The sequence below is a fragment of the Ranitomeya variabilis genome, chromosome 2, assembly GCF_051348905.1.
Source record: "Ranitomeya variabilis isolate aRanVar5 chromosome 2, aRanVar5.hap1, whole genome shotgun sequence".
Lineage (NCBI taxonomy): Eukaryota > Metazoa > Chordata > Amphibia > Anura > Dendrobatidae > Ranitomeya > Ranitomeya variabilis.
In genome coordinates this window covers 861,188,450-861,332,628 of record NC_135233.1, presented here as the reverse complement: position 1 = coordinate 861,332,628, position 144,179 = coordinate 861,188,450, and positions in this window count along the sequence as shown.

The following is a 144,179-nucleotide window of genomic DNA, read 5'->3' as shown; positions in this document are numbered from 1 at the left end:
TTGTATGCATAGCTCCTTATCCCCATCCTTGTATGCATGGCTCCTTATTCCCATCTTTGTATGCATGGCTCCCCATCCCCTTCCTTGTATGCATGACTCCCTGTCCTTGTATGCATGGCTCCTTATTGCCATCCTTCTGTGCATGGCTCCCCATCCCTGTCCTTGTATACATGGCTCCCGTCCCTGTCATTGTATGCATGGCTCCCCGTCCTTGTATTTATGGCTCCCCGTCCTTGTATGCATGGCTCCCCGTCCCTGTATGCATGGCTCCTTATCCCCTATCCTTCTATGCATGGTTCCTATTAAAAAGAACACATTCCACTTACCTTCCCTGCGCACCCTCGCTGAATCTCGTTCCGGCACCAGCAGCTCCTCTGGCTGAGCAATCATGTGTCCCCTGTTATGATCCTTAGTGGCTGAGGATCACGAATAGACCAGCAAGTGAATAAACTAAGGACAAGCTCTAGGGAGATGGTAACTGGACTGATCGCAAATCTGAACCTATCCAACACAACTAGAGGTAGCCGGTGAACGTGCCTAAAAAATTCCTAGACGTCTCGAGCCAGCCTGAGGAACTAGCTACCCCTAAAGAGAAAGAAAGACCTCGCTTGCCTCCAGAGAAATAATCCCCAAAGATATAGAAGCCCCCAACAAATATTAACGGTGAAGTAAGAAGAAGGCACATACGTAGGAATGAAATCAGATTCAGCAAAAGAGGCCCACTAGTTCTAGAAAGCAGAAAATAGAGCAGGGGTCTATGCGATCAATAAAAAACCCTTACAAAATATCCATCCTGAGATTTCAAGAACCCACGCACCAACTAATGGTGTGTGGGGAGAAACTCAGTCCACTAGAGCATCCAGCAAGCGAGGGAATCACATTTTAGCAAGCTGGACAAGAAAACATGATAAACACTGCTGATCAAAAAATGAGCAAACAAAACTTAGCTTGTCCTGGATGGACTGGGAGCAAGGTAGTCAGAAGGAATCTGAATAGCACTGATTACATTGACAGCCGGCAACAAGTGAAAGCAAAACAGAGCTATATAGGAACCTCCCAGAGGATAACGAACCAGCTGATAGCCAGAGACCAGCAGGATAACAAACAAAGCCACCAGGGGGAGCCCAAAGCAAAAGTCACACCATACCACCAGTGACCACAAGAGGGAGCCTGAAAACAGAGTTCACAACAGTACCCCCCCCCTTAAGGAGGGGTCACCGAACCCTCATGAAAACCCCCAGGGCGATCAGGATGAGCCACATGGAAGGCACGAACCAAATCGGCCGCATGAACATCAGAGGCGACAACCCAAGAATTATCCTCCTGACCATAGCCCTTCCACTTGACCAAATACTGGAGCCTCCGTCTAGAAACACGAGAATCCAAGATCTTCTCCACCACGTATTCCAATTCTCCCTCAACCAGCACCGGGGCAGGAGGCTCAACCGGAGGAACCACAGGTACCACATACCTCCGCAACAACGAGCGATGGAACACATTATGAATAGCAAATGATGCCGGGAGGTCCAGACGGAATGACACAGGGCCAAGGACTTCCAGAATCTTATAAGGACCGATAAACCGAGGCTTGAACTTAGGAGAGGAGACCTTCATAGGAACGAAGCGAGAAGACAACCACACCAAGTCCCCAACGTGAAGTCGGGGACCCACACAGCGACGGCGGTTGGCAAAGAGCTGAGCCTTCTCTTGTGACAACTTCAAATTGTCCACCACATGATTCCAAATCTGATGCAACCTATCCACCACAACATCCACTCCAGGACAGTCAGAAGGCTCCACCTGACCCGAGGAAAAACGAGGATGAAACCCCGAATTGCAAAAAAAAGGAGAAACCAAAGTAGCAGAACTAGCCCGATTATTAAGGGCAAACTCGGCCAACGGCAAAAAAGTAACCCAGTCGTCCTGGTCAGCAGAAACAAAACATCTTAAATAAGTCTCCAAGGTCTGATTAGTTCGCTCGGTTTGGCCATTCGTCTGAGGATGGAAGGCCGACGAAAAAGACAATTCGATGCCCAACTTAGCACAAAAGGTCCGCCAAAATCTAGACACAAACTGGGATCCTCTGTCAGAAACAACGTTCTCAGGAATCCCATGCAAACGAACCACATTTTGAAAAAACAGTGGAACCAACTCGGAGGAGGAAGGCAACTTAGGCAAGGGCACCAAATGGACCATCTTAGAAAAACGATCACACACCACCCAGATGACAGACATTCTCTGAGAGACAGGGAGATCTGAAATAAAATCCATGGAAATGTGCGTCCAAGGCCTCTTCGGGACAGGCAAAGGTAACAGCAAACCACTGGCACGAGAACAGCAAGGCTTCGCCCGAGCACAAATTCCACAAGACTGCACAAAGGAACGCACATCCCGCGACAAGGAAGGCCACCAAAAAGACCTGGCCACCAAGTCTCTGGTACCATATATTCCAGGATGGCCCGCCAACACCGAAGAATGAACCTCGGAGATGACTCTGTTGGTCCATCTATCCGGGACAAACAGTCTCTCCGGTGGACAGCGGTCAGGTCTATCCGCCTGAAACTCTTGCAGCACACATCGCAAATCTGGGGAGATGGCAGACAAAATCACCCCTTCTCTAAGGATACCAGCCGGCTCTGAATCTCCAGGAGAGTCAGGCACAAAACTCCTAGAAAGAGCATCAGCCTTCACATTCTTCGAACCCGGCAGGTACGAGACCATGAAATCAAAACAAGAGAAAAACAACGACCAACGAGCCTGTCTGGGATTCAGCCGCTTGGCCGACTCGAGATAAATCAAATTCTTGTGGTCAGTCAAGACCACCACACGATGCTTAGCTCCCTCGAGCCAATGTCGCCACTCCTCAAATGCCCACTTCATAGCCAACAGCTCCCGATTACCGACATCATAATTCCGCTCGGCAGGCGAAAACTTTCTTGAAAAGAAAGCACATGGCTTCATCACAGAGCCATCGGGCCTTCTCTGTGACAAAACAGCCCCCGCTCCAATCTCGGAAGCATCAACCTCCACTTGGAAGGGAAGTGAGACATCTGGCTGACACAAGACCGGAGCCGAAGAAAACCGACGCTTCAGCTCCCGAAAGGCCTCCACAGCCGCAGAAGACCAATTAGTCACATCAGAACCCTTCTTGATCAAATCCGTCAAAGGCTTAACAACGGCAGAAAAATTAGCTATGAAGCGACGGTAAAAATTAGCAAAACCCAAGAACTTCTGAAGACTCTTAACAGATGTAGGCTGCGTCCAGTCATGAATAGCCTGAACCTTGACTGGGTCCATCTCAATAGTAGAAGGAGAAAAAATGAAACCCAAAAAAGAAATCTTCTGGACTCCAAAAAGACATTTTGAGCCCTTCACAAATAAAGCATTGTCACGCAGGACCTGAAAGACCATCCTGACCTGTTTAACATGAGACTCCCAATCATCCGAAAAAAACAGAATATCATCCAGATACACAATCATAAACTTATCCAGATATTCACAGAAGATGTCATGCATAAAGGACTGAAAGACTGAAGGAGCATTAGAAAGTCCAAAAGGCATCACCAAGTACTCAAAATGGCCTTCAGGCGTATTAAATGCAGTTTTCCATTCATCACCCTGTTTTATACGCACAAGATTATACGCACCACGAAGATCTATCTTGGTGAACCAACTAGACCCCCTAATGCGAGCAAACAAATCAGTTAACAATGGCAAAGGATACTGAAATTTGACCGTGATTTTATTCAAAAGGCGATAATCAATACAGGGTCTCAGGGAACCATCCTTTTTAGCCACAAAAAAGAATCCTGCACCAAGAGGGGATGAGGACGGGCGAATATGTCCCTTCTCTAAAGACTCCTTTATATAACTCCGCATGGCAGCTTGCTCCGGCACAGATAAATTGAAAAGTCGTCCCTTAGGAAACTTACCACCAGGAATCAAATTTATAGCACAATCACAGTCCCTATGAGGAGGTAGAGAATTGAGTTTGGGCTCCTCAAATACATCCTGGTAGTCCGACAAAAACGTAGGGACTTCAGAAGGAGTGGACGAAGCAATTGACACCACAGGAGCGTCACCATGAATTCCCTGACAACCCCAACTTGACACCGACATAGCTTTCCAATCCAGGACTGGATTATGAGTCTGCAACCATGGTAGACCCAACACGACAACATCATGCAAATTATGCAGTACAAGAAAGCGAATCACCTCCTGATGAACAGGAGTCATGCACATGGTCACTTGTGTCCAGTACTGAGGTCTATTCGTAGCCAATGGTGTAGAATCAATTCCCCTTAGTGGAATAGGGAATTTTAAAGGCTCCAAATCAAAACCACAGCGCCTGGCAAATGACCAATCCATAAGACTCAGGGCGGCACCTGAATCTACAAAAGCATTAACCGGGTAAGATGACAGGGAACAAATCAGGGTAACAGACAAAATGAACTTAGGCTGTAAAGTACCAATGGTGACAGATTTATCAACCTTTTTTTTGCGCTTAGAGCATGCTGAGATAACATGAGCTGAGTCACCACAGTAAAAGCACAACCCATTTTGCCGTCTATAATTTTGCCGTTCACTTCTGGTCAGAATTCTGTCACATTGCATAGATTCAGGTGTCTGTTCAGAAGACACCGCCAAATGGTGCACAGGTTTGCGCTCCCGCAAACGCCGATCAATCTGAATGGCCAGAGTCATTGACTCATTCAGACTTCAGCTTCCATGTAGAACATACAGCATGAAGTTACATGGTAATGTCGATGCCCTCTCGAGAATCCTGTGACAAGTGCCAAACCCACGGCTTTAGGTAGAGGTTTGTAAGGTTGCTGTTAGACACATAGTGGATGGGAGATAAACCTGGAGTAATGCTTTAGTGCATATAGGACTAAAAGGGGTTATTGACACATATCTGGTTGCCTTGCTCTACTACTTTGTAGACCTTCCAGTGGAATGTTCTGCGCATGTGATCACTTGGACTACTAGTATTCACTTCCCACACTTTCTTGAAGCAATCCTACTACTTATTACCTCTATTGCCATGCTCACTTATTAGAAATACCATATATACTCAAGTATAAGTCGACCCGAGTATTAGCCGAGGCACCTAATTTTGCCACAAAAAACTCGGAAATCTTATTGACTCGAGTATAAGCCGGGTATTCATTGTCCCCTCATCCATATCCTGGTATGCATGGCTCCGTCCCTGTTCTTGTATGCATAGCTCCTTATCCCCATCCTTGTATGCATGGCTCCTTATTCCCATCTTTGTATGCATGGCTCCCCATCCCCTTCCTTGTATGCATGACTCCCTGTCCTTGTATGCATGGCTCCTTATTGCCATCCTTCTGTGCATGGCTCCCCATCCCTGTCCTTGTATACATGGCTCCCGTCCCTGTCATTGTATGCATGGCTCCCCGTCCTTGTATTTATGGCTCCCCGTCCTTGTATGCATGGCTCCCCGTCCCTGTATGCATGGCTCCTTATCCCCTATCCTTCTATGCATGGTTCCTATTAAAAAGAACACATTCCACTTACCTTCCCTGCGCACCCTCGCTGAATCTCGTTCCGGCACCAGCAGCTCCTCTGGCTGAGCAATCATGTGTCCCCTGTTATGATCCTTAGTGGCTGAGGATCACGAATAGACCAGCAAGTGAATAAACTAAGGACAAGCTCTAGGGAGATGGTAACTGGACTGATCGCAAATCTGAACCTATCCAACACAACTAGAGGTAGCCGGTGAACGTGCCTAAAAAATTCCTAGACGTCTCGAGCCAGCCTGAGGAACTAGCTACCCCTAAAGAGAAAGAAAGACCTCGCTTGCCTCCAGAGAAATAATCCCCAAAGATATAGAAGCCCCCAACAAATATTAACGGTGAAGTAAGAAGAAGGCACATACGTAGGGATGAAATCAGATTCAGCAAAAGAGGCCCACTAGTACTAGAAAGCAGAAAATAGAGCAGGGGTCTATGCGATCAATAAAAAACCCTTACAAAATATCCATCCTGAGATTTCAAGAACCCACGCACCAACTAATGGTGTGTGGGGAGAAACTCAGTCCACTAGAGCATCCAGCAAGCGAGGGAATCACATTTTAGCAAGCTGGACAAGAAAACATGATAAACACTGCTGATCAAAAAATGAGCAAACAAAACTTAGCTTGTCCTGGATGGACTGGGAGCAAGGTAGTCAGAAGGAATCTGAATAGCACTGATTACATCGACAGCCGGCAACAAGTGAAAGCAAAACAGAGCTATATAGGAACCTCCCAGAGGATAACGAACCAGCTGATAGCCAGAGACCAGCAGGATAACAAACAAAGCCACCAGGGGGAGCCCAAAGCAAAAGTCACACCATACCACCAGTGACCACAAGAGGGAGCCTGAAAACAGAGTTCACAACAGTACTCCCCCCTTAAGGAGGGGTCACCGAACCCTCATGAAAACCCCCAGGGCGATCAGGATGAGCCACATGGAAGGCACGAACCAAATCGGCCGCATGAACATCAGAGGCGACAACCCAAGAATTATCCTCCTGACCATAGCCCTTCCACTTGACCAAATACTGGAGCCTCCGTCTAGAAACACGAGAATCCAAGATCTTCTCCACCACGTATTCCAATTCTCCCTCAACCAGCACCGGGGCAGGAGGCTCAACCGGAGGAACCACAGGTACCACATACCTCCGCAACAACGAGCGATGGAACACATTATGAATAGCAAATGATGCCGGGAGGTCCAGACGGAATGACACAGGGCCAAGGACTTCCAGAATCTTATAAGGACCGATAAACCGAGGCTTGAACTTAGGAGAGGAGACCTTCATAGGAACGAAGCGAGAAGACAACCACACCAAGTCCCCAACGTGAAGTCGGGGACCCACACAGTGACGGCGGTTGGCAAAGAGCTGAGCCTTCTCTTGTGACAACTTCAAATTGTCCACCACATGATTCCAAATCTGATGCAACCTATCCACCACAACATCCACTCCAGGACAGTCAGAAGGCTCCACCTGACCCGAGGAAAAACGAGGATGAAACCCCGAATTGCAAAAAAAAGGAGAAACCAAAGTAGCAGAACTAGCCCGATTATTAAGGGCAAACTCGGCCAACGGCAAAAAAGTAACCCAGTCGTCCTGGTCAGCAGAAACAAAACATCTTAAATAAGTCTCCAAGGTCTGATTAGTTCGCTCGGTTTGGCCATTCGTCTGAGGATGGAAGGCCGACGAAAAAGACAATTCAATGCCCAACTTAGCACAAAAGGTCCGCCAAAATCTAGACACAAACTGGGATCCTCTGTCAGAAACAATGTTCTCAGGAATCCCATGCAAACGAACCACATTTTGAAAAAACAGTGGAACCAACTCGGAGGAGGAAGGCAACTTAGGCAAGGGCACCAAATGGACCATCTTAGAAAAACGATCACACACCACCCAGATGACAGACATTCTCTGAGAGACAGGGAGATCTGAAATAAAATCCATGGAAATGTGCGTCCAAGGCCTCTTCGGGACAGGCAAAGGTAACAGCAAACCACTGGCACGAGAACAGCAAGGCTTCGCCCGAGCACAAATTCCACAAGACTGCACAAAGGAACGCACATTCCGCGACAAGGAAGGCCACCAAAAAGACCTGGCCACCAAGTCTCTGGTACCATATATTCCAGGATGGCCCGCCAACACCGAAGAATGAACCTCGGAGATGACTCTGTTGGTCCATCTATCCGGGACAAACAGTCTCTCCGGTGGACAGCGGTCAGGTCTATCCGCCTGAAACTCTTGCAGCACACATCGCAAATCTGGGGAGATGGCAGACAAAATCACCCCTTCTCTAAGGATACCAGCCGGCTCTGAATCTCTAGGAGAGTCAGGCACAAAACTCCTAGAAAGAGCATCAGCCTTCACATTCTTCGAACCCGGCAGGTACGAGACCATGAAATCAAAACGAGAGAAAAACAACGACCAACGAGCCTGTCTGGGATTCAGCCGCTTGGCCGACTCGAGATAAATCAAATTCTTGTGGTCAGTCAAGACCACCACACGATGCTTAGCTCCCTCGAGCCAATGTCGCCACTCCTCAAATGCCCACTTCATAGCCAACAGCTCCCGATTACCGACATCATAATTCCGCTCGGCAGGCGAAAACTTTCTTGAAAAGAAAGCACATGGCTTCATCACAGAGCCATCGGGGCTTCTCTGTGACAAAACAGCCCCCGCTCCAATCTCGGAAGCATCAACCTCCACTTGGAAGGGAAGTGAGACATTTGGCTGACACAAGACCGGAGCCGAAGAAAACCGACGCTTCAGCTCCCGAAAGGCCTCCACAGCCGCAGAAGACCAATTAGTCACATCAGAACCCTTCTTGGTCAAATCCGTCAAAGGCTTAACAACGGCAGAAAAATTAGCTATGAAGCGACGGTAAAAATTAGCAAAACCCAAGAACTTCTGAAGACTCTTAACAGATGTAGGCTGCGTCCAGTCATGAATAGCCTGAACCTTGACTGGGTCCATCTCAATAGTAGAAGGAGAAAAAATGAAACCCAAAAAAGAAATCTTCTGGACTCCAAAAAGACATTTTGAGCCCTTCACAAATAAAGCATTGTCACGCAGGACCTGAAAGACCATCCTGACCTGTTTAACATGAGACTCCCAATCATCCGAAAAAACCAGAATATCATCCAGATACACAATCATAAACTTATCCAGATATTCACGGAAGATGTCATGCATAAAGGACTGAAAGACTGAAGGAGCATTAGAAAGTCCAAAAGGCATCACCAAGTACTCAAAATGGCCTTCAGGCGTATTAAATGCAGTTTTCCATTCATCACCCTGTTTTATACGCACAAGGTTATACGCACCACGAAGATCTATCTTGGTGAACCAACTAGACCCCCTAATGCGAGCAAACAAATCAGTTAACAATGGCAAAGGATACTGAAATTTGACCGTGATTTTATTCAAAAGGCGATAATCAATACAGGGTCTCAGGGAACCATCCTTTTTAGCCACAAAAAAGAATCCTGCACCAAGAGGGGATGAGGACGGGCGAATATGTCCCTTCTCTAAAGACTCCTTTATATAACTCCGCATGGCAGCTTGCTCCGGCACAGATAAATTGAAAAGTCGTCCCTTAGGAAACTTACCACCAGGAATCAAATTTATAGCACAATCACAGTCCCTATGAGGAGGTAGAGAATTGAGTTTGGGCTCCTCAAATACATCCTGGTAGTCCGACAAAAACGTAGGGACTTCAGAAGGAGTGGACGAAGCAATTGACACTACAGGAGCGTCACTATGAATTCCCTGACAACCCCAACTTGACACCGACATAGCTTTCCAATCCAGGACTGGATTATGAGTCTGCAACCATGGTAGACCCAACACGACAACATCATGCAAATTATGCAGTACAAGAAAGCGAATCACCTCCTGATGAACAGGAGTCATGCACATGGTCACTTGTGTCCAGTACTGAGGTCTATTCGTAGCCAATGGTGTAGAATCAATTCCCCTTAGTGGAATAGGGAATTTTAAAGGCTCCAAATCAAAACCACAGCGCCTGGCAAATGACCAATCCATAAGACTCAGGGCGGCACCTGAATCTACAAAAGCATTAACCGGGTAAGATGACAGGGAACAAATCAGGGTAACAGACAAAATGAACTTAGGCTGTAAAGTACCAATGGTGACAGATTTATCAACCTTTTTTTTGCGCTTAGAGCATGCTGAGATAACATGAGCTGAGTCACCACAGTAAAAGCACAACCCATTTTGCCGTCTATAATTTTGCCGTTCACTTCTGGTCAGAATTCTGTCACATTGCATAGATTCAGGTGTCTGTTCAGAAGACACCGCCAAATGGTGCACAGGTTTGCGCTCCCGCAAACGCCGATCAATCTGAATGGCCAGAGTCATTGACTCATTCAGACCTGCAGGCGTAGGGAACCCCACCATGACATTCTTAATGGCTTCAGAAAGACCTTCTCTGAAATTTGCAGCCAGGGCACACTCATTCCACTGAGTAAGCACCGACCATTTCCGAAATTTCTGGCAGTACACCTCTGCTTCATCTTGCCCCTGCGAGAGGGCCAATAACATTTTTTCAGCCTGGTTCTCAAGATTAGGTTCCTCATAGAGCAATCCAAGGGCTAGAAAAAACGCATCTACACTAAGCAATGCAGGATCCCCTGGCGCCAATGCGAAGGCCCAATCCTGAGAGTCACCGCGCAAAAAGGAAATGATAATCTTAACTTGCTGAACGGCATCACCAGAGGAACGAGGTTTCAAAGAAAGAAACAACTTACAATTGTTCCTAAAATTCAGGAACCTAGATCTATCTCCAGAAAACAACTCCGGAATAGGTATTCTAGGCTCTGACATAGGATTGTGAACAACAAAATCCTGAATACTTTGAACCCTAGCAGCAAGATGATCCAGACTGGAAGCCAAGCTCTGGACATCCATGTGAGCAGCTGAACTCAGAGCCACACCAAGATTAAGAGGAGGAGAGAAGCTAGCCACAGCAGCTAGATACACGGCAACAAAAAAAAAAAAAAAAATATTCAAAGGCTTCTTTTCTCCTGCTTCTGCCATGCAATTAACCCTTTATTGGCCGGCTGCACTGTTATGATCCTTAGTGGCTGAGGATCACGAATAGACCAGCAAGTGAATAAACTAAGGACAAGCTCTAGGGAGATGGTAACTGGACTGATCACAAATCTGAACCTATCCAACACAACTAGAGGTAGCCGGTGAACGTGCCTAAAAAATTCCTAGACGTCTCGAGCCAGCCTGAGGAACTAGCTACCCCTAAAGAGAAAGAAAGACCTCGCTTGCCTCCAGAGAAATAATCCCCAAAGATATAGAAGCCCCCAACAAATATTAATGGTGAAGTAAGAAGAAGGCACATACGTAGGGATGAAATCAGATTCAGCAAAAGAGGCCCACTAGTACTAGAAAGCAGAAAATAGAGCAGGGGTCTATGCGATCAATAAAAAACCCTTACAAAATATCCATCCTGAGATTTCAAGAACCCACGCACCAACTAATGGTGTGTGGGGAGAAACTCAGTCCACTACAGCATCCAGCAAGCGAGGGAATCACATTTTAGCAAGCTGGACAAGAAAACATGATAAACACTGCTGATCAAAAAATGAGCAAACAAAACTTAGCTTGTCCTGGATGGACTGGGAGCAAGGTAGTCAGAAGGAATCTGAGTAGCACTGATTACATCGACAGCCGGCAACAAGTGAAAGCAAAACAGAGCTATATAGGAACCTCCCAGAGGATAACGAACCAGCTGATAGCCAGAGACCAGCAGGATAACAAACAAAGCCACCAGGGGGAGCCCAAAGCAAAAGTCACACCATACCACCAGTGACCACAAGAGGGAGCCTGAAAACAGAGTTCACAACAGTCCCCACTCACTCAAGTAATGAATATTCACTCCACGCCTATGAGAGTGGAGAGGAGTGAATATTCATTACCTTAATGAGCAGGGGACATGTGGTCACTCGGCCGGAAGAGCTGCTGGCACTGGAAGGAGATGCAGCGAAGGCACGCAGGGAAGGTATGTAGGCTGCTGCCGTAACTGTGCACGCTATAAGAAAAATGAATATGCATTGCCAGCGCAGTGAATATTTATTTCTTTTTAGCAGCAGGCACAGTTATAGCTGCAGCCGCCGGCTCCTGCCTTTGTGACCCGCTGCACCGCTGCTCCCCATCCCCCACCATCTTTCTGGGACAATGACTCATGTATAAGCTGAGGGGGGTTTTCAGCACATAAAAATATGCTGAAAAACTAGGCTTATACATGAGTATATATGGTACTTTCTTTTATGTACCACCTCCTTGAGGAGGTCAAAACAGTTATGTTTATTAAGTTATATTAATTGAAAATTAATATTCACCCCTTCCCCCATCCATAATCTCACCCATTCCTTTGCACTGGCATCACTGATTATGTCAGGCTGCCTTATGACCTTTTGGCCATCTGTTCCCTGACCTGAGAGCGAGAAGTTGCATAGAAATGCATGATGACATGCTCAGGTCAGGAGAGCTAACTCCAGTCCTAGGATTGTGATGCGATCCCCGGGCAATGTAACTCAGCAGTCTAACTGAATCAATTATACCGGCAGGGAGGGGTGGGAAGGATTATGATAAATTTTCACTATGCAGTTACATGCGCTCTGGCAAGTAAGGCATATATAAATGCCAAATTAATATTCACCCCTTCCCCAGCCCATAATCCCACCCACTCCTCCCGTCTGACGTCACTGGATCAGTCAGACTGCTGTGTTACTTGCCATAGAATTGCATCACAATCCTCAGACTGGCCATCTGCTCTCCTGACATGAGCGTGACAGCATTTATTTCTATGCATATGTCACTCTCAGGTTAGGAGAGCTGACGACAAGTCCGAGGATTGTGATGTGATCCTCAGGCATATGGCAGTCTGACTGAATCAGTGATGCCAAAGCAGAGGGGTGGGCAGGATTATTGGTGTGGGAAGGGGTGAATGTTCATTTCCAAGTTACATATGTTTCAATTGCCAACATATTCCCAATAGGGGCCTCTGAAAAATCAATCCACCAATCTGTATAGTTGGCACATTTAATGGTCACTCCACAGGACACATTACCAGTGCTTTATAAACCAGCGACGGTGTGCTTTACAACCAAATGAACCCTTGTGAAGCCGATGTTATTGTGCTGATGTTAATACCAGAGGAGGTTTGGATCTCTGTAGTTATTGAGTGTTGGCACTATATGTCTCAGGACGCTGCATATTCACTCCCTCTGGCTGAGTTCCTAAACTCTTCCATTGTTCAGGAGTACCACTCACAATTTATCATGGAATATTTTGGAAAGAAGAAATTTCATGAACTGACCTGTTACATTGGTGGCATCCTATTACAGGACCACACTTAAATTCAGTGAGCTCTTCAGAGTAATCCATTTTTTCACAAATGTATTGGGTAAAAGCAGACTGTATGTGTAAGGGCCTGTTTTAGACACCTGTGTCAATGGGACTAAATGAAAAATCTGAATTCAATGATAAAAAGGTGTGTTCTAATACTTTTACTCTTTTATTGTATATACAGCTCTGGCAAAAATTAAGAGACCACTGAAAAATGTTCAGTTTGTCTGATTTTTCTCTTTATAGGTATATTTTTAAGTAAAATGTAAATTGTTCTTTTATTCTATAAACTTCTGACAACATCTCTCCGAATTTCCAAGTAATACATTTTGTATTTTTTTTCTGAGAAACAAAAATGGTCAAAAAAAGTGCCTTCAGACCTCAAATAATGCAAAGAAAACAAGTTCATAATCATTTAGAAACAACGATACTAATGTTTTAACTCAGGAATATACAACTAAATATACAAAAAAAAGGCTGCACTCTATCATGCTAAAGCATGTCAATTTGTAATATGTGAAATATGCATAGCAATACGGCTTTGGAGGATTAGGAAAAAATATGAGACGCTTAGCATAAAATTTGGCCAAATATTATGTGCCCATCAACCATCGTCAAGGTGGATGATAGCATGATAGGTGCAAACTTTTTTTGTATATTGTATATGGAGGTAGCTCCTCATGGTATGCACCTATTCACATTAGTCTGGATGTGCCAGTCATTTTTTTGTCTTTTTTAACTCAGGAATAGTTCAGAAATCAATATTTTGTGGAATATCCATGATTTTTAATCACAGCTTTCATGCATTTTGGCATGCTTTCCACCCGTCTTTCACACTGCTTGTGACACAAAAATGTAATCAGTTCTTCTTTGTTTGATGGCTTGTGACTATCCTTCATCCACTTGATTACATTCCAGAGGTTTTCAATGGGGTTCAGGTCTGGAGATTTGATGTGGTGGTCTCTTAATTTTTGCCAGAGCTGTATGTTCAATGCTATATATATAACTTAAAGTAGTGAAATGATACGTAAAATAGTGCAATATAAAATCTAAGTGGCAGCAAAATGCTTTATCTTGGTAGAGCACAGTACACACACTGACCAATGAGAGGAAGTATGAAAGTCGATTTCTGGAAAAAACGGACACAAAATAGTTAAAGCTACAGTACTAATTTTTAGCAATACTGATCAACTACATTGTTTCTTGCCTGGGCCAAAAACTCTTGTGTATGGAAAAGACAGCTGAGCTAGCTTCAAGACGCATGATTGGCTGAACCATTGTTTGGTTGACATCCATCTAGTGTGTATGGCAGGCTTAAGAGGTGGCACTTCTTAAAGGAGTATCGGTCACTAGAGCTGAGCGAACTTGTTTGGCACGAATGTTGCACATTCAGATTTGCGTTCAGATTCCCGAGCTTTTTTCCTAAAAATCCGCCAAAGTTCGGTAATTGATCAAGTTTACTAAGGGCTCTTTCAGCACGGGCCGCAAAACATCCCGCACACCTACACACTCATAACACACGGATAACATCCCTGTGTCATCAGTGGGACATGTACCGACACCTGGGAATCAGCGGTACTGTTTGCAATGTTGACCGGCACTAGGTGCTGAAGTTAAGACAGCTCACATCACTGTGCCCTGATTGCACAGTGATCAGCAAAATGTTGAAAGATGTATTCAACTGTTAACAGCGAGAGCAGGCAGCAGCTGATGGGAGTATTCATCTGCTGCCGACTGTGCTATAAAGAAATTAATAATAATAAAAATGATGTGGGGTTTCACTGTATTTTTGATAACCAGCCAGGCAAAACTGACAGCTGCAGGCTGTAACCCTCAACTATAAGCTTTAGCAAGGCTTGTAATCAAGAATAGAAGGTTCCCCACACCATATTTTTTATTATTTTTAATTATTTAAGTAAATCATTTACAAAAACAGCGTAAGGTCCCCCAATTTCTGACAACCAGACAAGCTAAAGCAGACAGCTGGGGGCTGGTATTCTCAGGCTTCCACTGGGCTATGAATATTGCCCCCTCAGCCTAAAAATATTAGATATGCCAATTCTAGCGCTTTGCCCAACTCTTCCCACTTGCCCTGTGGTGGTAGCAAGTGCGGTTCATATTTGTGGGGTTGATGTCACCTTTGTATTGTCTGGTGACATCAAGCCCATGGCTTAGTAATGGATAGGCATCTAATCATATAATTATATTATAAATAAAGACACCCAGAATAAAGACGTTTAATTGAAAGAATGACACAGACTCCTTTAATTAATCTAAATTAAACCATATTAATTTCCACAAAAGCCCAGTACACAAAAGCCATGGTCTCCTGTAGCAGAATTAAAATTATAAACAACAATGTTCCTCACCTCTCCGACGGGAAGATAATAATTAATTTGTCCCAAGACAGGTTTAGCTTAACTACATCTAGATGGTAGGCTGAATTATTGCATGATGCAACTATACAGCCAGCTATGTAACAGAGATATTGAACAGCATGTGTTACTGCTGCTCAGCATCTTGCCATGAACTCCTATGACCTGCCTGACATCACCGAGAGCATGACAAAGCTCGTGGTGCCATCAGAAAGGTCCTGGGAGTTTACAGCCAATTAACTAGTTGAACTCACTGAAGTCAGTGAGCAAAGTTGTAAAGGCCAGCGGTAGACGCCTCTCCATTACTAACCTTTGGGCTTGATGTCATCTGACAATACAAAGGTGACATCAACCTCCCAATTATTACCCCACTTGCCACTGCACCAGTTCAAGTAGGAAAAGCAAGGCTAAGAGCCAGTTTTGGTGCATTTTATGGAGCGCCATTTCTGGGGTGGCGGAGAGCTGATGATTTTAGTCTGAGAATACCAACCCTAGCTGTCTGCTTTAGCTTGGCTGGTTGTCAAAAATGAGGGGGACCCCAGGCTGTTTTTTTAAAATTATTGACTGTAGAAAGTCAAAGTCCTATAATGGGACTAAGTAAAAAAAAGTGTAAAAATAGTAAACAAAAAGTTGGAAAAATATATATTTTTAAATCATAAAATAATAATAAATAAAAATATATTGTATCCATAAATAAATATTTTTATGAAAAAAATAAGTACAAATATTTGGAATTGCTGCATCCAACCACTTCAGTAAAGACCGTAAAAAAGGGCAAAAAACGATGCTTTATCATCATCCCTCCAAACAGAAAGTAAAATAAAGTGCAATGAAAAAGACAAATGTAAATAAAAATGCTAACGCTATCCCACAAAAAACAAGCTGCCATATAGCTCCATCAGAGGAAAAATAAAAGTTATAGCTCTCAGAATAAAACGATGCAAAAATAATTATCTTTTCTATAAAATTGTTTTTATTGTCTAAAAATACCAAAACATAAAAAAATATAAATGTGGCATCACTGTAATCATACTGACCTGAAGAATAAAGCTGTCTTATCAATTTTACCACTTGTAGAATGGCATTAAAAAAAATCCTGAATTGCTTGTTTTAATTCATCCTGACTCTCAAAAATTAGAATAGAAAGCGATAAAAAAAATGCCATGAGGCCAAAAAAGTACCAATAAAAAAAGTCAACTTGTCTTACAAGTCCTCATATGACTCTGTCAGCAGAAATATAGAAAAATTATAGCTATCAAAATCTGGTGATTCGAAAACTATTTTTTTTTAAAGCATCTTTTAGTGCGTGACAGCAGCTAAACATAAAAACCGATACAAATATGGTATCGCTGTAATTGATAGAAGAATAAAGTCACTCTACTCACATTTATCCTGTGTTCTATGCTGAGCGCTTACATCGGGGTTTCCGTATAACTCTCTGAAATACGTGATTCAGATGGAACCCCGATGGAAGATTCTCTATAGTGAGGCATATGGAGTCACTTTGGTTATCTGGCCTATGATTTGGTAGTGTCTGTCTCGGATGGTTCCCAGGGTCTGGAGGAGAGGACACTCTCCTTCAGGCCCTGGGATCCATATTCATGTAAAAAAAAAGAATAAAAATATGGATATACTTACCTTCCGATGGCCCCCGGAGTTCTCCCGGCGATGCATGTGGCGGCTTCGGTTCCCAGGGATGCATTCTGCACCACGAAGGACCTTTGTCCTCTCCTCCAGACCCTGGGAGCCATCCGGGACCGCTCCCTGCACACGCCGTGTAAGACGACACCCGGTGTATAAGATGATCCCCGAAAAGTTGTGGGTCGTCTTATACGCCCAGTCGTCTTATAAGTCGAGAAATACGGTAGGTGTGCTTATCCAGAAGCATGAGTTGGGCACTACGATTTACTGGTCACTACAACATACTAGGGATTATAATGTACTGGTCACTACAATGACCACTGCTGCTTGTTTCTGGAAAACACCCATGGAGTCAAAATCGTCACTATATCTGTAGATAAATTGCCAAAAGGGTATCATTTCCAAAATGGGATCACTTGAGGAGGGATTCTGCTCTTCTACCACTTAAGGGCTCTGTACATGTAGTCCACAAACTATTGTAGGAAAATCTGCTCTCCATGAGGCATATAGTGCTCCTTCCCTCCCGAATCTTGCTGTATGGCTGTTCAGTACTCTACAGCCACATTTGGTGTATTGCCACGTTCAGCAGAAATTCTGAAACAAATTTGAGTGCCATTTCTGCCCATTTCCCAGTGTAAAAATGTTAAATCTGGGGCTAAAACTAAATTCTGGTAGTAAAAATGTAATTATTTCTTGTCCACTGCCCAATGGTATAAAATTCTGTGACACACCTGTAGTGTCAATATGATCACTACTCCCCTAGTTGAATTAATCAAGAGGTCTAGTTTGTGACATGCAACAGAAAAAGATCAGGGAGCGCACATGAGCAGGACCTGATGGTCTAAAGGGCTAAATGACTATTTGGGCCAATAGGCCACTCACCTCTTGGGGTTGTGAACCCCTACACAACCCCAGTGAAACAGTGGAGGTGAGATGAACTGGACTTCCGTGCTTGCAGCTCTTCCTGACGTGATCACGAGGTCCGGACACGTGACCACAGGAAGACGCATCACCGCAGGTCCTTGACCTGGAGTAAGAAGGATGATGCCGAGCCCAGAGCTGCTCCTGCCACGTACCCTCGAAAGGAGCATGAGTAGAGAGACAAAAAATTTGCAATCTTGAGGAGTGCTAAGGTTGGCAAGACAGTATTAAAATTGGTTAAAAACACAAACCTTTATTAACAAATCTTTACAATCCACAATGCGTTTCAATAGGGACATGCTCTCTTGCATCCTCACAGATGCGTAATTCTCTGACGCTGACGGTAATTCCTCCTTTCCCCTCCGCGGACTCCACAGTTCCCGTGTTCCTCCTTCAGAACTTTTCCCTCTCCCTCCTTTCTGTCCCATCATGTCAGCTGCCCGGTCTGCTCTTCTTGAATGTGGTTTAGAGCACGTTTAGGGGGTGCAGTTTTTAGAATGGTGTCACTTTTGGGTATTTTCTGTCATTTAGGCCCCTCAAAGTGACTTCAAATGTGATGTGGTCCCTAAAAAAATGGTTTTGTAAATATTGTTGGAAAATGAGAAATCGCTGAATAACTTTTAACCCTTATAACTTCCTAACAAAAAAATTATGTTTAAAAAATGTTCCTGATGCAAAGTAGACATGTGGAAAATGTTATTCATTAACTATTTTGTGTGACTTAACTCTGTTTTAACCCCTTAAGCCCCGAGGGTGGTTTGCACATTAATGACCGGGCCAATTTTTACAATTCTGACCACTGTCCCTTTATGAGGTTATAACTCTGGAACGCTTCAACAGATCCCAGTGATTCTGACACTGTTTTCTCGAGACATATTGGTACTTCATGATAGTGGTAAAACTTCTTTGATGTTACCTGCGTTTATTTGTAAAAAAAAACGGAAATTCGGCGAAAATGTTGAAAATGTTGCAAATTTCCAACTGAGAATTTTTATGCTCTTAAATCACAGAGATATGTCACACAAAATACTTAATAAGTAACATTTTCCACATGTCTACTTTACATCAGCACAATTTTGGAAACAAAATAACAAAAAAAATTTTGTTAGGGAGTTATAAGGGTTAAAAGTCGACCAGCAATTTCTCATTTTTACAACACCATTTTTTTTTAGGGACCACATCACATTTGAAGTCATTTTGAGGGGTCTATATGATAGAAAATAACCAAGTGTGACACCATTCTAAAAACTGCACCCCTTAAGGTGCTCAAAACCACATTCAAGAAGTTTATTAACCCTTCTGGTGCTTCACAGGAATTTTTGAATGTTTAAAAAAAAATTAACATTTAATTTTTTTTCACATAAAATTTACTTCAGCTCCAATTTGTTTTATTTTACCACAGGGTAACAGGAGAAAATGGACCCTAAAAGTTGTTGTACAATTTGTCCTGAGTACCCCAATACCCCACATGTGGGGGTAAACCACTGTTTGGGCGCATGGCCGATCGGAAGGGAAGGAGCACCATTTGACATGCCATGTTGCGTTTGGAGAGCCACTAATGTGCCTAAACATTGAAACCCCCACAAGTGACACCATTTTGGAAAGTAGACCCCCTAAGGAACTTATCTAGATGTTTGGTGAGCACTTTGACCCACCAAGTGCTTCACAGATGTTTATAATGTAGAGCCGTAAAAATAAAATATAATATTTTTTCACAAAAATGAAATTTTCACCCCCAATTTTTTATTTTCCCAAGGTTACAAGAAGAAATTGTACCCGAAACGTTGTTGTGCAATTTGTCCTGAGTAAGCTGATACCCCATATGTGGGGGTAAACCACTGTTTGGGCACATAGCAGAGCTCAGAAAGGAAGGAGCGCCATTTGACTTTTCAATGCAAAATTGGCTGGAATTGAGATGGGATGCCATGTTGCGTTGGAGCGCCCCTGATGTGCCTAAACAGTGAAAGCCCCTACAAGTGACACCATTTTGGAAAGTAGACCCCCTAAGGAACTTATCTAGATGTGTGGTGAGCACTTTGACCCACCAAGTGCTTCACAGAAGTTTACAATGTAGAGCTGTAAAAATAAAATATAATATTTTTTCACAAAAATGAACTTTTCGCCCCCCAATTTTTTTTTTCCCCAGGGTACCAGAAGAAATTGTACCCCAAGAGTTGTTGTGCAATTTGTCATGAGTATGCTGATACCCCATATGTGGGGGTAAACGACTGTTTGGGTGCAAAGCAGAGCTCGGAAAAGAAGGAGCGCCGTTTGACTTTTCAATGCAAAATTGGCTGGAATTAAGATTGGATGCCATGTTGAATTAGGAGACACCATTTTGTTAAAGTAGACCCCTAAGGATCTTATCTAGATGTGTTGTGAGAGCTTTGAACCCCCAAGTGTTTCACTACAGTTTATGACGCAGAGCTGAGAAAATAAAAATTCTTTTTCACAAAAATTATTTTTTAGCCCCCAGTTTTGTATTTTCCAAAGGGTAACAGGAGAAATTGGACCACAAAAGTTGTTGTGCAATTTGTCCTGAGTACGCTGATACCCCATATGTGGGGGTAACCACCGTTTGGGCGCATGGCAGAGCTCGGAAGGGAAGGAGTGCCATTTGGAATGCAGCCTTAGATGGAATGGTCTGCAGGCGTCACATTGCATTTGCAGAGCCCCTAATGTACTTAAACAGTAGAAAGACCCCATATTGGAAACTAGACCCCCTAAGGAACTTATATAGATGTGTTGTGAGAACTTTGAACCCCCAAGTGTTTCACTACAGTTAATAAAGCAGAGCCGTAAAAATAAAAAAACATTTTTTTCCACAAAAATTATCTTTAACACCCAGTTTTGTATTTTCCCAAGGGTAACAGGAGAAATTGGTCCCAAAAGTTGTTTTCCAATTTGTCCTGAGTACGCTGATACCCCATATGTGGAGGGGAACCACCGTTTGGGCGCATGGCAGAGCTCGGAAGGGAAGGAGCGCCATTTGGAATGCAGACTTAGGCCGGCGTCACACTAAGAGTGAAGCCTGTTAATGCAGCCTCTTCTGCCTGTAAAAACCCGGGGAATGAATGGGAAGCAGGGTGACCTGTAGTTACCTTGAGTCGTGGTGAGGCGCCCCCTGCTGGATGTCCTCATATGAACTCGAGCGTGGGAAAAATTCCAAGGCTCCAGTTCATGAGGACATCCAGCAGAGGGCGCCTCACCACGACTCAAGGTAACTACAGGTCACCCTGCTTCCCATTCATTCCCCGGGTTTTTACAGGCAGAAGCGGCTGCATTAACAGGCTTCTGCTTGTAAAATTAGTTAACCCTTTCAGATGGATTTACAACGTGGGACAGAACGACGGAAGGTATGGAATATTGTTGTTTGTTTTTATGAAACTTTGTTCCAGGTGACAAGGGTCTTCAGGTGGATTAAGAGTCTAATAAAATATTCCAACAACATGTGTCTTTATTTCATTAAAGGACTTTGTAATAATGTGTGTGTGTTTTCTTAACCATTTCATACTATTGTATTAATAATGGATAGGTGTCATAATTGACGCCTCTCCATTATTAATCTGGCTTAATGTCACCTTACAATAGCAAGGTGACATTAACCCTTCATTACCCCATATCCCACAGCAACACGGAATGGGAAGAGAGAGGCCAAGTGCCAGAATAGGCGCATCTTCCAGATGTGCCTATTCTGGGGTGGATGGGGGCAGATGTTTTTAGCTGGGGGGGCCAATAACCATGGACCCTCTCTAGGCTATTAATATCTGCCCTCAGTCACTGGCTTTACCACTCTGGCGGAGAATATTGCGTGGGAGCCCACGCCAATTTTTTCCGCCATTTAACCCTTTATTTTACAAGCTACAGCGCCCACATTTTGCACATACACACTACTAACATTAGTAGTGTGGAATATGAAAAAAAAAGGGATATGAGATGGTTTACTGTATGTAAACCATGTTTCATATCATGTCGGGTTTCGGAAGGAGAAATGAAAAGCCAGCAATTCAATTGCTGGCTTTTCTATAGAACACTGCTGCGTATTTCTCGCAAGTCACACTGCTGGTCCTTGTGTAATCCGTATTTTTCTCGCCCCCATAGACTTTCATTGGTGATTTTTTTGCGCAATACGGTGACAAACGCAGCATGCTGCGATTTTGTACGGCCGTAGAAGACCGTATAATACGGATCCGTAAAATACGGCTGATAGGGGCTGGGCCATAGAGAATCATTGGGCCGTGTGTTATGCGTATTTTACGGGTGTATTTTCTGCGCTCATACGTCCGTAAAACTCGCCAGTGTGATGCCGGCCTTAGATGGATTGGTCAGCAGGCGTCACGTTGCATTTGCAGAGCCCCTGATGTACCTAAACAGTAGATACCCCCCACAAGTGACCCCATATTAGAAACTAGACGCCCCAAGGAAATTATCTCGATGTGTTGTGAGAACTTTGAACCCCCAAGTATTTCATTACAGTTTATACTGCAGATCCGTGAAAATAAAAAATCATTTTTTTCCTACAAAAATGTTTTTTTAGCCCCCGAAATTTTTATTTTCCCAAGGGTAACAAGAGAAATTGGACCCCAGAAGTTGTTGTCCAATTTGTCCTGAGTACGCTGATAACCCATATGTTGGGGTAAACCCCTGTTTGGGCGCACGGGAGAGCTCGGAAGGGAAGGAGCACTGTTTTACTTTTTCAACGCGGAATTGGCTGGAATTGAGATCGGACACCATGTCGCGTTTGGAGAGCCCTGATGTGCCTAAAAAGTGGGAACCCCTAATTCTAACTGAAACCCTAACCCAAACACACCCCCAACCATAACCCTAACCACACCCCTAACCCTGACACACCCCTAACCCTAATCCCAACCGTAAATGTAATCCAAACCCTAACCCTAACCCTAGCCCCAACCCTAGCCCTAACCCTAGCCCTAACCCTAGCCCTAACCCTAATGGGAAAATGGAAACAAATACATTATTTTAATTTTTTTTATTTTTCCCTAACTAAGGGGGTGATGAAGGGGAGTTTGATTTACTTGTATAGCGGGTTTTTAGCGGATTTTTATGACTGGCAGCCGTCACACTCTAAAAGATGCTTTTTATTGCAAAAAATATTTTTTTGCGTTACCACATTTTGAGAGCTATAATTTTTCCATATTTTGGTCCACAGAGTCATGTGAGGTCTTGTTCTTTGCAGGACGAGTTGACGTTTTAATTGGTAATATTTTCGGGCATGTGTCATTTTTTGATCGCTTTTTATTCCGATTTTTGTGAGGCAGTATAACAAAAAAACAGCTATTCATGAATTTCTTTTGGGGGGGGCGTTTATACCATTCCGCGTATGGATAAAGCAGTTTTATTCTTCGGGTCAGTACGATTACAGCAATACATTTGTACCATTTTTTATGTTTTGGCGCTTTTATACGATAAAAACTATTTTATAGAAAAAAAAATTATTTTTGCATCGCTTTATTCTGAGGACTATAACTTTTTTATTTTTTCGCTGATGACACTGCATGGTGGCTCGTTTTTTGTGGGACAAGATGACATTTTCAGCGGTACCATGGTTATTAATATCTGTCTTTTTGATCGCGTGCTATTCCACTTTTTGTTCAGCAGTATGATAATAAAGCGTTTTTTGCCTCGTTTATTTTTTACGGTGTTCACTGAAGGGGTTAACCAGTGCGACAGTTTTATAGGTGGGGTCGATACGGACGCGGCAATACTAAATATGTGCACTTTTATTGTTTTTTTTATTTAGATAAAGGAATGTATTTTTTGGAACAATATATATATATTTTTTATTTAGGAATTTATTTATTTATTTTTTTATACATGTAAATATTTTTTTTTCACTTTTTTTATTTTGCCCCAGGGGGGGACATCACAGTAAAGTGACAGATTACTGATCTGACAGTTTGCAGTGCACTGTGTCTGGAGCGGCCCCCAGACGCAGGGCAGCGGGGTACTCGGTACCGGGTCTCTCGGTTCTGGGAATGTCACAGTGGCTCGACCTGGTCCGTGGCCCTGCTAAGGGGCGCCCAATAAAAGGAGTAGGTGGTGGTGTAGGTTGCAGTAAATGACAAGGACACAGGGTTCCAGTCTCTTTACCTCTTTATTGAGGGCTTCAGCATCCACAATCCAGAGCACTGCTAACAGGGCTGGCTGAGACCGGCCGGTCCGAAGGCACATCCAGAGTTCCCTTTGCAGATGGAAATCAGTAGCCTACCTACTAGCGCCTGGGTGTTGTAGTACTTCCCTGCTGAGCACCACGGGATAGTCCTCACAACTGTTGTGTATGTTTCTGTTCTTTCTCTCCGTCCCCCAGATGATATTGCTAGGACGCATCCGTATGACGGGGTAGGCCTGGAGTTATTTTATAGGGACCCTAGAGACGCCCCTCTCCCACAATTGCCTCCGTTGTCTTCATTAGGTGTAAAAGGTGAGACAGCCAACCTAAAGTTAACTGCCCTGCCGTAGTTCAAAGTAATGCGTAGAGCCTGTCACTTCCTCGGCGTTCCGGCCGCCGGCTACGCGCCTCAGAAGGATGTTGCCGATCTCGGGGCAGGACTCCTTCTGGTTCTATCGCCTTTGTGCTGTGATCTCGTTTCTCACTTCTCCACAATATATCTCGCTTCGTGTCCTTTCTTAAGATGCCGCCACAATGAGGTGCAGGCACGGCTCCGTAACGATCTGTCCTTTTGCTAGGCCACTGTCAGGATCCCACCCCTGACAGGGACCCCCCTGAATCTTCCCAAGCAACGCTCTCCTCTCACTAGATGTTACCTGGGCAAAACCCTGTCAGCTTCTTCCTAACTTCCTATCCAACCCCCAGTTTTACCAGAGTGTGAGGAGTGGCCTAATACATAGAACCCTTTGCTCCCCCTGGTGGCCGGAGTGTGAAGTGTAATGTGTGACTGTGATGCCTGGTCAGGTGAACTCTTTTAGTACAATCAGACGTACCATCACTCCCCTTAGCGGCAGAGCGACAATACTGCACGACCAGGACTCTGGGGCGCTGCACTCCCCCTCCCTGTTAAATCCAGTACTCCCGGACTGGGAAAATACGAACAACAATACATGTTAGCAAAAGACATACAAAATTTTGAAATGCTGTAAACAACAATTAAACAATAACAAACAATTAAATATAACAGTGCTTCCCTTTATGGGAGGTGAGGACGCTTGAACATTACAAACAAAAACATATTTACATTGGGCTTAAGTTTTAAATATCACTTACAATTAACTGACTATAAATAACTATCATGACCCAGCCGGGCATACTATCTACTAAGTGCAATCTCTGAACAATAATTTAACTGTTCCTTTAAGGGCGTAAAGGCAGGTACCCACTAAAGGCATACTATAAAACGCTACAGTGCAAATTAACTTTTCTTTATCTTCCTAAGTACAGATTCACCAACCATCTTCTTATGGCTTTCCGGAGGACTCACTAACCCCTACGGGTTCACTTTATTGAAACTCAGTTTTCAACTTTCCCTGGTCCTCAATTTTCAAAGAACATCATTAACGTTTCTTATTACTATCTAACCAACTACATACTATTCCTATGTAAACATTTTTACTATTTAACTTTCTTAAGGCAACATTATATTTTGGCTAAGTGCAACATTAAACATTCCCTTTAAGAGGGACATCTCAAGTCTCTTTGATGTAGTGCAAATTCTCGATCTGCAAGTCCAGTTAAAGCAAGATCTTCTGCGCTGTACTCAGAAACAGTCTCTTCCAAAAAGCTCTTCTTTTTGTAAAACCAGTAGGGGGCACCTTTAAGAAGGCGCCAACTATATACAAGCAGCAGTTTGTGAATCATTCACCGTCCATGATTCGGCAGCCTTTTAGAACATTGATGAACTTGTGCAAAAAGAAACATAAAACAATAGGGATCCCGGGTCAACAAAGGGATCCCTTTAAGAATAACCCTGGTCGGGTTTTAGCAGCAAAAACAGGAAAAGCAGTTTTAAAGAACTATGTACAGTTTCATGGCTCCGAGGTTTACTCTTGCTCGGGCGGCCGCAGCTCCACAGGTAGCAATGGGCGAGGCCACCCTCCCGGATACCTGCGGCTACCAGATGTTGTACCTGGAGCTCCCCTCACTCCAGTCAGGGGTCTGGGTACCCACAGTTTTGGATCCTGAGATGGCCTGGGCACTAGACATCACTGTGGTCAACTCTCTAGCCACAACGGTGGTGGTAGTGGCAACGGTGCAAGTCGTAGTTTTAATGATGGTGCACATCGAGATAGCAATGGTGGTCTTCGTAGTAACTGTAGCCTGACCACGAGGGGGTGCCACAGCCATGGGAGACGCTTTCATTGGCGCTTCGGGTGGACGTGCTACACGGTCTTGCTTTTTGTGCACGTTCAGCACGAACCAGCCCTTCTCCCCGAAGTGCCTGGTATAGGTGACAATGTCTCCCGGGTGGAGATCCCGGTCCAGGTGGCCTTCTCTGAGGTGGGACTCCACATCTCGCCGGGCCTGGTACTCTTTCTCCTCCTTCTCCCACCGTTGGTCTAGCTGGGCCTGGTATTCCTCCCAGCTAAGGGCCTCCACCATCTCCCCTTCATGCGTCTTCACCCCGGGGAACCCCATGAAGTCTGATCCTGGGTTCACCCAGCGGCACACAGTCCGCTCGGCATAGACCTCACCCAACACGGTTATTGGTGAAATCGGGGCCTTGAGGAACTGCTCCATACCCGTGGCCTGATCCCAGGGTGCAAGGCGCTGGAGTCTATGGGTCCCAGGGGGAGGTGGTGCTGCGATGGGGCCTATCAGCAGGTGCTCGGCTGGCGGGGCAGGGTCAGCGTGCTTACCGGCCGGCTCCGCTGGCGGTGACGTCGGTGGAAACATCGGCTGCAGCTCTGGCAGCGGTAGAGGAACCGATGTCGGGGAATCCTCCGCTGGCGTCTCCTGGTATGAGGCGTTGGTTTCCACCCATAGTTGGAGGGGCTGCTCAATCAATTCCTCCATCTCGATCTGCAGGAGGCCGGTTCCAATCGTGGAGATCTGTCTGCTGTGCTCTTCTGGGTAGCTGGGGAAGTCCTCTGCTTCAACCCCGCATTCTGGGTCTGAGCGACTGGCCATAGCGTCCTCCACGTGGCTCGCTTCCTGGTCTTTTTCCCGCTTTCTCCTTCTTGGGCGGTTTCGCTTTCTCTGTCTCCGCCCTCCATTGAGGATCAGGAGGCGGATCTCGGCTGCTGACGGACACGTCCTCAAGGTACAGAAATATTTAGACTGGGCGGCCATTGTCTTTCGCGCTCTTCAGTTTGTCCACGCCCACAAATCCACGCCCTTCTTGTTCTCCTGCGCTCCACTTTGCGCTGTAATGGCGGCGGTTTTGGCGGGAATTTTTGGCGGCAAATAGCAACACACAGTCTTTGCAATAAATCACGGTTCAAGCACAATTCAATCACAGTTCCAAGGCACACATGACCTGATTCCTCAGGCTTAAGTAGATACTGTTCGTGACGCCAAGTTGGAGCGGCCCCCAGACGCAGGGCAGCGGGGTACTCGGTACCGGGTCTCTCGGTTCTGGGAATGTCACAGTGGTCCGACCCAGTCCGTGGCCCTGCTAAGGGGCGCCCAATAAAAGGAGTAGGTGGTGGTGTAGGTTGCAGTAAATGACAAGGACACAGGGTTGCAGTCTCTTTACCTCTTTACTGAAGGCTTCGGCATCCACAATCCAGAGCACTGTTAACAGGGCTGGCTGAGACCGGCCGGTCCGAAGGCACATCCAGAGTTCCCTTTGCAGGTGGAAATCAGTAGCCTACCTACTAGCGCCTGGGTGTTGTAGTACTTCCCTGCTGAGCACCACGGGATAGTCCTCACAACTGTCGTGTATGTTTCTGTTCTTTCTCTCCGTCCCCCAGATGATATGGCTAGGACGCACCCGTATGACGGGGTAGGCCTGGAGTTATTTTATAGGGACCCTAGAGACGCCCCTCTCCCACAATTGCCTCCGTTGTCTTCATTAGGTGTAAAAGGTGAGACAGCCAACCTAAAGTTAACTGCCCTGCCGTAGTTCAAAGTAGTGCGTAGAGTCTGTTACTTCCTCGGCGTTCCGGCCGCCGGCTACGCGCCTCAGAAGGATGTTGCTGATCTCGGGGCACGACTCCTTCTGGTTCTATCGCCTTTGTGCTGTGATCTCGTTTCTCACTTCTCCACAATATACCTCGCTTCGTGTCCTTTCTTAAGATGCCGCCGCAATGAGGTGCAGGCATGGCTCTGTAACGATCTGTCCTTTTGCTAGGCCACTGTCAGGATCCCACCCCTGACCGGGACCCCCCTGAATTTTACCAAGCAACGCTATCCTCTCACTAGATGTTACCTGGGCAAAACCCTGTCAGCTTCTCCCTAACTTCCTATCCAACCCCCAGTTTTACCAGAGTGTGAGGAGTGGCCTAATACATAGAACCCTTTGCTCCCCCTGGTGGCCGGAGTGTGAAGTGTAATGTGTGACTGTGATACCTGGTCAGGTGAACTCTTTTAGTACAATCAGACGTACCATCACTCCCCTTAGTGGCAGAGCGACAATACTGCACGACCAGGACTCTGGAGCGCTGCATGTCAGATCAGCGATCACACAGGCACAGCAGGGAGGCTTCCCGGCGCCTGCTCTGAGCTGGCGCTTGTAAGCCACCTCCCTGCAGGACCCGTATGCAGCCCCGCGGCCATTTTCGATCCGGGGCCTGCAGGGAGGAGACGCTCGGTATAAGGTGAGCACATCGCCTTGTACTGAGGGTCTCAGGGAAGCCCGTAGGGAGCCCCCTCCCTGGGCGATGGTTCCTTATGCCCCCGGAATGCTGCGATCATGTTTGATTGCAGTATGCCGGGGGTTAATGTGCCGGGGGAGGTCCGTTACCGCTCCTGGCACATAGTGCCGGATGTCAGCTGCGATAGTCAGTGAGTGCGGCTGATCTCTATGACGTACTATCCCATCCCTGGGAATTAAGCCCCAGGTCACCTTGACGGGATAGTACATCAAATGGGATTAACTGGTTAAGGGTATAAAAATTAAAAGTTTGAAAATTGCAAAATTTTTGCCAAATTTCCCATTTTTTCTTAAATAAACGCAAGTCATATCGATCAAATTTTACCACTATTATGAAGTACAATATGTCATGAAAAACAATCACAGAATCAGTGGGATCAGTTGAAGCGTTCCAGAGTTATTACCACATAAAGTGAAAGTGGTCAGAATTATAAAATTTGGCCTGGTCAGGAAGGTGAAAACAGGCTCAGGAGTAAAGGGGGTAAAGAAGATTTGTCATTGAGGAAGATGTCACATATCAGTTGCACATACTAATATTTTACGGTTCCTATATCTGTCATTTACAAATTGCAGTTCAGTAAAGTAAAGGATTTATAGTGCCACCTGGTGGACATTAGGTATAATTAGATTGATCAACTTTGTTATTTTGCACATTGCCTAAAAAAGCCATAATTAACTGGGAGCATCATATAATAGTACAAAATGACTAAGAATGGATGTGATCATTTATATGAAGTTGTCATTTTGAAAAACTGGTTTGAAAAACTTTAAGGCCGGGATCACACATACGCGAGATACGGACGAGTCTCGCAGGTGAAAACCCAGCTCTGGCGCCGGCACTTGGGAGCAGAGCGTGCAGCTCCATGTATTGCTGTGCGGCTGCACGCTCCACTTCGGAGTGCTGGCGCCAGGGGAGGGATTTCACCTGCGAGACTCGGCCGTATCTCGCGTATGTGTGATCCCGGCCTAATAGTAAAAGCGACACAATAGATAAATAGAATATGGTTAATGATCTGATGATAAATAAGAGTTTGAATAATCAACAGTCATTTGTGAAGCAGCTCTAAAGAAATCCCAAGTATGACCCAATGGTGAGAGAGAGAGATGGTGGGGTACTAAATACTGGAATATACCTGAATCGAATTGGTAGATGGTCAGCACGTCTTTTGGTTATACATGTAAACCTTCAGTTGGAGTTATTATCTGCCATTTGACATGCATGTCTGCTAAAAATAGTAAATATAGAAAAACTGACTGAACAGCCATCTAGTCTGAACTGGTGCATAACCAAAAAGTCTTACATAGCAAATAGATAATGGCTGCACTCAAGTTTATTGTGCTAAAGCAAGGAAATGTGCAATACATGAAATGTGAACAGCATAATGGCTTGTGAAATTTATGAAAAAACACATGAGATTTTTAGCACAAAATTTGGCCAAATATTGTGAGCCCATTCACCAAACGTCAAGGTAATCTCAGATCGAATGGGTAACTAACCTGTCTGCCTAGTGTGAACACTTACCTATGGCTAATAAAATGGTAAAGCCTGTATTTATAGAGGAGGTTAGAACCAACTGTGTTTGGATGTAGTTAAAATCACAGCATGGTGAAGGGCGGGGCGTTCAAAAAAACACATGAGATTTTTAGCACAAAATTTGGCCAAATATTGTGAGCCCATTCATAGGTAAGTGTTCACACTAGGCAGACAGGTTAGTTACCCATTCGATCTGAGATTACCTTGACGTTTGGTGAATGGAAATTTCACAAGCCATTATGCTGTTCACATTTCATGTATTGCACATTTCCTTGCTTTAGCACAATAAACTTGAGTGCAGCCATTATCTATTTGCTATGTAAGACTTTTTGGTTATGCACCAGTTCAGACTAGATGGCTGTTCAGTCAGTTTTTCTATATTTACTATGTATTGCTTTTTCTGACTTGAACGCCCCGCCCTTCACCATGCTGTGATTTTAACTACATCCAAACACAGTTGGTTCTAACCTCCTCTATAAATACAGGCTTTACCATTTTATTAGCCATAGGTAAGTGTTCACACTAGGCAGACAGGTTAGTTACCCATTCGATCTGAGATTACCTTGACGTTTGGTGAATGGGCTCACAATATTTGGCCAAATTTTGTGCTAAAAATCTCATGTGTTTTTTCATAAATTTCACAAGCCATTATGCTGTTCACATTTCATGTATTGCACATTTCCTTGCTTTAGCACAATAAACTTGAGTGCAGCCATTATCTATTTGCTATGTCTGCTAAAAATAATCATATGGGCACACCAGTGAGTTTAAATTATTAACAGACCTAGTGTGGCCTTGGAAAAATTAAAAATGTGACCTAAAATGCTACCATATCGCATTTCAAGAGACACATTTTTGGTGCATTTACATGGGCCAATTTCAGACACTTAAATTATTACTGATTGACTATATTCAAGTTGTTTACTGGCTTCCTTACACACGAGCATGAAAAATGATGGCAACAAGTGATTACTAGTACATGGAGCAAAATCATTCTTTCCCCTCATGGTATAATGTTGGCAGCACGGCCTGATTACCTGTCGGCAATGTGCTGCCGAGAGTTATGACTTTTGTTCTAACAATGTCACAAACACAAACTGTATGTTAAACTGTGCAACTTACACACACACATGCTGCCATATCAGGACTAAATATTACCTATATACTAAATCAGGGGGTATATATGGGCATATCTGGGGGGTGGAAGCGGGCATTTGCTCTGGGTGCAGCCAGCAGAGGATACTGTCGGCAGCTGTCTGAGGTTTCTCCAGGGCTGTGGCATTTTCCCGCCCCATGAGTAGGATTAGGCTACTCTCTGAGCCGTTTGTAAAAAAAATAATATCCCAACAGCACCCCAAGCACAATTTAACACCCAACTTTTGATGCCCCCACAACATGATGCTCGCATACACAGTATAATGCCCCACACACGGCATGGTGCCCCCACAGTGCTCCACAAAAATGATGATACCTCTACAGCGCCCCACACAGTATAATGTCCCTATACAGAGAGAATGTTCCATCGACAATTACCTAGTACAGTGGGGAAAAATAGTATTTAGTCAGCCACCAATTTTGCAAGTTCTCCCACTTAAAAAGATCAGAGAGGCCTGTAATTGACATCATAGGTAGACCACAACTATGAGAGTCAAAATGAAAAAACAAATCCAGAAAATCACTTTGTCTGATTTGGCAAGATTTATTTTGTAAATTATGGTGGAAAATAAATATTTGGGCACCTAAAACATGGAAGAATTCTTTCTCTACAGACCTGTAACTTCTTCTTTAAGAGGCTCCTCTGTCATCCACTCATTACCTGTAGTAATGACACCTGTTTGAACTTGTCATGAGTATAAAAGACACCTGTCCACAACCTCAAACAGTCACACTCCAAACTCCACTGTGGTGAAGACCAAAGGGCTGTCGAAGGACACCAGAAACAAAATTGTAGCCCTGCACCAGGATGGGAAGACTGAATCTACAATAGGCAAGCAGCTTGGTGTGATTAAATCAACTGTGGGAGCAATAATACGAAAATGGAAGACATACACGACCACTGATAATCTCCCTCGATCTGGGGCTCCAAGCAAGATCTCACCCCATGGGGTCAAAATGATCACAAGAACGATGAGCAAAAATCCCAGAACCACAAGGGGGAACCTAGTGAATGACCTGCATAAAGCTGGGACCACCGTAACAAAGGCTACCATCAGTAATACACTACACCGTCAGGGACTCAGATCCTCCAGTGCCAGATGTGTCCCCCTGCTTAAGCCAGTACATGTCCAGGCCTGTCTGAAGTTTGCTAGAGAGCATTTGGATTATCCAGAAGAGTATTGGGAGAATGTCATATGGTCTCATGAAACCAAAGTAGAACTGTTTGGTAGAAACAAAACTCGTTGTGTTTGGAGGAGACAGAATGCTGCGTTGCATCCAAAGAACACCATACCTTCTGTGAAGCATGGGGGTGGCAACATCATGCTTTTGAGCTGTTTCTCTGCAAAGGGACCAGGAAGACTGATCCATGTACATTAAAGTATGAATGGGGCCATGTGTCATGAGATTTTGAGTGCAAACCTCCTTCCATCAGCAAGGGCATTGAAGATGAACCGTGGATGGGTCTTTCAGCATGATAATGATCACACCGCCAGGGCAACAAAGGAGTGGCTTCATAAGAAGCATATGAAGGTCCCTGGAGTGACCTAGCCAGTCTCCAGATCTCAACACCATAGAAAACCTTTGGAGGGAGTTGAAAGTCCATATTGCCCAGCGACAGGCCCAAAACATCACTGCTGTAGAGGAGATCTGCATGTAGGAATTTGCCAACATACCACCAACAGTGTGAGCCAACTTGTGAAGACTTACAGAAAATGTTTGACCTCTGTCATTGCCAACAAAAGATATATAACAAAATATTGATATGGACTTTTGTTAATGACCAAATACTTATTTTCCACCATAATTTGCAAAATAAATCTTGCCAAATCAGACAAGGTGATTTTCTGGAATTGTTTTCTCATTATGACTCTCATAGTTGTTGTCTACCTATGATGTCAGTTACAGTACTCTCTAATCTTTTTATGTGTGAGAACTTGCACAATTGGTAGCTGATTGAATACTTTTTTTCCCACTGTATAATGTTCCCCACAATCCCCATCGCTTATTATGCTGACACCCACAGTACATTGACACACAGTTTGATGGACTCAACATCCCCCAACTCACAGACCCCATAATATAAAAAATAATAAAACTTATTCTGACCTAATCTTGATTCCTGATCCACTGCAGCCTTTTCTGACTTGTATAAATAGTGGGCAGGCGCAGGGATTCACAATGCAGTGACTTCATTGCGCTGCCTGTGCCGGGATGCCGACTTCTTGTAAGATGCAGGCCAGGCCTACCGGATGGACCAGACGGAGAGTGGTAGGTCAGGGAGGTTGTAGCTCTTTGCACTATGACGGGTTTCAACTATATTCTGCATCATGTTGACACTGCTGCAGTTAAAAGAGGCCATCACCAAAGGAACAGGGCAGTGGGACCGATGTTTTGGAGTGCAGCCATGATGCTTGCTGCTAGTGACGCAACTGTTCACAATATATATATTTTTAGACTAAATCTTTTACATTTAATCTCACAATAACAATTCAATCATGTGCAAAGGCACAAATAACTGAAAGCCATGTTCTGCAAGGTGTTACAGACAGTAAAGCTGCATTATGTTGCTGATTGGGCAACTTGGGCAAATCAGCGATTTATGACTCACCCATTAATGGTTATAATAGTATTGTTCCTTTTGCCTCAGAGGAACATGATGTGCAAGCTGCACTCTACTAAGTAGATTCCTGCCCAAAGGTGAATCAAAAATAACTGTGTAATAAACCTAATAAAGTGTGCTGTGAATGATTCACAGTTCTGGTTAATAGCCATTTTGATGCAACCTTGTAAATGCTTTGTGGAGAAAAAAGACATTTACATTTGAGATGTAAAATACATTCTTCATCTGATGTAATAATACTAAAATAATAAATTCACAATGTTCATGTTATATACATATGTTTTAACTTTTGAATTTTGTTTCTGGATTTTTTTTCCATTTTCCCTAATATCAGTTTGCTGGGATAATGGAGCACCCATCGCTGTATTTACCACTTATCCTTTGAGCTCCTCAGACAATGGCGGCTGCAGGCATTGCTAGGCATTAATGGCACCAGGTACAGCATTACTAAAACCAGGATGACAACTGGATGTCTTAACCTAAAGCATGGTAGACGTCAATGGGACAAAATATTTTAAGTGTTGCTGTTCTCTTAATAAATTTGCCACATCTTTTGGGTGTCCACATATCATGGATTGTGTAGATTTGCACCTCGATTTATGTCAATTTCTGGCATGTTATATCTGCTAGTACATGAGAGGCCCATCCCTTTCCATGTGCCATTAAAACTAATCTAAAAAAAAAGTTGCACTCTATAGTGCTAAAGCATGTCAATATGAAATATATGATTTGGGGTTGAAGGATAAGGAAGATACGAGGGTTGTGAAGTAGGCCTGTTTAGCCAAGATGAGAGCAGATTTAAAAGCGAGTGTTGCCTGTTTGAATGCAATGAAGTCATCTTGCGAATGTGTTTTTTCCAATGCCGCTCTGCAACCCTGGACACTTGCCGGAGCTTTTTAGTGGTGTTATTGTGACAGGGTTGTCTATTAATGCATCCCACTCTGCCATGAACGAGAGGGGCAACCGTTTCAAAAGCTGATTTGAGAGTGGCATTGTAGAAAGCAGTGGCACTGTCTGTGTTGTGGAGTGAGGATATGGATGCCAGTTGTAGGATAGAGTCAGAGAGTGTGAGTGGGCGTCTAGGTGTGCAAGGTTTCTGCGCATGTTGCTGGACATGGGTGACCGGTGAGGAGGACAGAGATGAGAAAGTGAGCAGATGGTGGTCGGATGGAGGGAGAGGGGAGGTGGTGAAGTTAGATAGAGAGCAGAGACGGGTGAAGACCAGGTCTAGTGCATGTCCGTCTGTGCGGGTGGCTACGGAGGACCATCAACGTGTTTTGGAGCCGGACTGGTACCTTTTCCAAGTAAAAATACAAATGTGATCTCTCCATCAAATTCCAGATACCATGATCTTTCCAATAAAGTGAATTGCTATCTGGAAGATTTTTTTCCACCAGCCAGGGGGCTGGAGCTGCAGGTTTTAAGGCTCTTATAGAGTGGGGAAAATAAGTATTTGCTACACTGTCAATTATGCAAGTTTTCCCACCTACAAAGAATGGAGAGGTCTGCAATTTTTATTGTACGTACACTTGAACTGTGAGAGAGACAGAATCTAAAAATAAAAACAGAAAATCACATTGTATGATTTTTAAATAATTAAATTGCATTTTGTTGCATTAAATAAGTATTTGATCACCTACAAACCAGCAAAGAATTGTGGCTTTCACAGACCTGTTAGTTTTTCTTTTAGAAGCCCTCCTACTCTTCATTCACTATCTGTATTAATTGCACCTGTTTGAACTAGTTACCTGTATAAAAGACACCTGTCCACAAACTCAATCAATCACCCTTCAACCTGTACACCATGGCCAAGACCAAATAGCTATCTAAGGACACCAGGGACAAAATTGTAGACCTGCACAAGGCTGGGATGGGCTACAGGACAATAGGCAAGCAGCTTTGTGAGAAAACAACAACTGTTTGGAAAATTATTAGAAAATGGAAGAAACACAAGATGACTGTTAATCTTTCTTGGTCTGGGTCTCCATACAAAATCTCGCCTCGTATGATAAAGATGATTCTGAAAAAGGTCAGGAATCAGCCCAGAACTACATGAGAGGACCTGGTCAATGACCTGAAGAGAGCTGGGACCAGAGTCTCAAATATTACATTTACTTACACACTACACCATCATGGACTAAAATCCTGCAGAGCACGCAAGCTCCCCATGCTCACACTAGCACATGTCCAGGCCCATTTGAAGTTAACCAATGAACATCTGGATGACCCAGAGGAGGCATGGGAGAAGGTCATGTGGTCAGATGAGACCAAAATAGAGCGTTTGGTTTCAACTCCATTCGCCATGTTTGGAGGAAGAAAAAGGATGAGTACAACCCCAAGAACACTGTCCCAACTCTGAAGCATGATGGAGGAAACATCATACTTGGGGGTGCTTTTCTGCAAAGGGGACAGGACAGCACCGTATTGAAGGCAGGATGGATGGGGGCATGTATCGCGAGATTTTGGCCAACAACCTCCTTCTCTCAGTAAAAGAATTGAAGATGGGTTGTGGCTGGGTGTTCTAGCATGGCAATGACCTTAAACATACATTTAAGGTACTGGTACTGGAGTGGTCTTGCCAGTCTCCAGACTTGAACAAATAGAAAATCTTTTGAGGGAGCTGAAACTCAATGTTGCCCAGGAAAAGCCCTGAAAGATCTGGATAAGATCTGTATGGAAGAGTGGGTAAAAATCCCTGCTGCAGTGTGCGTAAAGTTGGTCAAGAGCTATAGGAAATGTCTGACCTTTGTAATTGCAAATGAAGGTTTCTGTACTAAATATTAAGTTCTGTTTTTCCATTGTATCAAATGCTTATTTCATACAATAAAAGGTAAATTAGTTATGTAAAAATCATACAATGTGATTTTTTTTTTTTCAGATTCTGTATCTCACAGTTGAAGTGTACCTATGATAAAAATTACAGACCTCTCCAATCTTCGTAGGTGGGAAAACTTGCCAAATCGGCAGTGTATCAAATACTTATTTTCCACACTGTAGGTGTTGTGTTCATATACAACCATCTCCAGTGAGCACTACCGTCACTTTCATCTTCTGTCACTCTCTTGCGATATTGCCCTATTGTGCGCTTCTATCCTAACCAGAGCTCAGAATAATGCACCTTGTCAGATTAAAGAAATTGCCATGCCTACCACAACAGTGTCGCATACAACAGGACTGAACATGTACTGGTATGGATTGCAGTACTGACATCTGAAATAATTAAAGGGGGTTGTCCAGTCTCCAAAGAAAAGTCTACAGTCACTTTATGTAACTGATTTTCAAATTGTTAGAGTGTGTGATGGGCATACTGTCACGATTCTCCAGTATTCCTCATGCAGTTAGGAAGTCACATCACCACCAGATGTATGCAATTTACTTACTTGCAATCACATTCTTACTTGTCTCACTTGGCTTCTCTCAGTAGAATTCAAAGATTTTAGTCCATATGTGACCACAACTATGCAAATCGCAAACATGCGTTCATGTGACCGTCCATCTGCATGAGGAACACAGAGGACTGTCACAATTTGGCAATCTATAGTCACATTGTGTATTTGCAGACTTTTCTTCTGAGACATGACAACCTCTTTAACATGAATGAAAATAGAGTTCACTGGAACAGAGAATCTACAAAATTTGCCTCTATTGCTGTTGAGAAAAATTGAAGTCCTCCCTGGTTGATACCTTTTAATAATTTACTTATAACATGATGTCATTAAAGGGTCCAAAATCCAAGGCATCAACTGTTCACCTCCAACTAATAACTTTAAGTTACATAATGCACAAAGCTAATATCATGCAACGTTTTGGCCACATAGGGCCTTTGTCCAGCCATTTATTGCACACCTCTGTTCACTTATGACTTGACAAAGGGCCTATGTGGCCGAAACATTGCATGGTATTTGCTCTGTGTGTTCTGTAACTTAATAAAGCGATTCATCGGAGGAGGACGTCTGGTAACTTGGATTTTGGTCCCTTGGGTGATTTGACAAAACGGTGGAGAGTTGTACCAAGCTTGCACAGACTACAGAGTAGTGCACGGTAGTACACCATTTGTGAATGTAAATGTCATTAAAGGGAACCTATCATCTTATTCATGCTGTCCAAACCACGGGAAGCACTACTTAGATACTGGCTGCATGATTATTCAGAAATGCTGTGCTTTTGCAGTGAAAAGAAACTTTGAAAAGTTGGCCAGGCACTGTGTCTCAGATGATTTATCCAGAACAGCTCCCCCCGCTCTATTTATATGCATGAGGGCAGAAACCTCCAGGGGTCTACCTGGGAGTTGTCATCCAAGACACATGGTTCCAGTTGGCTTCCACAATTCAGTTTAATTTCACTGTAACACCACCACATTCTTAGCGTGAATCATACATGGCTGCAATAACACAGGCAAGGTCTGATTCTTCAGCCTGTGGTTGGGGCACCAAGAACAGATGGCACAAATAATAACTTGAAATGTTTTTATAGTGATATAAAAATTCCAAGTACATGTCACTCTTTGGTATATGAAGACTTGAAAGTCCACAATCACTCTCCCAATATTGGATTGAGTCAATTCACTCAGCCTTATTTCTATATCAGGGAAGATCTTTTAACAAAAGATACAACAAGTACTTGTTAAGAACACAGTAAAGGCCCCGTCTCACATAGCGAGATCGCTAGCGAGATCGCTGCTGAGTCACAAGTTTTGTGACGCAACAGCGACCTCAGTAGCGATCTCGCTATGTTTGACACGTACCAGCGACCAGGCCCCTGCTGCGAGATCGCTGGTCGTGTCGGAATGGCCTGGACCTTTTTTTGGTCGTTGAGGTCCCGCTGACATCGCTGAATCGGTGTGTGTGACACGGATTCAGCGATGTCTTCACTGGTAACCAGGGTAAACATCGGGTTACTACATGCAGGGCCGCGCTTAGTAACCCGATGTTTACCCTGGTTACCATCGTAAATGTAAAAAAAACCAAACAGTACATACTCACATTCCGGTGTCCGTCAGGTCCCTTGCCGTCTGCTTCCCGCACTGACTGAGATCCGGCCGTAAAGTGAAAGTACAGCACAGCGGTGACGTCACCGCTCTGCTGTTAGGGCCGGCGCTCAGTCAGTGCAGGAAGCGGACGCCGGGGGACGCGAAGGTGAGTATGTAGTGTTTGTTTTTTTACATTTTACACTGGTAACCAGGGTAAACATCGGGTTACTAAGCGCGGCCCTGCACTTAGCAACCCGATGTTTACCCTGGTTACCCAGGGACCTCGGCATCGTTGGTTGCTGGAGAGGTCTGTGTGACAGCTCCCCAGCGACCACACGGCGACTAAACAGCGACGCTGCAGCGATCAGCATCGTTGTCTGTATCGCTGCAGCGTCGCTGTGTGTGACGGGGCCTTAATTAACCGGAGTCAGCATGGGTTTGAAGCAAACAAGTCATGCCAGACTAATCAAATTTCCTTCTATGATGTAATCACTAACTGGGTGGATCAAGGAAATGAGGTAGATATACAGCTCTGGCAAACAATGAGCTTGTCTGGTTTTTCCCTTATATTTTTGAGTAAAATGTAAATTGTTCTTTTATTCTATAAACTTTTGACAACATGTCTCTGAAATTTTTAAGCAACAAATTTTGTATTTTTTGCTAACAAAGAAAAATGATCAAAATTTTCAAAAAACATTGCTTTCAGACCTCAATAATGCAAAGAAAACAAGTTTATAATCATTTAGAAACAACAATGCTGATGTTTTAACTCAGGAAGAGTTCAGAAATCAATATTTTGTGGAATAACAATGATTTTTAATCACAGCTTTCATGAGTTTTGGCATGCTTTCCACCAGTCTTCCACATTGCTTCTGGTGCAAAAATTTAAGCAGTTCTTCTTTGTTTGATGGCTTGCGACTATCCATCATCCTCCTGATTACGTTTCAGAGATTTTCAATGGGGTTCAGGTCTGGAAATTGGGCTGCCCATGACAGTGTTTTGAAGTGGTGGTCTCTTAATTGTTGCCAGAGCTGTAGTATATCTCGACTTAGCAAAGTATTTGATAAAGTATGTCATAGTATCCTTATTGAAAAAATGACCAAGTATAGGATTGACAAGGCTTTTGTTAGGTGTTTTCATAATTGTCCCAGTGATCGTACTCAAAGAGTAGCAATAAATGGTTTCACATCCAATTGGAAAAGTGTTTCAAATGGGGTACTACAAGGCTGTGTCCTGGCCCCAGTGTTGTTCAACATTTTTATAAATGATCTACAGTAGATAAGGAAAATTAAGGTAAACTAATCAAAAAACAGATGATGCAAAGCTAGGGGGGATAACTAACACTAGAGAAGACAGAGAAAGGATTCAGAAGGATCTAGAGAAGCTTGAACAATGGACAGCGACTAATAGAATGGTATTTAACAGAGAGAAATGCAAGATTCTACATCTGGGCAAGAAAAATTAAAATTACATCTACAGAATGGGAAGAATAGAACTAAGCAACCGCACGTGTGAAAAAGACTTGGGTATACTAATAGCTCACAGACTGCACATGAGTCAACAATGTGATGCAGCAGCAAAAAAGGCAAACAGTTGTAGGATGTATTAAGAACAGCATAGAGGCCTCATCTGTAATACTGTGTTCAGTTCTGGGCACCACATTTTAAAAAAGACATTGAAAAACTGGAAAAAGTTAAGGGAAGAGCTGCCAGGATGGTGAGCGGACTGCAAAGTATGTCCTACGAGGACCGGTTAAAGGCAAAAAAGAAGGCAAGGCTAGCTGTCTACAAATATCTGAAGCAACGTCACAGTGTAGAGGGATCATCCTTATTCTCATTTGCACATGGAAACACAAGAAGCAATGGAATGAAAGTGAAAGAGAGAAGATACAGTTTAGATATTAGAAAAAACCTTTTGACAGTGAGGGTGATTAATGAGTGAAACATGTTGACACGAGAGGTAGTAAGGTGAGTTTTCCTTCAGTGGAAGTCTTCAGAGGCTAGACAGACATCTGAGATGGTTTAGTGAATCTTGCATTGAGCAGGGGGTTGGACATGATGAACCTTGAGGTTTCTTAAACTCTAACATTCTATGATTCTATGTTTCTAATTCAAGTACGTGAAAAACCCTACATACATAATCCAGCACATTAACCTATAAATACATTTTTAACAAAAAGAACCAGAAAATAATAAAAAGGTAAAGCTTTATTGTAATTTATAGAATACAAAATATGAGATAAATAAAAACAAAATGTGGGAAACCAATAGATGGCACCACAACATATAAAGTATCATAGGAGGTAAGCATGAGATCATGCAATGGCCCAAAACTGACAGTGAAATAGAACAAAAAGTAATACATGCATATCCAAATCAACACACAAATAAATTCTGACAATATATCGTACATAGATAAAATGTAAGTATTGTCCAAAAATGCATCTATATTGGTCACTGATATTTATTTTTCAAATGATAGAAATGTATTTTTGTACATTTTGAGCTGTTTGGTTATTATTCTCACAGACGAAAATAAACAATCCAGAAGGGAAAATTTACATTTTTCATTTAGAAACATAATAATTCTGCACACTAATAGTCCCCCAATAATTCTGCTCACATAGATATTCTTCTAAGAAACAACGGGGGCAGCAGATGCATTTTTCCAGCGCATCCGCTGCCCCATTGTGAGGTGCGGGGAGGTGGGGGCGGAGTTCCGGTCGCAAATGCGTCGCTAATGTTAGTCAATGCAGAAAAAACGCATCCTGCAAGCACTTTTGCAGGATGCGTTTTTTCGGCAAAACGACGCATTGCGACGTATTGCAGTTAACGCCAGTGTGAAAGTAGCCTTAAACCTTTCTTATTAACCTTTTGGATTCACTGACATTGTAGTTATGCAATGATAAAATGAAGCATAACAAATAGAAATTGCCTAATAATTGTACACAGGATTTTTGTTTTCAATACCATATTTGTGATCCAGATGCAATTTTTGTTTCTCTCCAATAGGTGGCACTAGAGTTCTAGTTCTCTTCCTCTCTGAAGAGACAATTTGCATAATTAGCATATTTCCCAGAGGAACATTGCGGCTTTAAATCTCCTCATCTCAGCATGCTTAGCATGTCAATCTCCGCAAAGAGAAATGATATTTCTTGGATATCGCTTGGACGCCTCTCACACAGCCAAACTAGATCTCCGCTTTGCACTGACGAGGGGCTGTACAACGAAACACAGTGTCTGCAAATTGAGATTCTGGCTTGGCTATTATCCTAAGTCATGTGACAAGGCTCATTAAAGGGTCGACATTGCCTTGTAGGATTGCTACCTTCCAATAGGTGGCACTAGAGTTCTAGTTCTCTTCCTCTTTGAAGAGACAATTTGCATAATATAATTTGTAAAGCGCTGCGGAATATGTTGGCGCTATATAAATAAAAATTATTATTATTATTATAATTAGCATATTTCCCAGAGAAGCATTGCGGCTTTAAGTCTCATCTCAGCATGCTTGGCATGTCAATCTCTGCAAGGAGAAATGATACTTCTTGGATATCTGTATAGACACTAATTCCAGTACAATCTGATTAGTGTGATGATAGACTTCAGACTTCACTTTCCTTCTTGCTAGTTCCCATGAATCAAATCAGAATCAAAAAATTTCCTGAACTCCATCTAGTGTCCGTTTAAGGAACTGTAATGCACATACAATGAGTCAAACATGTACACTGTGCATCAGTCAGAATACGTCTCTACATATCAGAAAGTAGCTAGAAAAGATAAAAATTGGAAGACGTTAGTGGTTGATATCTCCAAAGTAACCTGTCACCTGATTTGTGTTTCTCACAATAACAAATGACCTTTAAACATATAGATCATCTCATACAAGTACAGGCCGGAGCGAGCCATCCCCTCCCCCTCCCCAGGCGGTGTAGGTGAAGGCTGGCATGACAGAGGGTTTGGAGGAAAAGGTTGGGGGTGGGGTATTTAATAGGGAGGAATATTCATAAGATTGGGGTTTATAGGGCAAGGAGGGGGTGGGGTTTAGTTTGTTCCCGCTCTGGAGGCCATCAAGCAGTCCATCTCTACTTACCGAGATGGGATCCGTGGAGCAGGTGCTGGAAAGGCTGCGGGCAGCTGCCGAAAGTCAGCTGCTTGGCTGGCTGGAGTCCCGGGTGTCCGGAATCCTGGGTGGAGGTAGTGGGGATGTACTGACGGTTGCTGCAGGCGAGCGGCGTTCCTGGCACGGTCGGCCTCCAGAGCACTTATCCCCGTTCTGCCACATGGGTCCCAGCGCCAGCGCAGGATCCCCTCCAGGGACCCTCCAGACCAAGTGCCTGCCCACTAACGCCCAAGCAGGACTCGGTCTGGGAGGAGTCCGCCTGCCGGACTGGGGCCTGCAACTGTTGATAGGCCTTCCCGCCACGCTCCAGGGGGCGGAGTCTTCACACGCCAGATCATCTTCTGCCCCATGTGATGTCACGGCGGGTCGCCATGGTGATGTCCCGGCTGCCCGGCCTGCCTCTTCTGCCGGACACAGACAGTGGGGGAGAGCTTCTTCTGCTGCGTGGGCAGGCAGCACTCCAGGAGTGGTGGGGCTGTTGGACCTGGCTGTGGACCTGGGATCATCTTCATCATCCTCTGCCGTGACTGGAGTGGATCATTTGTGAGGATCGCATGGGAGTGGATCAGATCGGGGGCCTGTGCCCAGGGGCTCCCCTATCAGGCTGCACCTGCGGCAGTTGGATCGGCGACGGCAAGTCTTGTTGGTGCTAGGACATTGAGATCTTCCTCGGGAGGCAGACCTCAGGCTCAGGAGAGTCCAGGGATCGGATCTGTGACAATGGACAGCTGGACGAGTGAGACGTCTGCAGTTGGGGGGGATCACTGCTCCCCTGCAGCTTGGTGAGCATGAGTCTATGTTTTGTATGTTACCGGCATTTTCACTGTCTCCGTCAGTCAGGGTTAGTCAGGCTGCGAGGTCTGTAGTTCAGGGCGAGGGATTTGGAGTTTGGTCCAATTCGGGGATAGATGGGGTAGGTGAGCTGTTATCTAATGTTCGGGAGCTGCTGACGTGCTTGGGAGGCATTAGGTTGGTGCCGTTTCCTTTGGCGGCGTGGGTGGGTTCTACAGACTTAGGTCACGGGTTGTCGAGCGGGGGTTCTGTGGTGCAGAGCAGGCCGTCTGAGCCGGTGTCGGTATCTGTGCAGACCAAAAAAGAGAAAGAAGGTGGGATTCATTTGGATGATAAGGCGCATGGCGAAGTTTATGTTTGTTTTGATGGGCCGTTGGGGGCTCATTTGAAGAAAGAAGTGCGGGAGAAGATTTGGAAGGACGAGTATGTGGAGATCTTTTCAATTCTTCCGTTGGAGAAATTTAATCTGGATAAGAATAAGAAAGAGGACAGTAAGAAGGAGGAGGAGGAAAAACGGAGATGGTGTCTTACTCCTCAGACTTTTGTGAATTGGCTACAGGCGTTTGCGATTTTGGCCAGCGTAATAGGTGAGAAGGCTCCTGAAAATTGTTCCGCCTTGTTTTGCTATATGGATTCAATAGGGGAGGCGCATAGGGCCTATGGGGAACAAGCGTGGCTCTGTTATGATGAGTAGTTTAGGCAGCGGAAGGCAGTTCGTCTGGCGATTAGATGATATAAGAAGGACATAGGCTTGTGGTTGCGTGTTATGGCACCAACAAAATTTGGTCATTCAGTCCACTTCGCAAGGCAGTTCTTCAGGATCCAGGGGTCAGTCAAGACAAACAGGACATCAAAAACGCCAGCTTATGCTGGCAGTTTAACGAAGGCCAGTGCAAGTTTGGAACCACTTGTAAGTTCAAGCACATGTGCTCACACTGCAATGGTTCTTCCCATGGCGCTGCCAAATGTTTTAAGAAAAAAGGGAAGCCAGAGGGTAATTCAAAAGGGGTGACGCCAGTGAGTCTGGACGTGATGGTCCCCTATCTAAATAGATTCCCGGATAGGGATAAAGCAGAACTGTGATTGTTGGGCTTCCGTGATGGTTTTCGAATACCTCCTCCTACTTTTGCAATCCCTCAGGTTTTGAAAAACCTTAGATCAGCTGAGTTACACGCTGATGCTGTCTCAGAAAAGTTGAATAAGGAGGTTTCTTTAGGTAAGATGTCCGGACCTTTTCCTATTCCTCCGTTGGTAGATTTGGTGGTGTCGTCTTTGGGTGTAGTTCCGAAAAAGGAACCAAACAAGTTTAGGCTAATCCAGCATTTGCCTTATCCTCGGGGGAGGTCCGTGAATGATGGGATAGACCCAGAACTTTGTTTCATTGTTTATACATCTTTTGATGAGGCGGCACGTTGGGTGCGTAGTTGCGGCAGGAGCGAGTTGTTAGCTAAGACTGATATTGAGTCTACTTTTGGCTTGTTACCGGTTCACCCCGATAATGCGAGGTTATTGGGTTGTTATTGGAGTGGGGGTTTTTTTGTTGATAGATGTTTGCCAATGGGTTGCTCGTTGTCTTGCGCATATTTTGAGGCTTTTAGTTCTTTTCTCAAGTGGGTGGTCTGGGATGTGTCTGGTTTGGATTCCGTGATACATTACTTGGATGACTTCTTGTGCATTGGGCCAGGTCAGTCCAGGCATTGTGATGTTATTTTAAAGACTGTTGTTTGGGTAGCCAAGTGATTCGGTGTCCCGTTAGCACCGGGGAAAACAAAAGGGCCATGCATGAACCTCTCTTTCTTGGGCATTGTTATTGATTCAGTTAATTGGGAGTTCAGGGTGCCTGAGGAGAAAGTGGTAGGACTGAGGGGCGAAATAGTTCGAGCGAGACGTTTGAAGAAGCTGCCACTGCGTGAAGTTCAGTCGCTTCTCCATTATTTCGCCTCCAGTGATCAGGGTTCTTCGACAGTTGGTGTTGTTTTGCTTCTCCATTAATTCATATGTTATGGCGTCTCATGTGCCTGGAGGGAGGAATTCCATTACCGACTCTTTGTCTCGGTTTCAGTAGGAGCGTTTTCGGTTGTTGGCTCCGGACGTGGAGGAACGGGGTCTGGAATGCCCGCCGGAGCTTTGGAACGTGGTATCCAGGCTGCAGAACCTTTAATTCGAGCGTCGTTGGCTCCTAGCACATGGTCTGCATATCAGTCGGTATGGTGTACTTGGGAGAATTGGTTGGTGTCGTGCGGGTCCATCGATGTTGGTGATGATCAGGTGGGAGCCTTGTTATTGTGGTTGAGGCGTGGGGCCGATGAAGGTTGGTCGGCAGCAAAGGTTGATAGAGTTAGGGCAGATTTGGCTTTTGGTTTCCATCTTCGGGGTCTTAGGGATTTGACAAAGTTATTCCTGGTAAAGCTAGCGATTAAGGGGTTTAGAAGAATGGAGAATCAGGGGGATTGCAGGCGCCCGGTCTCTTTCAGTGTGTTGGCGCTTTTAGGCGCATGTTTGGTTGAAATTTGTGTATCCGATTTTGAGGTTACTTTTTTTCGCTTGGCCTTTTTCCTTACCTTTTTTTGAGCTTTGAGGGTTGGGAGAATGTGTCTCCTACTACGGACAGACAAGGTGGGTTGTGGGCTAGGGGCGTGTTGCTTATTGGGGGTCGCTTGCAATTTTGGATATGGCAGTCTAAGGCTACTTTCACATTAGCGTTTCCCTGATCTGCGGCAGGCTGCGGACTTCCTTCGTGAAGCCCCGCCCCCGGCCGCACCTCCGCCCTAGCTCCGCCTACTTCTGCATGCGGCCCGCATGCGACCTCCGTACCTATCTTTAACATTAGGTACGCAGGTCGTGCGGCTGTATGCGGAGGCTGCCGTATGCGTCATTTTGACGATGCGGCGACCAGCGTAGGACGCAGCCTGTAGCATTTTTTTTTTCCGCATCGTCAAAACAACGCATGCGGCAGCATCTGCATACAGCCGCACGACCTGCGTACCTAATGTTAAAGATAGGTACAGAGGTCGCATGCGGGCCGCATGCAGAAGTAGGCAGAGCTAGCGGCGGAGGTGCGGCCGGGGGCGGGGCTTCACGGCGGAAGTCCGCAGCCTGCCGCACATCAGGGAAACGCTAATGTGAAAGTAGCCTAAGACTGACCAGGAAGGAAAGGGTAAAAGGGTGGTTTTGGGTGCTGTTCCGGGTTCTGTTATGTGTCCGATACGTCGTTGGCAGGTCTTTGATAGCTTTCAGCCGAAGAAAAATGGACCTTTGTTGTGTCATGATGATGGGTCCTTCCTTTCTAGATTCCAGTTTATTGTGGTTTTTAGGAGAGCCCTTTCGGTTTTGGGTTTAGATGCTTCCCGGTTTGCATCTCATTTCTTTCGGATTGGGGATGCAACTGAGGCAGCATTGGGAGGCTTTGCCCCTGAATTGATGCAGAGGATAGGGAGATGGGAGTCCAGGCGTTACAGGAGTTACATTAGACCTTAAGGTGTGTAGGTGGGACAGTATTTTCTGGTTTCGTGTGGATTCTAAGTTGTTTATATTTTTTCTAGGTTCCAATCTTCTGTTGGTTTGGATCATCGGCCACTCCTTACTTGGGATCAAGGCGTGTGGAAGTTCGGCGTGAAGGAAGACAACTCGTTTTTTCCAGGGAGGTGGCCGTCATCAGGTGGTTGGGATTTAGGGGTTTGGATTGGAACAGGGTCATGCAGGAGGTACATAATGGTGTTAGGTTAGACAAGCCTCCTGACATTTTGGTGTTACATGTCAGGGGGAAACGATTTGGGGGTTCGGCCATTTTGTGAATTAATAAGGGATATTAAGCATGATCTGCTCAGGTTATTAGTATCTTTTCATGAGTTGACTGTGGTGTGATCGGATATCGTCCCAAGGAAATGCAGATCGGTGGACAAGATCAATAAAGTTAGAATTAAAGTTAATCAGGCAGTATCTAGTTTTGTAATTAGGAATGGGGGCCTGGCGATCCATCATTTTGAGTTGGAGAATGGGGGTGACGATTTCCTGTTGGGAGATGGTGTCCATTTGAATGCGGTGGGCATTGATTTGTGGGCCCTCAGGTTACAGAATGGTATTGAGAGAGCCATAGCGGTTCGGCGTCGGGGGTCTCGGGTACTTGAGATGGTCAAGTACCCTCATTGTGGCGCTTGGAGGGATCCTTGAAGTTGGTGCTAAATTGGCCTGGGGGATCCGTCGGGATATGGATTCTTCAGTTGGTGTGAAAGTTTGGTTTCTGGTCTGTTGATTGGGGGGAATTTTGTCAACGGTGGGCTGGATTCCCTGGTTTTAAGTGGACAATGGTACCCTTCGGGGTATTTGGTGCTCTCGAGTCAGTGGGGTAACGGCTGGGAGTAAATTATGGTCTGTTTCTGTCCACATTTTCTTAGTATGGTTAACCACCAGATTTTGAGCTTCAAGGACCCGCCCCATGTTAATTTTACTGTTATGTGTTTGTATGTTTTATAATAAAGGCCGCTGTGGCCAATTATTATCCAAGTTTAGAATCCTGTCTTTACTTGGGTAGGGACTCTGGGTATGGAAAAAGGGGTTCGTTTAAGGAAAAGGGGATTCTAGATGTGGAAAATCCCCACTGGGTTATCGACAATACCAATGTCAAGTACAAGCTGGAGCGAGCCGACCCCTCCCCCTCCCCAGGTGGCGTAGGTGAAGGCCGGCATGACAGGGGGTTTGGACGAAAAGGTTGGGGGTGGGGTTATTTGTCCGCTGTGGCCAATTATTATCCAAGTTTACAATCCTGTCTTTACTTGGGTAGGGGCTCTGGGTATGGAAAAAGGGGTTCATTTAAGGAAAAGGGGTTTCTAGATGTGGAAAAGTCCCATACTACTGATTGCCTCTCTGTCCTAGCCATTTTCAACCTCCAACAATGAACAGCAGACACAATACATATATCTTCAAAGCTTCTTTATAGTAGCCGAAAAATTCCAAATACATATCACCTCTTAGTATATGAAAAATAGAAAATCCACCACCATTGACAGTCCATTTACCAAGATGTTCTGGCTGGCTTCTGTTTTGGCACAAAAAATATCTACAAAGCTTTTTTATAGTTATAGAAAAATTCCAAATGCATGTCACTCTTTGGTATATGAAGACTTGAAAGTCCACAACTGCTCTCCCAATATTGGATTAATTCATTTTACTGAGATGTTCCAGCCGGGTTCCAGTCATTTTCAGCTGGAACGCTACATAGATGGAATCATATTGTCTGTACCTGTGGCAAGGTGCTTCAGAAAGGGGAGGTCTCCAAAATGTCTTATCAAGTGTGGACATTATGTCTCCATCTATGCAGCATCTCGGCTGAAGAACCTGGCCAGAACATCTCACTGGCCTATAATTTCCCGGCTCCATCTTCTTTCCTTTTTTTGAAGATGGGGACCAAATTTGCCCTTCTCCAATCTTCTGGGACTTCTCCTGTTCTCCAGTTTTTTTTCAAAGATTCTGGCTAGTAGTTCTGCAATCTCCTCTGCTATCTCTCTATCTACCTAGGATGTAATTCCTCTTGACCAGGATACTTAAATCAATTTAAATTAGTTAAGTGTTCCCTCACTATCTCTCTGTTTAGCGGTAGTAGAGATTCTTTTATTCCTTCGATAGCACAGTCTCACTTCATTACCTACATTAGCCATTAGATATGCAGAGTGTATTAAGCACTCGGATTAGACATGCCATGTGCATCACATGCTTGGATTAGACATGCAGAGTGTATAACGCTCTGGTATTAGATACACAGAGAGTGTCATGCGCAAGAATTAGATATGCGGAGTGTATCACATACTGGGATTAGATATGTGAAGTGACTCATGAGGTGGATTATGTTCACGGGCAGGGCCGGACTGGCCATCTGGCAGATGTTAGGATGAGGCTTTAACCCTTTAAAAACTGTACCATAAATGTTTCCTCCTCATTCCAAAACCAATTCCTGTGTTTAATGACTTCACTATGAGACTAATCTTTAGAGCTGGGATACACAACCTTTTTTGGATTGAGGGTCACATTTTCATAGTATATCAATTCCAAGGGCTGTAATGTAACTTCAGGGTTATCGGCTTCTACACCATTTATGGGACATCAAAAGTATATGCCATAAATATCTGATAGGTGGCAGTTCCACTTACACAAACATTGGTGTCCTCTTCTCCTTTGTTCTCACTTCAGAAAGGCAAAGCCCATGATGTTTTCTTTGTAGTTTATGAAAAAATTGCTGAATCAGCCGAGAGTTTCACTAATCCCATATTAGCGCCAAGAGCCGCACTAATGCATGGCGACCTGTCCACCTTACCATCTCCTTTCTAGTTCCCCAGACACTGCCCAGAAGAACCCAATTGTGGGCACAATGTAATTAGTGTATTGTATTACCTTATTAGTAATGCTTCTGATGATGAGAGCAGAACTTTTTCTTCTATATTGTTATAAAAAAATAGCTTTTTATTGCAATGATATTTTGTATTTAGTAAACAACAGCAGAGAACATAAGCTTACAAGGCCTAATGCCAGAATTGGGGAGAAGTAACACAACAATGAATAAGCCATCTGGAGCACATTTGTATCTTTTCAGTTTTTCACGTTTTGGCGGCACTTCCCTCCAGACTTTGTCCTTGTGGACCTAGTAAATATGTTTGTATCAGAAATGGAGAGGCAAATTGTGCCCAATGATGGTGATGGTGTATTCATCGTGTCAGTGTATATCATGTACTTGGATTGCACAGGCTTTTTGTTCCTCAAAAGCAGCTTCTCGATTGAATTTTTCCAGAAGTTCCCCCGTCCCCCTCCCCTGGTAGACTGCAGTACACTATGTTCCAGTGTCATTCTAGTCAGCACAATATAACAGCTGCCTTCGTGAAGGTAACAAAAAAAATCTTGATGACTTGCTTAAAATTTTGTTAAAAAAAAAATTCAAAACCTTTGTCCCATTTACCTCAGCTGCAGAATCGGAGCAAGGCCATGTATCATTACCCTGCCAACGTCATCATCTTTTGTCCGAAGCATCGCAAACAATGACATGCTGGCCGCAGCTGTTCTGTGTGCCGGGAGGGGAACACGCTGTTCAGGAAATCTTGTGCTAAGGACGTGTTCAAATGCATAGCATTTCCTGATGTGTAATGTAGTGTAACTCTGCTTTTGTGAAGCCTTTCTAAGGTTATGTTCACACTACGGGTTTTTTCCAGACTTTTTTAAGCAGGTTCGTGTCTGGAAAAGCCCTTAGAGAACTCTTGAAAGACCCTTCTTATTCCTTTCTATTGTAAAATGATTTTGATGTTTGTACTTTCTGGTTTCTAAATGTTTTTTTTAACCGGTTTTGGGATAAAAAAAATGGCGAGTGGTTAAAAGAAGTGAGCAGACCATTCTTCAGGCATTTTCCGCAATGATGTCGCTTTACAATTAAAGTCAATGGGAAGACTAAAAAATTCGTCCAGAACACACCTGAACGTCTTCTTGATTTATTTTGTGAGAGTTTTCCCCTCAATAAATACAGGCATTGTATTTACTGCTTAATGGATGCCAAAAAACTCTGTATACACTGTACATGAGCAGAAAGCTGCCAATCAGTGCTGATGACAGCAGGAAGCCCATTAAGTGACACATTGGTGGAGTCAAGGTTTCTTCCTTTACATTAGGCTGCTTTCAGATGAGGTAGCAAAATCCTTCTGACAGCTTCCCTTTAATGAAATTGTCCGATACTAATAAACACTGCATTAGTGGGCTCACATTGTCCTGAAAATAATAACTGACCTACGGCTGCCATTCCACACTGGTCTCTTGGCTTCTTCTGATGGGTCAACTGACACCCCCATCTGCCGTCTCCTTACTTCTTCAGGATGAGGATGCCAAGTGACTACTTCTGATTAGTGATGAGCGAGTGTGCTCGTTATTCGGGTTTTCCGAACATGCTCAAGTGTTCTCCGAGTATCTTGGGCGTGCTTGGAGATTATGTTTGAGTCACAGCAGCTGAATAATTTATGGCTGCTAGATAGCCTGAATACATGTGAGGATCCCTAACAAACAGGCAATCCCTACATGTGTTCAGACTGTCTAGCAGCCACAAATCATGCAGCTGCGACGACTCTAACATAAATCTATGAGCACGCCCAAGATACTCGGAGACCACCCAAGTATGCTCGGAAAACCCAAGTAACGAGCACACTCGCTCATCACTACTGCTGATGCTTGGCTACACTAGTCATGCCAGGGCAGAATTGCTGGATTTCGTCTAAGTAATAACCTGCATTCACATTTTCTTATAAAGACATTGGACTCACAATACATGGACCCACACTGTTGCACCTCACATTGCTTTTTTAGGTCCAAGCCACTTCTATTGATTGATAGCTCATTTTTCTGAATGTGTGCTGGTAAACACCTGTCAATAAAGCAGAGCCAGGAGGAGTGATACAGGACCGGATGATTAGTCTCCTGGTTCTGAATGCTGTTAACCTATGTTTCCTTATACATAGATGTCAGCAGTGAGGGACTCTGTCCCTGTGTCATGATGCCTGGAGTTCGGAGACCATGAATCACCTGACAGGTCCTCTGCTGCTAGTGGGAGTTTGTATAAATGTTATCCAAAGCAATGATTGACGGGTTATCAATTTTTATGACTGGTCAATTATTACTGGGTCCAAAAAGTTCTTAGTAACACCCCAGATGATTTATGTAACTAGTTTATTAAAGTCATTAAATATTAATAAAGGAACTGGCACATAACTCATCAAACAAGAAAGAAGCTGCTCTATCATGCCAAGATTTATTTTATTAAAACCCTAAGATTATTCTCATCATAGCCAGTAATTTGTAGACACAATAATTCATTGTATCAGGGGATAAATAATGATGAAGCATTTTCTGCCGGATAATGAAGGTAGCTGTGCATTGTTATGGCATAATATACATGGGATAATCTTCATATTTCAAATAGTTTGGTCTTCAGAGTTTAAAGAGGACCTGTCACCAGGCCAAAAAATGGCAAGCATTTGCTCTTATTTTTCTCTGCTGCTGTAAACAGGTAACTTGGATGCAACAGCGCAGACATTGAGGAGACAGTCATACTTAACCAACACTATTTATTTGACTAACACAGAAAGAAAATATATCAATATATACAGGTTCTTCAAACTAAATTAGAATTTCATCGAAAAGTTAATTTATTTCAGTTCTTCAATACAAAAAGGGAAACTCGTATATTATATAGAGTCATTACAAACAGAGTGATCTCATTCAGGTGTTTTTATTTCTGTTAATGCTGATGATTATGGCTTACAGCCAAGGAAAACCCAAAAGTCATTATCTCTGTAAATTAGAATACTCAGCTTGAAAAATGATTTTAAAATCCGAAATATTGGCCTACTGAAATGTATGTTCAGCAAATGCACTCAATACTTGGTCGGGGCTCCTTTTGCATCAATTACTGCATCAATGCGGATTGGCATGGAGGTGATCAGCCTGTGGTACTGCTGAGAAGTTATGGAAGCCCAGGTTGCTTTGATAGCAGCCTTCAGCTCATCTGCATTGTTGGGTCTGGTGTCTCTCATCTTTCTCTTGACAATGCCCCATAGATTCTCTATGGGGTGAAGGTCAGGTGAGTTTCCTGGCCAATTAAGCACAGTGATACTGTTGTTTTTAAACCAGGTATTGGTACATTTGGCAGTGTGGATAGGTGCCAAGTCCTGCTGGAGAATGAAATTTCCATCTCCAAAAAGCTTGTCGGCAGAGGGAAGCATGAAGTGCTCTAAAAAAAATTTGTGTACAGCTGCACTGACTTTGGTCTTGATAAAACACAGCGGACCTACTCCAGCAGATGACATGACTCCCCAAACCATCAGTGATTGTGGAAACTTCACGCTAGACTAGACCTCAAGCAGCTTGGATTGTATGCCTCTCCACTCTTCCTCCAGACTCTGGGACCTTGATTTCCAAATGAAATGCAAAATTTACTTTCATCTGAAATAACAATTTGGACCACTGAGAAACAGTCCAGTTCTTTTTCTCCTTGGCCCAGGTAAGACACTTCTGGCGTTGTCTATTGGTCATGAGTGGCTTGACACAAGGAATGCGACACTTGTAGCCCATGTCCTGGATATGTATGTGTGTGGTGGCTCTTGAAGCAATGACTCCGGCAGCAGTCCACTTCTTGTGAATCTCCCCTAAATGTTTGAATTACCTTTTCTTAACAATCCTTTCAAGGCTGCGGCTATCCCGATTGCTTGTGTACCTTTTTCTACCACACTTTTTCCTTCCACTCAACTTTCCATTAATATGCTTGGATACAGCACTCTGTCAACAGCCAACTTCTTTAGCAATGACCTTTTTGTGGCTTACCCTCCTTGTGGAGTGTGTCAATGACTGCCTTCTGGACATCTGTCAAGTCAGCAGTCTTCCCCATGATTGTGGAGCCTACTGAAACAGACTAAGGGACCTTTTTAAATGCTTAGGAAGCCTTTGCAGGTGTTTTTGTTAATTTTTCTAATTTACGGAGATAATGACTTTTGGGTTTTCATTGGCTGTAAGCCATAATCATCAACATTAACAGAAATAAACACTTGAAATAGATCACTGTGTTTGTAATGACTCTATATAATATATGATTTTTACTTTTTGCATTGAAGAACTTAAATAAATTAACTTTTGATGATATTCTAATTAGGTGAGAGGCACTTGTGTGTGTGTGTGTGTGTATATATATATATATACATATATATATATACATACACACAAGTAAGCATTATAGTATGGGTAAGAGTAGCAAGGTCAATACAGTATGTTATTATATTTATATATTAATGCCTTTATGTATCAGCTTATCAAGCATCACTCTCAGTACTAGGCCTGACCCATTGTAGTCTTTGTAAGCTCCGCTGATCGTTACAAGGGCCGTAGCGAGGTTCACTGGTATTTCCCACTAGGCCACAAATCCTAGATATTCGAGTCACTGGGTGGTCGTTACACTAACTGTCTCCATTCCCTGAAGAACGGTCCCAACCCACACTCTTTACCATACATCTACGCTGGAAGTAATGGCCCACAGGAACTGCCCTCTGCTACATCCAGATCATCTCTGATCTAGGTTTGGATTTGGTCATGGTCTCCTTCTGGTGCTGCTTATGGTCTTCCACTGTTGCTGCTTACAAACTTTACTGGCGCTGCTTACGGTCTTCTACTGGTGCTGCTTATGATCTTCTACTGGCACTCCTTATGGTCTTTTACTCGCAATGGTTATGGATCTTCCTCACATCTCAGGCCTTTTCCGGCATCTGACTGCTCTCGGACCCTTTTGTGACAATGGTGACTGTAAGCCCACCTCGCAGCCACACGACCTGACTTGTACAAGTTATAGCACCAACTCCTCCCTTTTTAGTCTGGCCAGGCCTGTTATAATTACTAACTGCGACACAGATGTCAACTAACCCAGCATCTTCTACAATCTCTTCCTCGGGATCATGCGCTTCCACTTTTGGAGTTCCTACTACTATAATGCATTATTTACTTTTACTTTCGCCTTTGACCAACAGATTGTGGTGTTCGCTTGCTGTTAGTCAGCTAAGCATCAACTGTACTCATCTTCTCTTGTTCACCTCCTTACACTGCTTCCCTGAACATGCTGTTTTTGTTTTTTCAAAACCCAACATTTCAGAGATATGGGCCTTTTTATCTAGTGCTATTTTCTATTATCTTTACAAGAGGGGCTGGTCACAGGAATCTCTGGGGCGTGTCCTTTGTATGCTTTGCTTTATTACTCTGGGATTTACACCCCTTTGGAAAAGACCATAAAATTAGCACAAAATAAAAAGGCCTAGATCTCCAGAACCATACTTAAAAATTTGCAAAAAATGTAATACTCGGGAGAATAGCAAGAATGTAATAATAGCAAACACTGGTTACTTTTGACCTGGTGTCAAGTTCTGTTTAAGTCAGTGCCATCTTTAGATTATTTAGATAGATAGATTATTTTGTTAGATAGATGTTTTTTCCACAGTATCCTAGTAGCTGCTTTTCAATCCAACACCAGGCCTATTGGCCACGCTGCCTAAAGCTCTGTTCACATGACCATCAGTTCATTTTCTTTCTTAAAGGGAATCTGTCAGTAGGGTCACCCTTCCTAAGCCATATAAATAGATATATAGGTCATAGTGATAATAAGCTGAATAAAATGATACCTTTATATCTCAGATCCGATTCCTGAGAAATTCACGTTTTTCTTATATGTAAATGAGCTGTTCCAGGCCATGGGCCAGACACTGATTTCCCTGAGAATCTGTCCCCAGAGCTTATTATAAATGAAAGGGGCATTACCAGCATGTAATTAATGGCTACTTTTTTCTCTCCTGAATTGTAAAATTTCAGATGGTTGCTGGAGGTCAAAGATGAGCCAGATTTGTTAAAGGGAACCTGTCACCCCCCGCCCCCAAAGCGTTTTTAACTAAAAGAGCCACCTTGTGCACTACTAATGCTGCATTCTGTCAAGGTGGCTCTTTTAGTTGGGATCCCTGCCGGGCACGTTAATGAAGGAAGCAGAGGCGGTGCCCTGCGCGCGGAGGGCCTGAGTGGTGGCTGGGAGGCGTTTGTGTCCAGGGGGAAAAGACAACCCCCCGAACAAACTACAAGTATGAGGGGCAAATTATAAAAACAAATAGTTCAGCGTTGGCAACTAAAAGAGCCACCTTGACAGAATGCTGCATTAGTGCTGGAAAAGGTGGCTCTTTTAGTTAAAAACACCAGGGGGGTGACAGGTTCCCTGTAAAAGGGTTATCCAACCTTTAAAAATTGATGGTGGATTCTTAGGTTAGGCCATAAATACTAGATTGCAGGAGTGCTGATTGTCAGACCAGCAACAATCAGCTGCTTGAAGAGGCAGTTTGCAGGATTGTGACTGCCTCTGCGTTTGTTTGTTTTTTTATACATTAAACATAATGCACTTTTGTTCTATTGAACTGAATTAAACAAATCCACAATATATTAAAATTGTCTCAAATAAAAACAGTTACTCTCAAGGTAAGTGGACAGTCAGACCACCACTGAATGCATGGTAAAAATGACCTGGCAATATGATTTTCTTAGAGAGTAAGCCTGTGCTGCCAATTTGCTAGACACATGGTAAACTGATGGTTTTAGTGATACAACTTTGGAGTACATATATATGACATTTTCATTGCTTTTTGGCATTTGTTTAGAGCGGTGTTGTGATCGAAAAATGCAATTCTGGAGTATTTATTTTTTTCTCTTTATGGCATATATCATAATAATTAATTTTAGATTTAAGTACACAGAGATTCCAAATATGTTATTTTTTAACTTCTTCATTTTTCATGGGGGAACATTTTTAAAAAAAAAATTATTTATTTAAGTCATTTTTTAATCCCATTAGGGGACATGAACCCGTGATCACCTGATTGCTTATACTATAAACTGGAATACCAAAGAATTGCAGAATATACTGTAAATCATTGTCTCTTTTTGAAGCTCAGTCTGTGGCTAAGCTTCACAAGAATACCTAGATGACAGCAAAGGGGGCCTCCAGCAGGCTCTTGGCTGCCATGGATGGAGTCGTGGGGGGCTGATGTCTGCTGATGCACCTGAACACTGGTAGCCACTCCATTCAAATGTGAGAAATTTAGAAAGGCATATAAATGGTTAACAGCAGGGATTGGTGCTCAGTTTTGACTGCTGCTGTTAGAAACAAATGCTAATTATGTAACAAAGCCGATACAGCCTGTCAGGAGAGATCAGCTAATATTCCCCCTCCACACATTCTCACTACAGAGCTGACATACCTGTATGTCATTTTGCTTTGACGGATTACAAGGCTGCATAATCCTTTTAAAAGGCACATACCTCTTTGGCAGATGTTACTCCAGGAGACTTTTCTTACCGACTGGCATATAAAAAGACAATTTGAATGTATCGGCCACATGGCGTGTAACGGGTGAACACTGGCAGTCCTCTTAAATTGAAAGCATAATTTATTTTCCTTGTCCAGTACAGGATTTATGAAAGGAGGTCTCAAGCAATTAGAGATGCTGCAACATAAACTCATAGGAGCTGCACATTAACTCCCAAAAGCACAAGTGGTGGGCACAGTAGCAACAAGCTAATATTTTGTGATGTGGGCACAGTTGCGGGAATCTGTGTATTGTCTGTACATCATGTGATAATAAGAGACAATGCAACGAGGGAAAACAATAGGAATAAAAAGCTGGAACTCAGAGAACACATTCATTTACAGTGACTGCATTTTGGCATGCGCTAGAGGCAAAGCTCTACTGCAGATTTCTGTCCAAATGTATAAGTGAGACGTAAACTGTTTTGGCACGTGCCAGAGAGAAAAGATAGCGATGGTTACATTAGATTTATACCTTTGGAACATTTCCCGATACACATGCCATAGTGCCCAAATGTACAATGAATGTAGCCCATTGTGTATGAGGTTGGCATCTAGGCCAGATGATGCGCGTTGTCCTTCGCCCATTTCTATCTTGCCCCTCTGACATGAAGAGGCAGAGGTGATATTGTACAGCATTTCACCTGTCCTATCTCCCAACGTTAAGCTAAGGCAGCATTTTCTGTCATTTTCATCATAACGTATCAATTTTACTATATATGCTTCCAGAGAAATTTTCCCTCTGCCCAGCCCTGCCTGTGATTTCTTGTGACCACCTATGTGTATAGCAGTAGCATTTTTTTGTAAATGGTTTTCATTGAATGGTGGTAAATAGTAAGACACTTGTCACATTTCCAAAGTAAGTGTTTTCCAATTATTAAGAGAAAAAAAGTAAATTGATGCATGTAATGGGAGATGTCCAAACTTAATCAGGCAGGATGATCAAAACTATATTACCCATCTTACTGGCAGCCATTCAGGCACCAACAGGGTTAATATGGGATGCCAGCTTTTCTATGGGTATCAGATGGCTGGGTGGAATGCCACCATCTGTGACAGCCAACAGTGGCATTAAGCTAAACAAATAACAACAATCTCTGGTGCTGAAGCTAAATAACAGAGGCGGCAACTGGCACTATCTCTCTTTTCTCTGCAGAAATAGCAAATGTCAAAAAATCTTGTGCTTTATTTGTGCCCACATATTAACTCATTCACAGCAGGAACAATATAATCTCTGCTCTTGGCAGAGGAGCAGAAGAACAGATAAAGCCTTGAATAGTAAAGTTACATCTATGGTTAACGTCTTTTATGTTGGGTGCACTATGTCATCCTTGCAGGTGGCCTTCTCATTGTATCCTTCTCACATTTCTGTGTAGTAGGAACAAATGTTAAGTTTGTTAGAAATTACTATTAAATGTGTGAATTTATTATTTCTTGGGATACATATGTAATTTCCCAGGTTAGTCATGTGCGTGAAGCTGCACTTCACAAATAGTTAAAGTTACCATCATTTGCCTAGGGCATTTTAATCAAGTTTACTTATGCTTTTTGATAGCACTATTCATATCATATAGGGCCTTACTGCTAAAATAAGTTATCTTCTGTTCAGACTTGCTAAGTACATGTGAAGATTTTTTCTCCAAACTTACATTTCTGGGACTACTGCAGCAATTTCTATATATGGTCCGTTTACCCATGTTAATGAAGAACTTGGGTACACTGGCCAATACAACTCTCAATGGGGTAATTCGGGACTTTCACATTGATGACCTATCCTTAGGATTGGTAATCAATATCTGATAGAGGGTATATGAAATCCAGCACCCCCATCACTCAGCTGTTCACTGTTGGGCAGAACCGTTCACTTGAAGAGCTACAGAGAACAGCTCCGTCAACTGTATAGTGGTCATCGCTGGATGAATAGGAGGCGGATGTGCAGTACCCGGCTGAGGCCTCTAAATATTGTAGTTGACAAAAGCTGTGCTGTACAGCACCTGGAACAGGTCAGCAGGGTTACTGCCTGTTGCACCCCCACTGATCAGATATTGATGGCCTATACCAAGAATAGGTAATCAATGTAAAATTCCTGGACAGCTCAGATTTTTTATTTAGTCCCAATGCCACAGGTGTATAAAATCTAGCAACTAGCCATTACTAACACATGTTTAAGAATGGCTCATTCTAAAGAGCTTACTAGCTTGTAGTGCAGTCCTGTAATAAGATGTCACTGTTGTAACAAGTCAGTTTGTGAAACTTCTTTCATAATCACGTGTGAGTGGTAGTATTTAGGAACCACAACAACTCTATCTCTCAGTAGAAACTAGTTAAGTTTACAGAGCAGGATGGCCAAGTGCTGAGGCGCATTGTTATGATCCTAGTGGCTGAGGATCACAAAACGGACTAGCTAAGTTTATGAACATAGACACGAGCTCTAGGGAGGTGGTAACTGGACTGACCGCAAACCTGATCCTAACCAACACACTAAAGGAAGCCGGTGAACGTGCCTAAAATCCTGGACGTCTCGACGCAGCCTGAGAAACTATCTACTCCTGGAGGGAAAGTAAGACCTCACTTGCCTCAAGAGAAATCACCCCAAAGATATAGGAAGCCCCCAACAAATAATAACGGTGAGGTAAGGGGAAAACACAAACGTAGAAATGAAAACAGATTAAGCAAATGAGGCCCGCTAATACTAGATAGCAGAAGACAGATAGTGAACTGTGCGGTCAGTAAAAAACCCTATGCAAAATATCCACGCTGAGAATACAAGAACCCCCACACCAACTAACGGTGTGAGGGGAGAAACTCAGCCCCCTAGAGCTACCAGCAAGCAAGGAAATCACATATTAGCAAGCTGGACAAAAATAAACCAAGAAACATGTGACCACTGATGGTCAAAAAATGAACCAAGCAAAACTTAGCTTCTCTTGAAGAGACTGATAATGAAGGACTGCAGGAGAGCTCCAAAATAGCACTGAAGACATTGACAGCAGGCAACAACTGAGAGTCCAGGTGAACTAAATAGGAAACCAGCTAAGAGATAACGAGACAGCTGATCCTGCCTCAGACCTGCAGAATGACAAAGAACCACCAGAGGGAGCCCAAAGACAGCACTCACACAGTACCAGTTGTGACCACAAGAGGGAGCCCAAAAACAGAGTTCACAACAGTACCCCCCCCTTGAGGAGGGGTCACCGAACCCTCATCAAAACCCCCAGGGCGATCAGGATGAGCCACATGGAAGGCATGAACCAAATCGGCCGCATGAACATCAGAGGCGACAACCCAGGAATTATCCTCCTGACCATAGCCCTTCCACTTAACCAAATACTGAAGCCTCCGTCTAGAAATACGAGAATCCAAGATCTTCTCCACCACGTACTCCAATTCGCCCTCAACCAGCACCGGAGCAGGGGGTTCAACAGAAGGAACCACAGGAACCACATACCTCCGCAACAAAGACCTATGGAACACGTTATGAATGGCAAACGACGCTGGGAGGTCCAAACGAAATGACACCGGGTTAAGGATTTCCAAAATCTTATAAGGACCAATGAAGCGAGGCTTGAATTTAGGAGAGGAAACCTTCATAGGAACATACCGAGAAGACAGCCATACCAAATCCCCAACAAGAAGTCGGGGACCCACACCGCGACGGCGGTTGGCAAAGCGCTGAGCCTTCTCCTGTGACAACTTCAAATTGTCCACCACATGGTTCCAAATCTGCTGCAACCTATCCACCACAGAATCCACCCCAGGACAGTCAGAAGGCTCAACCTGACCCGAGGAAAAACGAGGATGAAAACCAGAATTGCAGAAAAAAGGCGAAACCAAAGTAGCAGAACTAGCCCGATTATTAAGGGCAAACTCGGCCAATGGCAAAAAAGTAACCCAATCATCCTGATCAGCAAAAAAAAAACATCTTAAATGAGTTTCCAAGGTCTGATTAGTTCGCTCGGTTTGGCCATTCGTCTGAGGATGGAAGGCCGACGAAAAAGACAAATCAATGCCCATCTTAGCACTAAAGATCCGCCAAAATCTGGACACAAACTGGGATCCTCTGTCAGACACAATATTTTCAGGGATGCCGTGCAAGCGAACCACATTCTGAAAAAATAGAGGAACCAAATCGGAGGAGGAAGGCAACTTAGGCAAGGGCACCAAATGGACCATTTTGGAAAAACGATCACACACCACCCAGATGACAGACATTCTCTGAGAGACTGGAAGATCCGAAATAAAATCCATGGAACTGTGCGTCCAAGGCCTCTTCGGGACAGGCAAAGGCAAAAGCAAACCGCTGGCACGAGAACAGCAAGGCTTAGCCCGAGCACAAATCCCACAGGACTGCACAAAGGAACGCACATCCCGCGACAAGGAAGGCCACCAGAAGGACCTAGCCACCAAATCTCTGGTACCAAAAATCCCAGGATGACCTGCCATCACCGAAGAATGAACCTCGGAAATAACTCTGCTGGTCCATCTATCTGGGACAAACAGTCTCTCTGGTGGGCAACGGTCCGGTCTATCCACCTAAAATTTCTGCAGCACTCGTCGCAAATCTGGGGAAATGGCAGACAAAATCACTCCCTCTCTGAGGATACCAGCCGGCTCTGAAACTCCCGGAGAGTCAGGCACAAAACTCCTAGAAATAGCATCAGCTTTCACGTTCTTTGAACCAGGCAGGTACGAGACCACAAAATCGAAACGGGAGAAAAACAACGACCAACGAGCCTGTCTAGGATTCAGCCACTTGGCAGACTCGAGATAAATCAGATTTTTGTGATCAGTTAAGACCACTACACGATGCTTAGCTCCCTCAAGCCAATGTCGCCACTCCTCAAATGCCCACTTCATAGCCAACAACTCCCGATTACCAACATCATAATTTCGCTCGGCAGGCGAAAACTTTCTTGAAAAGAAGGCACAAGGCTTCATCACAGAGCAATCAGAGCTTCTCTGCGACAAAACAGCCCCTGCTCCAATCTCAGAAGCATCAACCTCGACCTGAAAAGGAAGAGAGACATCAGGCTGACACAAAACTGCAGCTCCTGAAAGGCTTCCACGGCCGCAGGAGACCAATTAGTCACATCAGAACCCTTCTTGGTCAAATCCGTCAAGGGTTTAACCACGCCAGAAAAATTAGCAATGAAGCGACGGTAAAAATTAGCAAAACCCAAGAACTTCTGAAGACTCTTAACAGATGTAGGCTGAGTCCAGTCATGAATAGCCTGGACCTTGACTGGGTCCGTCTCAATAGTAGAAGGAGAAAAAATAAAACCCAAAAAGGAAACCTTCTGTACTCCGAAGAGACATTTAGAGCCCTTCACAAATAAGGCATTAGCACGCAGGACCTGAAATACCATCCTGACCTGCTTCACATGGGACTCCCAGTCCTCAGAAAAGACCAAAATGTCATCCAGATACACAATCATAAATTTATCCAGATATTCTCGGAAGATGTCATGCATGAAGGACTGGAACACAGAAGGAGCATTAGAGAGTCCAAAAGGCATCACCAAGTACTCAAAATGGCCTTCGGGCGTATTAAATGCTGTTTTCCATTCATCCCCCTGCTTAATGCGCACAAGGTTATACGCACCACGAAGATCTATCTTGGTGAACCAACTGGACCCCTTAATCCGAGCAAACAGATCAGACAACAATGGCAAAGGATACTGAAATTTGACTGTGATTTTATTTAGAAGACGATAATCTATACAAGGTCTCAGAGAACCATCCTTCTTGGCCACAAAAAAGAATCCTGCACCAAGAGGGGAGGAGGACGGGCGAATATGTCCCTTCTCTAAAGACTCCTTTATATAGCTCCGCATTGCGGCATGTTCTGGTACAGACAAATTAAAAAGTCGTCCCTTAGGGAACTTACTACCAGGAATCAAATTTATAGCACAATCACAATCCCTGTGAGGAGGCAGGGCACCGGATCTGGGCTCATCAAATACATCCTGGTAGTCCGACAAAAACTCAGGGACCTCAGAAGGAGTGGAAGAAGCAATTGATACCAAAGGAGCATCGCCATGAATCCCCTGGCAACCCCAACTTGACACAGACATAGCTTTCCAATCCAGAACTGGATTATGGGCCTGCAGCCATGGCAGACCCAACACGACAACATCATGCAAATTATGCAGCACAAGAAAGCGAATCACCTCCTGATGTACAGGAGTCATGCACATGGTCACTTGAGTCCAATATTGAGGCTTATTCTCAGCCAATGGTGTAACATCAATTCCCCTCAGTGGAATAGGGAATTCCAAAGGCTCCAGGACAAAACCACAGCGCCTGGCAAACGACAAATCCATCAGATTCAGGGCAGCACCTGAATCCACAAAAGCCATAACCGAGTAGGATGACAAAGAACAAATTAAAGTAACAGACAAAATGAATTTAGGCTGTATCGTACCAATGGTGACAGGTTTAGCGATTTTTTTAACGCGCTTAGAGCATGCTGAGATAACATGAGTTGAATCACCACAGTAAAAGCACAACCCATTTTGACGTCTATGATTTTGCCGCTCAATTCTGGTCAGAACTCGGTCACATTGACATAGACTCAGGTCTCTGTTCAGAAAACACCGCCAGATGGTGCGCAGATTTGCGCTCCCGCAAATGCCGATCAATCTGAATGGCCAAAGCCATTGAGTCATTCAGACTTGCAGGCGTGGGAAACCCCACCATAACATTCTTAATGGCTTCAGAAAGACCTTCTCTGAAATTTGCAGCCAGGGCACACTCATTCCATTGAGTAAGCACCGACCATTTCCGAAATTTTTGACAATACACCTCAGCTTCATCCTGGCCCTGAGAAAGAGCCAGCAAGGCCTTTTCTGCCTGGTTCTCAAGATTAGGTTCCTCATAAAGTAGTCCAAGCGCCAGAAAAAACGCATCCACATTCAGCAATGCAGGATCTCCTGGCACCAGAGAGAAGGCCCAATCTTGAGGGTCACCACGTAACAGGGAGATAACAATTCTAACTTGCTGAGCGGAATCACCAGAGGAACGAGGTCTCAAAGATAGAAATAATTTACAATTATTCTTAAAATTCAGAAACCTAGATCTATCTCCAGAAAACAACTCAGGAATAGGTATTTTTGGCTCTGACATAGGACTGTGAACAACAAAATCCTGAATGCTTTGCACCCTTGCAGCAAGATGATCCACACTAGAAGTCAGACTCTGAATATCCATGTCTGCAGCTGAACTCAAAACCACCCAGAGATTAAGGGGATGAGAGAAGCTGGACAGACTGCAGCAAAGGGAGAGGAAAAAAAAATTGTACTCAGGGCTTCTCTTATCCCACTTCTGCGATGCATTAAACACTTGTTGGCCTGCTGTACTGTTATGATCCTAGTGGCTGAGGATCACAAAATGGACTAGCTAAGTTTATGAACATAGACACGAGCTCTAGGGAGGTGGTAACTGGACTGACCGCAAACCTGATCCTAACCAACACACTAAAGGAAGCCGGTGAACGTGCCTAAAATCCTGGACGTCTCGACGCAGCCTGAGAAACTATCTACTCCTGGAGGGAAAGTAAGACCTCACTTGCCTCAAGAGAAATCACCCCAAAGATATAGGAAGCCCCCAACAAATAATAACGGTGAGGTAAGGGGAAAACACAAACGTAGAAATGAAAACAGATTAAGCAAATGAGGCCCGCTAATACTAGATAGCAGAAGACAAATAGTGAACTGTGCGGTCAGTAAAAAACCCTATGCAAAATATCCACGCTGAGAATACAAGAACCCCCACACCAACTAACGGTGTGAGGGGAGAAACTCAGCCCCCTAGAGCTACCAGCAAGCAAGGAAATCACATATTAGCCAGCTGGACAAAAATAAACCAAGAAACATGTGACCACTGATGGTCAAACAATGAACCAAGCAAAACTTAGCTTCTCTTGAAGAGACTGATAACGAAGGACTGCAGGAGTGCTCCAAAATAGCACTGAAGACATTGACAGCAGGCAACAACTGAGAGTCCAGATGAACTAAATAGGAAACCAGCTAAGAGATAATGAGACAGCTGATCCTGCCTCAGACCTGCAGAATGACACAAAGAACCACCAGAGGGAGCCCAAAGACAGCACTCACACAGTACCAGTTGTGACCACAAGAGGGAGCCCAAAAACAGAGTTCACAACAGTGCATAGTACGTATAAGTCACAAATGTTCGGCTGACTCAATAACTACAGAGATCCAAACCCTTTCTTACATCAAGAGCAGTGCTCCAGGGGCTTCTTGGCAAGGGTTTCCATGACTTAGCAGTTACATGAAAGCCTTATGTGGCACCCCTGAGGGTCCAGTCACCACAGAGGTACTGCACCACAGTCAGAGGTGTGGTACTCCACTCGGGTAAGGAGGGGACACTACCCTGAACCCATTCACTTGCATCCAACACCAGAACTCTCAGGTGCAGGGAAGGACTGGGTAGAGGGTGTGGGTGGAGAGAGTAGAGTTGTCATGGAGACAGTAGGGAGGAGTTAGTGAGTGAGTCAGGGAGTTGGAGCTGGGCACTCGAGCAGTGAGGAGCTCATCCCAGCACAAGAGAAAAGAGAGAGAGAGAAAAAGAGGAAGACAGAGAGAAGATCCTGAGAGAGAGAGAGGAAGAAGGGGTCATAGGGGCACGGGTAGTGGGGAATCCACCCTTGGTGCCCGTATCCATGCCGACTGTACTAGAGGGACCAGGTCACAGTGGGGGAATAGGCCTCCAGACTAGTCAAAATCTACAAGGCTCAGCTAGCCAGCCGGAGGCTGTGGTATCTGTACGTGCCACAGCCACAACCACATACATTCGCTGAAAAGGCAGCCATATAGCTTCAAGGGGACCAAGAAGACGTCGCCCGACAGGATCCGAGGCTGCTGCCTTGGGACATTGTGTGTGAAGGCGCAGGGCAGGAGAGGCAGAAGCCAGCGCAGTGAGATGGCCAGGGAAGGAACATCTGAATGGGGTTATGACATGGTGTACCCCAAATTACCTGAGAGCTGATTGGACCACAGATCCAGAGGACACAGCACCCGGCTGGGACTGCATTTAATAACTGTTAGTAAAAGTGTAGAAACTGCACCCTGATGTTTCCTCTGAATTATTACTGCCTCAACTTCCCTGCATCACAACGTTCACCAACATTGACTTTAACCCTATATCTGCCCTGGGGCCTAGCTCTACCCGTGGAGAGCTGTACCAACTCTGCTCTGTCACCAACTGCCCCAGTGGATCTGAATTGCAGCGTTGGCCATATTATCATTGCCGAACACCACGGGTGGCGTCACGAACAAATCCCCTATAAACTTTATTTCCACTTTATTTTCATTGACTTTTATTGGATGCCCAGGGCCACAGACCAGGTCACTGCTACCGTGACCACCCCTTTAAGAACCGTCGGACCCGGCCTGAGTACCCCACGGCCTTAGCGGGCACTCCACTTACATACAAAGTACAATGCAACTCGGATGCAGAGCTGGGCGGCAAGCTATGACTAAACTCTAGAGCAATGCAGCTGTGTTCTGTGGAGCGACAGATCATGTTTGTCTATATAGCAGCCTAAGGGATAAATCTGGATTTGGTGAATACCAGAAGAATGTTACTTACATGACTGCATTTTGACAACTGTAAAGTTTGATGCTGGATGGATAATAATAAAATATTGTTTTTCAGAATTTGACCTAGGCCCTTTAGTTCCAGTTGCAAGGAAATCTTAGGGTATGTGCACACGTTGCGGATTTTGCTGCGGATCTGCAGCGTTTCTGCAGTGGCGGGTCCGCAGCAGTTTCCCATGAGTTTACAGTTCAAAACGCTGTGCACATGCTGCGGAAAAAAATGCGCGGGAACGCAGTGGTTTACAATCCGCAGCATGTCACTTCTTCGTGCGGAATCGCGGCGATTCTGCACACATAGGAATGCATTGATCCGCTTACTTCCCGCATGGGGCTATTCCCACCATGCGGGAAGTAAGCGGATCATGTGCGGATGGTACCCGGGGTGGAGGAGAGGAGACTCTCCTCCAGGACCTGGGAACCATATTTGTGTAAAAAAAAAAGAATTAAAATAAAATAATGATATACTCACCTCTCAGCGCTGCACGCAGCCGTCCGGTCGCAGGGTTGCTATGCGAGCAGGGCCTGTGATGCCGTCGCGGTCACATGACCGTGACGTCACGAAGGTCCTTCTCGCATAGCATCTTTGGAACCGGACCGCCGCGTGCAGCGCCGAGGAGATTGGGACGTCGGAGGGTGAGTATAACCATTTTTTTTATTATTTTTAACATTACTATTGATGCTGCATATGCAGCATCAATAGTAATACAAGTGCAGGAGTGTTTACCCGCAGCGGAAACCGCAAGACAAACCACGATAAATCTGCAGGGATAACTGCAGCGGTTTTGTCCTGCAGATTTATCAAATCCGCTGCGGGAGAACCCGCAGAGGACCCTTCCTACGTGTGCACATAGCCTTAATCCTTCAGCATACCAAGACATTTTGCACAATTCCACCATGGTTGGGGAGATGCATTTGGTGCCTAAGAACTTTAATGGCTCGCACAAAACCCTGGCCTCAACCCCATAGAGCACCTTTAGAATGAACTAGAATGGAGCTACTCTGTGATCAAACATCAATATGTGACCTCAAAAATGCTGTCCTGGTTGAATGGAAAAAAATTCCCACAGATACATCTATATATATAAGAGGCATCGTGATTACTCGCTAATCCCGCCCCCTGCACAGTAGCTTTGCCCCCCACACATCACCACACATAATCCTGCCCCCCCCACCACATTACCACACCCAATCCCGTCCCCCCACCACATCACCACACATAATCCCGCCCCCCCACCACATTATCACACACAATCCCGCCCCCCACCACATTACCACACACAGTCCCGCCCCCCCACCACATTACCACACACAATCCCGCCCCCCACCACATTACCACACACAATCCCGCCCCCCACCACATTACCACACATAATCCCGCCCCCACCACATTACCACACATAATCCCGCTCCCCCACCACATTATTACACATAATCCCGCCCCCCCACCACATTGCCACACATAATCCCGCCCCCCACCACATTACCACACATAATCCCACCCCCTCCACTTTACCACACATAATCCCGCCCCCCACCACATTACCACACATAATCCCACCCCCCCACCACATTACCACACATAATCCCGCCCCCACCACATTACCACACATTCCCGCCCCCCCCACCACATTAACACACATAATCCCACCCCCCACCACATTACCACACATAATCCCGCCCCCCACCACATTACCACACATAATCCCACCCTCCACCACATTACCACACATAATCCCGCCCTCCACCACATTACCACACATATTCCCGCCCCCCCACCACATTAACACACATAATCCCCCCACCACATTACCACACATAATCCCCCCCACCACATTACCATACATATTCCCGCCCCCCACCACATTAACACACATAATCCCACCCCCACCACATTACCACACATAATCCCACCCTCCACAACATCACCACACATAATCCCGCCCCCCACCACATTAACACACATAATCACGCCCCCCACCACATTAACACACATAATCCCCCCACCACATTATCACACATAATCCCCCCCACCACATTACCATACATAATCCCGCCCCCACCACATTACCACAAATAATCCCGCCCCCCACCACATTACCACACATAATCCTGCCCCCACCACATTACCACACATAATCCCGCCCCCACTACATTACCACACATAATCCCGCCCACCCACCACATTACCACACATAATCCCGACCCCCCACCACATCACCACACATAATCCCGCCCCCCCACCACATCACCACACATAATCCCACTCCCCCACCACATCACCACACATAATCCCGCCCCCACCACATCACCACACATATTCCCGCCCCCCACCACATTACCACACATAATCCCGCCCCCCACCAAATCACCACACATAATCCCGCCACCCACCACATCACCACACATAATCCTGCCTGCCCACCACATTACCACACATAATCCCACCCTACCACCATATTACCACACATAATCCCGCCCCCCACATTACCACACGAGGCTCCGTCCCCACACATTACCACACGAGGCTCCGTCACCCCACATTACCACACGAGGCTCCGTCCCCCCACATTACCACACGAGGCTCCGTACCCACACATTACCACACGAGGCTCCGTCCTCACACATTACCACATGAGGCTCTGTCCCCACACATTACCATACGAGGCTCCGTCCTCACACATTACCACACGAGGCTCTGTCCCCACACATTACCATACGATGCTCCGTCCCTCCACATTACCACATGAGGCTGCGTCCTCACACATTACCACACGAGGCTCCGTCCTCACACATTACCACATGAGGCTCCGTCCCCACACATTACCACACGAGGCTGCATCCCCACACATTACCACACAAATCCAGTTTGCTTTTGATTTTACACTGTGAATAAAATGTATTAGTATTATTCTGATTTTTAATTATTATTATTAACTTCATTTTAAGTTAATTTACCACCTGCATAAGCGCTATTGAATGTTGTCATTATTTACTTTAGTTTAATCACTAGCAGCGTTAATTAGATAGCAATGAGCATGCCGAGCGTTAGCTGGCTGGAAACAGCTAGTATAAACATATAGTGCGTGACCAATCAACATGTTCATACAGGCTGTATGAATGGATGAACATAACAGGCAATTTTTTGACAGGGAGACTTCACCAGGAGGTGGCATCAGACCATCATGGAAGGTTCTGCTATGCTCTATTGACCAATACAAAAAGATAACAACATATGTCATTAGTCAAGGTCACCAACTAATAACAGCGCATGTGCCAATGAACCAAGGGCCCGGAGCAACCCATGAAGCATCAGTAGAAGTGACATGGTATCACATGAACGGATCTCCTGTCACATATCTAAACATGTGATTAGTGATCTGGTCGTACAACCGCAGAAACAGCTTGGATGAGGCATGACTTGAGATGCAAGTTTCTGTGCCATATGGTGCATCTGCACAGATTTAAAAGCTGCCAAAAATCTGATCTGACTTGATCTTATTTTTCTGTTCAATTTGTAGATTTCTTGCTTCTTTGGGCATCCTGTTTAACTGTGGTTTACTGCTTTTTTATATGTATATATATATTTGTTAATCATTAATAAAGATATACTTTTATATTTCAATGCAAGGAGGGCGTGTCAAGCTCAGGTACAGAGGAAGTTAAAATTAAAAACGTTTATTCAAAAATGATTAAAACATGAGCATCTTAAAAAAAACACTTATCAGAGTCATGCACAACTGTCCCGTTTTGAACTATGCGTTCTTAGTCATAGTAGGGCATAGTTCTCCAGCGATGAGTATTGTTTAACCCCTTATTGACAGAGCTAATTTGCAGCTTAATGACCGGGCCAATTTTTACAATTCTGACCACTGTCACTTTATGAGGTTATAACACTGTAACGCTTTTACGGAGCCCGCTGATTCTGAGATGGTTTTCTTGTGACATATTGTACTTCATGATAGTGGTAAAATTTCTTTGATATTACTTGCGTTTATTTATGAAAAAAATGGAAATATGGCGAAAATTTTTAACATTTAGCAATTTTCAAACTTTGATTTTTTATGCCCTTAAATCAGAGCGATACAGTACAGACCCAAAGTTGGGACACACCTTCTCATTTAAAGATTTTTCTGTATTTTCATGACTATGAAAATTGTAAATTCACACTGAAGGCATCAAAACTATGAATTAACACATGTGGAATTATATACTTAACAAAGAAGTGTGAAACAACTGAAAATATGTCTTATATTCTAGGTTCTTCAAAGTAGCCACCTTTTGCTTTCATGACTGCTTTGCACACTCTTGGCATTCTCTTGATGAGCTTCTTAGAAGTAGTCACCGGAAATGGTTTTCACTTCACAGGTGTGCCCTGTCAGGTTTAATAAGTGGGATTTCTTGCCTTATAAATGGAGTTGGGACCATTAGTTGTGTTGAGCAGAAGTGCTACACCAGATGACCTGGCCTCCACATTCACCAGACCTGAACCCAATCGAGATGGTTTGGGGTGAGCTGGACTGCAGAGTGAAGGCAAAAGGGCCAACAAGTGCTAAGCATCTCTGGGAGCTCCTTCAAGATTGTTGGAAGACCATTCCCGGTGACTACCTCTTGAAGCTCATCTAGAGAATGCCAAGAGTGTGCAAAGCAGTCATCAAAGCAAAATGTGGCTACTTCGAAGAGCCTAAGAACCTAGAATGTAAGACATATTTTCAGTTGTTTCACACTTTTTTGTTAAGTATATAATTCCACATGTGTTAATTCATAGTTTTGATGCTTTCAGTGTGAATTTACAATTTTCATAATCATGAAAATACAGAAAAATCTTTAAATGAGGTGTGTCCAAACTTTTGGTCTGTAGTGTATGTCACAGAAAATTTATGAATAACATTTCCCATATGTCTACCTAACATCAGCACAATTCTGGAAACAAAATTTTTTTTGTTAGGAAGTTATAAGGGTTAAAAGTTGACCAGCGATTTCTCATTTTTACAACAAAATTCACAAAACCATTTTTTAGGGACCATCTCACATTTAAAGTCACTTTGAGGGGTGTACATGACAGAAAATACCCAAAACTGACACCATTCTAAAAACTGCACCCCTCGTTGTGCTCAAAACCACATTCAAAAAGTTTATTAACCCTTTATGTGCTTCACAGGAACTGAAGCAATGTGGAAGGAAAAACTTAACTTTTAACTTTTTTTTACAAACATTTTAGTTCAGAACCAATTTTTTTTTATTTTCACAAGTGTAAAACAAGAAAATGAACAACAAAAGTTGTTGTGCAATTTCTCCTGAATATGCCGATACCCCATATGTGGGAGTAAACCACTATTTGGGCGCACGGCAGAGCTCGGAAGGGAAGGAGCGCCGTTTGACTTTTTCAGTGCAGAATTGGCTGGAATTGAGATTGGACACTATGTCACGTTTGGAGAGCCCCTGATGTGCCTAAACAATGGAAACCCCCCACAAGTGACACCATTTTGGAAACTAGACCCCTTAAGGGACTTATCTAGATGTGTGGTGAGCACTTTGAACCCCCAAGTGCTTCACAGAAGTTTGTAACGTAGAGCCGTAAAAATAAAAAATCGTATTTTTTCCACAAAAATGATCTTTTCACACTTAAATTTTTATTTTTACACGGGTAACAGGAGAAATTAGACCACCAAAGTTGTTGTGCAATTTGTTCTGAGTATGCCGATACCCCATATGTGGGGGTAAACCGCGGCTTGAGCGTACGGCAGGGCTCGGAAGGGAAGGAGCGCCGTTTGACTTTTTCAATGCAGAATTGGCTGGAATTGAGATTGGATGCCATGTTGCGTTTGGAGAGCCCCTGATATGCCTAAACAGTGGAAAACCCCCACAAGTGACACCATTTTGGAAACTAAACCCCCCAAGGATCTTATCTAGATGTGTGTTGAGCACTTTGAACCCCCAAGTGCTTCACAGAAGTTTATAACGCAGAGCCGTGAAAATAAAAAATCTTTTTCTTTTCCTCAAATGTGATTTTTTAGCCCGCAATTTTTTATTTTCACTATGGTAACAGGAGAAATTGGACCACAAAAGTTATTGTGCAATTTATCCTGAGTACGGCGATACCCCATATGTGTGGGGAACCACTGTTTGGGTGCATGGCAGAGCTCGGAAGGGAAGGAGCGCTGTTTTGGAATGCAGACTTTGATAGAATGGTCTGCGGGAGTCATGTTGCGTTTGCAGAGCCCCTGATGCTCTTTTAGATCCAATTTTTTATTTTCACAAGGATAACACGAGAAAATGACCGCACTCCTTCGCGAAGCTCCCTCCTCGCAGCTGAAGCGCGCACTCGCCGGCGACTGACAATGACATCAGACGCCGGCGACGTGCGCGCTGCGGCTGATGTCAGCTGCCAGCCTCCGATTGGCTGGCGGCTGTTAACTATTGACGAGCGGGCCTGCACATCAATAGCATTAAACTGCTGCAGCGCCGGTAGGGGCCCGGTGAGTAGATGAGACGGGCCCCCTCTGCCCACCGGGCCAATACGCCAGTCAGGGCAGTAATGCCCCGATGGCGGCGGTCAATCTGAGCGGTAGCCCAGAGCCCCCCCACACCACTGGGCCCTGGGCTACCGCCTAGATTGACCTCATTATAATCTGCCCCTGCTTGCATAGGCCCAGTCATTGCCCAGGTTTGTTTTGTCAGCAGGAGCTGTGCATGCGCAGTAAGCTCGTATTGCCATGGCAAAGATCAGTAAACTGGCTCCCTCAATATCAGGAGCGTACTGCTCATGCTCCACAACTTCTGTTGAGACAAAACAGGGCAACAACAGTGCCTGAGCAGAGGTGACATGTCTCTGAGAGAAGAGTGATCCATCTATCATAGTCTAGAGACCATCAATGGGCAGGGAAAAGGGAAAGAGCTGAAAGTGCAGTGCCCGCCCAGCTGCACTTGCGATTAATACCTCATTGAAGGGTTTCTAATAAATATGGCAATGAATTACTACCAGCAAAGCATGAATGTAATAAGAATAAAAAGGGCTTTACTCTCTTGCCTCTAATTAGTAATCGAATATCCTGCTGACAGGTTTTCTTTATAAGGTTTATCCACTACCCGGATAACCCCATTTTGAAAAGTAGTCCTCCTTATAATATTAAAACAACATATATTCATGTCCTGAATGGGCGCCGCTCCAGCGATGTCAACGTCAGGACTCCAAAGACATACATGACATTTTTATGTTATGTGAACCCTGCAGCCAATCAGTGCCCGCTATTGGGCTGCTTCACTCTAATTTCTGCTAGTCCAACATTTGTCCAATGGAAGTTAGAGTGCAGCAGTCCATTAGCGGTCTCTGGTTGGCTTCAGGGCCCACGTGGCTTAACAAAGTGACATGAGCTCCAGGAGACCCAGTGCTGATGCGGGATGTGAGTGTATGTTATTTTTATTGTACAATGGGGACTATTTCATTTAAAAAGGGGAGATTCAGGTAGTGGATAATCCCATAAATACTTCATTTCTAGCTGGTTTAAACTATAGAACCTATTGTTCCTACATTATTAATTGATCTGTAGCCATTATTTTAAGGATGTGAATTTTGGGGGGGGAAATTTTGTATTTGTTGTATTTTAATTAATAGGTATAGTAAAAAAAAAATGTTCAGGTATAGTTGCCATTCATGTATTTATCCTTCAAATTAAAGTATTTGGTTTTAGGGCATATTGATTAAAGATTGTCACCCGAAACGCGTTGACTAAACCATATTTTTCCATATTTGATGATGATGTAATTACTGTTTTGATTTTTTTGTAGTGCTTCTGTTGTTTTATAGAATTTTGAAGTAAAGAAGTACTTTATATTAAGGTCTTTAGTGCTGGATCACATCTTTGTTTTCTAAATCCATAAGTTGCCCACTCATGATTTAGACTACTGCTCAGATTATTTCTTTTACTTTTAGTGTACAGTTCCTCATTTTCCGTACCAAGAATATATTCTGGTTATATCCTGTGTAAGCTATACTTTACCATCTTGACTATTAACCTTATTTCCTGGTGACATTTTAAAATGACAGTTTTGTGATTTTTGTGACAGATCATCAGTATTTTACATGTGTGTTGCTAGGTAATGGGAATACATAGCTGATTATGCAGCCTTCTTGTTTTTCAGTTTTGCAATACAATGGCCTCGGACACAGATTTATATATTACATAGGTGCATTTTGTCCTTACTAATAATCATGTGCTCTTCGCCATGCAGAACTATCCATATGTACGTGAAAGGTTATCTGAATGTTATAAGTTACTTTTGTCTATGTCATAATTCTTATGTTTGAAATGCCGCAGATTTTTCAGTTTTCGTAGCAATTAAAGAAAAGCAGTAAAATAATTTGAGGAGACGACGTAATGTACTTATTTGTGCTTAGGCAATCTCATATATGTTTAATGTGGTGACAGGACAATTTGAAACAAAGTTAATTAAATGGTTGCATAATTTTCAACTTGACTCTCTAAACCATATTTTTCCTAATTAAAAGGTTTCTCTGGTTTTGAAAGTAAACATGGCATAACACCCGTTGGAATCAGTGTAGTGCAAGGATGTGCCAGTTCTTTTGGACCTTCCACTAAGGCCACATTCACACGGTCAGTATTTGGTCAGTATTTTACATTAGTATTTATAAGCCAAAATCAGAAGTGGAACAATAAGAGGAAAAGCGTAATAGAAGATACTTATGGTTATAGCTTACAAATACTGCTGTAAAAACTCAACAATGCAGGCCGGTGGGTCCATGAAAAAAATCGGACAGAACTCAGATGCCATCCGTGTACTGTTTTCTGTTGTCTGTTGGATATGAGTAGCTTTAGAGACCTCCATCAGGTTTTTTTTTTCCATCTGGTAAAAAGCTGATGAAACTCTGACTAAACACTGGAGGTAAACAATGACAGACTGACCAAACTGATCAAACCGATTAAAAACATGGAGGAGACTTTGACCATTTTTTTTGCATATGAGTAAAATCACTGCTGTCTGGATAAGCCCCTGGGTTTCCACTACATGTCAGTTTGGTGGGATAGACCATACGTCCCAACTTTGGAAGAAGGGAAAGAGGGACAAAGTTTGTGGCGCACACAGCAAATTTTAGACCACGCCTCTGACCACACCCATTTCACAACTAGTCACACCCATATCCACGCCCCAACCACACCCATTTAGCACTGCTGATCACACTTTCATAAACAATTATTATAAACAAAAAATATGGACACAGAGTGCTCCATACTGTATAATGGCCACACAGTGCTCCATACTGTATAATGGCCACACATGATGCTCCAAACTGTATAATGGCCACACATGATGCTCCATACTTTATAATGGCCCTACATGATGCTCCATGCTGTATAATGGCCACACATAGTGCTCCACACTGTATAATGGCCACACAGTGCTCCATACTGTATAATGACCACACATGATGCTCCATACTGTATAATGGCCACACATAATGCTGCGTACAGTATAATGGCCCCACATGATGCTGTGTGCAGTATACTAGCCCCACGTGATGCTACATACAGTATAATGGGCCCACATGATGCTGCATACTGTATCATGGCCTCACATGATGCTTTGTACAGTATAATGGCCTCACATGATGCTCCATACAGTATAATGGCCCAACATGATGCTGGGTACAGTATAGTGGCCCACAAGATGCTGGGTACAGTATAATGGCCTCTCATGATGCTTTGTACAGTATAATGGCCCCACATGATTCTGTGTACTGTATAATGGCCCCACATGATGCTGCGTACAGTATAATGGCCTCACATGATGCTCCATACAGTATAATGGCCCAACATGATGCTGGGTACAGTATAGTGGCCCCACAAGATGCTGGGTACAGTATAATGGCCTCACATGATGCTGGGTACAGTATAATGGCCCCACGTGATGCTCCATACAGTATAACGGGCCCACATGATGCTGCATACTGTTTCATGGCCTCACATGATGCTTTGTACAGTATAATGGCTCTACATGATGCTCCATACTGTATAATGGCCACACATAGTGCTCCACACTGTATAATGGCCACACAGTGCTCCATACTGTATAATGGCCACACATGATGCTCAATACTGTATAATGGCAACACAGTGCTCCATACTGTATAATGACCCCACATGATGCTGCGTACAGTATAATAGTCCCACATGATGCTGCGTACAGTATACTAGCCCCACGTGATGCTCCATACAGTATAATGGGCCCACATGATGCTGCATACTGTATCATGGCCTCACATGATGCTTTGTACAGTATAATGGCCTCACATGATGCTCCATACAGTATAATGGCCCAACATGATGCTGGGTACAGTATAGTGGCCCACAAGATGCTGGGTACAGTATAATGGCCTCTCATGATGCTTTGTACAGTATAATGGCCCCACATGATTCTGTGTACTGTATAATGGCCCCACATGATGCTGTGTACAGTATAATGGCCTCACATGATGCTCCATACAGTATTATGGCCCAACATGATGCTGGGTACAGTATAGTGGCCCACAAGATGCTGGGTACAGTATAATGGCCTCTCATGATGCTTTGTACAGTATAATGGCCCCACATGATTCTGTGTACTGTATAATGGCCCCACATGATGCTGCGTACAGTATAATGGCCTCACATGATGCTCCATACAGTATAATGGCCCAATATGATGCTGGGTACAGTATAGTGGCCCCACAAGATGCTGGGTACAGTATAATGGCCTCACATGATGCTGGGTACAGTATAATGGCCCAACGTGATGCTCCATACAGTATAACGGGCCCACATGATGCTGCATACTGTTTCATGGCCTCACATGATGCTTTGTACAGTATAATGGCTCTACATGATGCTCCATACTGTATAATGGCCACACATAGTGCTCCACACTGTATAATGGCCACACAGTGCTCCATACTGTATAATGGCCACACATGATGCTCCATACTGTATAATGACCACACATAGTGCTCCGTACTGTATAATGGCTACACATGATGCTCAATACAGTATAATGGCCACACAGTGCTCCATACTGTATAATGACCCCACATGATGCTGTGTACAGTATAATGGTCCCACATGATGCTGCGTACAGTATAATGGTCCCACATGATGCTGCATACTGTATCATGGCCTCACATGATGCTTTGTACAGTATAATGGCCCCACATGATTCTGTGTACTGTATAATGGCCCCACATGATGCTGCGTACAGTGTAATGGCCCCACATGATGCTACATACAGTATAATGGCCTCACATGATGCTCCATACAGTATAGTAGCCCAACATGATGCTGGGTACAGTATAGTGGCCCCACAAGATGCTGGGTACATTATAATGGCCCACATGATGCTTTGTACAGTATAATGGCCCCACATGATTCTGTGTACTGTATAATGGCCTCACATGATGCTGGGTACAGTATAATGGCCCCACATGATGCTGCGTACAGTATAATGGCCTCACATGATGCTCCATACAGTATAATGGCCCCACATGATGCTGGGTACAATATAGTAGCCCCACAAGATGCTGGGTACAGTATAATGGCCCCACATGATGCTTTGTACAGTATAATGACCCCACATGATTCTGTGTACTGTATAATGGCCTCACATGATGCTGCGTACAGTATAATGGCCCGACATGATGCTGCGTACAGTATAATGGCCTCACATAATGCTCCATACAGTATAATGGCCCAACATGATGCTGGGTACAGTATAGTGGCCCCACAAGATGCTGGGTACAGTATAATGGCCGCACATGATGCTTTGTGCAGTATAGTGGCTCCACATGATTCTGTGTACTGTATAATGGCCCCACATGATGCTGCGTACAGTATAATGGCCACACATGATGCTCCATACAGTATAATGGCCCAACATGATGCTGGGTACAGTATAGTGGCCCCACAAGATGCTGGGTACAGTATAATGGCCTCTCATGATGCTGGGTACAGTATAATGGCCCCACTTGATGCTCCATACAGTATAATGGGCCCACATGATGCTGCATACTGTATCATGGCCTCACATGATGCTTTGTACAGTATAATGGCGCTACATGATGCTCCATACTGTATAATGGCCACACATAGTGCTCCACACTGTATAATGGCCACACAGTGCTCCATACTGTCTAATGGCCACACAGTGCTCCATACTGTATAATGGCCACACATGATGCTCCATACTGTATAATGGCCACATATAGTGCTCCATACTGTATAATGACCCCACATGATGCTGAGTACAGTATAATGGCCCCACATGATGCTGCGTATAGTATACTAGCCCCACGTGATGCTTCATACAGTATAATGGGCCCACATGATGCTGCATACTGTATTATGGCCTCACATGATGCTTTGTACAGTATAATGGCCCCACATGATGCTGCGTGCAGTATAATGGCATCACATGATGCTCGATACATTATAATGGCCCCACACAATGCTTGGTACAGTATAATGGCCTCACATGATGCTGGGTACAGTATAATGGCCCCACATGAAGCTGGGTACAGTATATGGCCCCACATGATGCTGGGTACAGTATAATGGCCCCACATCATGCTGGGTGCAGTATAATGGTCCCAAATGATGCTGCGTACAGTATACTAGCCCCACGTCATGATCAATACAGCATAATGGGTCTACATGATGCTGCATACTGTATCATGGCCTCACATGATGCTTTGTACAGTATAATGACCCCACATGATTCTGTGTACTGTATAATGGCCCCACATGATGCTGCGTACAGTATAATGGCCCCCATGATGCTGCGTACAGAATAATTGCCTCACATGATGCTCCATACAGTATAATGGCCCAACATGATGCTGGGTACAGTATAGTGGCCCCACAAGATGCTGGGTACAGTATAATGGCCGCACATGATGCTTTGTGCAGTATAGTGGCTCCACATGATTCTGTGTACTGTATAATGGCCCCACATGATGCTGCGTACAGTATAATGGCCACACATGATGCTCCATACAGTATAATGGCCCAACATGATGCTGGGTACAGTATAGTGGCCCCACAAGATGCTGGGTACAGTATAATGGCCCCACGTGATGCTCCATGCAGTATAATGGGCCCACATGATGCTGCATACTGTATCATGGCCTCACATGATGCTTTGTACAGTATAATGGCCCTACATGATGCTCCATACTGTATAATGGCCACACATAGTGCTCCACACTGTATAATGGCCACACAGTGCTCCATACTGTCTAATGGCCACACAGTGCTCCATACTGTATAATGGCCACACATGATGCTCCATACTGTATAATGGCCACATATAGTGCTCCATACTGTATAATGACCCCACATTATGCTGCGTACAGTATAATGGTCCCACATGATGCTGCGTACAGTATACTGGCCCCACGTGATGCTCCATACAGTATAATGGGCCCACATGATGCTGCATACTGTATCATGGCCTCACATGATGCTTTGTACAGTATAATGGCCCCACATGATTCTGTGTACTGTATAATGGCCCCACATGATGCTGCATACAGTATAATGGCCCCACATGATGCTGCGTACAGAATAATGGCCTCACATGATGCTCCATACAGTGTAATAGCCCAACATGATGCTGGGTACAGTATAGTGGCCCCACAAGATGCTGGGTACAGTATAATGGACCCACATGATGCTTTGTACAGTATAATGGCCCCACATGATTCTGTGTACTGTATAATGGCCCCACATGATGCTTCATACAGTGTAATGGTCTCACATGATGCTCCATACAGTATAATGGCCCCACATGATGCTGGGTACATTATAGTGGCCCCACAAGATGCTGGGTACAGTATAATGGCCCCACATGATGCTGCGTACAGAATTATGGCCTCACATGATGCTCCATACAGTGTAATAGCCCAACATGATGCTGGGTACAGTATAGTGGCCCCACAAGATGCTGGGTACAGTATAATGGACCCACATGATGCTTTGTACAGTATAATGGCCCCACATGATTCTGTGTACTGTACAATGGCCCCACATGATGCTTCATACAGTGTAATGGTCTCACATGATGCTCCATACAGTATAATGGCCCCACATGATGCTGGGTACATTATAGTGGCCCCACAAGATGCTGGGTACAGTATAATGGCCCCACATGATGCTTTGTACAGTATAATGGCCCCACGTGATTCTGTGTACTGTATAATGGCCCCACATGATGCTTCGTACAGTATAATGGCCCCACATGAGGATGCGTACAGTATAATGGCCTCACATGATGCTCCATACAGTATAATGGCCCAACATGATGCTGGGTACAGTATAGTGGCCCCAAAAGATGCTGGGTAGAGTATAATGGCCTCACATGATGCTGGGGACAGTATAATGGCCCCACATGATGCTGCGTACAGTATACTAGCCCCACGTGATACTTCATACAGTATAAAGGGCCCACATGATGCTGCATACTGTATTATGTCCAAACATGATGCTCAGTACAGTATAATGGCCCCACATGATGCTGCGTACTGTATAATGGCCTCACATGATGCTGTGTACAGTATAATGGCCTCACAAGATGCTCCATACAGTATAATGGCCCAACATGATGCTGGGTACAGTATAGTGGCCCCAAAAAGATGATGAGTACAGTATAATGGCCTCACATGATGCTGGGTACAGTATAATGGCCCCACGTGATTCTCCATACAGTATAATGGTCCCACATGAAGCTGCATACTGTATCATGGCCTCACATAATGCTTTGTACAGTATAATGGCCCCACATGATGCTGCATACTGTATAATGGCCCCACATAATGCTGCGTACAGTATAATGGCCCCACATGATGCTGCGTATAGCATACTAGCCCCACGTGATGCTTCATACAGTATAATGGGCCCACATGATGCTGCATACTGTATTATGGCCTCACATGATGCTTTGTACAGTATAATGGCCCCACATGATGCTGCATACTGTATAATAACCCCACATGATGCTGGGTACAGTATAATGGCCCCACATGATGCTGCATACAGTCTACTGGCCCCACGTGATACTCCATACAGTATAATGGACCCACATGATGTTGCATACTGTATAATGGCCTCACATGATGCTTTGTACAGTATAATGGCCCAACATGATGATCCATACATTATAATGGCCCCACACGATGCTGGGTACAGTATAATGGCCCCATATGATGCTGGGTACAGTATAATGGCCCCACATGATGCTGGGTACAGTACAATGGCCCCTCATGATGCTGGGTACAGTATAATAGCCCCACATGATGCTGGGTACAGTATAATGTCCCCACATGATGCTGCGTACAGTATAATGGCCCCACATGATGCTGTGTACAGTATACTGGCCCCACGTGATGCTCCATACAGTATAATGGGCTCACATGATGCTGCATACTGTATATTGGCCTCACATGATGCTTTGTACAGTATAATGGCCCCACATGATGCTGCGTGCAGTATAATGGCTTCACATGATGCTCCATACATTATAATGGCCCCACATGATGCTTGGTACATTATAATGGCCTCACATGATGCTGGGTACAGTATAATGGCCCCACATGAAGCTGGGTACAGTATAATGGCCCCACATGATGCTGGGTACAGTATAATGGCCCCACATGATTCTGTGTACTGTATAATGGCCCTACATGATTCTGTGTACTGTATAATGGCCCCACATGATGCTGGGTACAGTATAATAGCCCCACATGATGCTGGGTACAGTTTAATGGCCCCACTTGATACTGCGTACAGTATAATGGCCACATATGGTTACCGCACCCCCATCATTGCCTTCTCCATCACTATGCACACACACCTACACACACACACACCTTTCAATGTGATCCCTCGCAGCAGCCGGCAGCTTCCACTCCCGCAGCGCTGAATGATGTCATCCAGCCGCACCGCTGACTGCTCTCGTTGCTGCAGCTCCAGTATGCCACTGATAAAGACCTCTCCGTGTCTCCTGTGCCAGTCAGTGTCAGAATGATGAGCAGTATCTGCACCGATCTGACACAGCTAGCGTCCGCTCCGTACACCTCATACACACGTGGCTCAGCTTCATACACTTCGTACATACACACACGACTCTGCTCCATACACCTTGCACATACGGCTCCTCTCCGTACACCTTGTACATATGCGGCTGTGCTTTGTACACCTTGTACACACTCGGCTCCGCTCCATACACCTTGCACATAAGGCTCCTCTCCGTACACCTTGTACACATGCAGCTGCGCTTTGTACACCTGGTACACACACGGCTCCACTCCGCACACCTCGTACACAGACGGCTGCGCTCCGCACCCCTCGAACACAGACGGCTGTGCTCCGTACACCTCGTACACAAGCGGTTGCCCTCCGTTCACCTCGTACACACACGGCTGCACTCCGTACACCTCGTACACACGCGGCTGCGCTCCGTACACCTTGTACACATGCGTCTCCGCTCCGTACACCTCGTACACATGCGGCTGCGGTCCGTACACCTCATATACACGCAGCTCCGCTCCGTACACCTCGTACACACACAACTCCGCTCCATACACCTTGCACATGCGGCTCCGCTCTGTACACCTCGTACACACATGGCTCTGCTCTGTACACCTCGTACACATGCGGTTCTGCTCCGTACACCTCATACACACGCGGCTCCGCTCCGTACACCTCATACACACACGGCTCCGCTCCGTACACCTCGTACACACACAGCTCTGCTACATCCACACTGTAAACACCTCCTGACCCCACACATAAACTTACCCTCATTCAGCACCATGACAACCAGCACCTTGCACATGCGTCTCCGCTCTGTACACCTCGTACACACACGGCTCTGCTCTGTACACCTCATACACATGCGGCTCCACTCTGTGCACCTCGTACACACACTGTAAACATCTCTTGACCCCACACATAAACTTACCCTCATTCAGCACCATGACAACCAGCAGAGTCCTGCATGCATATACGGAGGCCCCGATCATGTCACCCCTGACTCCTCCCCTCCTGTGACCTCATCACACAGGCCCTGTGCGCACAGAGCAGCCACATATGTGGTGTGCTGCTCTGTGGGTGCAGGGATGAGGCTGAGGCTGACATTGCAGTGCAGGAAAACTATGGTCCTGCCCGTGACCGTGGGGAAGACTGTCAAAATCGAGACTGCCCCACTGGTTCCGGGATGGTTGGGAGGTATGGGAGACCTATGTGACATGCAGAAGTAGTGTTAACTGCTGTTGCTTCAAAAGCATCCAGCAACTAGAGGGGTTAACACAGTCACAGTAGACAGGGAATGGTTAGCAGAACCCCAGGGGGATTGTGGGAACTTGTTGACTGTTCTGGCAGCAGCGGAAGGAATGAGTGATGTGTGTCAGTGATCTGTCTCAATAACATTCAGGCAAGCGAACCATAGGGACACAGGATTCCATTACAGAGTGGAGCTAGGCTACCCCTATACTGCTAGTTGAGCAAGTCTATCAGGAGCAGGAAGATAAGGACTGGTAGAAGTTGTGTTACAGGGATAATCTCCCTCATCAAACCCTCCCTCCATTACACTGTGCTAGAAGGAATGTGTGTACTACTGTGCCTTTGTATTATAAAGAGTCTTGAGTAGTGTTGAGCATTCCGATACCGCAAGTATCGGGTATCGTCTGATATTTGCTGTATCGGAATTCCGATACCGAGTTCCGATATTTTTGTGATATCGGAAATCGGAATTGGAAGTTCCCAGTGTATGGTTCCCAGGGTCTGGAGGAGAGGAGACTCTCCTTCAGGCCCTGGGATCCATATTCATGTAAAAAATAAAGAATAAAAATAAAAAATATGGATATACTCACCCCTCCGGCTGACCCTGGACCTTAGCGATGTAACCGGCAGCCTCGTTCCTAAGAATGCAGTGAGTGTAGGACCTGCGATGACGTCGCGGCTTGTGATTGGTCGCGTGAGCGGTCACATGAGCGGTCCCGCGACCAATCACAAGCCGCGACATCATCGAAGGTCCTTCACTCTGCATTCTTAGGAACGGAGGCTGACGGTTACATCGCTAAGGTCCAGGGTCCACCGGAGGGGTGAGTATATCCATATTTTTTATTTTTATTCTTTATTTTTTACATGAATATGGATCCCAGGGCCTGAAGGAGAGTTTCCTCTCCTTCAGACCCTGGGAACCATCCAGGATACCTTCCGATATTTGTGTCCCATTGACTTGTATTGGTATCGGGTATCGGTATCGGCGAGATCCGATATTTTGCCGGTATCGGCCGATCCAATCCGATACCGATACTTTCGAATGTCGGAAGGTATCGCTCAACACTAGTCTTGAGCTGTACTGAACTGTGTCAAAAGAGACTGTTAGTCAATATGCCTCTAAGAAGCAGCTGTACTGTTTATAAAACCTGTGCTTAAGAGACTTGAATTGTACTGAATGTGCTGTGACATTAAACACTGTTTATGTTCATGAGGACTCTATCAATTGTATCTGTGTGAGCAAGTTGATCCATCTTTTGCCTGAGGAAGCTGTAGTACATGGTTGCCCTGAGTAACGATTCCCCCAGAGTTCCAAAGAATTCATGAGACCTGTCCCATCCCTATCTGAACCTAGTGGTGTACACGTAACACCTACAACATTCCTTGTCTTGCATATTGATAATTACATCCTATATATTGTGCTGCTGTCATTATCCCTATACTACTTGTATACGTTGGGTACATGTTATCCTATTGTTTAGGAATTGTTTATATATATATATTTTTTGCATGGATTATTTATTCTTATGATTCATCGAGGGGGCGCATGTTTTTACTTGTTTCAATTGTTCAGCGTTGCTAATAAAGTTTTCCCTTTTATGATTACATTGGTGGTGTGCATATCATACAGTGTTCTTTGTCTTGATTCAATACGCTGTCTCATGAAGGTGCGTTACGTTCATTTGTAGGCCACAGGCCTTTGCTGTCTTTAGCTCTTCAGTTAGGCTATTTTCACACATCAGGTTTTCTCTGTCAGGCTAAATCCGGCTAATTTTCAAAAAAATGTTGCTGCCGGATTAGGTTTTTTTCCCATAGACTTGTATTAGTGCCGGATTGCACCGGATGACATTGCGTTTCGTCCAGATTTCGCTGGATCCGGCAAATCTGCCGCTTCCGGTTTCTTGAAAAAACATCCATTGCAACGTTTTTTGTCTCCGGCGAAAAAGCCTGAAGCGCCGGATCCAGCGCTTCCGACAGTTTGCTAGAATGGAAGCCTATGGGAGCCGGAAGGTGCCGGATCCGGAAAAAGGCGGATCCGGCAGCCTGATCCGGTTTTTTTAACTGAGCATGCTCCAAATTTTTTTCTTTATCCAATAATCTAGATAGGCTAGCCGGATCCGTAAAAAAAAAACCGGATCCGTCGCATCATTTTTTCACAATCTGTACCGGATCCAGTTTTTCCAACATTCACCGGATTTAGCCTGACACTAAAAACCTGATGTGTGAAAGTAGCCTTACAGGAGCCGCCACATACAGGGGACATCCAGTTCATTTAAAAACCCAAAAGTTTACTGGACAGTTCAAGTACATCAGATTGTATAATGAAGTATTGAGCACAGTACCCTCCATTTCTTGTGTCAGTAATACAGTACATTTCCAGCTTTACTTTCTGTTCCGCGTGGACTATCCCTACGCCTACTCGTTCCTTCAGCTGGAGGGATTTTATGTCCCGCTCCACAGTATTGCTGAGATCCGTTACCTTTCCCTCATGCAGTTCCATGTCCATCTTCCGCTGTGTGGAAGGGATTAAGGTGCTCTCCATAGCACCTGTTTCGAGCCTTAGTCTCCGGATGTTGCAGGAATGTCCTCAGGGAGCCTGGTAAGGCCTAATACAACCCAGTACCATATGTACTCGTCATTCTATCAGTCCGCTGCACTTTGAGCTTGACCTTATCACTCTCACCAATGAACTCACTAGATCTCTATCTGATCTCCTATCAGGAAGTAATCTTTTTAATGGCCCTAGCCCCTCCCAATGTGGGCTAGTCCCAAATATTAACTGTATATTATACTAATGTCCTAGCTTACCTACAGTCACTAGCTATCTTTATCCTAAGCACTACACTATGTCTTATCCTGTGCAAGATCTGCACTATACACTACTTACGTTGTATATTAACTCTTCATGTTACTTAAAACATTACCATAACACAATGCATGGCCATTCATATCATATCATACGACTACACAAGGCACAACATATCTCTATATATAAAAACGCATGACACTGTTCACAGTATGCAATAGTTGTCTTCAGGGGCATGAACTTTAAAGTACAGTTCATACCCTTACAAAGGACCCATTCATTTGAAAGGAAACAGAAATGTACTTCATCTTCATTTTGACAGTAATCCTTTTAGGCTGGATTGAAAGAAAACAAATTGTGGTCTGCACAACTTTTTTGTCCGTCAAAAAATAAAACGGATAGGAACTGAATCCATTTTATTTTTCTTGTAAGTTAAGTTAATAAGTTGATAAGTTAATACTTGTTGATAAGAAACAGATCATAACGGATGGCCATCTGCTTTGTCACTTGCTAATGGATCAGTTAAGCACTGCTCATGGCCACGGACACTGACGATATTCAGATACACCTCTGGTAAAAACGGATCTATTACAAATAAAACAACAATGGGCACAAAAGAGAATCCAAAGTGTTCATCCATTTTTGCTCTGTTCGTAAGTGATATAGATTTTTTTAAATAATGGATCCGTCACAAATGCATGACAATTCGACATGTGAACTGAGTCTTAGTTTACTGTAAAAAGCGTTTTATCTCTATGTATAATTCTCTTATTAACCATTACTATTTCTTTAGAGAATGTACAAATTCTACAAAAGCGCTGTTGTTTTTTTTGTTCCTGGTAAGTGGCGGAATATAAGTAAACACTTGGAACACAACCAAGGAATTCCTGTGTGTGCCTGCAAACGCTTGGTTGGATGGCTGAAAAGAGAAAAACATTGTGTTCATAATGTCAGTGAGCAAGGCTGGGCCGGGGGATGACTCATGCCCACAGATCTGCAGGAAGACTGGGCACATAGTCCATGAGCCAAGAACCAAATTTGACGATATCGGTACCAAGCGGAGTGACTAATTCTCTTTGGTATTTTTAGGTAGATGCATGTCTGTAGTTTATTTTTTGATATGATAGCCCTTACATATACGTAGCTTATTAACCCCTTCAGCCCTAGGCCTATTTGTACCCAAGTGCCTAAGCCAATCTGACCTGTGCCACTTCATGGGCTAATAACTTTGGAACGCTTTCACCTATCCAAGCCATTCTGAGATTGTTTTCTCGTGACATATTGTACTTCACGTCAGTGCTAAATGGGAGTCAATATATTTTACCTTTCTATATAAAAAAATGCTAAATATTCGGAAATTTTGGAAAAATCGGCAATTTTTTAACTTTGAAATTCTCTGCTTTTTACAAAAATACTGATACCCCCCATAATAGTTATTAATTTACACTCCCCACATGTTTACTTCATATTGGCATCATTTTGAAAATGAAACCTTATTGTTTTACGACGTAATAGGGCTTATAGTTTTATGCGCAATTTTTCACATTTACAGCAAAACCCACTTTTCAAAGGACCAAGTCACTTCTGAAGTCACTTTAAGGGGCTTACATAACAGAAACCACCCATAAATTACCCCATTTTGCAAACTACACCCCTCAAGCTGTTCAAAACTCATTTTTAAAAACTGTTAACCCTTTAGGTGTTCCACAGGAATTTTAGCATGAGCCAAGAACCAAATATGACGATATCGGTACCACCCGGAGTGACTAGATGTAGTATTTGTAACAAAATTTAATCCAAGTTATGTAAATACACACTGAACATGTCATGTGCATATATATATATATATATATATATATATATATATATATATATATATATATATATGTTACTCCATAATATCTTCAACATCGGACTCTGAATCTGACTGTTGTTCTACTGGCTCGTCTTCAGTACCCTTGTTCTGGCATGTCTGTAATCTGCACATGTCTGTGCACTTCAGGCCATTGCTGAGGCAAGTACACTGAGGAAGTTCACATGACCGCACACACTTGCAGGACAGTAGCTGTATAATAGCTTCTGGTGCTGGTGCCCCTTGCATCCACTTGACAACAAGCTTTCCGTCGTTATCTATCATCCAACCGCAGTCTGTTGGGTTTGCAACCCATGGCTGGCTCTGCAGACTTCTCCTCCAGATCGCAGCCTGGTAGTTTGCACGCAGTGCATGCATGAAAAGGCAGTCCTGGCAAGGAGGGAGTTGACTTGACTCTACCACTCCACGTCTGGCACAGAACAGCTGATAACGGAGCCTGTTTACCTCAGTTGTTTGGGTAGTTGGCAGGTACATGTGGCAGGTGATTTCCTGTAACTTCTCAAAAAGTTCGGTAGACACTTCCCATGAACGACCAACTTCCTGAAAGGCATCCTGGTATGTCTTGTTCATCTTCAACTGCTTGAGTGTCGTCATCTTCCCACGGCCAGCGAATGCACTGACGGTGTCACAGCCTGTAAATGCATGCATACCAATCAATGAATCACATACGCTGCCTCCCAATGTTCGGCTCAGAGTGGTGATATCCAGGAATCTTGTCCGGTTCTGTGTACCGCATTTCTGGAACAGGTGGGATGGGATTTTGTGGCACATGCCCAGACACAGGACCATGACATCAGTATCCTCCGAAGTGATGATGACCGACTTGTAACCAGATTCTGCTGCATGAAGAGCATGGAGAAGGAGGCGTGTGTCTGCTTCTTCTTGATTTGACTTAAGGTCAGCAGCCTCTTCCCACTGTTCTTTGGTGATCTTAAAGCAGAGCTGCTCACATGTGACATACAGCTCCTTCTCCTCAAGCTTCTCCCTGTGGTGTTTCGCCTTCCATTCTTCTACCAGAAACTTTATGAGACTTGCCTTGTTGGAGGAACTACTTAGAAGCTTTTTCCACTGCTGGATGTTGTGCCCATGTTGAATGTTCTTGAAATGGATCCCTGTGCCTTCATATCTGTTGACTCTTTCTGTATCTTTGATGGATGTCTCCTTGTAGACGTCAAAGACAATATCAATGCGCTTGCTCTTAGCACCCTCATGGATAGCGCGACTCATTGCTGTGCCTGCTAGCTGGCCAAATGTTGCATTGTTTCCCTTCAGTTTCTGAACCAGGCTCATCCCATCAATGATGGTTGCAGAGGGCTCGGGGATCACTTCTGCAGGACGAGCATTCCTCTCCAACTCCCTTGCGAGGGCAGCCTTGTTGGTCTTGCGGATAGACCCATCACCATTGGCAAGTGCCCATGGCAATGGACCCAGGGGATGAGTCAAGACATCACTCATTTGTAGCTTTCTGTTCTCAGCTACAAGTATCATCTGGCCAAATAGGTTTCTGTCAGCCTTCAAAATTACCTCCTTGCCAAGACCTTGTCTGCGTGTCTTCATTTGGATGTTAGAGAACGTTTTAAGTTTGTTCTTCGTCATCTTGTCATGAAACAATGTAGTTGGCTTATCGGTACCCAAACGCTCATCCTTGAATGTTTGATATGCATCCTCTCCTATACTGTATGCCCCTTGAAGGTCTTTGGCTACATCTGGTGGTGCTACAGTCGCTGTTGACAAACTGATAAGTTCACCATTATGCTCTTTGTTGAAGGGGTTCACCCAACCTGTCTCCAGCAGTTGAACGAAAGATTGGACATCGGCTTCATCTCTTCTAATCCTAGACACCTGTAGGTCTGAATGGCTGAAGTCAGTATATTGTTGGCCTACCAGGGCCCTCAGCTGCCTCAAGTACATACTGCGGTACTCTGATGTCAGGTAGAACCTGGAAACAGCTCCAACTTTGAGGCTGAAGCCTTTTGTGCCCCCTGGTGTCTGGGTGTCTTTGTTGATTGTCTCTTCAATGGTCTGGTCCACAGGAATTCGTCCAAAAGGATTCTTGCTACCGATCTGGACCGAAAAGCCACCTTGCATGAAGTATTCATGGACCTCTGGGTGTTCTATGGGCAGCCGAGACATTGTGGCATAGTAATAGGTTAGGTATCGGGCATAGTTGACCTTGTCATAGGCAAAACACCATGGTATCATCTGTCGGATTGCTCCTAGGTGAAGCATCCAGTTGCCTTCTCTTGAAGCTCGAACCAGGGCCAGCATGGTCTCGACCATGTCCAAGTATGACATCCAGAATGCTGAGAGTTGTTCATTTCTGAGGGTCTCAAGATAAACTTGAAAGAGCTTCAGGGTAAGTGTGCAAGATTCATTATCCAAGTGTCTTCAAATGTGACATAGCCCCCTAGATTTCTTCCAGTAAAATTTGCACTCCAAAAGTCATTTGGCGCTCCTTCCCTTCCGAGGCCTGCCGTTCCCCAATACTGCAGTGTACGACAACATATCGGGTGTTGTTGTGTTCGGGAGAGATTGGTGAACAAATAGTGGGGTGCATTTTTTGCTGGTACACCTCTTAAAAATAAAAAAATGAGCCTAAAATGACACCTTCATGTAAAAAATGCACTTTTTCCATTTTCTCAACCAAGTGTTTCCAACTACTGTGAAACACTGGTTGGGTCAAAGTGGTCACTATACCCCCTAAAAGATTCCTTGGGGGTGTAGTTTCCAAAATAGGGTCACTTTTTGGGGTTTCCACTGTGGGGGTACCTCAGGCAGCCTTCAAATGTGACATGGCCCCCTAGATTTCTTCCAGTGAATCCGCCACCCAAAAACCACATAGCGCTCCTTCCGTGTTGAGCTGTGCTGTGTGCCCATACTTTAGTTTACGAGTACATGTGGGGTGTTTCTATAAACTGCAGAATTAGGGTAACCAAGTTTGGGTTTGCCGTTAACCCTTGCTAGGTTGCAGGTAAAATTGGATTACAATGTAATATCTGGAAAAAAAATGAAATTTTGAAATTTCGCCTTCATTCTGCTAAAATTCCTGTGGAACACCTAAAGGGTTAACAGTTTTTAAAAATGAGTTTTGAACAGCTTGAGGGGTGTAGTTTGCAAAATGGGGTAATTTATGGGTGGTTTCTGTTATGTAAGCCCCTTAAAGTGACTTCAGAAGTGACTTGGTCCTTTGAAAAGTGGGTTTTGCTGTAAATGTGAAAAATTGCGCATAAAACTATAAGCCCTATTACGTCGTAAAACAATAAGGTTTCATTTTCAAAATGATGCCAATATGAAGTAAACATGTGGGGAGTGTAAATTAATAACTATTATGGGGGGTATCAGTATTTTTGTAAAAAGCAGAGAATTTCAAAGTTAAAAAATTGCCGATTTTTCCAAAATTTCCGAATATTTAGCATTTTTTTATATAGAAAGGTAAAATATATTGACTCCCATTTAGCACTGACGTGAAGTACAATATGTCACGAGAAAACAATCTCAGAATGGCTTGGATAGGTGAAAGCGTTCCAAAGTTATTAGCCCATGAAGTGGCACAGGTCAGATTGGCTTAGGCACTTGGGTACAAATAGGCCTAGGGCTGAAGGGGTTAATAAGCTACGTATATGTAAGGGCTATCATATCAAAAAATAAACTACAGACATGCATCTACCTAAAAATACCAAAGAAAATTAGTCACTCCGGGTGGTACCGATATCTGGCCCGGCTCATGGACTAACAGGGAAAAATAGCATCTGAAGCCTGCTGCTGCCGATCATGTTAATCCGCTCAGTTCTGGACAGTAACACACAGAATTACAAAATCAGGTTTACTTATGCCAGCTTCATTTATCTCTCTTTGATCCTGTAACATGTCTACAAAGCTTCAGGGACGGTAATTTAGGGGGAGGAGGGTGCTGCCGGGAGCCAGGAGGGCATGTAACCAACTTGGCAACCATCCTTGGTGCTACTGGGTTTAGTTCCCTCTTAAAGAGGACCTGTTAATTGCCATAGAGACATGTCATATTTTTACATGGTTTTCTCCTGATGTTTTGTTGTCGTTTCTAAGCTATGGTTTCCTCTTCCATGTATATATATCTAGTCTTATTAGTCAAAGAGACGGGATCCTCACTTCTTCTCTCTAGGCATCTTTATGACGACTTTCTCTCCATCTTGGCTAACAAGACTAGATTTATAAAAAAACATAATTCTAGAATGGAGAAATGCAGGGAAAAAAATGAAAAGCGCACCAGATTCAAGAGAACAGCAGCATTTACCCCCTAGTTTAACAATTATGTATTAGTGCAAATGACTGGTCCACTTCAAGCAGGAAAGTGTTGAATTAAAGTCACGATCCTACTATCTACATTTATCATTATTGGTTGGTTCCATCTGTCCCATAGGCAAGTATGGAAAAACTCCTTAGACTAGAACTATTCACAGGAGTTGGAACAGGGATAGTCAATGCCTTGCTGTCCTGGTAGAAGGCTCATTTTAAGATATTTTACATGGCAAAAGTGCTAGATTAGTTGAGTCAGCAATTTAAAACCTCTTTCAGCTGACCTTAAGACTGCCTTATCTAAGACTATATCTTTTATTACTCTTAAAGGGAATCTATCACCAGGTTTTCGCTACCACCTCTGATAGCAGCATGATGTAAGAAAAGAGACCATGATTCCAATGATGTATCACTTAGTTTACTGGGTGCAGCAGTTGTGACACAATCACAATTTTTAGATGTAGCTGTAGCAGGGCTCGAAAGCTATCAGGCATGGTTGGACCACTTGGCACAAGGAAGCTAGTCTGTGCAGTGCTAATCCTCTGGTGGTAAAGCATACATTGTATGGAAACATCAGCACTCGGCCTAATAAGTGATATATCCCTGAAATCTGTGTCTCAGCCCCTACCTCATGCTGTCTTCAGATTACATAGCAAGAAATTGCTTACGGATTCCCTTTAAGTGAGGTCAATTATTGTACCCATTTGTGCCCCACACATAGCTGCAATATTAAATACATGGCCACACACTCAACCAAGTGATGTCATGTAGAGGTGTGTAGAAATATCGTGGTAGGACGTTTTATTGGATCTTAAAAAAAAACTAGAGGGTCTTATTAAACAGAATTAATATGTTGATAATAGGACAAAATGTGAGACCCCTTCACCCCCGGAGCTTTTTCCGTTTTTCCGTTTTCGTTTTTCGCTCCCCTCCTTCCCAGAGCCATAACTTTTTTATTTTTCCGTCAATTTGGCCATGTGAGGGCTTATTTTTTGCGGGACGAGTTGTACTTTTGAACGACATCATTGGTTTTAGCATGTCGTGTACTAGAAAACGGGAAAAAAATTCCAAGTGCAGTGAAATTGCAAAAAAAGTGCAATCCCACACTTGTTTTTTGCTTGCCTATTTTGCTAGGTTCACTAAATGCTAAAACTGACCTGCCATTATGATTCTCCAGGTCACTACGAGTTCATAGACACCTAACATGACTAGGTTATTTTTCACCTAAGTGGTGAAAAAAAATTCCAAACTTTGCAAAAAACAAAACAAAACAAAATTGCGCCATTTTCCGATACTCGTAGCGTCTCCATTTTTCGTGATCTGGGGTCAGGTGAGGGATTATTTTTTGCGTGCCGAGCTGGCGTTTTTAATGATAGCATTTTGGTGTAGATACGTTCTTTTGATCGCCCGTTATTGCATTTTAATGCAATGTCGTGGCGACCAAAAAAACGTAAATCTGGCGTTTCGAATTTTTTTCTCATTACGCCATTTAGCGATCAGGTTAATGCTGTTTTTTATTGATCGGGCGATTCTGAACGCGGCGATACCAAATATGTGTAGGTTGGGGTTTTTTTTATTGATTTATTTTGATTGGGGCGAAAGGGGGGTGATTTAAACTTTTATATTTTTTTTATTTTTTTCACATTTTTAAAAACTTTTTTTTTTTACTTTTGCCATGCTTCTATAGCCTCCATGGGAGGCTAGAAGCAGGCACAGCCCGATCGGCTCTGCTACATAACAGCGATCATCAGATCGCTGTTATGTAGCTAAAATGCAGGTGTGCTGTGAGCGCCGACCACAGGGGGGCGCTCACAGCCACAGGCAATCAGTAACCATAGAGGTCTCAAGGACCTCTATGGTTACAATGGAGGAGCATCGCCGACCCCCGATCATGTGACGGGGGTCGGCGATGCGCTCATATCCGGCCGCACGGCCGGATGCGGTAGTTAAATGCCGCTGTCTGCGTTTGACAGCGGCATTTAACTAGTTAATAGCGGCGGGTGATCGCGATTTCACCCGCCGCTATTGCGCGCACATGTCAGCTGTAAAAAACAGCTGACATGTCGCGACTTTGATGTGCGCTCACCGCCGGAGCGCACATCAAAGCGGGGGTCCCGACATGTGACGTACTATTCCGTCACATGTCGGGAAGGGGTGTAGCACAAAATGTTTGCTGAGCAGGTTTCCATTGAGAGACTATAATACGAGGACGAGTGAGAAACTGCAATGTTTAGGAATTTATGTATATTGTCATCTTCTCGTTAACTATTCCTCACCAACTTATAATGTGCTATAAACAATATTGACATGCAAAAAAGGGATTTTTACCCAAAACAGCTGGTTTCCTGCACCATATCAAGGATTATTATGACTAGATACAGTTTATGCGCGATGTGACTACAAGACATTTACTTTTCAAGGATAGTTATAGCTAGCCATCACCTGCAGAAATAAATATGAGAAATATTATGAAAATGCTAATGCTGCTGAATTATTTATTAGCATGAAAGTTACAAAAACATGGTTTGTTTCCGTAATAGTGAAAAGCTATTGAATATCACAAAAGCTATGATATTATAGGGAATGTACCTTGGCCACTAACATTTATCTTATGGGCTTATCAGAAAGTATAAAATGCTCAAAGTAAACAATAAACATAAAGGGGTATTCCCATCTCCAAGATCCTGTCCCAATATGTAGCGGCTGTAATAATAATAATATCAGCAAATACCTTCAATTAGAAATATAGTACAGTTCTTCTGATTTACTTTGTCGTTTAACCCAATATGTGCAGGCATTGCAGTAGCTTAGGCATCAATGGTTATGACCACTATCAACTAACTGTCACTATAAGTGGTTGTAACCATGAATACCTAAGCCACTGCAATGTCCTGCACATGGGGCAAGCCAATCAGAAGAACTTTTCTACATTTCTAATTTGAGTTATTTGCTAATATTATTATTACACCTAGTACATATTGGGATAGGATCTAGGAGATAGGAATACCCCTTTAAAGAGGTTGACTCGTTTTATTAAATAGGTAACATTGCATAGGTAAAACAAGCAACTTTACAAATTCACCCTTTATCAAATATGCTCTCCCTACGGAGGAATGGAGGGATTATTAATGCTGTAGTTTACAGCTCGTTCTCATGGATACCAGCCACCTCTGCAGTCTATGAAAGGTGGCACATTTTCCAGACAAGGAGAGTGCAATGATCTTAAGTCAGATCTGCCAAGCTTCAATGATACTCCAATTCTGTAGAGATAAAGCTGCCTGTGCTGGGCGCAGATCGAGTGATCGACGCAGCCATGGTGCCAGTCAGCGCTGTCAATCATCAGGAGCCCCCAGTATTCAGAAGGTTAGTGCGGCAGTGGAACGGTACACTTCGGAAGACAACATGAGAGATCATAAATTGAAACCTGTATCTGATATTACACAATTCCCCACAAAATCTCATTGGTGCTGTGACTCAGATGTGAAAGACATCTGATCACCAGGTGGAACATGGAAGCAGGAAGAACAGCACGTGGCCATATTATAAAGTAGCCTTTTAAAACTATACTTATCCTCCCCCTCTTCTATTGCACAAGTGGGAAAAGTGGGTCTCTCATGGTCTTATAGATATTAGGAACTAGTCAATGTGCTGTAGGTGACATAGCCAACATCTGGGCTAGTGACAGCATGGAAGAAACTGAGGTCCTGAAGAAGGAACCTTCATCCTACTATATATGAAAGAGCAGGAGTTGAAGAACTTTTCACTTGGGCTTACGGAAGCAGAACATGAAGGGTCTCAGTAGTGGTCTCCTCCTCCGCTGCCCCTTGATTACACTGTATTTCCTGCTCTAGAATAATGTATGACAACTACCTCAAGGTAAAACTATAACAGATGGAGTGCGCTGACCAAAATGTACTAACGGTATTGGCAATAACTAAAAGGAAGTACGAGTTACACAGAAAAGTGTCTGAGGCATCGGAGAATGCACGGAATATAACTCTGTGGTGGTTTCTGAAAGGGGAAAACTATTCCCTGTATTCTAAACTAGAATACGACATAAATAACCCAATAGGCAAACAATTCCAAAAGCTTGGCAGAGAACCAGCAGGATGGGTGCCTTTAATAGAAGAATATTGTGGGATGACTCTGGGAACAATCTGTTCCTGAAGAGACTAATACTAGTAGAAGGAATGCAGGGGGCCCTCATGGGTTATGGTTTTGAAATAGATGTAGAAAATATCTTGGCAGGCAGAAGCAGATCCCAGCGAAGAAAAATCAGAGAGGTGGGGGTAATGAAGACAGAACAACAAGAACCTAAAAACAAGTGTCTAATGTGTTACGACATATGTAACCTGTCAGTAATGAATGTACTACACTATGAGAGGTGAGTTATTATCCACCGTAATCAAGAGCTGAACGGGTCAGTGCCATAACGAAGTGTCAGGCCCACATGAAATGGCATGATACATAGGTAAGGTAATGGACATAGTGATCAGGCCGCCTACAGAACTGGACAAAATATCATGGTAATGTAGGATTATTCATAAAGCTGTGGCTGAACCTTGAGTCAACTCACAATTTAAAGGAATTCTTGTCAGTCTTTATTTAGCAGAGCTGTTATTGGCGGGCCTGCACATCAGTCCCAATGGGTTTCCATTTTTATGCTGTCACAGGAATGTAGGCTATGATGTACGATGTAAAGCCGAGAGGTCATATAGGAATGTGGGCACCTATAAATGGCACGTATGCATTCAAAGTGAGTCTGACAGCTTATTCATTTTGCCTGAATTAGTCCTGCTCCATCATTCTTTACTCTGAAATACCTCGGTATTTCAGGAAAAAAAACACTAAATTTGTTTAGAGGCCAACCGGGGACCTTGTCACTTGGGTGAGAAATTCAAGAGGCTGGTCCCTGGTAGCTTCCCCCACCTACGACTCTCCTTGAGTGACAGATCTCTCTCCATGTGTTCTTAGGGTTAAACCTGTCACTTAATGGGTGTGGGGGGCAGGGATGGAAGGAGAAGCCACCAAGGACCGATCTCTTGGATTAGTCACCCAACAGGCTGGCCCCTGGTAGCTTCCCCCACCCAAGACTCTCCCTGAGTGACAGATCTCTCTCCATGTGTTTATAGGGTTAGATGTGTCACTCAATGGGCGAGGGGGGCAGGGATGGAAGGAGAAGCCACCGATGTGTACATCTAACATATGACCACAACATGCATAGTGTATAGTCTTACAGTATTTCCAGTCCTATTGGCTAAGGAGTCTGCTAGTAGACTTCAATCTGATGGTCACAAACAATAATTCATACAGGGGTTTGACAGAGAACCTGGTACGGAATCTTTATCTAATAAGCCAGAGGAAGTAATGAAGGGAAATGGTGGTGGACAATGATCTGTTGGAAACCAGAATTTACTTTCTTGTGCATTTTAGGATTTTTCACTTCTTATAAAATGCCACCAGAGGGTGCTGCTCTACACCACATTCGTGTCTCCGCCGCACAAATGCTATTTGCCTCCTGATTTGTGCTCAGAGCTTTGAGAGAATACACACATTTTCTGCATGTTTGCGCTCACTAGACAGTACAGGTCTAGAAATAGCATTTGGAACCCAACAAACAGGTTTCTCTGGAATTCTGGGCTAAGGGATTAAAAATACGGTACCTATGCAGAATACCCCTCCTTATCCTTTTAGGTAGGCTGAATTGTGTTACAATGCCAAGAATGGGTTAACTAATCCCCCATGCAAGGAGATGACTGCTGTGAGCTTCATAATAAATGACATTTTATTTCTGCACATCTTAGACAGCTGGTTGCTTATCATCCATAATCTGCCAGGTTTTCTGTTCTCTGCTGGCTGTGCATTAATGCTCTGCTACCTTATATGACATGCTGACCTACTTCTGTAGAGATCAGAACGGCTCATCCAACTTAAAGAAAGCCGCAGGGGGCCCAGATCGTACAGTATGTGAGAGGTGAAACGAGGTAACTGGGATTCTGCTGCAAAACAAGCATCGTGGAGCTTCTATTCTCTGAAGACTTACTGCCAGCATAAGAATTTCTATAGGCAGCCACTAAACCTGTGCGCAGAAACATGTTTTCTCACTTAAAGCTATTTCTAGTAAGAGCCACAATGAGCCAACACGTTGTAAGAAATCTGACAAAAACATTCCTTTTTATGGTACATGAACAGCCTAGACATGAAAAGTTAACTCTCAGCTGATGCATCCAAGTATGAGAAATATGGAGCTAATAACACCCGTATCTCAATGGAAAGACTGATTGTCAAATCAGGGCAAATAGAGGAGTTTCCGTGGCTTGAGAGAAATTTTGGAGGTGGCAGCTAGGGTAGCCATTTGTGACCTGACTTGGGTCCGAAGCCTGTTTGGGGGCCTCCAAAAAATTCTGCAGTTTCATTTTTACAGCCGGGCTCCGACTGGACCACAAGGGAACAGAGGAATTCCATGGTGGGCCACTGTATAAAAGTGGGCACTTCACCCCCTATGAGCAGTGCTGGCACAGTACAATTGATTCACTCTGTACAGACAGAAGCAGATCCTCATCACTGTAACAAACTACCAAGTTTATTATCATTATAAAGAATCATAGGTAAATTTATGACTAAGGGTGATGTAATATTATTATTATTATTTATTATTATAGTGCCATTTATTCCATGGCGATTTACATGTGAAGAGGGGTATACATAAAAACAAGTACAATAATCTTAAACAATACAAGTCACAACTGGTACAGGAGGAGAGAGGACCCTGCCCGCGAAGGCTCACAATCTACAAGGGATGGGTGAGGATACAGTAGGTGAGGGTAGAGCTGGTCGTGCAGTGGTTTGGTCGATCGGTGGTTACTGCAGGTTGTAGGCTTGTTGGAAGAGGTGGGTCTTCAGGTTCTTTTTGAAGGTTTCAATGGTAGGCGAGAGTCTGATATGTTGTGGTAGAGAGTTCCAGAGTAGGGTTGATGCGCGAGAGAAATCTTGTATGCGATTGTGGGAAGAGGAGATAAGAGGGGAGTAGAGAAGGAGATCTTGTGAGGATTGGAGGTTGCATGCAGGAAAGTACCGGGAGACGAGGTCACAGATGTATGGAGGAGACAGGTTGTGGATGGCTTTGTATGTCATGGTTAGGGTTTTGTACTGGAGTCTCTGGGTAATGGGGAGCCAGTGAAGGGATTGACAGCTCGGAGAGGCCAGGAAATAACGGGGGGACAGGTGGAATAGTCGGGCAGCAGAGTTTAGAATAGATTGGAGGGGTGCGAGAGTGTTAGAGGGGAGGCCACAGAGCAGGAGGTTTCAGTAGTCGAGGCGAGAGATGATGAGGGCATGGACTAGGGTTTTTGCAGATTCTTGGTTTAGGAATGTACGGATCCGTGAAATATTTTTGAGTTGAAAGCGACAGGAAGTGGAAAGAGCTTGGATATGTGGTTTGAAGGAGAGATCAGTGTCAAGGATTACCCCGAGACAGCGAGCTTGTGGGACTGGGGAGAGTATTTGCATATTTGCATATAGCAGAACAGTGGACCATCAGAGACAATGTTATTATCAAGCCATTAGCACCTCAGTCTGACACTGCTTACAGTTATAACTTGATATCAGAGGTTTGCATGATTATACTGTAATGCAGCTCTGTAGCCACTGGCGAGGTACTCGTTTTCAGCACTCCGGCGCATTACATAAAAGTGTGGGTCCTGCCTGGGTGTGTGGACTTGTGCTGTGGAGGCCTTATGTCCATGCAGGTCTCTTTTAGCCGGTGTTGTGGGATTGCCAGGACCAGATGTTTCACAGTTCAAAGAAGGAGACGACCTTTTCAAAATAAAGTCTTTACTGAACGGTAACTTGATAAGGATTATACACAAGGGAAAGTAGGTACAAAGTCTTATGGTCATTTTATTTACGGCATAAAGCATTGTCACACAGTGTCCTTCCTCTGTAGTTTACTCCAGGGCTAGTGAGACACTGTTTTTCCCTACTTCACCGTAACCCAGCTTTAATTCTACAGTCCTCTACTTACTTGCCCTTCGATTTTGTGTCTTTTTCCTTCCACAACTGGTGCCCTGGAACCCCTGCACTTGGGACCCCGATTAGTCCCATGTACTCAGTTCTATTAGGCTGTTACCATCTGGGTAACAAGCTCTGCGGTTTGTGACTCGATGTCCTCCCCAAGGATCCTTCTCTGGAAGGCCAGTCTTTTGGTCACTTTTTCTTTAGAATCTAACTATCCCTTGCTTTTAGTCTCCTCTCACTCAGGGTCACCCTTTCATGCAGCTCCACTCACTTCACACTCCAGACCCTATCTCCTTACCCAACAGGATGTGGTCACTTTCGCTAACACTAACTCTTCCCACTGTGGGCTAGTCCCAAACATTAACTCTATCCTAACTTATCCTATTGTCATTACCTATGCTACATCACTTACCCTATACATTGCAACACCTTACATTATACAACACAATTCACATGACATGATATTATATAACATTCAAACTCATTTTGTCAAGGGGGAAACATGGGTGGCATGTTTATATCCTTACAGTACCAGTCCCAAAAGCCACGTCGTAAATGTAAAGGGCTATTCTGTGCTATATATTGGCAGTACTATAAATGTCAACTAAAACATAGGTTTTCATGTCTGGAACTGTAGACAATGAGGGTCCTCTACTCTGCTATTTAGCACTCCAGAAAACAGAAGTCAAAATGACAATACAATAAAAGCAGCTGTCCTCATAGCTATTGAACATGGAGGAGTCAAATATGGCTGCTGCCACACAGAATGGCATCATAGGCCGCATGTGGCCCCTGAACGTCAGGTGGTGCACCCTTGCTTTATATTACCGTATACACTACAGCCTATATTACCAGTTATGTTATGAGCATGATAGAATGGCCTATCTTTTATGGGTAAAGCTTGTGTCTGGGAATTCTGAGGCCAATTTCACAATATGTTAGTCAGTATTCTTTATTAGTAATAGTAAGCCAATACTGTGAGTGGATACAAAACAGAACAGATAGAAATCTTTCCATTTTATTTTTTCTCTGTTTATTCCTCTATTACAGCAGTTTTTTCTTTCTAGTAATGATGAAAAATACATGTGTGAAAGTGGCCTGAAAGGCATAAGGTATTCAATCAGATTGATATCATTATTAAAATCTACTCTGCTGCTCCCTAAAATGTAGCTGTAGACAGGGAAGAATTAAGAATAGCCAGAGCCTCGGGCAGTTTATAGTGCGTGGGCCCTCCAGCATCCGATATATCACGTGACACGTTACATGATTATCTTGAGAGATCATGTGATAGGTCACATAATTAATACCAAGTGCTCTGGTGCACATCTGCACATTTTTTCCTTTTACGTACAGCGCTATACAAAACACAGTGCAATACATAATAGAGGATACTATTTATAACAAGAGGACACTATTTATACGGGACGGCGACATACTGTATATGAAAAGAGATTGCTATGTAATAAGGGAGCACTATATCTAACAAGAGGGCATGCTATAAAATATGGAACGATAACTCAGTGCATATCATTTAATAGACTCTTTAAACAGACAGAACACAGTAAACAACTGGCGATCAATAACGGTTTTCCGATTGGTAGTCGCTTAGTGCCGCCGGTCAGTCCGTTTAATCATACTCCTAAACAGAATAAATATTTACATCCAGTAAGTTACCACTGATGTCTCGTCTGATTACAGGCTTTTTCTTCTTCATCTTGTCAAACATTCATGTCGATATGCAACACGGCACAGCACAGTAGCCATGGGCGAGTTACTTGTCTCTTATGTCCTGACATGTTACAAGAAGGTGGGGGTCCTGGCTGGGTGTGTGGACTTGTGCTATGGGGGTGATTTGCCCTTGCAGGCCGCATTTTGCCGATAACTTGGTGTTAGGGCTGGCGGAATGCACTGAATAATATTAAAGAGGATATAAGGTGCGTTCACAGCCCGGGGTCCACCGTGCAGAGATGACACCTGCTGCTTAGTAATGACGGACAGTATATGGCGGTATAACGTGAACACATGTGGGTTAACTTCACCCGGTATCTAGGAAGCGAACCCTGTTGTGTCACAGGGTCACAATACCGCAGAGTGAACGCTAGTGTTTTGGTCACAAAGGACACAGGGTTAGAGTCCCTCTAGACCCACTAGCGTTCGGCGCCGCAAGAACGGTGCCATAGAGAAAGTAAACTAAAGATTTACCGCACTATGTGCGTACAGCGCCGCTCTGGCGGACGCCACTAACCACCCTAAGCTTGGGCTAGGAAAGCATACTATTTGCGCATAGTGCCGCTGTGACGGACGCTGCTTACTGCGATGCAGTACTGTCGTGCATTGTGCTAGATGGCACAATCTGGCACTAGTTAGCTCCAATCACCCACACTCAGACAACAACGCTAGAGAATGGGATAAATTAGGAGCTTTCATCAGATTGCATACACACATCCACACATACACGATTTAGATTTAAACTAGCACATGGCCAAGCGGCCATGCAAACCTTTTATAGCTGCATCCGGGACCTTCCCAGTGGTCAAATCAGGGCTGCTTCACGACCTGAGCATGTCACCCCCGACCTCCAATGAGAGGTCATCCAATGGGCATGCTCAGTTGACAAAAAGCAGGACTTTGTTCCTAGAGTGTAAAGGCACAGATGATTGGCCTCGGGGAGACCAAAACATCCAACACCGCGGAGACACCATCACGTGTTTCTCAAAGCAGTGATCCAGAACACTGCCCCCATCCCTTATGGGAAATATGCAAATGCACGTAGAGTAGCTGCGGAGACACCATCACGTGTTTCTCAACGCAAGCAGTGAATAGCCAGGTCTTTCCCCGGGAAGGAACAACCACGGGAAGGGCAGCATCCAATAAAGGAAAACATCCAATACAGGAAAACCACCCATGCCAAGCATGGTATCCATCCACAGACAGCTGTTTCGGGGTTTCGGGATGTATCTGTGGATGGAGCCGCGCGGCTTTTCTGCGGAAAAAAAGAATGAGCATGTCACTTCTTGGTGCAGAATCACAGTGATTCTGCACCCATAGAAATGCATTGATCCGCTCACTTCCCGCACGGGGCTGTGCCCACGTTGCGGGAAGTTAAGCGGATAATGTGCCGATGGTACCCGGGGTGGAGGAGAGGAGACTCTCCTCCAGGCCCTGGGAACCATATTTTGGTGTAAAAAAAAGAATTAAAATAAAAAATGATGCTATACTCACCTCTCAGCGCTGCCCGCGGCGTCCGGTCTCAGTTGCTGTGCTTGCAGGACCTGTGGTGACGTCGCGGTCACATGACCGTGACGTCACGAAGGTCCTTGTCGGCACAGCCGCGTGCAGCGCCGAGGAGATCGCGACGTCAGAGGGTGAGTATATAACCAATTTTTATTATTTTTTACATTACTATTGATGCTGCATATTGCTGCATATGCAGCATCAATAGTACAGGAGTAATCCCGCAGCGGAAACCGCGGAACAAACCGCGATAAATCTGCAGGGATAACCGCAGCGGGTTTGCCCTGCAGATTTATCAATTCCGCTGCGGGATTAACCCACAGAGGAACCCGCAAAGTGTGAACGTGGCCTTAGGGAGACCACCAGTGAAAAATACATTTTTTACTATACAATAATTTGATGGGGATTATATACAGTAGATAGCGGATACACAACTTAATAAACATTTCTTTCACAACACAAAGCATTTTCCCCACACAATTCCAATTCTTCTTTCCTTGCTCATCCTCCATTTTCACCATTCACCTCTCTACTTCACCACAACCCAGCTTAGTACTACAGTCCAGTTAGCAAAAGTCCTATTCTCAACCCCAAGATCCATGTCATCTTTCCCCTCTAGGGAACTATACTGCCAGTATGGCCCGAACTTATCTTTTCTGTTCCTGAGGTTCTAGAACTCCCGCCTGGGGCAATGTGTTCACCTCATGTACTCTGTCCCATCTTGGCCAGTTAGCTCTCGGAGATATAAACTCTGGGCCATACTGCTAGGTGTCCATCCCCTGGACCAGTCTACAATCGATCACTCTGTTTTTTTGGTCACTTCTCTCCTTCTTTCCGCTAGGATCTCGCTATCTTCTGTCACAGTCTCCTCTTATATTAGAGACACCCAGGTCATGTGGCTCTGTTACTGTCTAGACCTTGGGTCTATGTTCTAAAAACACTGGGCCCTATCTCACGTCCTGACAGGAAACGTTGTCTGTCACTTCAGCTTAGCCCCTCCCACTCTGGGCTAGTCTTAACTGTTAATGCGAACTCCCCCTACCATCAGACAACACACAATACCAACATTTCTTTACCATGAGCTTAAAACTAACAAGCAGGAAGCTGAAAACTATCTGCCTGTTCTACCCATCACCGCCACAGAGCAGCCATCCACCGTACCTCTCGGTGACTTAGCATCTCAACGTCAGCAGAGCAGCTCTTCTTCTTCTGGGCTGCTCTGTCAGTGAAGTGTAACTACTGAAGTCATGCTGATTGACATCAGGGACCCGGTTACCAATCAGCATGACGTCGACAGTCATGCCCTGTCAACTTAGCAGAGCAGAAAATAAGCCATTGCTTTGTCAGTGTGACATCAGTGGAGTCGATGGCAGTAGTGGTCTGTGACCACTCTATTTTGGCAGAGATTTGCGAATGTAGTAAGCAACTGCCTGCATGTTATGCTTTAGGCCCAAAGTTTAAAAAATGTGTCCTGGGTAACCCCTTTAAAGATGTAGGGATGCCCTGGGTCAGACACTCCAGCCTGGCTCAAATAGGTCCTAGGCATCAGAGATTATATCAAAGTGGACAGACAGCCAATTTTGCAGATTTGAATAAGTAACTGGTGTTTTTTAAGGGTTAAATTACTTTGGACTTGTGGTCTTACAGCACCAGCGCACAGAAGAGGAAGTCCCGCATCAAAATTAGCTTGCTTAAGCCTGGCTAAAATGGTTAATGGTCTTAAAAGCTGTCATCAAAGTGGTCAAATTGCAACTTTGTACTGATTTAAATAAGAAACTGCTTTGTTTTAAGAGTTAAATGACTTTAAGCCACTGAGCTCACTCTGCCCACACACATATAGCGATGTCCTATATAAAATTCACCTCCTGGCATTAGCCTGACATCAGAATGGGCGGTGACCATTGCTTCTTGATTTGAACTCCTTGGCTCTGATTTATGAAAGTGACAACTCCTGGCTGAGAAGAAAATGTGCATCTTTTGGCCTTTTTCAATCCAGGTGGAATGGGGGCATAGCCCCATAGCTTTGCTAATTCAGGAGGAGATGTGGCTTACTTTACGCCAGAAATCTTATTCCAGAGACTAAATTCATTATTGTTTGGGGTCCCACCATTGGTTGCTTGGAGTCCCGCTATGGTCTGAAGATTTGAAGTGTTTGCGAACCTGTTAACATTAATATCCAATTCTCCGTCCATTATTCCAGTGACGTCTGACAGCAGGAATATGGCTGTATGAAGCGCTGTTCTTATTCTGAAGATTTCATATATCACATCGGGACCCTAACAGGCCCCCGACAAGTCCCTTGCATTCCATCTCAAAACTGTGTAATGGTGGTGTGAGATCAGTGGCGCAAAATCAATTAACCCTCTAAAAACACCAGTTACTTATTCAAATCTGTGAAAAATTGACTATTTTCCCACTTTGACACCAGCTCTGAAGCCAAGAACCCACTTATCCCAGGCTGGAGTGATCTGTGTTTAATGTGGGGCATCCCTAACTGTGTGTCTATTAATGTAAGACCAGTGGCCCAAAGTCATTTACAATTTTAAAAACACCATATACTTATTCAAATTTATGAAAATGAGATAGTTGCCCACTTTGATGTCAGGTCTGATTCCCACAACTTGTGTGGGCTAAGCTGAATTTTATGAGAGACATTCCTATCTGTGTCATTTAACCCATTCAATAGAACCTTTCTGTGCCAGTTTGATGCCCATCCTTGTGCCACATTTATAATTTTTGTAGCTGTTTTTAATTGTCTTCACATCAGGGCACAGCACCCCATTTATTATTGTGATTTTTTTTCTTTTTGTTATTAAACATGCAAAAATAAAGACAATTTTGAAAATATGAAACATCTAAATAAGAAACCAACTTCATAACTGTATAAGAAACTGGAGGAATAAGAAGGTAACTTCAGCATAGTAATTTCACTCACTTTATTGAAAAAAGTTTTTAATAGGCACCTACCTCTCCATACAAGCTCCTGCGGGTCCACTTCTTCTTGTGGTTGGCATGTACATGTGCAGCGCCCCAGAGTCCTGGTCGTTGCAGTAATGTCGCTCTGCCACTAAGGGGAGTGATGTTACGTCTGATTGCACTAAAGGAGTTCACCTGACCAGGTAACACTCACACTACACTTCACACTCCGGCCACCAGGGGGATTGGTTCTATCTAGTAGGCCACTCCTCACACTCTGGTAAAACTGGGGGTTGGACAGGAAGACAGGGAGAAGTAACTGGGAAGAGCTAGAGAGAGGACCTGTCAGGGATGGGATCCTGACAGATTCCTAAGAAAGGACAAAAAGTGAGAAAACGGGAATACAGCAAAGAGGCGATAGGACCAGAAGGAGTCGTGCTGTAAGATCGAGGCAACATCCTTCTGAGGCGCAAACAGTCGGTGGCCGGAAAGCCGAGAAAGTAAGAGACTTTAAGCATTACTTCAAACCACGGCAGGACAGCCAATTATAGGTTGGCTGTCTCACTAAAACACCTAAGCAGACAACGGAGGCAGCTGTGGGAGAGGGGCGACTCTAGGGTCCCGGAAGAACTCCAGGCCTACCCTGTCATACGGGTGCGTCCTAACCATATCATCTGGGGGACGGAGAGAAGAAACATCAGAGACAGACAGAATCAGTTGTGAGGACTATCCTGGGGTGCTCAGCAGGGAAGGACTACAACACACAGGCGCTAGAAGGTAGACACTGATTCCCACCTGCAAAGGGAACTCCGGATGTGCCGTTGGACCGTCCGGTCTCAGCCAGCCCTGTTAACAGTGCTCTGGATTGGGTACCTCCAAACCTTCAGTAAAAAGGTAAAGATACTGCAACCTGGTGTCCTTGTTATTACTGCGACCGACACCACACCACAACAGCATCGCTCTCCCACCTTCATTGGACGCCCCTCAGCAGGGTCACGGGCCGGGTCTAGCCACCGTGACAACCCCAGACCTGAGACACAGAGGCCCGGCACCGGGTACCCCTCGGCCCTGCGGCAGTGGGGGCGCTCCACATGCTGGGAGAGATCTGAGTCCACGTCACAGAGAAGGCGACGGGAGTTCCTCTGGAGCTGAGCTGCCATTCTCTATTGCCTGGGGATAAGCACCGCCAATGGTGGCACACAAAATATTCTAATTAGGGCAATCTGGCCGTGGGCCTCCCACATGGAATTGCAGCTGATGTTTTATGTGAGGTAAAACATTTCCCTTTCTGTTTGTCTAAAAGTATGTTTTACTTCACAGAAAGAATCCGTTGCGATCTCATGCTGTCCAGTCTGTACTCTCCTTAAAGCAAACCGGTCACCAGATTTGGCCGATATAAGAAACGTCCACTGACCTTCAAGACTTATTCCAACCTGAAAGTAAAGAAAAATACGTTTTATTATACTGCTTGCTTCACAGGCTTCCCAGCATTGCGCTCCTGTCTTGTTGAGGGCAGAGCAAAGTACTGCAGTGCGCTGGTGCTGGGTCTCTCTGACCTTTCCCAGCCCTGCGTACTGCAGTACGGAGTGAGTATAGAAAAACATATTTTTCTTATCTTGCAGGTCGGTCCGGGGGCTTATATACAGCATTATAGAATGCTGTAGATAAGCCCTTAAAGGCGGTGGCCATATCTTAACCTGGTGACAGGTTCACTTTAAATTCCTCCCCAGGCCAAGAGTTTTGGTTTATCTGGCCATGTTCCTGCAATGTCGGATACAACCTTTACACAGTAAGATTATCCGAGGACAAGAACACGGTCAGACACAACCATTATCACAGGACAGGAACATTTTTTTAACACATTCAATTGTGAAACTTATTTTTTATTCTAAGATCTATTGATTAAAATGAATCTTGCTCATGGGACAACCCCTTCCACTTTAGGGTACATTCCCACATTCTTATGCTGCATGTGCCCAAACCTACACCCACATTGAGTGGGTTGTGTTATTAAATAGAGAAAACCTGGTAGGTTCAGCTGCATGTGGCGTCACAACGTTGGACCATACCTTTAAACTATTCCCTTTGTGAATCAATTGATGTCACATTAGATCAAATAAATGTATTGGCTCTTTCCGCTCTTCTAACTCTCTCTCTTCAAAGGATGTTGGGCACTTGCTGTGAATAAAAAAAAGTAGTATCATTTTTATTTTTCCACTGAATCCTCGGTTTCCATAACGGTTTTGATCCAGAGGTTTTCCAACTAAAAATTTAAAATAAAGTGAGAAATGTATTATCCCTTGTAGGGCAAATAGTCACAGCATTTCTTCCAAGTGATATTTGCACAAAATTTTGTGCTATTTTGCCTTGTTACGTTGGTCCCAGCACTTTTCTACAAAAAAGGTTGCGTAATAAAATGGAGTGTGATCTGTGAGCTCATAACAAGTTTACTATAATGTATGCCCAAAAACTGATGACTGGCATAGATTAAATTTTTTTGTGCAGACAGCCCAGAGGATGCGCAAAATTTATTAAAGGCAGCACCTCTGTCTTGTTACACCTAACTCCCATAAGATAAAGGTTCAAGACTAGCATAAAAAATGCCACTTTTTATAAATTATTTCCCGTAAATGAAAAAAATGAGCTTCTCTTCTATTGAGTTTTTCTGCCAGTTGCTCCTCAGTGACAGACGGCAAACAGCCGCTCTCCTAGTTGCTGTACATGCATACCAAGGCACAGCTTTGGGTCTTGATCATTTTACGTATTTGGCAAACGTCAGCAAAAGGAAACTTTTCCTTTAACAAACAGATACCAGTAGATCATGGTGTTAAATGTAGAGGAAACCAGATCCCCCAGAGTTTGCACTGAGTGTTGGTATTTCCAGTATAAACATACTTAAAGTATTAACTAGTGTAACGCTTGCTATAGACAGTAGATGTACAGTATGTGTAACAACTGACAAACTGGCTTGCAGATGGGTTCCTGACACCTGCAAAGTACAGAAATCTGTTTTCTCAGTAAACCAGCAGATTTCCTCTCATCAGGAACCTTAAAATAAAAATGCACATTTTACCAGCTGCGTAACTGTGCTAATAACCAGGTGGCATTGCTGTGCCTTATCAAGCTATTTATACCACTTCCCATCCTTACTCTCGTAACTCTCGGCACTCCGCACTTCTGTACATGTCATCTACAAAACCTCATGATCTTATGTGATGATCTTTATCTGTTCAATTTGATTTTGAAAAATAGATTTAATTTTAAAACTGAAATATCAAATCTGTGAATTTACAAAACATTTACAATGTAAGACGTTGAACGTCAATCATTTTTACATCACCTCATATTACAGAGTTTGGAAACATGGTGAACTAAGAGGGGTTAATAACACAGGTCAACAAAAAAAATTTTTTTTTCTGGTGTCCAAAATATTTTAATGAATTTGGGGTATTTTTGGGGTGCTGATTCTGAATATGTCATCAGTTTTGCCAGATCGGCTCAAGTTTTTGACATTTTTGGTATCTTATTTATAGCACTTGTTGGTAAATGCGACGCATCATCTCATTAATTTCTTTGGATTAGTACTTGAACTGAGCAGTTCTCAATATAGTTTTGTGTTAATTAGTGTTCTAAAAGTTTGTTCATAGCTTGATTTTTGCACTAACTTTATGTTGTTGTCTGTTTTCCAGTGAAAAGCATGAACTCATCAAGAAGAAGTTGTCTTAACGATCCAGACTCATTCTGTTACATTTGTGGTGAATACACACTGCCAAAACATAGAAGAAACATAACAGACTTCGTAAAAAAAGTGTATTTTGCCTATTTTGGGGTTATGCTTGGGGACCAAGACAAGTTTTGGGCACCACACATAGTGTGCAAAGCATGTATCGAATTATTACGAAAATGGAGCAAAGGACAAAGAAAAAGCTTCAAATTTGGTGTTCCAATGGTGTGGAGAGAGCCAAAAAATCATCATGATGACTGTTATTTCTGTGCAGTGCAAGTGCAAGGATTCAATAAGCATAAGAAACGAAAATGGGAGTAACATGGAATCTGCAAGAAGGCCTGTCCCTCATTGTGAAGATGTGCCTGTACCTGTGTTTACCATAAATAACAGTCATCATGATGATTTTTTGGCTCTCTCCACACCATTGGAACACCAAATTTGAAGCTTTTTCTTTGTCCTTTGCTCCATTTTTGTAATAATTCGATACATGCTTTGCACACTATGTGTGGTGCCCAAAACTTGTCTTGGTCCCCAAGCATAACCCCAAAATAGGCAAAATACACTTTTTTTACGAAGTCTGTTATGTTTCTTCTATGTTTTGGCAGTGTGTATTCACCACAAATGTAACAGAATGAGTCTGGATCGTTAAGACAACTTCTTCTTGATGAGTTCATGCTTTTCACTGGAAAACAGACAACAACATAAAGTTAGTGCAAAAATCAAGCTATGAACAAACTTTTAGAACACTGTTGTGAAATTGGATTTTGGGCTTCCCCGGTGGCCACTGGTGGAATTGAACTGGTGTGCTTCATCCTCTCTGTTCACCTGTTTCCATCAGGATGTGGGAGTCGCTATTTAGCCTTGCTCCTCTGTCACTTCCTTGCCGGTCAACATTGTAATCAGAAGCCTTTCTGTGCATGTTCCTGCTGCTAGACAACTCCCAGCTAAGTTGGACTTAGTCCTTGTTTGTTTTTGCATTTTGTTCCAGTTCACAGCTGTAGTTTCGTTTCTGTGTCTGGAAAGCTCTTGTGATCTGAAATTGCCACTCTGATGTTATGAGTTAATACTAGAGTCTTAAAGTAATTTCAGGATGGTATTTTGATAGGGTTTTCAGCTGACCATGAAAGTGCCCTTTCTGTCTTCCTGCTATCTAGTAAGCGGACCTCAATTTTGCTAAACCTATTTTCATACTACGTTTGTCATTTCATCTAAAATCACCGCCAATATTTGTGGGGGCCTCTGTCTGCCTTTCGGGGAAATTTCTCTAGAGGTGAGCCAGGACTATATTTTCCTCTGCCAGGATTAGTTAGTCCTCCGGCCGGCGCTGGGCGTCTAGGGATAAAACGCAGGCTACGCTACCCGGCTACTGTTAGTTGTGCGGCAGGTTTAGTTCATGGTCAGTTTAGTTTCCATCCTTCCAAGAGCTAGTTCGTATGTTTGCTGGGCTATGTTCTCTTGCCATTGAGAACCATAACAGAACACTAATTAACACAAAACTATATTGAGAACTGCTCAGTTCAAGTACGAATCCAAAGCAATTAATGAGATGATGCGTCGCATTTACCAACAAGTGCTATAAATAAGATACCAAAAATCTCAAAAACTTGAGCCAATCTGGCAAAACTGATGACATATTCAGAATCAGCACCCCAAAATACCCTAAATTCGATGAAATATCTTTGGCACCAAAAATGCTGTTGACCAGTGTAATTATAATTCTGGCAAACTGAGAGGTGTTAATAATTGTTAATAATAATAATAATAATAATAATAAAAGTTGACCAGAATTATAATTGAAGGGCCGTTCAACTTCCAATCAAGGTGGAGCACGGGAGAAGACACATAGGCATGAAATGTTTTGAAAAATCCCGAAACTTTCGAGCAATATATGGCTGCACAAATTTTGCAACTTTTGTGTTTTACACCATTTTCGTGCAGCTCCGACACAGTGGGTGGAGCTGCGGAGAGGTGGCGTGTGGCAACCCCTGCTCATCAAAATCATGACTAGTGGCGGCATTACTTATGCCACAATTTTACTCCACTGACTGAAGCAAGGATTGTGACAAGGCCCACACAGAGGCACACACCACTTTGCGCCTTGACAGATTTAATAAGAGGCTTGTGCCTCTTAACGAATCAGGTGCCCCACACTCCAAGACCACCCCTTATGAATGAGAATACAGCAAAGAAAATGTGGGAATCATTGAGAAAGCTACATGAAAGATCCAGCTTAAATCACAAACTATTCTTGCTAAGAAAACTTTACAAGATGAGATTAAGTGCAAGGAAAGACATGCAGGAGAATATAAACTCCATGATGGAGGTGGTAACACAGCTGAGATCAGTCAATGAAGACATATAGGAAAGCCATACAGCAGCAATATTATTGTGCAGTTTACCAGATTCATACACTGCTCTGATAAATGCATAGAGACCAGACCTGAAGCAGGCATTACACTACAGTTTGTAAAGACCAGACTTATAGATGAATATCATAGAAGGAAAGAGCAAACAAACGATACCACTGAAAGGGATAGTGAAAAATGCTCCTAAAGCGACAGACAAGAAGCCCCATAATACAGAGACAAGAGAATATTTCAGATGTAAGAAAAAGGGACATTTAAAGACTGTACTATATGGAAAGCAAAACAACAGAAATTACACCAACGGGAGAATAAACAGAATATAATATAAAATATAAAAAGCACAATTTCTAACCCACATGCAGATCACTGGAATGGTACATTTAATGTAACTGATAAAGAGTCATCGTCAGGCTGATTTATTGACTCAGGAGCAGCAAGTCACATGACTAGTGATAAAAGCTTCTTTACTGAACTTGATGAAAATAAGAAGGAAACCTTTTATCTTGCAGATGGGAGTAAAATAACCGCAGAAGGTATTGGACAAGAAATGCTAAGTTGTTCTGATATATTTGGGCATAATTAAAAATTACTAGTAAATGATGTGTTATATGTTCCAGGACTAGAAGGAAGATTGTTATCCATAAAGTGTATGACAACCAAAGGACCTACTGTAAAATTCAAAGATGATAATTGTACAATCCTATAAGGAGATAAGGTAATAATGTCAAAGCAGGTGAACAATTATATCATCTAGATACATTAAAGGAACAGATGAAGTTATGTACACATGATCACAAGAATTATATTCACATGTGGCATAGACGTCTAGGACAGACATCCTGAGAGTATAATGATGTTACAAAAGAAGAATTTGACAACAGACCTATTGATATCTGATTGCTCAATTACCGCAAAATGTGAATGTTGTATGAAATCTAAAGCTACAAGAGTATCTATACCTAAAGAGAGTGAGACAAAAAGCACAAGACCACTTGACTTGGTATACACTAATGTATGTGGACCCATGAAAGTGACCACATCAGGAGGTAATAGATATATGATTACCTTCATAGATGACTTCTCAAGATGCACAGTCATGTACTTGATAAAGAACAAAAGTGAAGTTTTTGAAAAATTAGAAGACTATGTGACAAAGTCAAATAACAAGTTTCAGAAGAAGCCAATCATCATTAGAAGTGATAATGAAGGTGAATATACAGGACACAAAAAACAAAACTACTTAAGACAGACTGGAATAGAGCATCAAAAGACTGTTCCATACACACCTGAACAGAACGGGATAGCAGAAAGGAAAAACAGAACTCTGGCTCAAATGATAACATGTATGCTAACAGACTCCAAACTACCAGATAAATACTGGGGTAAAGCAACAATGACGGCTACTTATCTGCAAAACAGACTTTTTTCAAGAAAACAGAAAAAAAACCTCATATGAACTGTGGCAAGGTAAGAAACCAAGTGTGAATCATTTAAGAGTTCTTGGTTGCAAAGTTTTTGTGTTTATTCCCGGAGAAAAGCACTCCAAACTTCAAAACAGAGCCATTGAAGGAATATTTGTCAGATATAGTGACAATTACAAAGGATACAGAATCCTAGATCACAAGACTGACAGAATCACAGTGAGTAACAGTGTAACATTCATTGAAGATCTAAATTATGACATAATGACATCACTGGAAATGAAAAATAAGAGAAATGACAGTGATATAACTGCAGGAACATCCGATGAGAAAGAAGTGGAAATCAATGAAAATAAAAAAACTGAAAGTCAAGAGATACAGCTCCATACAGACACAGAACTAAGACGCTCAATAAGAGAAAACAAGGGAAGCCCACCTCAACATCTTTCATACAAGGCAAGTTAGAGGCATAGCTAGGGTTTTGGTTCAGCGGGACGAAGCTTCTGAGTGGGCCCCTAACCAGGTAACCTTCATTACAATTCGGTGACGCGCCCTAATAGTGGAGGAGGACCTCAGCAGATGACCGCACTATTACTGAAGATAATCTCTATATAATGACCAACATGGATATTACTACCATATGGTCAGTGGTAGATACCAGCCCTACAGAACATGTCAGAGATCACAGCACAGTTACAGATGGTGACTTACCGCTGATGTTGTCTGATGGAATCGTTGACTTTTCCCAACTTTTCCATCTTACACAGACCAACATGACAAGTTCTTCCAGCCAGGACCCGTCTGCAGAGAATACAACAAAGACACATTCCACTTCTCATATTCCAGCCCCATCACCATCTATTCCCAACCTGCACAAACTCCTCATCCTGCTGATATGCCAATACTGAGCCGCTGCTGCCGTATGTGTCCCTATTACTGCACTTGCTGTGCGGTTCTCTGTGCCTTCTAAATTCTAAAGCAACCCTCTAGAACAGCGGTTCTCAACCTGTGGGTCGCAACCCCGGCGGGGGTCGAATGACCAAAACACAGGGGTCACCTAAAGCCATCAGAAAATACATATTTCCGATGGCTTTAGCCGGTGAGAAGCCACGCTACCATCTGCAGCAGCGCTATTCAGCTGGAATGCACGCCGTTATGGACGTGCATTCCAAACTGAATGCCTATGCGCATGCGCAGACGTGATTGCATCATCCGTCCGGGGCCTAAGGGGCGGGGAAGCGGGGGGAACGCTCAACAGTCCATAGCAGCGCGCCTGCTCATCCATAGCAGCGCATTACGTGTGTCCGGCGCTTGCTGACGTCATCAGTGGGCGGACGCAGCAAGCGCCGGAGGACAGAAGCCTATGAGGCGGAGAGCCAAGAGAGCCTGCGAGACAGCCTGCTGGTGTAAAAACGGTTAATAATGTAAAAACAGTACACACACCATACACACAATACTGTGTAAGTGTAAGGTGCTTTTTTCAGTGCTCAATTTTCAGTGATCAATCTTTTGGACTCCCATTGATGAAAATAGGAGGCAAACCATTTTCAGCACTAAATTTACTGCATAGGAAAATGTAGTGTGAACGGGCCCTAATGCTCCATTCACACTGAGGAATCTGCCAGCCAAATAGGCAGGCAGAATCCTCAGTCCTCACAGAGCAGAGTGCCCCGTTTAGTGTCAAAATGCTGCTGTGAATCGTGCAGACTAAGGCTACTTTCACACTAGCGTCGGACGACGCACGACGAATTGCGTCGTTGCGACGTACCGACGCTAGCAGTGAATGCGCCGCACAACGGGGGCAGCGGATGCTGTTTTTCAATGCATCCGCTGCCCCATTGTGAGGTGCGGGGAGGCGGGGGCGGAGTCCCAGCCGCGCATGCGCGGTCGGAAAAGACGGGAACGACGCACCAAAAAATGTTACAAGCAACGTTTTTTGGTGGCGACGGTCCGACGCAACACGACGCAACCGTCGCATGACGGTTGCAACATGTGGCAATGCGTCGCACTGCGTCGCTAATGCAAGTCAATGGAGAAAAAACGCATCCTGCAAGCACTTTTGCAGGATGCGTTTTTTCTGCAAAACGACGCATAGCGACGTGCTTGGCATGATGCTAGTGTGAAAATAACCTAACAGCAGTGTTCTGCCTCCACTCCACTATGCCATGGTGAAATGTTATTTCTTTGGAATTAGTAATAAATATTTCTCAACATATAATTAAATATTGTTTTTATGTTAAAATTATGTTTGATTTGTAGCAATGAGAATAAATAATGCATATCAGGTATTTACATTACGAATCATAACTGTCGCAAAATTACAGTTATGAAATAGCCACCAAAATAATTTTTTTGTTTGGGGTCACCGCAACATGAGTAACTGTATTGCGGGGTCATGGTATTAGAAAGGTTGAGAAACACTGCTCTAGAATATAAGCATCTGTGGGAGAGAGGGGGAGAGGGAAAAGTTGGAGCTTGACATGCTGAGACATGAAGTAGTATTCAACCCCCTGCAGATTTAGCAGGTTTACACATTTGGAATTAACTTGGCATTGTGACATTTGGACTGTAGATCAGCCTGGAAGTGTGAAATGCACTGCAGCAAAAAAGAATGTTATTTATTTGTTTATTTTTTTTTTTAAATTGTGAAAAGTCTTTTCAGAGGGTCATTTATTATTCAACACCTCAACCCACCAGAATTCTGTTTGGTTCCCCTAAAGTATTAAGAAGTAGTTCAGGCACAAAGAACAATGAGCTTCACATGTTTGGATTAATTATCTCTTTTTCCAGCCTTTTCTGACTATTTAAGACCCTCCCCAAACTTGTGAACAGCACTCAAACATGGTCAACATGGGAAAGACAAAGGAGCATTCCAAGGCCATCAGAGACAAGATCGTGGAGGGTCACAAGGCTGGCAAGGGGTACAAAACCCTTTCCAAGGAGTTGGGCCTACCTGTCTCCACTGTTGGGAGCATCATCCGGAAGTGGAAGGCTTATGGAACTACTGTTAGCCTTCCACGGCCTGGACAGCCTTTGAAAGTTTCCTCCCGTGCCGAGGCCAGGCTTGTCCAAAGAGTCAAGGCTAACCCAAGGACAACAAGGAAGGAGCTCCGGGAAGATCTCATGGCAGTGGGGACATTGGTTTCAGTCAATACCATAAGTAACGTACTCCACCGCAATGGTCTCCGTTCCAGACGAGCCCGTAAGGTACCTTTACTTTCAAAGCGTCATGTCAAGGCTCGTCTACAGTTTGCTCATGATCACTTGGAGGACTCTGAGACTGACTGGTTCAAGGTTCTCTGGTCTGATGAGACCAAGATCGAGATCTTTGGTGCCAACCACACACGTGATGTTTGGAGACTGGATGGCACTGCATACGACCCCAATAATACCATCCCTACAGTCAAGCATGGTGGTGGCAGCATCATGCTGTGGGGCTGTTTCTCAGCCAAGGGGCCTGGCCATCTGGTCCGCATCCATGGGAAGATGGATAGCACGGCCTACCTGGAGATTTTGGCCAAGAACCTCCGCTCCTCCATCAAGGATCTTAAGATGGGTCGTCATTTCATCTTCTAGCAAGACAACGACCCAAAGCACACAGCCAAGAAAACCAAGGCCTGGTTCAAGAGGCAAAAAATCAAGGTGTTGCAGTGGCCTAGTCAGTCTCCTGACCTTAACCCAATTGAAAACTTGTGGAAGGAGCTCAAGATTAAAGTCCACATGCGACACCCAAAGAACCTAGATAACTTGGAGAAGATCTGCATGGAGGAGTGGGCCAAGATAACTCCAGAGACTTGTGCCGGCCTGATCAGGTCTTATAAAAGACGATTATTAGCTGTAATTGCAAACAAAGGTTATTCCACAAAATATTAAACCTAGGGGTTGAAGAATAATTGACCCACACTTTTATGTTTAAAATTTATAAAAATTTAACTGAGCAACAAAACTTTTTGGTTTGTAAGATTTATGCATCTGTTAATAAATCCTGCTCTTGTTTGAAGTTTGAAGGCTCTAACTTATTTGCATCTTATTAAACCTGCTAAATCTGCAGGGGGTTGAATACTACTTTTAGGCACTGTATATAATAAGCCGTTGCAATTGAATATAGCTGGTGGATGCCGTACCTGCTGGTGATTTCAGCCAAAGTGAGGAAGAAGGAAAGGAGTTTCCAGCACGTCCATACAGTTTAAGCAAAATTTCAATTTTATTTGAACATTTTAAAAATAAATCCACCTTAGTGCGGATTTCCCACAATATTATTGCAATCCCACAACCTCTGGAAAAAAACGCAAAAAATCCGCAAAAAAACGCGCAAAAAACGCGAAAAATTTTTTGCAGAAAATGTCCAGTTTTGTTCAGGAAATGTCTGCAAGAAATCCTGAGATTTTTTTCTTCTTACTTCAATGGGATATCTATGTTAGTTTCCCCACAGCATTAAATAGGCTTATTGTGGCAAAAGGGGGGTTTTCCATTATCTGGTTTTCTGGGGATGCCCAGAACAAAATTTTGTCTATTTCATGTGCAACTATTGTATGTATATGGGGTGTCGTTTTAGGTATGTTTATGTCATTTGAATATGATATTGTATACGCTATAACGTTATGGGACTACAAGTGATGTGTTTTGTCTTTTAAATGTTTTTATTGTGGGTTTGTCTACTAACAAACTTTGCATGTATTTTTCTTCAATATCTTGGGCGTGCGCCTAATATGCATGGTTCTTTCCTCTTTTTTTGGAAGACTGCCCAGAGGCAACAACAAGCTGTCATCAGTAGGAGGTATATAGTCTGGGTACTCTGTATCCCCACAGCTACACTCCAGTGATGCCCATGAGAGGCTGTGAGTGCCACCTTGCTGTGAGCACAGTTCCTCTTCCTCATCCTCAAAAAATGTTCCCTGGCTGGTCAGTTATGTACCTGGCCGTTGTTGGTATAGGAATCCATCCTCCGATCCATGTGTGCATGACTGGCCTGATAATGGTGTGAATGGTCCCTATTCCTCTTCCACTCTCTCCTGTTCCACCACCTTATCCATCAGCGCCTTTTGCGCTTTTTCAAGGAGGCATAGAAATGGTATAGTAACACAGATTATGCAGCACTGGTCATGTTGGTGGAATACTTGAAGCAGCGCAACATGGCACACGCGTCCTGCATGGAGGCCCACTCGGTGGTGGAGTGGTGTTCTTCCACAGAGCGACTCACCCTGAGCGTACTGCAGCTGAAACTCCAGTATCTTCTGCTGCTGCTCGAACAGTGTCTCCTCCATATGCAGGTGGAGATCCACCTTGTGGGTACATCGCATGTGAGGTGGTGAGTGGTAAGGCCGAAGTGATGCTGCAGTGCACACAGGGTGAGAATGCCAAAAGCGAGCACAGATGGGCCACATTTTCTGCAGCATCTCTAACATCTCATGGTAATTTTTCAGGAAGCTCTGTCACACCAAATTCAGCACATGCACCAGGCAAGGGATGTGCGTCAAACCAGCTAGGCTTTGAGCTGCTACAAGATTTTGCCTGTTATGGTACATCACCATCATCGGTCTGTTGTTTGATTCCCATCCTCAGCTCCTGTATAGATGAGTTTCAGAACAGCCTGCTGTCATTTCCACCCTGGCTGTGCTAAATTTGGTGGTGCAGGTGTTAGGCGGACCAGATGAGGAGGCAGTGGAGAAAGCGGTGTAGGAGGGGGAGGCAACATGGACAGAGAAACATCCAGCAATCCTCGGTGGTGGTAGGACACGTACCAAAACGTTTTCTGCCTCAAGCCCAACCACTACATTTACCTAGAGGGCAGTTGGAGAGATATAACGTCCCTGCCTGTACCTATTGGTACCTATTGGTCCATGTATCCGTGGTTATGTGGACCTTGACACTGATGGCTTTGCACAGTGCACGCCTGATTTTGTCTACAACATGTTTGTGCAGGGTAGGGATGGACCACCTGGAAAATTAGTGATGCCTGGGAACCTCGTACTGTGGTTCCCGTGATCCCAACATATTGATAGCCCTTTATACACTGTGTTCCAAATTATTATGCAAATAATATTTCCTCATATTTTCTCTAAATTACCTATCTGAATTGCAGTCATTGTTATTTTCCAGTCATCTACTACTCTAGTATAATTGCAATGTTTTGGAACAAACTGCCTATGAAAACAGTATCCTTTCTATAAAAAAAATAAACACTCAAAATGCATGTTCCAAATTATTATGCACAGCAGAGTTTTCAACCTTTTTTTTTTTATTTTGAACAAAAAAATGGTCAATTGTGAAGTTATAAGCATTATCAGCTTATTACAAAATGAAATCAAACAGTTTTCAATTGAAAACTTTATTCTAGGTGATGTTACATTTGCACATAGGACCCCTTGTTCGAAAGAAGCTTCTGAACTCTCTCATGCATTGAATTTGTCTGTTTTTGGATGGTTTCTGCTTCAATTGTTTTGCATGTGGACAGAATACCCTCCCAGAGCTGTTACTTAGATGTGAACTGCCTCCCGACATCATAGACACTCCTTTTGATGATGCTCCAGAGGTTCTCAATGGGGTTGAGGTCAGGGGAAGATGGTGGCCACACCATAAGTTTGTCCTCTTTTATGCCCATAGCAGCCAGAGATGCAGATGTGTTTTTTTGCAGCATGAGACGGTGCATTATCATGCATGAAAATGATCTTGCTGCGGAAAGCACGGTTCTTCTTCTTGAACCATAGCAGGAAGTGTTTTTAGAAACTCCACATAGATTATGGAGTTTATCTTTACCCCCTCAGGGATCATAAAGGGGCCGACAATCTCTCTCCCCATGATTCCAGCTCAAAACATTACTCCACCTCCTCCTTGTTGGCGCCTTAGCCGTGTTTTCATGGGGTGTCCATCAACCAGCCATTCTCCACTCCATCTATCTGGTCCATCGAGCGTTGCACGGCACTCATCTTGGAACAAAACAGTTTGGAAGTCAGTCTTCATGTATCGTTTGGCCCACTGGAGCCATTTCTGCTTGTGTGCAGTGGATAGAGATGGTTGACAGGATGGCTTACGCACCTCTGAAGGACCCTGCATCTTGTTGTTCTGGGGACGTTGGAGGCACCAGCAGCTTCAAAAACTTGTCTGCTGCTATGACAAAGCATTTTTGCAGCTGCTCTTTTAACCTTACGCAATTGCCTGTTGGAAAGAGTCCTCGATTTTTCCTTATCAGCACGCACACGTGTGTGCCGGGAATCAGCTACATACTTCTTGATTGTGCGATGATCACGATGAAGTGTCTTGGCAATGTTGATTGTAGTCATGCCTTGACCTAAATACTCCACAATTTGTTGCTTCTCAGCAGCCGACACATCCTTTTTTCTTTCCCATTTTGGCAAAAAATGTAGGCTGCTTAATAATGTGGAACAGCCTTATTAAGTAGTCTTGCCTTTATTTGGACACACCTGCCAAACTAATTTGCACAGGTATCTGCAATTGCTGTCAGTGATATAAAGAGCCTGACACACATCACCATCAATGAGTTTAAATGACAAACAAAAAAATTCTAACCTTATCACTCCTAAACTCTTTGTGCATAATAATTTGGAACACAGTGTAAATCACTTGTGAGGCCACATGTAGAATATAGGATCCAGTGTTTGGTGGATGTACAGCGCCCCAGAGTCCTGGTCGTTGCAGTACTGTTGCTATGCCACTAAGGGGAGTGATGGTACGTCTGATTGCACTAAAGGAGTTCACCTGACCAGGTAACACACACCCACAATACACTTCACACTCCGGCCACCAGGGGGGGTGGTTCTATCTATTAGACCACTCCTCACACTTGGGTAAAACTGGGGGTTGGACAGGAAGTCAGGGAGAAAGGAGCTGGGAAGAGCTCGAGAGAGGACCTGTCAGAGGTGGGATCCTGGCAGAGCCCTAGTGAACAAGAAAGAACGTTACGGAGCCGTGCCTGTGCTTTCAACGGCAGTCTCCTAGGAAAGGACAAGAAGCGAGGTTTATTGTGAAGAGTGAGAAATGGGAATACAGCGCAGAGGTGATAGGACCAGAAGGAGTCGTGCCGTAAGATCGAGGCAACATCCTTCTGAAGCGCAAAGTGGCCGGAACGCCGAGAAAGTAAGAGACTTTAAGCATTACTTCAAACCACGGCAGGACAGCCAATTATAGGTTGGCTGTCTCACTTAAACACCTAAGCAGACAACGGAGGCAGCTGTGGGAGAGGGGCGACTCTAGGGTCCCGGAAGAACTACAGGCCTACCCCGTCATACGGGTGCGTCCTAACCATATCATCTGGGGGATGTAGAGAACGAACATCAGAGACAGACAGAATCAGTTGTGAGGACTATCCCGGGGTGCTCAGCAGGGAAGAACTACAACACACAAGCGCTAGAAGGTAGACACTGATTCCCACCTGCTAAGGGAACTCCGGATGTGTCTTTGGACCGGCCGGTCTCAGCCAGCCCGGTTAACAGTGCTCTGGATTGAGTATCTCTAAACCTTCAGTAAAAAGGTAAAGAGACCGCAACCCTGTGTCCTCGTTATTCATCGCACCCTGCACCACACATCATCACTCTCAACTTTCACTGGACGCCCCTCAGCAGGGTCACGGACCAGGTCTAGCCACCGTGACAATCCCAGAACCGAGACAGAGAGGCCCGGTACCGGGTACCCCTCGGCCCTGCGACAGTGGGGGCACTCCAGATGTACTGCTGAATGCTTCAATGGGATGATGTGGAGATTAGGGTTGAGCGACTTTCATTTTTTTAAGATCGAGTCTGGTTTTGTGAAACCCGATTTAGTCCAGAGTCGAGTCGAGTGAAGTCGGCCGATTATCGCTAAAAGTCGGGGATCGACCGAAACACGAAACCCAATGCAAGTCAATGGGGAAGCATAGCCGGCAGTGAGTGGAGGCCAGGAAAACACCTACAGTGCACATTTTACTGCCAAAAACATCCATTCTTGTTTTCTGAAGCTTGTCAATCTTAATTAACTTTATAATAATAGTTGGGCACTGGAAATTGGGGGTCATTTGGCAAAAGTTGTGGGGGTAGGGCTGGTTCAAGGTTTTAGTGGGCCCAGGAAACATGGACTACGTCATGGCGGTGGAGCAGGGAGAGGTAAGTATTTCAACGTTGCAAGTGCTGTGATCCTGAGCAAGCAGGGGGGGCCCACTCGTTCGCATTGGCACTGGCACAGGGCCCCTCAAAGTACGGCGGTGTGTTTGCATGGCGGGGGCGCCTCCCACCAGCAGCGACACTTTTGCGTACTCTGAGTGGCCCTGTGCCAGTGACGTCGCCAACGAGTATGCCCCCCCACCTGATGAAGGAACCTGCACTTTCATCTGCACCTTCCTCTTTGTCCCTGTGTAAGGTGGTATAATATGCGGGAAGGGGAACCTTACTTTCAGCAGGGTCAGATTCTGGCTGTGTAGAGTACAAGGGGAATGTAGTGGTCTAGGTCAATGTACCAGCAGACTCATCTAGCAGTGGCTGGGCAATGGGCAGGATGATGAGGAAACAGATATAGGGCCAAAGAATAAAGTAGGCTAAATGCAGATCAAAATTGGTAACAGGACTAAACAGGCGGCATTGCTTTGTTCAGTGGAGTAGCAAACCCAAGAGCAGCAGACACTGTTTCAAGGGCCTAACCACACTAGTAGGCCAAATGCAGTTTAATATCTGATAGTATAGGCCGAAAGCCAGAATGTGGAAGCTCAGCTTTGTTCAGTTGAGGACAACACCAGGGAGGGGCAGACACCGTTAGTAGGCCCTAACCACCATTTTGTTTTTTAAAAAACACTTAATGAGAGCCAGAAGGTTGAAGCTCAGCTTTATTCAGTTGAGGGCAACACCAGGCAGGGGCAGACACCGTTAGTAGGCCGGAACCACCATTTTGTTTAAAAACAGCAGTTAATCAGAGCCGGAAGGTAGAAGCTCAGCTTTATTCAGTTGAGGGCAACACCAGGGAGGGGCAGAAGCCGTTAGTAGGCCCTAACCACCATTTTGTTTTTTAAAAAACACTTAATGAGAGCCAGAAGGTTGAAGCTCAGCTTTATTCAGTTGAGGGCAACACCAGGCAGGGGCAGACACCGTTAGTAGGCCGGAACCACCATTTTGTTTTTTAAAAAACACTTAATGAGAGCCAGAAGGTTGAAGCTCAGCTTTATTCAGTTGAGGGCAACACCAGGCAGGGGCAGACACCATTAGTAGGCCGGAACCACCATTTTGTTTTTTAAAAAACACTTAATGAGAGCCAGAAGGTTGAAGCTCAGCTTTATTCAGTTGAGGGCAACACCAGGCAGGGGCAGACACCGTTAGTAGGCCGGAACCACCATTTTGTTTTTTAAAAAACACTTAATGAGAGCCAGAAGGTTGAAGCTCAGCTTTATTCAGTTGAGGGCAACACCAGGCAGGGGCAGACACCGTTAGTAGGCCGGAACCACCATTTTGTTTTTTAAAAAACACTTAATGAGAGCCAGAAGGTTGAAGCTCAGCTTTATTCAGTTGAGGGCAACACCAGGCAGGGGCAGACACCGTTAGTAGGCCGGAACCACCATTTTGTTTAAAAACAGCAGTTAATCAGAGCCGGAAGGTAGAAGCTCAGCTTTATTCAGTTGAGGGCAACACCAGGGAGGGGCAGAAGCCGTTAGTAGGCCCTAACCACCATTTTGTTTTTTAAAAAACACTTAATGAGAGCCAGAAGGTTGAAGCCAGCTTTATTCAGTTGAGGGCAACACCAGGCAGGGGCAGACACCGTTAGTAGGCCGGAACCACCATTTTGTTTAAAAACAGCAGTTAATCAGAGCCGGAAGGTAGAAGCTCAGCTTTATTCAGTTGAGGGCAACACCAGGGAGGGGCAGAAGCCGTTAGTAGGCCCTAACCACCATTTTGTTTTTTAAAAAACACTTAATGAGAGCCAGAAGGTTGAAGCTCAGCTTTATTCAGTTGAGGGCAACACCAGGCAGGGGCAGACACCGTTAGTAGGCCGGAACCACCATTTTGTTTTTTAAAAAACACTTAATGAGAGCCAGAAGGTTGAAGCTCAGCTTTATTCAGTTGAGGGCAACACCAGGCAGGGGCAGACACCGTTAGTAGGCCGGAACCAGCAATGTGTTTAAAAACAGCAGTTAATCAGAGCCGGAAGGTAGAAGCTCAGCTTTATTCAGTTGAGGGCAACACCAGGGAGGGACAGAAGCCGTTAGTAGGCCCTAACCACCATTTTGTTTTTTAAAAAACACTTAATGAGAGCCAGAAGGTTGAAGCTCAGCTTTATTCAGTTGAGGGCAACACCAGGCAGGGGCAGACACCGTTAGTAGGCCGGAACCAGCAATGTGTTTAAAAACAGCAGTTAATCAGAGCCGGAAGGTAGAAGCTCAGCTTTATTCAGTTGAGGGCAACACCAGGGAGGGGCAGAAGCCGTTAGTAGGCCCTAACCACCATTTTGTTTTTTAAAAAACACTTACTGAGAGCCAGAAGGTTGAAGCTCAGCTTTATTCAGTTGAGGGCAACACCAGGCAGGGGCAGACACCGTTAGTAGGCCGGAACCAGCAATGTGTTTAAAAACAGCAGTTAATCAGAGCCGGAAGGTAGAAGCTCAGCTTTATTCAGTTGAGGGCAACACCAGGGAGGGGCAGAAGCCGTTAGTAGGCCCTAACCACCATTTTGTTTTTTAAAAAACACTTAATGAGAGCCAGAAGGTTGAAGCTCAGCTTTATTCAGTTGAGGGCAACACCAGGCAGGGGCAGACACCGTTAGTAGGCCGGAACCAGCAATGTGTTTAAAAACAGCAGTTAATCAGAGCCGGAAGGTAGAAGCTCAGCTTTATTCAGTTGAGGGCAACACCAGGGAGGGACAGAAGCCGTTAGTAGGCCCTAACCACCATTTTGTTTTTTTAAAAAACACTTAATGAGAGCCAGAAGGTTGAAGCTCAGCTTTATTCAGTTGAGGGCAACACCAGGCAGGGGCAGACACCGTTAGTAGGCCGGAACCAGCAATGTGTTTAAAAACAGCAGTTAATCAGAGCCGGAAGGTAGAAGCTCAGCTTTATTCAGTTGAGGGCAACACCAGGGAGGGGCAGAAGCCGTTAGTAGGCCGGAACCAGCAATGTGTTTAAAAACAGCAGTTAATCAGAGCCGGAAGGTAGAAGCTCAGCTTTATTCAGTTGAGGGCAACACCAGGGAGGGGCAGAAGCCGTTAGTAGGCCCTAACCACCATTTTGTTTTTTAAAAAACACTTAATGAGAGCCAGAAGGTTGAAGCTCAGCTTTATTCAGTTGAGGGCAACACCAGGCAGGGGCAGACACCGTTAGTAGGCCGGAACCACCATTTTGTTTTTTAAAAAACACTTAATGAGAGCCAGAAGGTAGAAGCTCAGCTTTATTCAGTTGAGGACAACTTGAATTAGGGACTGCATACAGACTTAGCAGGCTGTCCCCTGTGTGGACCATGCATCCAATACATTAACCCATTGAGCCACAAAGGACACGTAACCTTCCGTGGCCATGCCTACAGGTCCATGTGTCTGTTGTCAGGTGTACCTTTGTCAGTGTAGGCCTATTGGAAGGAGGGACCGCAGACAGGCTTCAAAGGCCTAACACAATAAAATGGGCTGGCTGTAGGCACTTTAAAATTGGTTCCAGGGGTACACGGGCAGCAGTGGTCTGGTCAGTGGAGGCCTAGTGGAAGGAGGGACCGCAGACAGGCTTCGAAGGCCTAACACAATAAAATGGGCTGGCTGTAGGCACTTTAAAATTGGTTCCAGGGGTACACGGGCAGCAGTGGTCTGGTCAGTGGAGGCCTAGTGGAAGGAGGGACCGCAGACAGGCTTCGAAGGCCTAACACAATAAAATGGGCTGGCTGTAGGCACTTTAAAATTGGTTCCAGGGGTACACGGGCAGCAGTGGTCTGGTCAGTGGAGGCCTAGTGGAAGGAGGGACCGCAGACAGGCTATCAAAGGCCTAAAATAACAAACAATAGGCTCATGGCAGTTTTACAGCGGTTACATGGATACACGGGCAGGCAGCTGGTGATGAGTGGAGGAGTATTTAAAGTAGGGACCGCAGACAGGCTATCAAAGGCCTAAAATAACAAACAATAGGCTCATGGCAGTTTTACAGCGGTTACATGGATACACAGGCAGCTTGGTGGTGAGTGGAGGAGTATTTAAAGTAGGGACCGCAGACAGGCTATCAAAGGCCTAAAATAACAAACAATAGGCTCATGGCAGTTTTACAGCGGTTACATGGATACACAGGCAGCTTGGTGGTGAGTGGAGGAGTATTTAAAGTAGGGACCGCAGACAGGCTATCAAAGGCCTAAAATAACAAACAATAGGCTCATGGCAGTTTTACAGCGGTTACATGGATACACGGGCAGGCAGCTGGTGATGAGTGGAGGAGTATTTAAAGTAGGGACCGCAGACAGGCTATCAAAGGCCTAAAATAACAAACAATAGGCTCATGGCAGTTTTACAGCGGTTACATGGATACACAGGCAGCTTGGTGGTGAGTGGAGGAGTATTTAAAGTAGGGACCGCAGACAGGCTATCAAAGGCCTAAAATAACAAACAATAGGCTCATGGCAGTTTTACAGCGGTTACATGGATACACAGGCAGCTTGGTGGTGAGTGGAGGAGTATTTAAAGTAGGGACCGCAGACAGGCTATCAAAGGCCTAAAATAACAAACAATAGGCTCATGGCAGTTTTACAGCGGTTACATGGATACACAGGCAGCTTGGTGGTGAGTGGAGGAGTATTTAAAGTAGGGACCGCAGACAGGCTATCAAAGGCCTAAAATAACAAACAATAGGCTCATGGCAGTTTTACAGCGGTTACATGGATACACGGGCAGGCAGCTGGTGATGAGTGGAGGAGTATTTAAAGTAGGGACCGCAGACAGGCTATCAAAGGCCTAAAATAACAAACAATAGGCTCATGGCAGCTTTACAGCGGTTACATGGATACACAGGCAGCTTGGTGGTGAGTGGAGGAGTAGTGCAAGGAGTGTCTGTCCCAGTACTCCCAAAATATAAATAGATGTTAATGTCTCGCAAAACAACCAAAACAAAAAAAAAGGTGGCATACTTAGGTACAGGGGTGGGCTCATCTACTGAGTTTCTGACATAGTAATTTGGCAGTAACTATTTAATGGTGCCAATATAGGACACAGACACAGACTACTTTAAGTTGCATCATAGATGTCTACAAATTTGTATTGTCAGTGCCAGACATTGAATGATGTCAGCGAATAGACTAAAGATTGGTGGAGCTGTGCGACATAATTTTGCACGTGGTAGAGCACATTTTGAGCTGGGGTAGGGGGGAACTCTCTTGAGGCCGGCGGGACCGCCCCAGGGCCCCTCATGTTACAACGGTGTGTCTGACGTTGGGTGCGCACCACCACCGCCAGAGACACTACATTGTACTATGAGGGACCCAGTAGCAATGCCGTCAACCAAAAGCGAGCACACCCACCTCTTCAGACAAACAGCAGTCTCACGGGTGCTTGCGCCAAGTCGCGATACCACGGCCCCGTGTGGGGAGTTTGGCCATTTAGGGAGGTGTAAACATGTCGTATGCTGTACAATCAGCTGCAGCAAATTAGACATTAGAAAAGTAATTCACAGGCAAGAGCTTTTCATAGGAAAGCTAGGTGTCGGTCGGGCAAGGTGGGGCAAAAGACTTCGAAATCCAGTTGTGGTTCATTTTAATGAATGTTAGATCGTCAACATTTTGGGTAGCCAGACGAGTCCTTTTTTCGGTTAATATTGAACCTGCAGCACTGAATACTCTTTCTGATAGGACACTTGCTGCCGGGCAAGCAAGCTCCTGCAATGCATATTCTGCCAATTCTGGCCAGGTGTCTAATTTGGAGGCCCAGTAATCAAATGGGAATGACGGTTGAGGGAGAACATCGATAAGGGATGAAAAATAGTTAGTAACCATACTGGACAAATGTTGTCTCCTGTCACTTTCAATTGATGCAGCAGTACCTGTCCTGTCTGCGGTCATAGCAAAATCACTCCACAACCTGGTCAGAAAACCCCTCTGTCCAACGCCACTTCTGATGTGTGCACCCCTAACACTCCTAGTCTGCTGCCCCCTGGAGCTCGTCTGAGAACGATCACGTGCGCTGTGTGCTGGGAATGCCTGAAGCAAACGGTCAACAAGAGTTGATTGTTTGGTTGCTAATATTAGTTCCAAGTTCTCATGTGGCATAATATTTTGCAATTTGCCTTTATAGCGTGGATCAAGGAGGCAGGCCAACCAGTAATCGTCATCGTTCATCATTTTCGTAATGCGTGTTTCCCTTTTTAGGATACGTAAGGCATAATCCGCCATGTGGGCCAAAGTTCCAGTTGTCAAATCTCCGGTTGTGATTGGTTGAGGGGCAGTTGCAGGCAAATCTACGTCACTTGTGTCCCTCAAAAAACCAGAACCCGGCCGTGACACGCAACCAATTTCCTGTGCCCCCGGGAAAGGTTCGGCATTAAAAATATACTCATCCCCATCATCCTCCTCGTCCTCCACCTCCTCTTCGCCCGCTACCTCGTCCTGTACACTGCCCTGACCAGACAATGGCTGACTGTCATCAAGGCTTTCCTCTTCCTCTGGTGCAGACGCCTGCTCCTTTATGTGCGTCAAACTTTGCATCAGCAGACGCATTAGGGGGATGCTCATGCTTATTACGGCGTTGTCTGCACTAACCAGCCGTGTGCATTCCTCAAAACACTGAAGGACTTGACACATGTCTTGTATCTTAGACCACTGCACACCTGACAACTCCATGTCTGCCATCCTACTGCCTGCCCGTGTATCCTCCCACAAATAAATAACAGCACGCCTCTGTTCGCACAGTCTCTGAAGCATGTGCAGTGTTGAGTTCCACCTTGTTGCAACGTCTATGATGAGGCGATGCTGGGGAAGGTTCAAAGACCGCTGATAGGTCTGCATACGGCTGGCGTGTACAGGCGAACGTCGGATATGTGAGCAAAGTGCACGCACTTTGAGGAGCAGGTCGGAGAACCCAGGATAAGTTTTCAATAAGCACTGCACCACCAGGTTTAAGGTGTGAGCCAGGCAAGGAATGTGTTTCAGTTGGGAAAGGGAAATGGCAGCCATGAAATTCCTTCCGTTATCACTCACTACCTTGCCTGCCTCAAGATCTACTGTGCCCAGCCACGACTGCGTTTCTTGTTGCAAGAACTCGGACAGAACTTCCGCGGTGTGTCTGTTGTCGCCCAAACACTTCATAGCCAATACAGCCTGCTGACGCTTGGCAGTAGCTGGCCCATAATGGGACAACTGGTGTGCAACAGTGTCATCTGCCGATGGAGTGGTTGGCAGACTGCGTTCTGTGGAAGAGCTGTAGCTTCTGCAGGAGGACGAGGAGGAGGAGGAGGAGGGGGTGCGAACGCCTACAGCCAACTGTTTCCTAGACCGTGGGCTAGGCACAACTGTCCCTAAATTGATGTCGCCTGTGGACCCTGCATCCACCACATTCACCCAGTGTGCCGTGATGGACACATAACGTCCCTGGCCATGCCTACTGGTCCATGCATCTGTAGTCAGGTGCACCTTTGTACTCACAGATTGCCTGAGTGCATGGACGATGCGCTGTTTAACATGCTGGTGCAGGGCTGGGATGGCTTTTCTGGAAAAAAAGTGTTGACTGGGTAGCTCGTATCGTGGTTCAGCGTACTCCATCAGGGCTTTGAAAGCTTCGCTTTCAACTAACCGGTAGGGCATCATCTCTAACGAGATTAGTCTAGCTATGTGGGCGTTAAAACCCTGTGTACGCGGATGCGAGGATAAGTACTTCCTTTTTCTAACCAGAGTCTCATGTAGGGTGAGCTGGACTGGAGAGCTGGAGATCGTGGAACTTTCGGGTGTGCCGGTGTACATGGCAGACTGAGAGACGGTTGGAGACGGTATTGTTTCTGCCGGTGCCCTAGATGCAATATTTCCTCCTACAAAACTGGTGGTTCCCTGACCCTGACTGCTTTTGGCTGGCAAAGAAACCTGCACAGATACTGCCGGTGGTGCGGAAAATGGTGGCCTTACAGTGACGGAAGGGATGTTGCGTTGCTGACTAGCTTCATTGGCCGAGGGTGCTACAACCTTAAGGGACGTTTGGTAGTTAGTCCAGGCTTGAAAATGCATGGTGGTTAAGTGTCTATGCATGCAACTAGTATTTAGACTTTTCAGATTCTGACCTCTGCTTAAGCTAGTTGAACATTTTTGACAGATGACTTTGCGCTGATCAGTTGGATGTTGTTTAAAAAAATGCCAGACTGCACTCTTCCTAGACTCGGATCCCTTTTCAGGGATTGCAGACTGAGCTTTAACCGGATGGCCACGCTGTCCTCCAACAGGTTTTGGCTTTGACACGCGTTTTGGGCCAGATACGGGCCCGGCAGATGGAACCTGTTGCGATGTTGATGCCTGCTGCGGCCCCTCCTCCACCTCCGCTTCTGAACTACTGCCGCCTGCACCCTGTTCCCCCAATGGCTGCCAATCGGGGTCAATAACTGGGTCATCTATTACCTCCTCTTCGAGCTCGTGTGCAACTTCGTCTGTGTCACTGTGTCGGTCGGTGGTATAGCGTTCGTGGCGGGGCAACATAGTCTCATCAGGGTCTGATTGTGGATCTGTACCCTGAGAGGGCAATGTGGTGGTCTGAGTCAAAGGAGCAGCATAGTACTCTGGCTGTGGCTGTGCATCAGTGCACTCCATGTCAGAATATACTTGTAATGGGCATGGCCTGTTAAATGTTTCACTTTCTAAGCCAGGGACGGTATGTGTAAAGAGCTCCATGGAGTGACCCGTTGTGTCGCCTGCTGCATCCTTCTCTCTTGTTGTAGTTTTTGCTGAGGAGGACAAGGAAGCGACTTGTCCCTGACCGTGAACATCCACAAGCGACGCGCTGCTTTTACATTTACCAGTTTCGGAAGAGGAGGCAAAAGAGCTAGAGGCTGAGTCTGCAATGTAAGCCAAAACTTGCTGTTGCTGCTCCGCCTTTAAAAGCGGTTTTCCTACTCCCAGAAAAGAGAGCGTTCGAGGCCTTGTGTAGCCTGACGACGAAACTGGCTCCACAGCTCCAGACTTAGGTGGAATATTTTTATCCCCACGACCACCTGATGCTCCACTACCACTACCATCATTACCAGCTGACAATGAACGCCCACGACGACCTCTTGCACCAGACTTCCTCATTGTTTTAAAATCTTAACCAAAGTAACTTTATTTGTTGCTGTCAAACAACTTACACGGTGAGCTATAACTTCAGTATGATTTCAATATCCCTTAACAGGTTGGTGAGACCACAAGGAAAATCAGGCACAATGTTACACACTCTGTTTTCTGTGGCACAAAATCACAGAGATGACACACACGCAGGACTGTCACTCAAGCACTAATGTCAATATTAATCTCCCACCTAATTTATTTATTTTTTTTTCTCAGGGAGACTTTAGAAACCAAATAATATTAAAAAAAAAACAAAAAAAAAAAGGCTTTCTATGGCCCACAATTAGAGAGAGAGAGGTGGCACACCCAGGAGTCAAGACTGGCGCACAAGCTGAAAGGGCAATATTACTCTCCCACTGTTTTTTTAAGTTTTTTTTTTATTATTTTCAGGGAGACTTTAGAAACCAAATAATATTAAAAAAACCAAAAAAATAAATAGCCTTTCTATGGCCCACTGAATGAGAGAGAGAGGTGGCACACCCAGGAGTCAAGACTGGCACACAAGCTGAAAGGGCAATATTACTCTCCCACTGTTTTTTTATGTATTTTTTGTTTTTTAAGGGAGACTTTAGAAACCCAATAATATTTAAAAAAAAAAAAAAAAAGGCTTTCTATGGCCCACTGAATGAGAGAGAGAGGTGGCACACCCAGGAGTCAAGACTGGCACACAAGCTGAAAGGGCAATATTACTCTCCCACTGTTTTTTTATGTATTTTTTGTTTTTTAAGGGAGACTTTAGAAACCCAATAATATTTTAAAAAAAACAAAAAAAAAAAGGCTTTCTATGCCCCACAATTAGAGAGAGAGAGGTGGCACACCCAGGAGTCAAGACTGGCGCACAAGCTGAAAGGGCAATATTACTCTCCCACTGTTTTTTTATGTTTTTTTTTTTTTATTTTCAGTGAGACTTTAGAAACCAAATAATATTAAAAAAACCAAAAAAATAAATAGCCTTTCTATGGCCCACTGAATGAGAGAGAGAGGTGGCACACCCAGGAGTCAAGACTGGCACACAAGCTGAAAGGGCAATATTACTCTCCCACTGTTTTTTTATGTATTTTTTGTTTTTTAAGGGAGACTTTAGAAACCCAATAATATTTAAAAAAAAAAAAAAAAAAGGCTTTCTATGGCCCACTGAATGAGAGAGAGAGGTGGCACACCCAGGAGTCAAGACTGGCACACAAGCTGAAAGGGCAATATTACTCTCCCACTGTTTTTTTATGTTTTTTTTTTTTTCAGGGAGACTTTAGAAACCAAATAATATTAAAAAAACCAAAAAAATAAATAGCCTTTCTATGGCCCACTGAATGAGAGAGAGAGGTGGCACACCCAGGAGTCAAGACTGGCACACAAGCTGAAAGGGCAATATTACTCTCCCACTGTTTTTTTATGTATTTTTTGTTTTTTAAGGGAGACTTTAGAAACCCAATAATATTTAAAAAAAAAAAAAAAAAAGGCTTTCTATGGCCCACTGAATGAGAGAGAGAGGTGGCACACCCAGGAGTCAAGACTGGCACACAAGCTGAAAGGGCAATATTACTCTCCCACTGTTTTTTTATGTATTTTTTGTTTTTTAAGGGAGACTTTAGAAACCCAATAATATTTAAAAAAAAAAAAAAAAAGGCTTTCTATGGCCCACTGAATGAGAGAGAGAGGTGGCACACCCAGGAGTCAAGACTGGCACACAAGCTGAAAGGGCAATATTACTCTCCCACTGTTTTTTTATGTTTTTTTTTTTTTCAGGGAGACTTTAGAAACCAAATAATATTAAAAAAACCAAAAAAATAAATAGCCTTTCTATGGCCCACTGAATGAGAGAGAGAGGTGGCACACCCAGGAGTCAAGACTGGCACACAAGCTGAAAGGGCAATATTACTCTCCCACTGTTTTTTTATGTATTTTTTGTTTTTTAAGGGAGACTTTAGAAACCCAATAATATTAAAAAAAAAAAAAAAAAAAAGGCTTTCTATGGCCCACTGAATGAGAGAGAGAGGTGGCACACCCAGGAGTCAAGACTGGCGCACAAGCTGAAAGGGCAATATTACTCTCCCACTGTTTTTTTAATTTTTTTTTTTTTTATTTTCAGGGAGACTTTAGAAACCAAATAATATTAAAAAAACCAAAAAAATAAATAGCCTTTCTATGGCCCACTGAATGAGAGAGAGAGGTGGCACACCCAGGAGTCAAGACTGGCACACAAGCTGAAAGGGCAATATTACTCTCCCACTGTTTTTTTATGTATTTTTTGTTTTTTAAGGGAGACTTTAGAAACCCAATAATATTTAAAAAAAAAAAAAAAAAAAAAAAAAGGCTTTCTATGGCCCACTGAATGAGAGAGAGAGGTGGCACACCCAGGAGTCAAGACTGGCACACAAGCTGAAAGGGCAATATTACTCTCCCACTGTTTTTTTATGTTTTTTTTTTTTCAGGGAGACTTTAGAAACCAAATAATATTAAAAAAACCAAAAAAATAAATAGCCTTTCTATGGCCCACTGAATGAGAGAGAGAGGTGGCACACCCAGGAGTCAAGACTGGCACACAAGCTGAAAGGGCAATATTACTCTCCCACTGTTTTTTTATGTTTTTTTTTTTTCAGGGAGACTTTAGAAACCAAACAATATTAAAAAAACCAAAAAAATAAATAGCCTTTCTATGGCCCACTGAATGAGAGAGAGAGGTGGCACACCCAGGAGTCAAGACTGGCACACAAGCTGAAAGGGCAATATTACTCTCCCACTGTTTTTTATGTATTTTTTGTTTTTTAAGGGAGACTTTAGAAACCCAATAATATTTAAAAAAAAAAAAAAAAAAAGGCTTTCTATGGCCCACAATTAGAGAGAGAGGTGGCACACCCAGGAGTCAAGACTGGCACACAAGCTGAAAGGGCAATATTACTCTCCCACTGTTTTTTTATTTATTTATTTTTTTTCAGGGAGACTTTAGAAACCAAATAATAAGAAAAAAAATAAATAAATAAATAGGCTTTCTATAGCCCACTGAATAAGAGATAGCACACACAGCAGTGGCACACAAGCCCTGACTGAGGCCAATATTTTTCTACCACTGATTGATGTAGTGTTTTTGTGTTGAGGTAGAATTTAGAACACAAATCACGGAAAAAATAAATAGGCTTTCTATGGCCCACTCAGTGAGAGATGGCACACACAGGGATGGCACTGTAGCAGAAATGCCAATCTTAATCTCCCACAAAAAAAAAAAAAAAAAAAAACAGGGACTGTCCTACAATTACTATCTCCCTGCAGTAATCTAAGCCAGGTATGGCAGGCAGCAATAGGAGTGGACTGATGCACAAATTAAATAAAAAGTGTGGACAAACAAAAAAGATAGCTGTGCAGAAAGGAACAAGAGGATATGTGCTTTGAAAAAAGCAGTTGGTTTCCACAGTGGCGTACACACAGCAATACAGCTATCACGGAGCCTTCTAGGGCAGCCCAATGAGCTACAGCGCTGAGGAAAAAAAAAAAAAATAGCTTCCACTGTTCCTGCACACCGAAGGTGGTGTTGGACAGTGGAAATCGCTACAGCACAAGCGGTTTGGTGGTTAGTGGACCCTGCCTAACGCTCTCCCTGCTTCTGACGAAGCGGCAGCAACCTCTCCCTAAGCTCAGATCAGCAGCAGTGAGATGGCGGTCGGCGGGAATGCCCCTTTATAGCCCCTGTGACGCCGCAGACAGCAAGCCAATCACTGCAATGCCCTTCTCTAAGATGGTGGGGACCAGGATCTATGTCATCACGCTGCCCACACTCTGCGTTCACCTTCATTGGCTGAGAAATGGCGCTTTTCGCGTCATTGAAACGCGACTTTGGCGCGAAAGTCGCGTACCGCATGGCCGACAAGCACAGGGGTCGGATCGGGTTTCATGAGACGCCGACTTAGCCAAAAGTCGGCGACTTTTGAAAATGATCGACCCGTTTCGCTCAACCCTAGTGGAGATGCTTGGTGACACTGCTGTTGGTGGTGCTGTCATATCCTTTCTTTGTGGGAAGCCAGGAGACCCTGTTGCTCGGGACTGGGAGAAAGAGGCCGAGACCGCAGCAGAAGAGGGAGGAGGCTCAGAATTTTCCTGGGTTTTCAGCTGTGTACTCTACTGCAGATCGTGCTTTGCATTCAGATGCCTCGTCATGCAGGGGGTGCGTGAAAACTTTTATGCCTTGCTTCAGTCTCTGATGACACAGCATGCAAACCACCTGTGACTTGTCAGTGAGCTTCTTTGAGCTGGCTTTGGTGTGCTCAGTTCATAGGCGCGGTGGCCAGTATCAGCCGATATAGTATCAGCCGATATACTGGCTAAGGGTCGGAAGCTGTGCTTTTGCACCAGGCTCCCTCTTTTGGTGTGCGGTTTGGCCAGCGTGACCACTACCTCTTCCTCTGAATTGCCCATGTCATTCGGATGGCCTTGACTCCATGTGGGGTCTAGGACCTCATCATTCCCTCACGCATCATCACATCATAGCATCTCTCCAGTCTGTCTTTCACTCTGCTGCCCAACTAATCCACCAGTGCCCTTGCTGCTTCTCGGCTTCTCCTATCTGCAAATCCCTTCATTGGCTCCCAATTTTCAGAACGCATCCACTTCAAGCTACTAACACTGACCTATAAAGTTGTCCATAATCTGTCTCCCCCATATATATATCAAAATTAATCTCTCAATATCTCCCACCACGTAATCTCCGGTCCTCCCAAGATCTCCTTCTCTCCTGTACAATCGTATGTTTGTCATTCAATCGCCTGTAAGTGTGATGCCCCATGGTTCTGGTTGTCACAGTGGCATTGCTTTCCTCATGGGGAGAGTGATGTCACGCTTGGAAGTGATGGAGGATTCCTTTTGACAGGTAATTAGCACATACAACACCGTTCTGACTCCAGGCCAGAAGGGGGAGCTCTGCACCCGACTTCAGGGGAGCTGCTCTCTCTGGTCGGGAGGAGGAGTTAGTTGCTAGGCAGTTAGGAAGAGTAAGGGTACTGTCACACTCTGCAACTTTCCAACGATCACGACCAGCGATACGACCTGGCCGTGATCGTTGGAAAGTCGTTGTGTGGTCGCTGGGGAGCTGTCACACAGACCGCTCTCCAGCGACCAACGATGCCGAAGGCCCCGGGTAACCAGGGTAAACATCGGGTTACTAAGCGCAGGGCCACGCTTAGTAACCCGATGTTTACCCTGGTTACCATCGTAAAAGTAAAAAAAAAAAAAACGTACATACTCACATTCCGGTGTCCGTCAGGTCCCTTGCAGTCTGCTTCCCGCTCTGACTGAGTGCCGCCGTAAAGTGAAAGCAGATCACAGCGGTGACGTCACCGCTGTGCTCTGCTCTTACATTCCGGCCGGCAGTTAGTCAGAGCGGGAAGCAGACTGCAAGGGACCTGACGGACACCGGAATGTGAGTATGTACGGTTTTTTTTTGTTTTCTTTTACGATGGTAACCAGGGTAAACATCGGGTTACTAAGCGCGGCCCTGCGCTTAGTAACCCGATGTTTACCCTGGTTACAAGCAAACGCATCGTTGGATCGGTGTCACACACACCGATCCAACGATGACAGCGGGAGATCCAGCGACGAAAGAAAGTTCCAAACAATCTGCTACGACGTACGATTCTCAGCAGGGTCCCTGATCGCTGCTGCGTGTCAGACACAGCGATATCGTATGGATATCGCTGGAACGTCACGGATCATACCGTCGTAGCGACAAAAGTGCCACTGTGTGACAGTACCCTTAGACAGTTGGTGCCAGACAGCAGACTGGAGCAGTCTGAGGCAGAAGGACAAGTGAGGGGCTATACCGCCTGAAGTGCTGCAGCTCCTAGATAGCGAAATATAGAAGGAAGAACAGCTTTTAGCGAACGTGGTGGAGAGTGAAGCACAGGAGAGTGACAACAAGTGAGAATAGCTGCGACAGGGCTACCTCCCTGATAGAGCGCAGATACCGGTAACTGAGGTTGTGTCATACTCTAGAAGACACAGCAGAAACCGGTAGGACAGCTAGACTACACGTAACGTAACCTGTCCGCCCTAATGCCCAGGAGACACAGTGACACATAGAGCCCGGGTCATGATAGAGACCCTGTAAAAAGGCTCGAGTCATCTGTCATACGGGTTTGTGTCCCACTTCAATAAAGGACAGAGATAACTGAGAGGACCTTGCTAAGAAGCCATAGGCAGCAAGGGACTATAATATCACCGTTCTAAGAGGAAGGCTTTTAACTCCACCTAACTTCCAAGCCGGCCAGACCCTGCCTGTACCTGTAATCTGGTGCCCTGGACTGTGGCTGCCTGCTACCATCAGTAAACCAGGTAAAAAGACTGCAAACCTGTGTCCTCCATTCTTTATCGCACCACTCACCATCTCATCTACTACACCGGGAGCCCTGGGGACTCAGCTTCACCTTTGGGAAGCCATACCATCCCTGCTGCCATGACATAACCCCAGTGGACCCCTTTAAACAGCGTCGGTCACCCCTGACCGAATACCATAGGTGACGTCACAAACTTTTATTATTCAACTAACCCCTTTAAAGACCGACTCTTTTACTTGGGCGCCCAGGGCCACAGACCGGGTCGCTGCCACCGTGACCACCCCTTTAATTGTGACCGGACCCGGGACCGAGTACCCCACGGTTTCACAAGACTTCTCCCGAGTATCCCCTATCGTCTGGAATTCTGTGGCCCAACACATTATCCTCTACTTTTGGAATTTTCAAGCGGAACTTGAAAACCCATCTCTTCAGAACAGCTTACAGCCTGCAATGACCCTGCTGCTCCTTACCAACACCAGAGCTGCTGCATCCCTCGCACCTACTGTCTCTTTTCCCATTATCCTGTAGAATATAAGGCCGCAAGGATAGGGTCCTCTCCCCTCTGTACCTGTCTGTCACTATTAGTTATTCAATGTAATTTCTGTTTGTGTTTTGTACATAACCCCTCCTCATGTACAGCACCATAGATTCAGTGGTGCTGTAAAGATAAATAATAATAATAATAATTCCCCACAATATGTTCCACCCACTTGTCACCCCTGCCCTTCTTACCGGTCTAAACACAGCAGAAAGCCGCAGCACTTGGTACCTGTGCTTTGTCGTCATCATCATCATCAGCAGCAGCGATGTGCTGTGGTCGTCCAATGACTGCACTACCCCTACCACCTACTCATCCTTATATAGAACAAGAGGTTGGGCATCAGGGCACTTAATCTCATCCACTTGTGGGGCAGCACCAGATGAATGGCCCATGGAACCACAGCCGGTAGAGTCATTAAAAAGCAGAAGTGTCTGCTTCATGACTTGGGACTTAGACTACTTGCCTGATTTGCAAGGAGGCGAGGTAGAGGAAAGATGCCCATGGGCCGCAAGTGCAAAATCTGCGCTTTCATCAGGGGACCAGGTGTAAGACAAAGCGAAAGAACTGAAAGCACTCTCAGCCATCTAATCTAAAACCACCTCTACTTGTTCTGGCATTGGAACGCCCGCCAGAGCTGTGGGGTACTCGGTACCGGGTCCGATACTTAAAGGGGATGTCACGGTGGTGGTGACCCGGTCCGTGGCCCTGGGCGCCCAGTAAAAGGGGAAGTCTTTAAAGGGGTTTTGAATAAAGTTTCTGTTCGTGACGCCACCTGTGGTTTTCAGTCAGTTGATGTTGCTTAAAGGGGTCTGCTGGTGTGATGTTATGGCAGCTAGATGGTATAACTTCCCACAGATGAAGTAGGTCCCCAGGGCTCCCAATATATGGATGAGGATGGTGAGTGGTGCAAAAAAGAATGGAGGATACAGGCTTGCAGTCTCTTTACCTGGTTTACTGAAGACTTCAGGCAGCCACAGTCCAGAGCACCAGATCACAGGTACAGGCAGGGTCTGGCCGACTTGGAAGCGAATTAAGAGTCCCCTTTACCAGGTGGAGTTAAAAGCCTTCCTATTAGCGCAGTGATGTTGTAGTCCCTTACTGCCTATGGCTTCTGGCAAGGTCCTCACTGTTCTCTCGTCCTCCATAAAGGTTAGGACACAAACCCGTATGACAGGTGGCTCGAGCCTTTTTATAGTGTTTCTATCATGACCTGGGCTCTATGTGCCACTGTGCCTCCTGGGTATTAGGGTGGACAGGTTACTTGTAGTTCAGCTGTCCTGCTGATTTCTGCTGTACCTCGGTCTTCCGGCTACCGGAATCTGCACTCAGTCAGGGAGGTAGCCCAAACGCTACTGTGCTCCCCTGGTGTCACTCTCCTGCGCTTCACTCTCCTGCACACTCACTAAACACTGTTCTTCCTTTGGTATATCACTATCCAGGAGCTGCAGCACCTCTGGCTACACGGCCCCTCACACGTCCTTCTGCCTCAGACTGCTCCAGGCTGCTGTCTGGCACCAACTGTCTCCTCTCACGAACCCCTTTTCCCTCCAGACCAGAATGTATTTATAGGGGTGCCACCCATAAACAGGATCAGAGCTCCCCCTTCTGGCCTGGAGTGTGAACATGTTGTGTGCTTTGTGATTACCTGATAAAAGGAATCCTTCATAGCTTCCAAGCGTGACATCACTCTCCCCATGAGGAAAGCAATGCCAGTGTGAAAACCAGGACTGGGGTGTCACAGCATCACCATTCGTCCATGGATACTCTGGCATCATGTCGCCTGCATACACCAGAGGAAGGTTTCTTATTTGGGCACATAGCAGACACAGATCAACCACATCCTCTCTCTACCTGCAGCAACTACACCACCACCACCAGCAGAACACACGGCCACATCCCCTATTTGATGCTCTCATTCTTTGCACCTTAAAAAAGTGCAGAGTACTACATAGCCTGTATAAAGAGAGAGAGTGGCCAGCAGATTATTACACTGTCTGTTTACAGAGTGCTCCCACAGAGCCAGTTTCTGCAGAGTACCCCTCAAAAAATAAATGAAAAGAAAACACAAAACCAGTGTTGGCTACCACCTCCTCAGCCTCTTCCACCTACACTGCCTTCTCCACCTCTACGTGGACCTCCACCTCCTGGTTCAAGAAAGTTTGTCATTTTTTTTATTCTCTGTTCTGTTAAGTAATTTCCCTGAAAAAAACAACAACACAAAAACAGATTCACCTGCTCCTCCACTTGGACCTCCGTCTCCTTGTTCAATTTTTTTTCTATGTTATTTTAAATTAATTAAAATTTAAATTAAATTAATTTCCCTAAAAACAACTGTGTTGGTTACCCCCTCCTCAGCCTCTTCCACCATTTTGCTTCCTTTTGCAGCTGCCTAACCCTACCATTTTACAGCCATTTTAAAGAACCGAATTTCGGGTCCTCATTGACTTCTATTGGGTTCAGGTTCGGGTGCAATTTTGGATGCCGAATAGAATTTGAGCTATAGTTCGACCAATCCTGACGAACCCGAACATCCATGGATCCACTCATCACTAGTGGTCACATCAAATATTGCATTGATTTAGATTTTTTTTTTTTTCATTCACTTTGCATTTTGTTAATGGATGAAAATAAATAAATTAACACTTGTTTTTTTTTTTTTAATAATTTCTTACTTTACAGATTTTTTTCTAAACCTACCTAAAACTTTTTCACAGTACTGTTTTTATTTAACACCTGATAACCTCTTTAATGTAAAAACAGAATAATACAACACTGTAATCTCTTTTATCAGAATGAATTCTTTAATTACACTGACACGACAAGCAAAAATTCAGCTATCTATATATATAATTGTCTAAGGTCCACTTCTGTCTGTCTGTCTGTTTGTAACGGACATAGGCACAGTGACAGGCACAGTCGGGCTGCGAATTGGCCCCTCCCTACTCCCCTCCAGTCAGAGCCCCTCCATACTCCCCTCCAGTCAGCGCCCACATAGCGTTTTAGCAGTCCTTTAAACGGACTGTGTTACACCATGGCATAATGCGGTGTAATGCAGTCCGTTAACGCTGCTATTAACCCTATAAGTGTGGCCAACTTTTTACTATTGATGCTGCCTATGCAGCATCAATAGTAAAAACATATAATGTTAAAAATAATAATAAAAGAAAATCATTATATTCTCAACTTTCGGCGTCCGCGGCAGCCTTTCCCGCTCCTCGTGATGCTCTGGTCCCAAGAATGCATTGCGGCAATGACCCCAGATGATGTAGCGGTCTCGCGAGACCGCTACATCATCACAGGTTATTGCCGCAAGGCATTACTGGTAACAGAGCGTCGTGAGAAGCATCGCTAAAGGCCTGGGCTTGATCCGGGGGCCGCCGGAAGGTGAGTATATAACTATTTTTTATTTTAATTATTTTTTTAACAGGGATATGGTGCCCTGTTGTGGATTCTGTTTGTGGGCTCCCTCTGGTGGTTACTGCTGGTACTGGGTGACTTTGGTGGGTTGCGGCCTTTGGTTTCCACCTGTCCATCAGAGGCTGGGTGTTTCCTATTTTACCTGGCCTTTCTGTCATTCCCTTGCCGGCTATCAATGTATTCAGATGTGCTCTGTTTAGTTCCTGCATACCTGCTCCCAGATCTTTCAGGATAAGCTAAGTGCTGATTTTCAGTTGTTTGGTTTTTTAGTCCAGCTTGCTTATTATGTCTCTATGCTAGCTGGTAGCTCTAGTGGACTGAGGTTCTCCCCATGTGCCATGAGTTGGCACATGGGTTCTTGTAATCTCAGGA